This window comes from Panthera tigris, chromosome B2 (genome assembly GCF_018350195.1).
Source record: "Panthera tigris isolate Pti1 chromosome B2, P.tigris_Pti1_mat1.1, whole genome shotgun sequence".
Taxonomy (NCBI): Eukaryota; Metazoa; Chordata; class Mammalia; order Carnivora; family Felidae; genus Panthera; species Panthera tigris.
Window position 1 is genome coordinate 81,414,905 of NC_056664.1, and position 144,179 is coordinate 81,559,083.

At 36.0% G+C, this 144,179-nt stretch overlaps 1 non-coding gene across 1 annotated transcript; it reads right to left on the reverse strand.

Moving 5' to 3' along the window:
• Positions 1–85,775: 85,775 nt before the first annotated feature.
• On the reverse strand, positions 85,776–85,881 carry LOC122238882. Its single transcript, XR_006218033.1, has one exon. It is a non-coding gene; the product is annotated as a U6 spliceosomal RNA (small nuclear RNA).
• Between the last annotated feature and the right edge of the window lie 58,298 nt (positions 85,882–144,179).

Consider the following 144,179-nt stretch of genomic DNA (forward strand, 5'->3'; position numbering starts at 1 on the left):
CAGAGAAACTTTGAATCCTGGCCTACCTCTCCTTTGTTTTCTGATTGTATGCAATTTAATCTCTCTAAATGTCAGCTTTTTTTTTTAAATGAAAAATGCACACAGAATATGTTTGAAGCATGAAATGAAGAATGATGTATAGTTTGCCCATATTCAACAGTGACTATTTCCCACATCCCGCATCTCTTTGGCAAGTACCAGTTAACTTGCTTCTAAAGACTAAGATAGTAAGGCTGAGAAAATAAAATACCATCACAGCTAGTTATACTGCTTGCCATTCAACACAGCCATTGCCCCTTCCCACTCTACCCCTCCAATAGGTTAGTTGTTTATTGGAAGGACTCATACAAATATTGTATTTTATCTTATCATATCATATCATATCATATCATATCATATCATATTTATTTTTTATCTTATTTTATCATATGTGCTGAAATCATAGAAGAAGCCAATGTGTCTCAAATTTTGGATGCTAAATCAAATACCTAAGGATCACTGAGGGTGTTTGTCACACACCTTGTCACTAAGTCAATCCCAATGATTTTAAATCTGGTTACCAGGAATCTAGTAAACAAGCGCGCTAGAGTTTGAGAATATCTGTAGTCAGTTGTGAAATGTCCGAATTCCAACTCCAGGGAGTAAACTCCACAGAGCAACATCTTTAATAATCCTAATCGCCTCCCCACCATTATAATAACAACCCACATCCCATAATACGCAGTGGGGAACATTATCAAGAAATAGGATGATTATGCCTGCAGATGTCATCTTTAAGCTCAATGTGAAAGAATATGTTTTCAGACGTTTCTTACCAATATACCTCATCTTAATACTCAAACAATACAATGTTGTGGGAGCAGGGGGTCTATGTGCTTTCCCCCTTGAATCTGAGTGGGCCTGTTACCATAGCGGAAATGATTCTGTGTGATTTCTGAGGCTATCAAAAGGTATTAATGTTTCCACCATTTACTCATGGGATGACTGTCCCTGGAACTCAGCCACTACATTACAAGGAAGCACTTGGAAAGGCCATCATCTATAGGTGCTCTGACAACAGCCCCAGGTAAAGTTCCAGCTGACCATACATGAAAATGAAAGGGCCTTCATTTGTTTCCAGCCCCTAGTCTTCAAGCCACCCCAGATGACACTAAATAAAATGTGTGAAGAAAATAAATTCCAGATTTATGAGCAAAATAAATGCCATCATTGTTTTAAGCCGCTGCTAAGATTTGGAATAGTTTGTTATGCATCGGTAGATAAAAGGGATAGCAAAATTGTACGTGATTGCTTTTGTGAGTCCCCTCTAGCAATGTTATTTTTGTCATGTGGATATCTGGTTTATTCTGATCTGCGGTCAATTCATTGAATTGGTATCTGAAATTTCTACTGTAAGTTTGAGATTTCATAAGGGCTGGATTGCGCAAATGACATTACATGGCACCATTGCAGTAAATATATAAAGATGGCTAATTGTATACCCCACTTGTGAAACAAAACTGTTAAGTTATATAAAATAAAAGGCAGTATGGGATTGAATCTCACAGCTAAAGGTTCGGAAAAACTATATTAAAGAGTTGAAAAAGGTAATACCTGAATAAATGTAAGAGAAATACAGGATAAATTGGTGAGAACAGATTGACAAAGAGAAGCTGAATCCAGTTCCATTTGAGAGGCTCTCTTTTTAGGTCTCTTCCCCCAATAAGCAAAGCATTATTCTAGGGCCTGGGGAAATCCATAACTGGATCTGATATTCCCTGCCCTTCAGGATCCCACATTCCAGTGGGGAGATATATAGGCATATGCATACATATTTCTAAGAGAGTTCATATTTATGAAGGTCATAATATAAGCATGAGAATAGGAAAGAAAGATTCATGCCAACAATGCAGATCAGTATCACAAAGTTTAGGTAAAATTTGACAAGAAGATATTTTGTAAAGAGGGTCGGATATGCCTTTGAAGGTAGTACCGACTTGAAAAATAGAAGAAAGGCAAAAGGATGCAGGTCGTGCTTAAGGAACGTTTATTGTTAATTATGACCTGGAATGGGTTGGCCAGTTGGTCAAAGAATTGTGGGGAAAGCTTAAGGTCTTTACTGACTTAAACAAATGTTTTTGTTTGTTTGTTTTTTATGGGGAAGTCAAAAGTTTAGAAAGTAGATGAAGGGGAAAGAATTTGTTTTAATGATAATAACCAAGCTAGTGGTACAAAGTACGGATTAGAAAGTGTTGAGGCAGAAAAACCTGTTAAGAAACTCTTGCAATAGTTAAGTCAATAAGAACCTAAATTAGAGCAGTGGCCAGCAGAGGAAATGTAAGGAATAAAATAGATGGAAAAGATGTTAAGAGAGGAGATCTGATGGGGTCTGATGATTGATGGCCAGTCAGGGTTCAGTTTGTGACAAAGAGGGAATGGACAGATTATGACACCGTTGACAGAAAAGGTCTGTTGGTTGGGTGTCCTTGTGTGTTGGTGTATATGGATGGATGGCCTGTGTGGTATCTCTCTCCCTAGCTTTTGAGCTGCTTCTACTACGTTATCATAGAGGTTATTCAGTAAATATTTGCTGAATTTGATTTAAATGGGGAAAAAGGAGAAGGAAGAATGGCACTAACATTCATGGAAAGACAGTGATATACCTGAAGTTTATGTGCTAGGGGCTTTACACATATACAAAATGCAATCTTTTGAACAATGCTATGAAGAATGATTATCCCTATTTTACGGGTGGTGAAACTAAAGTACAAGCTGGCTACGTATAGTAATATGTCTATTAAGTAGTTAGGAATTAGCAGGGCTGGCAAGGGCATCCCTGTTTATCTGACTGCATGGATTGTGGTTTCGCTTCTCTAGCACTAAGACCTTTCTGCAAAATGATCCACTGCTGGTGATTTTCCAGCATCTGTTCCCTGCAGGCCCACACACATACAAATTGAATGCTAAAGATTAAGAGTAACTTGGATCTAACATCATCACTATCTCTCCAATCATTAAGTTACCTATTGTGTTACCTCTTGGTGGGTGGCGCTAGGGCAGAGGAGCATTTCATAGATTTCAGATCACTTCCATGTGCATTTGATTTTCGACCAAGCCTAGAAAAGATTTCACTATTACTCTGAGAATTGATACACAGAGAAAGGCATACTAAATCTTACAAAATATATTAACCTAATGTTTGAGAAAGTCAGAGACTCTCCAAGAGAATATACATCCCAAACAAGCTACTTGATAAATTAAATGAACTTTTCCATAACCAAGGGCCACCACTGTATTTGTGTGAATTTGTGTAAAGAACCAAAAAATACGTATTATTTTATAAACACCAAAAGGAAAAAAAAACCACTAAAAACACATGACTTGGGTGTTTAGAATTATAAATATATCTGTTCTGTCATAAAATGTCATGACTCAAAATATGCTAGGTATATATTTTGTGGACAATCGGAAAGCAGAAGGCGGGTTTTGAAGGAAGTGGAGAAAACAAAACAAAATTCAAGCAGACTACCAAAGAATAGTACGTCTATTCATTGTAGAAGATCATCCCACAATTAATCTCTTTCAAAAGACATTTAAATGACTTTTTACACATAGATTTTGTACAAAACAGTGCACGTTTCATGTTTCTGGAATGCCTCTGTGTTCTGGACTAGTGGAAGATATTATCTATGGTTTTCTCAGGTCAGAAAAATTACAGAGTATTACAGACTGTTTACTTATTTAGTAAAAGCCATCATGTGCCTGGAAGGTGTAGACCTCAGCATATTCTAAATAGACCTAGAATCCAAGATAAGTAACACCCTGTGGGTAAAATCAGATGACCTATGTGCTGGGAAATGGGGCATAACAATTCAATATTGCTTTCTGATATCAGTCTTTACATTTCTTTATTGAAACTTTGACACTATTTTTTATAATCCAGTCAGTGATGACAATACATCAAAAATGTTTTCCCCTGAGGTGTATGTTTTTATATGTGTGTGTGTGTGCGCATTGCACACACACACACACACATATGTATATATATATAGTGTGTGTGTGTATATATATATATATATATATATACATGTATATATAGTGTGTGTGTGTGTGTGTATATATATATATATATCTATATATATAGATAGATAGATATATATCTATATATACATGTATATATATTTGCACCGAGAGTCTAAAATCTTCCATACTTGGTCATAAAACCTGCCTTACTTATGGATGGATTTCTACAGGTCTATGAAAATTGTTTCTATAATAATAATGAGCTTAACACATTTTAGAACATACCATAACAAATATTTCAGAGAAATATTTGCACATTATTAAGCACATTAACATTTGAGATGCTTCAGCATAATTTAGTATATTGTTATGCTTGTAGTGTTTCACGTCTATCATACAAGTTTGATTCTTCAGATTTAAGGAATAATAGTGCCATTTTAATTTTTATTATTTTTAAAGAATGACTTTGTCATAACACAACAAATAGGAAGATGTATGTAAAAGCTTAAGACAAAGGGAAGACTATGAATATGTTAATGCTTCTTTACAGGAAAGGCAGTTCTTGGTTTGAACAACCAAGCCACTGATTGATCCTTATCATCTGGGGAAAATATGAGATATTATTAGCATTCATTTGGAAATATAAGAATACAAGATTACATTTTCATTAACATAAAAACTGACCGATTGGGCTCTTTGCATGTTGCAGGAAGTGTGCACCAGTCATTTCTCAATGACATACCAGAGTAGGCAGATCTCTGGAGAGGAGAATGACACTTGGACAGGTCCACTATCTGACCTGAAGTCAGACAAGTGTAAGTGTCAGAACTGAGATGGGACTCCAACATGCCAAACTTCACACTTCTAGTTTGCTTTACACAGTGTTGAAGTGTTTTGTTTGTTTGTTTTAAAATGTTTGGTCCTTCTACAGGATAATGCAAATCTGTTGGCTTTAAGTATATAATTATTTTGGGAAGGCTGATGCATCACAACACTTTTTATGGTGTGTTTTCACATTTCAGGCATTTTAATTACAGATCATATTACCTTTGCATCCAAAGTTACTCTATTTTGTTTTGAGAACATAAAGCTTGCCATTATTTAAGCACTATATTTTACTGCTTTAGGAAATATTAACATTCTTAAGGGGATCTTTTTGCTGACTTTGGAATACATAAGAAAATTAGTGTCACATGTAAACCTAAAAATTATATGAGTGATATCTAATTATTATTTACTAAAAAGTGGAAGTTGATAGTCTCTCCAGTTTTACTAGATTTAGTCATTTGGGGATTGTAAGTCTTTTAAAAAAAAAAATTAAAAACCCACAAAAGTATACACATGAAGACATTTAATATTCCAGGAAGATAAATTGATATAATGAGAAATTATCAGTAATTTTTCTATCACTTGTTTTCTTTTCCTGTGATCTAAGTGTACATTGTGATTTCTTTAACATACCTATAGTAAACTATGAGGTACAGTTACTTCCAGTGGTTTTGATCTTATGATGTTAGTCATGATACATACTTAAAATTTTTAAATGTTGATTAAAAAATGTTGAAGATCAGAAAAGTACAAAACATAGTGTACATATATATATATATATGTATATATATATATATATATATATATATATATATACAAATAGCATGCAGTATATGATATATAGGACATATTATATATCCTAAAGTACAGAGGAGAAGAGAGGGTCTGCTTCTCAAGGATAGGCTGCCAAAAAGAAAAAAGAAAAAGAAAAAGAAAAAGGAAATCCTGATGGGCCAAGATAAGCAAACTCCATTTCTTCATCCAGATTTGCCAATCACATAAATAAGTACAAAGTAATGTCAAAGCGTTAAGAGCTCCTCTTCGTGGAAACAGTAGCAAAGGAGAAAGGAAAAATCGTTATGATATACTAAAAATAAAATCAAAGAATGAATTAAAATTTTAGGTTATTTTTGTATATAATAATGATCTATAAGGGCCTGTTTTTATAATATCTTTAAGATGAAGAGACTTCCCTAGTTTTTCCTACATTTCTTCTTCTATTCCATGTTATGTCAAACAGTCACTAATAGTCATAGTATCCTGCGAATAATGAAACTATTTATTTTTTTCTCTAAACTTCGTTGTATTTGAGGAGATCTGGCTTGCTCCAGTCTTATGCTCCTCATTGACAAACTGTCTTAATCTTTTTGCTTTCTCTGCAAAGGCCCCATTTTAAAACCTGATCTTAGTTGCTTTTCTACAACTTTTTCTTTTATGAGGTTTATCAAAACTTTCTAGAAATATAACTTGGTACCTGAAGAACTCAATAAAGTCCCCAGGGCAGCATTTGTGGCAGAAAAACTGTGTTCTACCTCATTATTTGGATTAATTGATTATATTTAAAATAAATTGTACATAGTGACATGAAAAGCAGCATAAATCAGTTTGGAAAGAATGTACTTAACGATAAGAAATGAAATATAATGCTACGGAAGCTTGCTAATCTGTAATAATGAAATCCACTTCAAGTTATTGTATTTTGTGCATTAACAAGAAAATGAAAAACACAGGATGTGAAATTAGAGGTATCAAGTGTTCTATTTATTTTGAAGGGCTGTTTCACCTATTTATAATACTTCATAATACATTGGCAAATGCTTTGGTTAAATTTGGGAAATTTTCTCAATAGCATTATCTATTTGGTATTCCATTTTTGCTGACAACTGGGTAAACTGCCAAGGTGGTTCTGTGAAAATTATGAAGATTACCAGATTACTAGAAAAAGTTGTTGAAGTTCCATAGCAGGTGTTATCTCCTCTTGATAAATTTCACATTGGAGGCTGGTATTTTTCATGTGATATTTAGTGTGATAAGCAAATCAGCACTCTTCTCTGACTATTCTATTTATATTCAGCATCTCATAATGAAGGCAGTGAACGTATTAGGTCAAAATGAAAAAAATGCCTTTTGTTCCCCCAGATATGGGACCTCAACTCAAGTGAATGTTGTTGACTTTAATTAAGCATGCTTGGGAGGAATTGCTCTATTTGAGTTAAATAATCAATCTGTATAAACTTTGTATTTTAAAAAACAATTGATCCTCACTCCCAAACAATGTTGTCCACTATTACATGACTCTTTATTTTCTACATCACACATATGTTTACTTCTATCTCCCTGTCTCTGATTCAAGGCCACATGGGCATGAGACTTCCAGGTTTGATCTCTTGCCCTAGATCTTACATGGTGCGGTGTCTGAAGTATAAAAACACTTAAAGACCATCTGTCAAATTAAAGGACAGGGTCAGACCAGCAAACTCAGCACACACACAGTTGACTGTAAAACTGGACCTTTCATTTGCATGTGTTATTAGAACTGGGTCTCCATATAAATGAGAATTTGTTCTCTGTGAGATTGTGTTGGGAAAGTCCTGAACCCCTTCGCTGGCACATAGCAGGCCCTGAAATTATCTGTATGAATGTACAAGTCTTTGTGCATGCAACTATAAGGTTAAAAAAAAAAGGAATTTAAATGGGAAATTTTTAATTTTTATCACCTCTTAGCAAACATTTCCTCGTCCACATAATCAAGTTAAAAGTATCAGCAAGTAGGGGTGTATGGATGACTCAGTCAGTTAAGCGTCTGACTCTTGGTTTCGGCTCAGGTCATGATCTTGCAGTTCGTTGGTTCGAGACCCGAATCAGGCTCTGCCTCTGATTGGAGTGTGGAGCTTGCTTGGGATTCTCTCTCTCTCTCTCTCTCTCTCTCTCTCTCCCTGTCTTTCTCCTCCCGCACTTGTGTGTGCTCTCCCTCTCTCTCTATCTCTGTCTTTCAATAAATAAATAAAAACTTAAAAAAATAGATAAAGTATCAGCAAATGGTTTGGAGCTTTGCCTTGTGGGGACCAAGCTGAACGTGGCAAACTATAGGCCACTGGTCAGATCCAGACCATGAACTAAGGATGTTTTTAAGATATATGTATTTTTAAGTTTATTTATTTATTTTGAGGGAGAGCATGCACACACGTGAGCAGGGGAGGGGCAGAGAGAGAGGGAGAGAGAGAATCCCAAGCAGTCTCTGCACTGTCAGCTCAGAGCTGATTGTGGGGCTGGGACCCATCAACCCCAAGATCATGACCTGAACTGAAATCAAGAGTTGGATGCTTAACTGACTAAGCCCCTAAGATATTCTTTAAAAATAAAGGAAAAGCAGAATACACCACATAGACCATATGTGACCCACAAAGCCTAAAATATGTACCATCTTGCCTTTCTTGGAAAAATTTTCTGACCCCTAGGCTAGAGGATAGCTACTTTTGTAATACCTGTCATCCCATTAAATGATGCCATCTAAGATCTAAAGTTAAATGACTGCCAGTAATAATGCATTTTAGTACTTTATGAACAGTTACGTACTATGAAATTAATTATAATCTTAAGTATGTGTTATATGTGTTGTTCATGGAGTTTCACTTTTTTAGTTTGGATTGCTCTTGGATACTTAATTCTGGTGGTAAGAATAAGAGTCATGAACCAGTATGAAAACTATGACATATTTCATTCCCATTTAAATCAATATTAGGAACAATGTATCTCTCCAGCTTCATTGTAAACAAGAAAAATGTTATTGCATGTATCATTTGTTTAACTTGATTTTTCTTTCTTTAAAAATCAATGTTTATCACAGAAAGATGTATTATACAAATATTCTAAATGCCATTAAAACAAGAGGATATTAATAAAACAAATAGATGAGAGAACAAGAGGAAGGAGATGACAACATGTGATTGGTATTTTTGGTTTAATTTACAACTCATCTTATAATAGGAGACTTTCACAGAGCATAAATTTAACTAGTTTCCTATAGACTTCCAGAAATGCTGACCAAATGTCTTTGAGCCCTGGAAAACTTCCATTTCAAGAAAATACACTTTTCATCTTGTCAACTTGAAGGGTTGATTCTATCACACCAATATATCTTGCTCTATGTATTTCCATGCAAAGAAATGGTAGGTCTGTACCTTCCAGGTCTAGTTCAGACCAGATCTAAAAGGTCGTTTAGGTGCTCAAGTATCACTTAATATGTAGTGATCAGAGTATATGAAAAGTGGGAGTGTTTGGATACACAGTTCATAGTATTTCTTTATTGCAGAACCTTTGTCAGGAGCTATAGATGTTTAGCTCTACAGGGGTTTGGCAGGCCTGGCCGTTTATATAAAAAATGGAGAACAGCCAAGCCAGAAAAGAGTTCTGGAAGCACACTAGCCTCATGAGACTTGTTGTTTAGTTAAGCAGGCTTTTCTCAATCCTGAGGACCTCATATTTGCATTACTAATGGCCCATTTTTAAGGGCATTGGCATTTTAGGTGGATTAAATGACAATTAATGTTTTTCCCTATTTCAGCTGTATAAATTGACCCAGACTAAGTAAAGACCACACCTGTTTTTTCCACATATCAGTTTCAAAGTGTTTATATGTGACTGATATTTAAAAGGCAAATGTATGACTGGACTAGGAATCTAATACAAGTGTGCTCAGCCTTGGATCCCTATCTCTGGCGCTTACTAGCTACATACTCTGAGCAAGGTACTTAAGCATTTTTAGCATCAGTTTCTTAATCTTTGGGATCATTATCATGATACTTCATGGTGTATTAATCAAGTAGGATAAACATTTACTGAGGGCTCATAATATAAGTCAGGAACTCTTCCAGGCCCCCCGGCTATGGTTGTGAACAGGACAAATCCCTGACTATGTGCAGCTGAGGTCACTGTGCTCAACCATTAATAAACAGATGTAAAATATGAGCAACACAGTAAGCCTTTTTCCACTGTTAAACTTGTTATGCTCCCTTTTTCCTACCTGTCTGCCTTCTATCCTGGGTAGATTATCTCTGTGATGGCAGGGTCTCTTCATCGGTCTCACCTTTGTCTTCAATAAGTAACTATTAAACTAAACGGGTTGGTTTTGTCTTTCAGTCTATGTGGCAACTTGACTGTGATGAATCATCACTCTTTGATTTCAGTCAATTGTTCTACTGCACACACACACACACACACACACACACACAAATGCTATCTTTGGGAAGGGTCTAAAATAATTGTACCAGTTCTTGAGTACTAAAATATAGAGGACAATGTGACAACCTACAGATTTCAAGTCAATTTTTAGGGGCATAAATAGTCACTGCTGTTTTCATGTCTCTTGAAATTTTGATTGCTCGAAAAATCCCAGAAGGAAGTACTTCCCTTCCCTATCAAGAAGGGGTGAAAGCTGAGGTTCTCCTACCTCTCCCTCTCAGACAAGCCCTCCCACACTACAGGACTGCTTCACAGAGACTTGGAATCTGACTTGTAAGAGTTTTTCCAGATCTCATGATCTCCAGAAACATGGACTCAAACTAACCTCAACTTCGTCCTCAAATCTGATCTCCTTCCTGCTGTCTATCTCAATTAATTTCATAACTGTTTCTACCAAGTTACCTAATCTGGAAAGAAAACTAGAAAACATCCAATACCTCCTTTTTATTTGCTACCACATCTATTCAGTGTCTTTCGTAAGAGGAATACTTGAATAAGCTTTAGAATGATTCAACCACCACAATAACAACGCCCAAAATGTTATAGATTGTCTCTTTACTACTTAAAAATACTCTACATATTCCTGCTGCTTGCAAGGTACAAAAAAGAAAAAAAAATCAGGGGCACCTGGGTGGCTCAGTTGGTTAAGCCTCTGACTCTTGATTTTGGCTCAGGTCATGATCTCATGGTTGTGAGATCAAGCCCTTTGTGGGGCTCAATGCTGAGCATGGAGCCTGGTTAAGATTCTCTCTCTCCTTCTCCCTCTGCCCTTGTGCCTCTCCCAGCCCTTGCTCTGGTCAACATAGACTTCACAACGTGTCTTTAGTTTACCGATAGAGTCTTATTTCAGATCACTTTCTCCCTGTGATCTAACCTACATTTCATCCTCAGGCTCACCATAGATTCTTACTTCCTCAGTCCGGATTCCTTCCCTCTATAGCTCTTGCTAGCTGGTCTCCTTTCACTTTTCCCTTAGAACCCAGCTCAGTACTTTCTTCAACCCTCATATTTGCCTACAGTACTCCTACTCTGAACTTGTTTACTTTTTCTCTGCATCCGTAGCATTTCATTCATCAGTTTCGTACCTCATTTGTATTTATTTTATTCACGTTTCCTCACTAGCCAGATGCAGTTAAAGACACAATAACAAGTCTTTGTCACTATCTATGTTGACAACTTTATAGCCTGATACACTTTCAGATATTTTTTGGGAGGTATACCATGCAATTAGGAAAATCTATGTGAGGTGGGATATTATACTTGAAATATATGATATTTAGCATATCATGTGTTCACTTTAAATTCTCATATTCAGTTTCCAACTGTACTTACGCATTCCACTTCAATAACCCTAAATCCTGAGTGCTTCTAGTTTCTCTTGTACTGGGAAAGAGAGATGTATTTCAAGATTAGTCCAAGAGATGCTGGAAAATATGAAAGTGTTACACAGTCACACTTCAATCAAGTTTTCAAAAGATATTTGGATTTAAGTCTAACTTTAATTCACCTATTACTTTTTCATTCAACACTTACGAGTTTATTCCAAGCTCAGTTTCTGGATATGTTTTCTTATAGAATACAAAAATGATACAGCTTCTCAACTCTTCACAATAGATAGCATAGAGAAAGCAGCTAAAATTATGGTGATTTAAAATAATTATATTGATTTAGTGCCCTATTTATTATATATTTTTAAGCATTTCTAAATTAAGGTGAATGATCTTCATTACCAGGGGCAAAACAATTATGGAAGAAATATTATGGCCCAACAAATAAATTAAAAAAAAGTAAAGGAGTACTTACAGACTTCGTATGAGTTATCTCCAAATTCAGATAAATTAGAGTCTACTTGTTCAACAAATATTTAATAATTATTTACTATATACTATACACTGAACTGGATACAGATATCTAAAAATAAATAACAAATGGGACTTACTTCTGAAGAATTAACTTAGGCCAGAATCCAGACCTCCTGGACCTAACCAAGAACTTTCTAATTCTTTGAATTCTATTATAGCTAACCCACATCTTATAAGTTATTTGTTCCTTTGCATTGAAGTTCTGAACAATTCCTTGAATCATAAATCTCTGAGGTTTCTGAAACAATTTGTTGAAATCATGCAAACAGTTTGTAGCTACCACCTATAGTCTGGGAGAAATTATGAGAAAAGGAGGGTTCCTATAAGATGAAAAGTGATCAAGAATTATCTCATTAAAATAAAAATTGATAGAAATATGAATTACAGAGAATGCAGTCTATAAAGATTAATATTGACTTTTGTTGAGATTCTGCAGCAAAGGATAAAGGCGTCTGTGACACCTTAGAACAACATACGTGATTGGTAGAAATAGGCACAGATGCATTAAGAACAAGAGATGTTCTCCCAACCCAGTTCTCTTTTTTTGGTTGTATCTTATAGATTTTCATATTCAGAAATAGGTGATTTATAGCGTGGTGATAATTTGGAGAAAACTTACTCATGGATCAGATAGATGTGGTTATTCTATTCAATAACTGAAGAAAGTATGTATGAGAGTAATGTTTTTTACAGAGTCCTAAAATGTTCAAGAGTTATTTGAAGAGTTTCAAGCGGAAATAAATAAAGTTTAGGTCTTTAAAAATATTGATGAGTTGATAGCATGTTTTTCATATTTTTAGATGACACAAAAGTGGGAAATATGTCAAATACAGTTGATAAAATAAAGATGTAAATTGATCCCATTAAACTAAAGTCAGACCTTATAGATAATTGTGAAGGTATGCATTTGGGTTAAAAAACCAAGCCCAAGAGTCTCTAATGAGCGAAATTTGACAAAAACGTCAGTTAAAGTAAAAATGACTTATGTTTCTTATTGATCCCAATAAAATGCTGCAGTTGCTAAGAACTTTAATATAATGTCATGATGATATGGTGGAGGGGGCACTTTTCCTTTCTTCCCTTCTAGGTCCTTTGGTCTAATAATTAAATTGACATAAGACAGATTAACAGGAGAAAAACAAATTTAATTTCATATATATGAGAATACATAGAAATATGAGACTCAAATACCAAAGCAGGCAGCATTTATGTCTTTTAGACAAAGAAACCATCAATTTTCTGAAGAATTGACAAGACAAAGGGGTTTGGGCTTGGGGTAATAAATTAGTAAAGAAGTAACAAGTTTTGTCTATACAGTCTTCTTGGCCCCAGATTCCCTATTTCTGGTGATAAGAATGTCTCTGTTTCTCCCGGTACAATGAGGATACCTTTCACATGGGAGATTTTTTTCCTGCTTTCAGGGGGACAAGGGAGGTCAGAGTGTCCTTCTTACATTGGCTGCTTCTCAAGTAATTTTAATTCAAAATAATCAATATACCAAAATAGTGTATTTTGGGCAGCCTACCCTGAACCCCATCAGTGAACAATGGGATCAAGGTCACATGCAGGAGTGATTTGGCTAACTCTCACAGACCCAGTGAAATTCCAAAATATTGTGTGCAGTTGTGGTAACAATATTTCAGAAGGGGCATTATCAAATTGGAGTTGTGGAGGAACTAGAAAGGAAATAGATCAATCAGTTTTCTGGTAGAGAGTCAGTTTAAAAAATAACTATGTGTAAACAATGTAATTATGGGGCACCTGGACAGCTCAGCTGGTTAAGCAACCTACTCTTGATTTTGGCTTAGGTCATGATCTCACTGTTCATGACTTCAAGCCCCACTGCTTGGGGTATTCTTTCTCTCCCTCTCTCTCTGCTCCTCCCCTGCTCCTGCGTGTGCACATGCATCTCTCAAAATAGATAAATAAACACTTTTTAAAAAAACTATATAATTATGTTGTTATTTAAAACACTATAATGTTATAAAAGGGAAAATACTCCAAATATTAATTTAAAGTAATATTTAAGATAAACATTTAACCTGAGATCTGAAATGTGGAATTGCAGAATGAATGATTCAGTTATACTGTAATACTTTATTTTTAAGAGAAGTTGGAGCCTTTAAAAATCTATACATTTCATTGTTAAGTCTTTTACTTGGATAAAGGAAGTCTCCAAATTAATATACTTTTTTCCTATTTATTTATTTCTTTGCTTGTTTTCTTTTCTTTGTTTCCTTTCTGGTTTTGGTTTTGCATTTAATATGGGCAGTTTTCCCCTCATGCATTTCCAAATTAACTATACCAGAAAATAGGTGTTTGCAACATTATTACTATTCCTAGGAAACAGAAATTTGCTTCCACAACTGCTACAAATTAATCAAGCAGTAAGTAGTCAAATAAACCTTTTATTGTCTTTATTATTTTGTTGCCATAGGCACTGAATGGTATCATGTAACAGTGACAGTTTAAGCACATAATAAAAAAAAAGTTTCCCTTTGAGTGTTATGTATATAAAACTTTCAAGGTTAATTTTGCTTACCTTTATACACAAGTATAAAAAGTTTATGTGTGTGTGTGTGCGTGTGTGTGTGTGTGTGTGTGTGTGTATTACTGAGCTAATGTTAAAAAATACTAAAGTTTCAAAAAAATAAAAATTTCAAAAAATGATGAAAGTATAAGATAGACATGATCTACCCAATGGGGGAAATTAATACATAGAGACACAGTAGCTCAGGATGAGAGGTTGAATTTTAAAGAGTGCAGTTTTCATGATTTAAGACAATAGATTTCAGGAATTGTAAGCTTTAATGATTCTTAAAGACTTTTGAAGATACTTCCAAACCATACAACTGTAAATAAATTTAAGGTTAACAAACTTTCTTTCTATTTTCAATTGAAATGCCGACATTTTTAAGAACAAAAGGGAAAACCAATCTGCTCATAATTAAGAGAAACAATCTGAAGGGCTTTTGAGAGGTTATTTTGTCTTCCTGACACCAAACAATTCTGACACCAGCTGGGTGTCCTACAATTCAATCCAGTCCTGACCCTCCTAACTAGTCTGACCCCACAGGTTTAAGGGCTTTGTTCATCCTTATCAGACACTAGTTGCAACTGTCAGATCCCCAGGTTACCCCCACTTCTGTCTGACTTGGCTACAAAGTTGGGGTTTCTGCAACATTTTCTCCTCCCAGGTTTGATAATTTGCTCAATGGCTCAAAAAGTTCAGGAAAACATTTAACTTACACTTATCCATTTATTATAAAGGATACAGATGGACAGCCAGGTGAAGTGAGGTATGGAAGGGTCTCAAGTGCAGGAGCATCTGTCTTTCTGAGTTGGGGTTTACCACCTTTCTGCCATGTGGATGCATTCACCTACTCAGAAATTCCCTGAAGCTAACTGTTTAGGGATCTTTATGGAGGGTTCACTGGGTAGGCAGGATTGCTGAAATCATTGGCCATTAATGATTGTCTTAGTCTATCTGTGCTGCTGTAACAAATTACCGTAGACTGGGTGGCTCAAACAACAGACATTTCTTTCTCACAGTTCTGGAGGCCGAGAAGTCGGAGGTCAAGGTGTCAGTAGATCTGGTGTCCAGAGAAACACTGCTTCTTGGTTTGCAGGTAGCCATCGTCTTGCTATATCCTGGTAGAGAGCAAGAGAGAATGCAAGTTCTCTAGTCTCTTTTTATAAGAATAATAATCCCATTGATAAGGACTCTACCCTCATGACCTAATTACCTCGCAAAGGCTTACCTCCTAATGCATCACATCAAGGATTTCAACATATGAATTTGAGGGGGACACAAACATTCAGTCTATAACACTGATTAACTCAATCTCTGGTTCCTTGATCCTCCCTAGAGGTTGAAGTTTAGGGCTGAAAGTTCCAAGCTTGTCATCAAAGCTTTGTCTTTCTGGTGACTAGTCCACATGCCAATAATTTCTTCATTAGAACAAAAAATGTTCCTATCACCCTTATGTCTCAGGAAATTCCAAGGTTTCTGGAAGCTGGGACAAAGACCAAATATTTTTGTATGATATCATAGTTTGATTTCTTTTAAGAAATTACTTATTTATTTATTTATTTATTTATTTATTTATTTTGAGAGCGAGAGAGAGAGCGAGAGAACGAGCATGTGAGTATGAGAGAGGGGCAGAAAGAGAGGGAAAGAGAGAATCCCAAGCAGGTTCCATGCTGTCAGCAAAGAGCCAGACATGGGGCTCTATCTCATGAACCGTTGGATCGTGACCTGAGCCGAAATCAAGAGTCAGACGCTTGACCAACAGAGCCACCCAGGTGCCCCCCAAAATGTTCTTTGTCTTTTTAAGTTAAATGGTGCCTTATTTACACATGGATAAACATATCTGCATTGTTTATTCAAAGACAACATATTTTATGCCTCAACTTCTAAAAGATTTTAAAATAATTAGTGGAAAGTAAAAGATATAGTCAAAGAGCTTATTTTGAATCACCATTTAGATAAAAAATAAAATTTGACATTTTCTTTTTTTTTAAATGTTTATTTATTTTTGAGAGAGACAGAGAGAGAGAGAGAGAGAGAGAGACAGAGAGAGAGAGAGAGAGAGAGAGAGAGAGAGAATGAGCAGGGGAGGAGCAGAGAGAGAGGGAGACACAGAATCCAAAGCACGCTTCAGGCTCTGAGCTGTCAACACAGAGCCCAATGCAGGGCTCCAACTCACAAACCATGAGATCATGACCTGAGCCGAAGCTGGAGGCCCAACCGGCTAAGCCACCCAGACACCTGAAATTTAACATTTTCAATGAAGCCAACATCATCAGATGTGTGATGGCAGAATCTTAAAGTCATTTATACAGAAACCTAATAATAGCAGTTTCCCTGAAGTCTGCAAGATGGCAGTATTCTTTTTTGGAAAATCATTATTTTGGAGATGAATTCTAATAATAACAACAGTATGAAATCTTAGTGTATGTTAGTTACTGTGTTAACTGCTTTACATAGGTTCTTTCACTTAATTGTTGTGACACTTATATGAGAATCTTACTGGGCAAACTGATATTTAGAGTCCAATTAATTTGCCCATGGTTGTGGATAGTAAGTGGTGAAACCAGAAATAAGAGTCCAGATGAGTAATTTTAATGCACTGTCCTTAAAAGTGCACGCCATTGCCCACTATAATGAACACGGTTCCCTCATAAAGTTTTAGTACAAGGTGCTAATAATGACACAACTAGTAACAAAATAAGAAAGAATACATTGAATTCTTGGGAAGTTGAAACATTTTGTTAAGGACATTACACTAATTGCAGACAAGAATATCCTGCCTTTCTAGTGCTTCAACTCTTTACTTAATAACAGATTTTACACAGCTATAGTATATTCCAAGAAAGTTGTATGCATTCTCACTTAATCTGAATAACAACACTAATTGCACTATATTCTAGTCAATGTAACCAAGAAAGTAATTTTTATAAAATGCTATGGACCCAATATTGATTCAATCAAATGTACAGTGGCAGGTACATGAGAATAAATTATTTCTTTCTTAAGCAGAAATGTATAGTACATAGTCCATTGAGTTTATATATTTATAGAGAGTTACTAGAGATTTTTTGGTTGAGTGGTCCATAGAGAATAGAGGTGACTGTGGCCTATATGACTACCTTTTAAAAGTTTATTTATTTATTTTGAGAGAGAGTGTGTGGGGAGGGGCAGAGAGAGAGAGAGGAAGAGAGAGAATCCAAACAGGCTCTGGAAGATCAGCACAGAGCCTGAAATGGGGTTTGAACGCATAAACTGTGAGGTCATGACCTGAGCTGAAATCGAGTCCGTCGCTTAACCAATTGAGCCATCAGGTGCCGCTAATATGACTACCTTTTACAAAGGAGGTGAGACTCTGAAGAAATCTGAGTAGGGACCTATATAAACAGGCTGGCACATAAATCTCAACTGCGATTGTCTCACTCTTGCATTATTTCTGTTGCTAATGATTATTCTTCTCCAGAAATATTATGAGAAGAGTAGGAATTCATTTTCTCTTTGCTATCTTTAGAAAGCATGATGGACATTCATTTGTTTAGGTGTGGGTAAGAATTCTGTGTTATTAATACTTTTCACACTATTTGTGGCACGCAGCTTCCAAAAATATATAGCTCCTTTAACGAGTGTCATTCTGAATCCGGAATGTTTTATTGTCTTTAGTTGGGAGTAGCCTCCCTGAAATTTCTGGCTGATACATTTAGAAGATACTAGGTATTGCTTTACACATTTTGTTTTCTCATGAAAGCCATAGATGTAATATATATCATTTCTTTTTGTATTTTAATCCTATAAGTTCTACATAGTGAGTAAGATTTTATCAGTGATGAGAGAGAATGCGGAATTTTTGGAACAATCATCCATGTTTCAGGAAGCAACAGCATTCTATGTTCTGCCAAAAATGTTAATAGCTTTTTCCTTTTTTCTAATCATAAAAGTAGTACAAACACTGTAAAAACTCACATAAGAAAGACAGTTTACGGGGCGCCTGGGTGGCTTGGTCGGTTAAGCGTCCGACTTCGGCTCAGGTCACGATCTCACGGTCTGTGAGTTCGAGCCCCGCGTGGGGCTCTGTGCTGACGGCTCAGAGCCTGGAGCCTGTTTCAGATTCTGTATCTCTCTCTCTCTCTGCCCCTCCCCTGTTCATGCTCTGTCTCTCTGTCTCAAAAATAAATAAACGTTAAAAAAAAGAAAGACAGTTTATTTAAAAATCACCCATAATCTCATCACATTGAGAATGCTAGTGCAGTCAGTTCTGCTAAAGCATGACATGTGCTCTTAAAACTCATAATGCTATATAACAAATAACCTAGTTAAGAGGAAACATACACATTTATAGAAAAGGGTCTCAAATACCAACCTCCAAGTATCCTTGCTTCTCCCCACTCTCACTTAAGCCTGATCCTCAAGATGCCTTTCTTAGTAAATGAGTATTATTCTCAGCCATTTGCTCTCAGTCACTGTCCCCTGTTCATTCTCCCCACGCTATTTTTTCCCCACAGTCATGACTTATATACTTGGCTCTTTGCTTGTGAAGGTTACACACGGATGGAGGGTCGACATGACATACCATCTCAGTGTGTCAATTGTATCTCAAAGGTTTGGGGGAAAGGTTGTTTATGTCTAAAACACAAATGATCTCAGCTCATATGTCCAGTCAGGCTGTAATCATGTGAATAACTTCAGCTGTGGAATTATGTAACAGAAGAGGTCCCACTCTATTGATTTTATAAGGGAAGCTCACTGGAGTTATTAATTTGATTGGATAGAGACATCTTCTGTGTGTAAGTGTGAGCATGCACACCTTTTTGCGTGCTTTGTGTATTTTTATTTAAAGCAGTCAGTATTGAGTCTGATGTGCTTACAATATCAAGTAACTCAAATAAGCTTCATTAGTAAAATCTAATTCTTTCTTAGCATTAAGTTTTTTTGTTGGTAAAGACAATAGTGAATTTTTGTGTTACTTTTATTTTTATTTATTTTTTAATATGTGTTGCTTTTTTTAATGTTTATGTATTGTTGAGAGAGAGAGAGAGAGAGAGAGAGAGAGAGAGCATGAGTGGGGGAGAGGCAGAGCAAGAAAGGGACACAGAATCCAAAGCAAGCTCCAGCACAAGCTGTCAGCACAGAGACTGATGCAGGACTCGAACTCACAAGCTGTGAGATCATGACCTGAGCCGAAGTCAGATGCTCAACCGACTGAGCCACCCAGGGGCCCTTAATATGTGTTACTTTTAAATGTGTGCATTTTTATCTGATTCAAAAAACATTGTTCAGGGGCACCTGAGGGCTCAGTCAGTTAAGCATTCAACTCCTGATTTCCACTCAGGTCAGGATCTCATAGTTTATAAGATCAAGCCCCATGTCGGGCTTTGTGTGCTGACAGTGTAGAGCCTACTTGGGATTCTCTTTCCCCTTTTCTCCCCATCCTCTCTCCTTGCCCCTCTCAAAAAGAAGTTAACTTATAAAAAACCGCAACATTGTTCAGCGAATAAGCATTCCTCAGAACGTTCTTTTCCATAACATCTGAGGACGTCATATAGTTCATTTTTGTGTGCCTACAAAAATATCCCATGACACTGAACTGTATTGGCATTTTCCTTTGCTTTATTCGGCTTGGCTCTGTAACATTTACATTGTCAATTACAGTCGTCTTAGTATTCACAGCCAATTCTATCACTGTGTGACTTTAATTGTATTTCGCTAAATTAAAGAGGCATTATAAAGTTGTTACCCTTTGATTTTTCAGTTTAATTTCATTTTTCTTTAATCTTTGGAGCACACTAGATTATCAATTAGCATAATAAAACAGTCAGTGTGGAATTTAGTAACTATATTGAATATTCTATAAAGTAGACTAGTTTGTACAACACGAATGTATGCAAGGAGCAATAAAATGCTTATTATTCTATTACTACACCTTAACCGTATCCCCATATGTGTCTTAAACTGATAGTATATTGGACGATTACACAGGAAAACATTGTTAATGGGTGAATAATATTAATGCTGTGCACTTTAGTCATATATTTTATCCAAAGACCTTAAAGTGCTCCGCATATAACAATTAATCAAGTCTTACCACCTTTCTCCAAGCAAGGTATTATTATCTGCTATTATAATTTAGATAAACTATAGTTATAGTTAAGAAAGATGAAAGATTAAGTGACTTGTCAAAGATCACATATTAGTTCAGCACCAGAGCACTATAACTCAGATTCCTGACTGCCGTTATTAGCATTAAGCACCACCACTGTGCATTTCTTCCAACAAGTATCGCACCACTCTTTTGAAATCATTTACTGTATGCTAACTTATTAAGAAGTTGAAGGGAACATGAATATAATAACATCAGATCACGTATTCATACCCAGTGCCAAATTTGGAAGCAAGTATATGTGTAATTTTCTGAAAGACGGGGAAACGTTAGACACCTAAGTTAGCATCCCTTTTTTTTTCATTAGAAAATGTTGCATTGCCTTTAAAATGGTGTTGTGCTGTTTCTTGTAACTGCAAATAGGAGAACAACAGAAAACTGAAAGTGGTTTCCACCAGTCATGGAAGCAGGGCTGTTACCAAAAAGGCTTTCTGGGATGAGGTATTTTCACAAGGCTATTGCTCAGATTTCATGATTGCACTGATGTGTTTGCAACAAAGGACACTGTTGATTTCTTTTATGATCTTTCTTTATCATTTGAAGGATTGGCAGGACTTGTAAGTCTTTTGCTTACCTTTTCTTTCTTTTTATTTCTCTATATCTACTATAAGTGATTTTTTTTTCCTGGCAAAAGTAGTTTTATTTAGTTGAGCTCTTCTGATACTAACTCTTCATTCCATGCCGAAGACCCGTTCCAACGTCCATTTAGCGAGAATCACTGGGAACGATTTGTGCAATTGATTGGTGACATTGAGCACAGAATTGATGCTTCATTGTTTCGGGAGCCCTTCCTAGAGGAGACAGAATTGTCAAACAAAATGCAGGATAGTATTTCATCTGGCTGACATTGGATATCACAATTGCTAGAACTCAGCTTCTGAAAATCCTGCTTATTTTCTCTCTGGTTTTTGACACCGAGCAGTGCCTAACTCCCCTGAATACTAGAGTGTTTTCTATTTGTATTCATGGTAGCTGTGCGCTAAAACTACCGCAGATAATTTCGGTAATTGGCAAACCACAGGGGCACTTAGTCTGCTCACCTGCCTATTTTAGGTTGGCTCATCATCACCCTAATTGGCAGTGGGTAGTTACTGGTCCATTTGCCATGTATTATGACAAAAGATGCTAATGGGCCCCGGCAGCGGTGTGTTGTACCTTTGCCCCGCTTCTGGCACGCAGAAAGCAATCCCACTGTTTTTGCATAACAAATAGCGTGGCTGGACATTTTTCCTACATCAGAAAGAGATTTTTTTTTTCTTTTTTGAAATGACAACTTCCCCTGGCAAAGGCCTAATCTCAGAATTGACATGTATCCTTTCTTCCAGCCACCACGTAGTCCATTGTCCCTAAAAACAAGAGTACATCAGTCAAGGTAGGTTTTCATCATTTTCACCACACTTTTATTATCGGAGCTCCTCTGAAGCTTGAAATTGAAATCTGTTTCTTTCTTGACATTTTTCTCTATATTGGGCATGTAATTATGGGCCCAAACGAAGTTCAAGAGGAATGGATCAACAAAGCCCACAGCTAAGTACACTAAACTTTGATCTTGAAGGAAAATATGAATTCCAAGGTAGATTTGGACAGCTGTGCTATGAATGCCACAGTGAGCAAATGTGGAATCAGAAGAAATATCCCATGGTTAACTGACATTTTTTTTTTTACATAAATGCAAGGAACATAAAAACAGAAAGTCAGCTCTCCTAGCATAGGATAGTAGTTCTTAGCACTTTGAAGAGAAGAACGCATTTTTAAAATAATGAACCTGTAATCAGATGATAATAATTGTAATTCTACCACTTATTAAGAATAAGTTATTTATTATCAATTAAGTAATTGGAAGAAAATGTTCATTTTATTAATTTCATTAACAACCTTGTATGGAGAAAAAAATAGCATAAAGGAGATCCATTATTCCAAAGACTGTGCTTTGTGTAAATATAGAGATTGGCAGACCGATTAGAATAGCCCTGTGCCGCATGGTTGGAAAATCACTGATGCCGGGCTTACAGGGAAAGACCTAGTATATTTGGTTTAGGGTTGTAGTCAAATTGTGGTGATAAACATTCATCAGGCTAAGAAAATGGGTTAATGATATTATGACATTGTGTGGGATGTATTCGTAGGTGTCCTTACATTAATATACTAAAAATTAACCTAGAACTAAGGAAAAATAATTAATGTTTATTGATTAGAATACTTATTAAATTATCCTTTATTTCCAACTACTTGTCAGTTTGAATTAAATTTACCTGTAGTTATTAACATGAGTGGGTATGCTAAATTTTTAAATGTGTTCAAATTTTAGACAACAGTATGGAATGGATTCAGAACAAAGACCACAAGCGCAGGCTCTGGCAACATTATCACGCAATGACATTAGTAATTAGATAGAGGATTTTTTAAAAGCTTACACATTAGGAATGCATGAATTATGCTCTTGTCTACAATTCTATTTTAATCAATTTCCCCTTCCCCGGACATTGTTTTCTGCTTGATTATTCTCTGGGATATACCCGAGCACACTTTTATTTATCTTTTGTGCTTGAAAATGTTGCTGCTGATGGGGATTGTAGTCCTTTAGTGTTTGAGTGAGAGATGAATAAGGGATGTGGCCGACAGCTTTGTCTTCTCTGGTAGTGGTTACTTTTATTCATGTCTAGAGCCAAAACTTCAGGAAGCTTTAATACTTCAGTTAGAAATGGTCTGTGAATTGTCTGTTAATCTCTATCAGAGATCACTGGTAATAGTCATGTCTTGAGGCTTGACTGCCATGTGGCTTTCCTGTTTATATGAATACCACATTATCAGCTATGCTGTTCCTTGGGGTCTTAAGTATTTCATCAAAACACTTTGCTAATGGTTATCTCACATCAGGCTATCTGTGGGGTTCTTACCAGCCATCTCTTCTCTGTTTATGTCACAATTGGTATATCTGTGCTAGTTTAACTCTATCCCAGGACTTCAGGATGAGTCCTGGACCAAGGTTTCTTCACCTTGCCATTATTGCACTTTGGAATAGAAATACTTTGTGGTGGAGGGCTGCCCTGGGCATGGTAGGATGTGTGGCCTCTGCCCACTAGATGTCAGTAACACCTCCATCCCTGGGTTGTGACAACCAAAAATGTCTCACGATGTTTCCATTGTGTCCTTGGGATAAAATTGTCTCTAGTTGAGAACCACTGCCCTAGACTGTCATGTGATGCTTTATATGGCCCATGCATAATGATGAAGAAGATATAAGGAAAGTGCTTATGATATTAATAATAGGCCTAAATCATTTAAGCAGAGATCAAATAGGACAGTGCTGGACCATCAATGAAATAACTCTGCAGCCTCAGGATGGAGCCACCACTGCCCAGAGTGCCATGTCAGAAAACCCAAACTCTGATAACTTTTATGTCCCTCTAATTTCTCTGCTTGACCAGAATTGCAATATATTCAGTCAGCCAATCCCCAAACACCAAGACAACTCTGGCCCTTTTCACCATGAACAAGGTTGACTATGCGATCCCAGCCAATCAGATATTTTCTACCTTTCTCTCCTGTGTCCTGTACTTTTTATAGATGCTTTATAGAAGCTTTTTATGAAACCTTCCTGCCTTGCACCCCATTTTGCTGTCCTCCAAGAAGACATCGTTTGCTTGATGCAGTTTTAAATAGAGTTTGTTTGGATCACTTAATTGTCTTTAATCACTTTTTAAGACCATTTTACAGACTTGAAATTTGGGGAGGACCACAGTGTCACCTTATCTCTACACAGTATCATTCTTCAAAAAGAATGACAAATGGATAAATAAATAATAAAGATATGTATGAGAGAAAGAGAGAGGGAGAGAGAGAGAAAGAGAAAGAGAGAGACATTTTCTCAGTATGTTCTGTCTGTAGGTAAATGTGCTTAAGCCAGGTTTGGGAATGTTTGGTGCTAATCTGTAAAGTCATATAGAAGCAAATTGCCTGTTCTATGGACTTGAAATTGAAAGGGATTTGTAAATGTTATCACATTGATTTTTTTTTAGCAGAGTTTGACCTTAGTAGCTGTATAGAAGTAAACTATATTTCTTTTTTTGTCTTTTGGGTTTCAAAAAAAAAAAAAGCTTGACCTAGTTGAAATAGAAAACTTATTGTTACATGAGTATAATGGGTTTCTCATAGACCTGAGGAAGAAATTGGAATCAGGAGCTGAAGAGCTGTTTGGAGTCCTTCCATATTTGTTCATGTACTCATTTAACAGGTATTTATTGAGCTCTTCTTCTGTGTCAGGGCTATACCAGCCTCTGAGTATACAGTAATAGGCAAGATACATAATGTCTCTCTCCCCACTCCCTGTATTCCTGCTTCAATCTTCTCTCTGTATTGCTGAAGATCAGTTTTATGTGCCTCTCAGTGCATATGCAGAAAATAAGTTCTCCTTATAGCCCGCACATTTTACTTGTCTCCTATATTAGAAATCACTTCCAAGTGAAAATATAGTCTCTCTTGCCAACAACAGATTTAAGAGGAAGGGACTGGCCAAGTTGGGTTGACGGCCCACGCGAGAAGTATCAGGTATGCCTAGGGGATGGTGTCCCCGGGACAAATATATCTACTGAGAGCTTTCCCCCATGATCACATGAATGGGGGAAGCAAGTTTCCCAGGGGGAAGGGGCTGTGAAGATCATCCTCTAAATATCCTGCACCCTAACTTGGAGTAAACTGCTGGTAATAAAATACAAAATGTGCGTAGTGTAAGAAAATAAGAAGAAATTGGTTCCAGGCCATAGGTGGACCAGTGTGTATCACTGTTCAGTGACAACTCGTCTTCGGTGACATGGAAAGTGAAAGAGAGCAGACAGAAGTAAGATCAGTATGAATAGGTATGATATCAATCACAAAAGTCATTTTGTTACTTCCTTACTAGTTCTTTCAGGGGACATCATTTGGAGATAATTCAGGAGTAGGTATAGATAGTCACAGTGATGAAAGGAAATAAATGATCCTGGGAAAAGTACAGAAGCCTTTATTATAATGTTCACACAGACCAATCAGGTCTACAGCAGGGGATTATCAAACTATAGATATCAGAGGTTGTTCAGGAAACCCATGTGCTGGAGGATAATGAGAGAGGAAGAGGCTGGGGACATCTCCTTTATGGCCTCACAGGCTCCACGTCAGCCCTTCAGTGCCTTTCATCACCACTGGAACACCTGGCGTGCCGTGAGATCCCTGCCATTTGTGACTATACGTCAAATCTTGGGGCCAGTTGACTCTTCCTAGACCTCTCATCTCTGTGACCCTTGTACATGACCAAAATTTAGAAGGGAGGCTTAGTAGAATTGTTCAGAGGGTAACATGTAGTTGAAAAAAGCACAGTGATTTCATAGTTTTATATCTGATAGGTCCCTAAGCCTCCTACTTCCGCCATGATTCACAAGCTCTTGCATTTGGAAGGAATTGTGTCCTGGCCCAGCCAATAAGGAAGTGGTTCATTTTCCCCACTTTTTCTCATGTATAGATCTTCTTCAGGAACTCAGAGAGAAGAGTACTTTTCAGATCATGGCTTGGGTAGTCTAAAAGCCTACAGTAAAACAATATCATATGCTATCAAGCCTTCATCCAATTCCCAACTCCACCTTATGTATGTATGTATATATGTGTGTATTTACTTATGTAATAAAAATTTGAAGAAAAAAAAAGGTAGCCATGTTCTTAGTTTCCTAGGGAAAGCCTAAGAATGATTTCAGAGAAAGACCAACAACTCATCTGCTATAAATGGCTATCAGAGATGCGTAGTATACGATCTTTGTTCATAGTATAGTGATACTCTTGGGTTTATTGCACATCCAAACAAGATTAGTGTTTTCAACTTTATTTTTATTTTTTTAGTGTTTTCAGCCTTAAAATTACCATGTAGAATACAATGTTTATTAAAGAGCAAGTGATAAAGATAAACCAATTTAAATCCTAACTGTAATTATAGTAATTGTTTAGGACTTAGATTTTTTTAGAACCATTTTTTTCCCCTGGGAATAATATTTTATGACCATCAGTGCATGTTCATAATATAGACTGTCTTTTAGTTGTTTTTATTAGTGTTCTCAAATTCTCTATGTGCAATGCAGCCCCTCATTTTCTCTCTCTCTATATATATATCTGTATACATAATGCAACCTCCCATATGTATCTTATGTTTGTGTAAATATATTTACCAATATATACAATGTAGAACAATGTTCTACATTGCATATATTGTATATCCTACTTGGATGGACAGCTTCCCCACATTCCTCATGTCCCCTACTGAAATGCCACTATGATTATTTTGAATTATTTCCTCCTCTTGTGTACTCCTCAGTATTTCCTACATGACTATAATACTTTTCATGTGGTTATTTTATATGTTGTGAGGGTTAACTAACACGTGCGTGTCCCATACTAAGAACTCAAATTATTGAGTTGTAAAGAAAATCAGAATATATTTAGCATCTCACTCTTTTTCATCACTAGACAAGTTATAGATCTCAGATTGATTAAAAACTTTCTAAAAATGCTGAAATTCCAGCACTTAGAAAATTGCCATGTAGTGATTCAGACCACAATTTTAATTTTCCTGGCCAAAATGTAGGAAATCCCTTATTACAAAAATATTTGTCATTATCAATAGAGCTTGGATGTACTTATAACCTAACACGTTTTGTTGATCTGAGAAGTTTGCCTTCGTGAGAAATTTCTTCATTATGATAGAAATTTTCATGTGAACATTGTTGCCTTCTTTGTCGTCTTGTGTCTCTAGGGGATAAATAGCATTTTTAAGTGACTCTAGCTTTCTTTTAGTTTATATAACCATATCCAGAAAATGTATGGTGCAAATTGGAAGCCGACATCTGAATACATTCCTAGTCCTCTCAGAAACTTACTGCTTTCTTGACCATGGGCGCACACATACACACGCCTAAGGAACAAATATTAATACTAAATGAGGTTACAAAAAAAATAACTTCTCCTAAGGAGAATAATTCTGAACTATTCAGGATTGAGGTGCTTATGTTGAAATGCCTTTTTAAGGGCTACTGAGATATGATTGGCTTAATATGACAAAGTTAATATATGCAGACCTAGCAAATGGGGGTTGTCCTTATAAAAGGAATGTGGGCATGAAGATACTGATATCCTATGTATACATGTGCATGTGTGTGTACAATATAGTATAGTACAGTATAAAATGAACTTGCTGTTGATCGACAGAAGGATCTCATAAACTTGTAGATTAAAATTAGTTACTGCTCTAGAGGGTGCCTGTGGTTAAAACAATGGAGGGGTGAAGTCACAGTCAACAAACATGCTGAGACATTCTACGTGAGCATTAGAAAACATTTGTTAAAGAGGAGGTGAGTTAAATTATGTTTAGTAAGAAGAATCTGTATTTAGTTCTGAGGAAAGCAGCTTAAGATGTATTTGTCTCAACACTATTTTGAAGGCGCTGCTTAGAAAGCGTACCTGCAGAGCTGATTGGGAAGGAAGGAGAGGGTAGGAAAAGGACACACTTAACCATCATTATTTGTCAATTGTTTGTTCACATAATATTACAGTGTATGGATTTTGCTGAGGATGCAGCTACATTTTAGGTCTGCTACATCAGCATTTCCCACACACACTCTACCAAGGAGCACTTTAAAATGCACACTCACTACACGGATAGAATACCAGAAGGAGACATGTATGTCGGATTAGAGTAGATTGCAAAATATATACTCGGTCTATTAATTTCGGCCGAAATGGTGAAAACTTGGTTGGTGTGTATCTTTAAACATTATAGCAGAATAAAAGAAAACGCATCCGAGAAAATAAATTCTTATTAAAAAGGAAATGATGAAAAGAACACAGTGAAAGAAGTTGTCCCTAGGTCACCTGCAGATATTCTTTTTTTTTTTTTTTAATAATGTTTGTTTATTTTTGAGAGAGAGAGAGAGAAAATGTGAGCAGGGGAGGGGCAGAGAGAGAGGGAGACACAGAATCTGAAACAGGCTCCAGGCTCTGAGCTGTCAGCACAGAGCCCGACACAGGGTTCAAACTCACCAACCATGAGATCATGACCTGAGCCAAGGTTGGACACTTAACAGACTGAGCCACCCAGGTGCCCCAACCTGCAGATATTCTTTAAAAGAACATAGCATTTCTAAAATTCAGATTATCATGCAATAACCAAAATATTTGAAACTGTGTGTCTCAGTTTGTTAGGATGTCCATGACAAAGTAGCACAGGCCAGGTAGCTTAAACAACAACTTATTTCCTCCCAGCTCTGTAGACTCAAAGTCCAAGATCAAGTGTCTCCAGGTTTGATTTGTCCTGGGGTCTCTGTCCTTGACTTGCAGATGTTCTTCTTGTGTCCCTTACATGGCCTTTTCTTTGTGTGTGTACGTTCCTGGAGTTTTTATAAGGACATCAGATGTATTGGATTTATGACCTCCTTCCTTTCACCTTAACTATCTTTTTAAAGACCCTATCTGCAAATATAGTAACATTTTAAGGTGTTAGGGATTAGGGCTTCAACATATAAAGTTGAAGATTGACAACAATTCGGTTGACAGTACGGCACATTTTTGTTTCATGTATGTAATTTTAAAATAAGAATTTAAAAACCTACCATTTTCACTTCTTAATCTCTCTCACAATCTAGAAATGTTGGTGTGAATCAATGAACTGGTATTGATATACCCTATAGTCCCCTATGTGGAAAAAAAAATGCTAGCTATTTTTGTTTAATAATGGATTATTATTATTCTTGCTTTTCAAATATGATGATTCCCATTGCTTCCAATATCTGATCTCTAGCCAGCATATTTTTTTTAGAGATTTTATTTTTTTGAGTAATATCTAAACCCAGTGTGGGGCTCAAACTTACAACCCTGAGATCGAGAGTCACACATGCTACCAAATAAGCCAGCCAGGAACCCCCTAACTTTGAATTTCAAATAATATAAATATTATACTATCCTTTCCTTTTTAGTTTTGTTCATGTATTTTCTGGACGTATATGGAAGTGGATGCCAGAATTGAGTTCTGGGCAAATTGATTACAAAGCATTCTAAACTCTACCTTTTACCTTGCTCTCAGAAACTGGTATTACCAGGTAAGAGAAATTGAAGAGATTCTACAAAGTTGTAACTGAATTAGGCCTAAAAGGAAAAGAAAAAGGAAAAGGAAAAGGAAAAGGAAAAGGAAAAGGAAAAGGAAAAGGAAAAGAAAGGAGGTGCTTACATTTAGGATAATTCCATTTTTATTATAAGAATATTCCCACAGGGCTTAGTTTCTGAAAGGGGAATAGTAGAATCCAGTGGAATGCACAAAACTAGGAGTTATGAGGCACAGAAATTTACTTTTTTTTTTTTTTTGGTAAGAATTATCACACACATATTAGAAAACTATATGCATGAGTTTAAATCACTGGGCCGATAGTTCCTCTAACTGTTAGAACAAGAAACATCCTGCCGACAAGTTCAGCCAAGATGGGGCTTGTAGTTTAATACATCTGTATTGTAATTAAATGACTAAGGTATTATTATAAAATAAGATACTTTATTAGCTAAAATAAGATAACCTAAAATGGCTGTGTAGCTTTAAGTGGAGTACTAGCTTCCCTTCAACAAAGTGAAGAGAAATATTTTAAAGCTTCCCTTTCTTTCTGTTCAAAGAAGGATCTAAATCACATAAATAAATGTTTTCTATTCCTATGGGAAAATCTGACTTTCATAGATCAAAAAAAAATTTTCTTTAGCCAGTTTTAGTGATTTTTTTAAATGAAGCCTTTTCAATTTGACATTTAATTGTATCAAATGTTTCCTGAATGAAAACTGTTTAGATTAATAGTATAGTGGATGTGGGAATGGTTGATGCAGTAGCTGATATGGCATTAACTGCTTTCTAATAGTAGTAATAAGGACAGGTATGGTCAATATTTACTTAGCACTTGCTATGTATAGCGATGGGAAGCAAAACTCCATGGATCGCACAGGTGTCTGCACATCTTGTGAGTAAGGCACCAACTGCTCTTGCTCTGAACCCTTTTCTCAACATGATTCATAGTGAACAGACCTGGAAAGTAGACAGCATTTTCCTCCAGAGCAAAGGGGAGCCATATTTACTGCTCATTATAAAATATTTGGGTTCTCTAAATTCAGGCTTGCTGTCTTGTAATGTGTCTCACTGCTGGTGTCATTCCACTCAATTATCTTTGCCCTGTAGGAACTGGGGCTCAGGGAACTGGCACCAGAATTGCTGATCTTCTGGCCACTGTTCTTGCTGTGAGTCATGAATGATCTTTCATCACTGACCTTAGAGCCTTGTCTTCTCTACCAGAATCCACATAACTATGCCAAACTAACTTGGAAGAAGGGTAAAATTTTATACCCTTCACAGTTTGGGACAGGAGACACTATATTAAGTAATTAGAAATATTTTTCGCATTTAACTCTTTAAATATTCACAAATTTTAGAGGTGCAGAAAAGTTCTATTTCTATAATGCACCTTAGCTACTATTTTAAATCACCTACCCCTAATATGCCTCAAGAAAGACAGATTAGTGTATTCCAGGTTTTTTTCAGTTACTTTAAGTTTAAATTCATTGATTCAGTGACTTTTCCCTTTTTCTCCCCCCCCCTTTTTTTTTGGCTCCAATATGACATTTAAGTTTCTGGATATTTAATGTAGCATTATGGTGTGGGAGTGTTGGGAGGGAGGCTGAGGAGTGGGGGCTACAGAACCTGGTCTCCAGTTGTATACATTGTCCTTATTGATATCCCCTGAGTGTCTACATTTCCATTTAGTTACAGTCTCTGGTGCATGCCATATTCCTCTGTGGCATCTCCTTGTCAATCCCCAGGATACCCTCAAGTCTGTTGAATCACACTCCCTCCCTCTCAACTCTTGTTCCCTCCTTGAATGCACAGCAAACTTTGGCTGCTCTCCAAAGTTATTTTGTGTAGGAGGAGACATTGGGAGCACTGCCTTAGGCTCTCTCTATACCTGGCATGTCATGCAGTCTTTGTTGTGACTCTAATTTTCTGACTATGGTGACTTAGAGGATTTCTGAGAAAGGGTTATCTTTACCTTCCAGTGTTCTAGACAGGAAGCAGGGTACCTTTTTGCTCTACGATTCTCCAAACTTAGATAGTGGTTGTATCAGCTCTTACAACCCCATTACAAAACACTAATCCTGGAGCTTTTGGGGGCTCAGGTGGTAAAGCCTCTGACTCTTGGCTTCGGCTCAGGTCACGATCTCATAGTTCCTGGGTTTGAGCCTGATGTTGGGCTTTGTGATGATAGTGCAGTGCCTGTTTGGGATTCTCTTTCCGCTCTCTCTCAGTCCCTCCCCTGTGCTTTCTCTCTCTCAAAAAAAAAAAAAAAAAAAAAAAAAAAAATTAAAGAAACATAAGTCCTCTGTTGGGATGTTGGGAGGTACTCATAACTCCTTTCTCAGATATCCCAGTTGGTTACAACTGTTTTTTTTTTTTTAGAATATTCATTTCACATTTTAGGTCAGGAAAGTTTGTCAAATCTAGGATGAATAAAAGCTAACTAACAGGCTAAAAACAAACAAACAAAAACAAACATTGTTTCTCATATCATCATTAATTGTTTCTAAGTTCATTATTTATCCCATGTACTTGGCTTTTGGTGATCCTTGACCCAAATTTTCTTTGACTCTAAAGTCTTTCCCTGTCACCTCCAATCTCTGGTGATGTGGGAAAGAAAAACCGTAATGGCCCCCACGTGGTGGTATCAGGGTCAGGAAAGGATTACCAGGAGAAGGGAATTACTAGATTTGAAAAGAAAGTGTTGGTTGTTATTCATGAATCACCCTGCTACACTTATGAATATATTCATACCAGTAAGCACCATGTTTTACATTTCTACTAGAGTGTGAGCTCTCTGTGGACAGGGGAGCATCCTATCTGTTTACTACCTGGCATGTGGTAGGTACTCGATTGCTTGCAAAGTGAGTGGTAATTATTGCTAAATAATTTTTCACTGACTGATTGATCTTGTCTATGAAACTGAATTTACATGTCTATGGTTTGTAGATCTTTGAAATTCTAACAAGAATGTATTCATGGCAAGCAATAGTAATTCGGTTCCATAAGAGGATTACAATCTCAGGTATTGAATATGCTTATTGAAAGTCCACTTGATAATCAAAGTGGGCTTGTTTGTTTTTTAAAGAACATAATATTTGCTATATATTATTTGAATATGTTCCAAATTTGCACTGGAACACATTTGAGGTATTATTTGAGGTATTCTGGATCGAGACAGTGAAGACATGGACTCTAAAGGCATAAAATACAAATGTTTGGTTATAGTAGATTTTAAATTAAGTCTCTTGCACTTAGTGATTTCATAGCCTGATAGAGATAGGAACATTTATTTTTTAGAGTCTCCAAATCAACATGTCACGAAATACTAAAGTGGAAAAAATTGTATATTTTCTCATGTGTCTTTATGTAACAAAACACACATAGAAATAAACCTCAGAAACGTTTTCTACTAAACTTCGTGAGGTAAAGAGTAGTCTTCCTAGATTGGACCAAATTCTTTTTTCTTTCATTTGATCATAAACTGAATCAGGAGAAATAGTTTTTGTATGCTTTGATTTTTCTGAGTATTGGAGAGAGAAGCTACTATATTACAAATTGCCACTATTGTTCAAAGCCATCAGACCAAGCATATAGAAACCTTGATAAGAGTACTTGAAAGATTCTTTTATAGTGATAACTACAGTGGAGAAGGATGTAGCCCTTGGAAATGAATATAAGATGTTACGATGGAGTATTGTGGACTGTTTGAAACTCTGTGATAGTTATGATATCAGACTTAACTCTTATATTACTTTCAGAATCCATCTCTCTTTGTCATGGTTCACATGTCTATTGATTAGCTTGGTAGATGACACCATCCTAATATTATATTGATTAATATAATCAATGATATTGATCATATTTTTAAACAAGGAAAATACACAGAATATTTTTTAAAGAGGTATTAAAAGCTACATATTATGGTCCTTGAAACTGTGGGAAGATAATCTTTCCTCAATTTATTTCCCTTCTTAAAATGGATATTTATCAGACTTTTCTATGCTGGAAAGAAATAATAACGTAAAGAAATAAAATGATCATGAGTCTAAATGTAGTTAACAATATATCCTTGGATATAGAATATATCAAATATCTAAATAACAGTTAAACATAAATATAGAAACAGGAAAGTCATGTAAGAAGAGGTAGCTAAATGAAACAAAATGTATTTAAAGATTTTTAATGTAACTATCATTATTTGAGAGATCAAGCAGGCAAAAAAAGATTTGATTAATATACTTAAATTTATACATATATCTGTACCAATGCCCTTATTAATAGAAATGACTTTATACCTAACAGAAAATATATTTTATTTTTGAAGTAATGTTGAATCTAACATTTCTTAGGCCACAAAGAAAGCTTCAGTAAGAAAGAACAACCATCTTATAATCTATGCTTTTAGGCCATAATTTAATAACATTAGAAAATAAATAAGAACATGAAAGTGACAAAATAAAAAAAAAATCTTCGTGTCAAGAAATTAAACCTCAGGAACACCCTGGTTGCTCAGTTGGTTAAGTGTCCTACTTCAGCTCAGGTCATTATTTCATGGTTCAGAGTTCAAGCCCTGCATCAGGCTCTGGGCTGACAGCTCAGAGACTGGATCCTCCTTCAGATTCTGTCCTCCTCTTTCTCTGTACTCTCCCGATTGTGCTGTCTCTGTCTCTGTCTCTCTCTCAAAAATAAATAAACTTTTAAAAAAATGTTAAAAAAGAAACTAAAATTCTGAGCATTTTGGTAAAAGAGAAAATCACAAAGGAAACAACTGATACTTGAACACTAATGACACCATTATTTTTCAGAATTCATGAGGCACAAATAAAGCAGTACTTAGAGATAAATGTATAGCTCTAAATATACAATGGGAAAGAATAAAAACTAATGAGCTAAGTATTCAACACAAGACACTAGAAAAACAGCAACAGAACAAGCACAAAGAAATAGGAAGTAAAAAATAATAATAATAAAAGCAGAACACAATGAAATAGAGCATAAAAGTAACAATCCCTAAATTATACATGTTGAAAAAGGAAAAAAAGCAATGAGGATATATGAGATGTAAAAAAATATGCTCAACTTTATAAATTTTGAGTTTGGACAAAACAGACAAATTTTTACAGGGAGAAAGATAAAAACGGAATTCAGTAATAACTTTTAAAGAATATTGAAGTAGCAAACAAAGCTCCTAAGAAACAAAATCTAAAAGCAAGTAACAAAAACAAACAAAATTGCAACAAACCAGGGCTGGTGCCTCCTGTTCTCATACCCAGGGAATTGTACAGCTGTGCTCTACCAAACTGGAGAAGACAAATAGATTGCTCCCCCGCACCAAAATAAGAAAGAAGAAAGAAAGAAAGAAGGAAAGAAAGAAAGAAAGAAAGAAAGAGAAGAAAGAAAGAAAGAAAGAAAGAAAGAAAGAAAGAAAGAAAGAAAAGAAAGTGATCCAACTCATTTTTAAGGCTAGTATAACTTTAGTTTCTGGAGCAAATGACAGTCCATGAAAAGAAAATTATAGGCCCACTTCACTTTAAACATAGATACCAAAGTCTAGTTAAATATAAGCGAAGTGAATCCAGGGGGGTACATAAAAATATATTGTCATGAAGCACTATTTATTCTACAAAGATGAGCACACCGATTGTATAATTTATCACATTAATAACTTTAAAAAGAAAATCACATGGTTATCTCAATACATACAGCAAAGACACTTAAAAACACTGAGTATCTCTTAGGGCACCTGGCTGGCTCCTTTCTTGACCTTGGGTTGGTGAGTTTGAGGCCCACATTGGGCACAGCGATTACTTAAAAAAAATTAAATATCTCTTTATGATAAACTTATCGGTTTATATCCTGCAATAAATATCTGAAATTACAGATTCCATCAAAAAACTAAATTAACATCATACTTAGCAGAAAATTTCACTTTATGTCATTCCATTGGGGACCAGCAATAAAACACTATTGGGAAAAAAATCTGTCATGGGTTCTCTTTATACATCTTGCTGAGTATGCCAAAATTGCAAGGCCCTGACTGTGTTTTCACTTGGGCTATTTCTCAGGCTTGTTGCAGCCTGAAATTCTAAAAAGTGAGATAATGCCTTGTGGGAATATATCACATAGTCCTGCAATGCATCTGGTTTCCCTTCAGACAAAGTGCAGTGCCCCTGTTTGTCATAAAAGTGGCAGATCACTGAAAACAGAGTTCCTCTCCTGTGGAGCACCCTATTGTATATGGAGGCTGCACCTGGCACTTATGACACCCTATGGGATTTGGGGCTTGGGGAACTACGTGATTATGCTAATGTTCTGACTACTGCTATTGTTATGGATAATAAATTCCTTTGTCTTTGACCCAGGAGTTTTGTACCTTCTGTCAGAGTCCATGAAACTGTGGCAAACTGGTTTGTTATCTTGCATAGCTATTTTGCTGGGAGTCCTCTTATTTCTAGCTGTCTATACTGCAAATTTGAGTAGGGTAAAATTTAGATACACAAGCATGCTACAGACTAGAACAGCTGTTATTGAACTTAATACTGGAGATACTGGCTGCAGATGATAAATGGAAAAGAAATAATAGCTATAAAAGTTAAAAGATGTAAGACAAAATGGTTATTATTTACAGATGCAAACTATTTGCATAGAAAATTTACCAGAATTAATGGTCAACAATTAGAACTGATAAAATACAGCACAACTGTTAGATTCAAGGTAAATGTATAAAAATTAAGAATGCTCTTCTAAACCAAGAATAGAAAGCAAGAAAGTATGATAATTAATAAATACATTTATGAGTCAAAATTATAAAGTGTTTAAGAAATAACCTAATAACACAATTCATGAAAACTTCACAGAAAAACTAAAATGCTTTAAAGAAAATACCTTCTTTAAAGAATATAAAGAAGCTAAATTCTAAAGGAAATAAACAGGTAATAATTAAATATTAAAAAAATAAAATAAAGTAAAAAATAAAGTAAGAACAACTAATTAAATGAATTAAATTATATTTATGAAAGATATAAATTAAAAATATAAAGATGATTTCTAAAAATTAATCTACAAATGTGATGCCATTTTAATCAACATTGCAGTAGGATTTTTTTGAGAAAATTGACAAACTGATTCTAATATTAGTAAAGAAAAATACATGATCATGATTAGTTAAGGTTAAAAGGGGAGGCACGCTCTACCAAATATTAAGACATACTACCTAGGGCATTGGGACAGAAAAAAACTCATGTTTAAATGGTAATATTGTTTCAAATCGTGGTGACACCATTAATCAGAGAGAAAAGGTGAACTTTCTTAGATGTCTTAGATAATGCTGGAGAAACTGACAAATTGTATGGAGAAAAATAAAGTATAATGCCTTCCTGAGACAATAATCAAAAGTTACCATTTTTAACCTCTAAATTAAATACCTAAATGTGAACAGTGACACTATAAACAAAATAGGAGAAAATACACAAGAATTCTTCATGATCAGGGGATGAGAAAGAACATTTTAAGCATGGCTCTAAAAGCACAAATACAGGAAGCACTAAATTTGATTATTAAAATTAATTGTCTTATTTCTGTAACAAAGGACACATACAAAGAATAAATAATAAATGAATGACAAACATAATATCTCAAATACATAAGCAATTCTTCGATAGAAAAATAGACAATGGTTATAAATTTACAGGAGATGAAACTTGAATGGTTAACAATGGTATGATAAAAGATATTGAAACTTACTAATTATCAGAAAAATTCAAATTAATGCAAAAAGTGAGACACCACTTTAAATTCATTGGAATGGCTAATTGGAAAATTATATAATTGTAAGCATATCTATTCATATTTTCTGTTACTTTGTAAGTAACTGTATATTCATCTAGCATTGGTCTCAGCAACCAAAACACCTAAATATCTCACACAATGATTTGTCTAGAGATGAGTGACTCTAGGTTGGTGTAGAAATTCAGCAGTGCCACCAAAGCCTCCTTTTTCCCTTCAGCTTTCTCATTTGTGAGACTTTTCATCTTTGAGTGGTCACCTTGAGTAGCTAAGTTGGTTGCTGATATTCTAGACATCATGTCATTAGATGACAACATTCAGAAAAAAAAAAAAATGAGATGGAGCCATTCAAACAGGGTCTCATTGTATGCCTACCTTTTTCTACTGGGAACTGAAATATTTCCCAGAAGAGTGTCTTTTCCATATCATTGATCCAAAGTTTGCCATATGGCCAGCTCTTAGCTTCGAGGATACTGGAAAACTCTGTATCTAGCAAAGAGAAATGGGCTTAGGACAATTTTCCCCAGAGTTGATCTGGTCAGTTCGAACAAAAAATTTTAATGTTTATTCATTTATCTTGAGAGAGAGCGAGCATGAGCAGAGGAGGGGGCAGAGAGAGAGAGGAAGAAAGAGAGAGAATCCCAAACAGCCTCCATGCTGTCAGTGCAGAGCCCCACACAGAGCTCGACCCCACAAACTAAGAGATCACGACCTGAGCCGAAATCCAGTCGTAACCTCACCGACTTAGCCACCCAGGTGCCCCTCAAACAAAATTATTAAAGAAGAAAAGATGGACAGAGGACTTTGGAGAAGGCAATTATAACTTCTGCCATGTTGACTGTGGGGACGTGGGGACATGAAGACACTCATGCACTAATAGTGAGGAGTATGCAAACTGGTACAGATATATTAGTACTTAGTGGAATTAAATCAGTGTATAACCTTAGAGCCAGCAATGGGCATAAAACTGAGAAAAACTTTTAGAGGCTTCCATATGGTATCAGTCTTGACATAGGAAAGGAAAACAAAGTGAACTAGCAGGTGGAGATCGTGGTTCTAGGTAGCTTTTCTGATAACAGGGTGTCATTGAATAAAACTTCACCTCTCTAGGCTTTGTTCACTTCATTTGTAAAATGCAACAAATAGATTATATACAGTTTTCAAACTACACCCTTAAGGGACATCAGAGTTTTGTGAACTGGTCCTGCTTTTCTTCTGATAAAATCTAATACTTGTTGTTTTTTACCTGACACTTAAATATCTGAACTTTAAGTTTTCCTCCAATAAGTGTTTCTTTAATTTTGGCGAGTGCTACTGTTTTCCAACTACTGTATGTTAGCAGATGGCAAATCAAACAAATTATACAAATAATGAAAAAATTATGATATAATTTAAAACAGCTTATTGTATTAATGGAAACATGTGGCCTTGGTTGTGATATCATATTCTGGCATTCAATATGGACTTAATCTTTTGCTAGTGAAATTATCCTACATTTTAAACATCTAAGTCTTCTATGGTATTTCATAAATGACACTCCAAGCCTCAGGTGTCTCCCTTTGAACAAGTTGGAGGATGCACTATGGGACTCTTACAGTTATTTTTCCATTCATTAGTCTATCCTTTAAACACTATCCTAAGCGAATGATAATAACATATTTATAGACCTTCCCTCAAGGTTGAACAAATAATGAGCACTTATTTTTTGGGTGGCAACATCCTAACTAAATTATTAGTATCGGACCTCACCTATACTCTTTGATAAAATTATAAAGGTTGGAAAATCCTTTTTGTAAATTATGACAAGTCTTTCTTACATTTTTAAAAAGCAAACTTTTTAGAACATGAGTGTACATAACTTTTATAGTGTGTAAATTTTACATAGCTTACCTGAACAATGTAGGAAGTCCAACTAGTAAGACAGTGAAGAAAAATAACATTTTTCTTGCAACCCCCGTCAAAAAAAAAAAAAAAATAGAGTGGCCCAATTCACACTCTAACACAATAGTGTTCAGATTTCAACATTGGATCTCTTTTCTGTTCTCTCCAGGAACAATAATATGGGCAATATTGGCAGCATTTGATTCTGAAATTCAATGTAGGAGAGCTAATGTGTCTGCTTTATCAACTGGGGAACACTTTCTTGAAACGAAATGGTTTATAAAACACATGCAAACAAATGCATAGGGAGCTGCTGCTGGGGTCCCAAGGAGTGAATGCAGAGAAAGCAACCCCACCCACTTCCCCTTCCAGTGTTTTTTCCCTTGACCCTCCCATAGTAAGGAAAGAAAGAAAATATAAATGATAGAAGAATTGAGAAAATCGCTTTTCTTCCCAAAGGCGGGTTCTCCAAAATGGTGTTTTGGTGGAGATTATGAGGATGTCTCCCTCCTGTCAGGGCAAGGGCTGACATTATGGAGGCTGCTGAGTAAGAATGTTGGGACTTATTGGCCTTTACAGAAAGCCCAGAGCTTGGATTCAGAAAGATCCACATATATGGAGACAACTGCAGACTGGTTCTGCTTAATCCAATTAGCTGGAAACCTAAGAACTACCATTTTGAGGATAAAGGAGAAACAAGGGAAGTTGAGGAAATATTGAGGGGACTCTGTTTTTCATACATTAAAAAAGAAAGGTACGTCTTTTTCTATAAGAGCTAAGTAACTCTAAGACAAAGTATGTATTTTTTCACCTCCAAGATGGAATACTGTAAGGGAGCTTACGGAGTCTTTTTATTGGCTGAGAGTTTAGGTCCAAACTTCCTCATAAGTTGTGGTAATAGTCTTTAAAATTCCCCTGGATCATTTGGACTTAAAATGCTACAACTATAAAACATTGATTACTTTTGAATATAGAAAAGACTCATTAAAGAATTCCAATAGATAGCCACATGTAGTCAGAGGAGGGAGAGAGGAGAAACTTTTGCAGAACCTCATGGTCAGGAGAGAAGTCTCAACGTGTCCATGACCAGGACAGAAGCTCATGGCAGTTATGGAAACCTGGGGCCAGATGGAGGCTTTCTTTCTGCTCCTCTGGCAGGTGGGGAGCCCGTTCTCCTCTGCCTTCCAGGGCACACCATCCTGTGGAATTGCAGATGGAAAGGCGCTCTGTAGACAGTCACAGAATCGAGATGAATTTCTGCTAGAGTCTCAGCTTTGTTTTCTGATTCATTTTCCACCTCACAAAGGTAGCTATCTTAATTTGATAAGTGATAAAATCTCCCCTGCAAAACTCAATATTAAATTCTTCCCTCTTCACCATCTTGGGAGGATCGAGTTAGAAATAAATTGTTTACCTAACCTGAAGATACTATACCAGAGACAAAACTCCTCTTCTCTCAGATAGTATCCTGACGATGTGTTGTTATATGACAAATCATGCATCCACCTAGGTGATTTTAGCTAGCGAGTTGGATTTAAAAAGAAAATTTTTCATTTGTTGCTGTTGGCAAATTAGTGTAATGCATTTCTTCTGCTTATGTTATGATGAAGATTAGTACTTCTACCAAAGGCCACAAAAGGTGATTATTTGCTTTAAAATATTTTTGACAAACTTCAAATTAAACAATTACCTGTAATATATGAACCGAACTCATATATTGAGTAGAGATCACTTCATATGTGGTTGAACTTTAGCTCTTTTAATTATGAAAATGTGCTTCTTGGAGAGGTGGGAATGACCTTTTACTAACACTTCTAATTTATCCTCTGCCTGGAGGAGAGAAAAATACTTTAGATAAACCATCTGGAAAACTCCTAATTTGTTCTATGAAAAAATAAACATTCTGCTCAGCAGAAATAACCCAACTGGCAAGAGTCTTCTTTCCATTTGGGTTATTTCTTATCTAGCCTTTATTATTGCTGTAAATCGAAGGCTTACATCTGAACTCAGCACCACATAAAATAAAGAGGACAGCTTCCCTCTTCCCTTTTGTAATTTCTAGAGGTAGTATAAAACAACATAGATATCTATATGTATATGATCAAAACAAAGTGAAACTAATGAGAAATGTGTGAATTATGTGGCTGTTTGCTCTTTTGTGCTCGCAAGTTTTAATATGAAGGTCACCTTGTTTAAGTATCTATTAGCATAAGAAAGATTTTGGTGAGGAACACCTTGTGCTAAATGCAACTTAAATTCGAAAAATATTTAAAGAATGTCAAATTTGGCACACAATCAACTGATACCATTTATTGTATGTTTTCTTTGTTTCTGGTCATGCGGTAAGTGCCTTAAAGGGACTAATAGAGTGGATACTAGTGTCATCCCCATTTTACGGATAATAATACACAGGTACAGAGAGATCACCTAATTTGCTAAAGATCATGAGGCTAACAAGTTTTAGAGCTGCTAAATAGCAAAATTCAACCAAGTCAATTTGAAGATCTAATTGGCTTTATTAAATGATTCATGAATCGGTCAGCATCCCTTCTCGCAAATTGAGAGGTGCTCCAAGGAACTGTACAAAATGGAAGGTTTGTAGAGAGGGGGGCGGGCAGGAAAGTTATTAGCAAAAGAAGAGGATTGTTCCAGTGACAACAGTTTTCTAGGGGGAAAAGGTGTCCTATCATGCAGATGATTTCATCTTTCTTTGGGGAGTGGAGAAGACCCAGGTGGCAGATTCACTGGCTGAGACTAAAAAATCCCTGACTGACCAGTTAAGACTACATTTCTCAGGGAGGTTGAAACAGCAATTAGATTATGTGTTAAACACTAGTTTGGAAATTCAATCCAAATGACATCACTTTGCCCCTCCCCCCCCCCGCCTTTTTTTTTTTTTTTAACAGGGCTAGGTTTGTACCATGGAACTCTGTTCACTGAGACTATTTAACTCAAACGATATTCTGCTAGAGGCTTTTGTAGATACAACAGATTAGCTTTAGGGATAGAAGGGCACACTTTAGTCCACCTGTTCTGTTTTAAATTATACAATTTTAATTTGCAAATACTTTATTTCAGACTTTAGCTGTGGTATATGGTCAATGGATGTAATGTAAGTGTATGTAAAATGGCATGCGTATATGTGGGTGGTAACTTACCATTTTTAAGAGGTAGAAGTAAAATAAATGAAAACAAAATGTGATAGCAAATGAGCATGAATCCAGGGGCTGTTGGGACCAGTACAGGGGCATAGAATGGTTTAAATGGGGGGTAGTTTAGTGGTTGCATTATAGTCAGAATCTTGCCATAATGACCGAACTACTGAGGTTGAATGGACAGAGCTGGAGGGAAGACATCTGTCATTAAAAGACTCCCAGATGAATCCTCTCCATCTCCATTGTCAAGGCTGATTCTTGTGCTCTGTTATTTCTTACTATGTTTAGGTCAAAAGTCTCCTGCTGGGCTCCCTTCCTCTGCTTTCTACATCTCCATCCCTTAATTCACCAATCCATTCTCCACACTACTGCTACAATGAGTTCTGTAAAATTCAGACCTGCTTCTCTCATTTTTCTATTTAAAATTCTTCAATTGCTTCCCATTGCCTTCAGGACAAAACCCAAACTCCTCAGTCTGACATAGAAGCCCTTTCATGTGTGATAGCCATAAATATCTAAGTTACAAACTCTGATGAGCAAAAATGTAACTTTCTCTATTTCAATAACTCAATTTTTTGACTCTTGGAACTCAGTCTGCATAATGACAGACAGCTTAATCTAGACATTTTCCAGGTTGCTCTGTACAAATCATCCATTTTTCAGTCAATTCAGGTTTGAAATATAATCATCATCAGGTTGTCTCCTATATGTCTTCTTTCCTGGCCACATCTCTCAATGGGATACTTGAGGGGTGCCAGGGTAAATGTTGCAGAAGGCACCCTATATATCAGTTCTGATCTGAATGGGCTCCAAACTGGCTTGCCTAGGGATACCAAAGCCATTTTCATCTTGGGTCCCTGCAACTGGTGGCCAAACCTCCCTCTGTCCCCGATGGAAATTAAGTACCCCATGATCTGCTGTGCCATGCCTTTATTTCAATGTCAGTGACCTTTGGTAAGTCCAGAGAATTTTATTTTCCATTAACCTTGTCATATTCGGGGGGTTTGGGGAAGTTCAATATCGCTGCCCACGTATGTGGGAGGAGTTAGAGACTTTAGCAGGAATCCCTCTTGCCCTTTTTCCAGGACCCATCACCCCACTCTCTACCCTCCCTCAGCATGCCCTCCTGCCAAGGGGTGTATCAGTGTGGTAGAGTTGAGAAGTAAAGAAATACCACTCCCCACAATCAGCTCCTGATAAATTAACATGTAGGAGAAACTAGTAAATAACTCTATCATATGCCTCATGGCCCTAGGTTACCTTGGAGTGAGGCAAAAAGGATCCTGTAATACATCAGACTCCCCTCCTACTCTAGAAATATGCTCTCCTCCCAGGTGGTGGGACATTCCTGCTCTTGGTATGTGGATTAGAAAGTAATTTTTTTGATTTGATGGCAACTTCTTTCAAACCTGTTCCCTTTTTACATTCTTGTCACAATTCCTTGAGGTGGGAGGCTGAGAATTCGCTGTGTTTGTCCTCTGGGTTGAGCCGAACAATTCCTATCTGGGTGACCCCATCTTCATATTTTGAGTGGGAGATGCTGCTTGCACAGGGCTAGAAGAATCGGTGATAATCCAGGAGCAAATATCCTAACTTATTCTGTCACACACATTCACCTCCTGCTTACTTTTTCCAGTTGGATCTATGTTTTATTATTCATCTTGCAACACACACACACACACACACACACACACACACACACACACGCTTCACCTAGCTAACTCTTAATGATATGTTAATATTCAGCAAAGGGATCATCATACAACTTGTGAAATCTGAATGACTTCCCTGCCCACCTCACAACAGGCTGAATTTGGTCTCCTTCCTACTGTTTCCTAGCAGCTTGTATTTATCTTCACCATGACACTAAAGTGTTAACATCATTTCGTGTTATTTCCTCACCAGACTGTGAACATTTTGATTTTAGGAACTCTTCTTTGATCTCTAGGTAACCCCACTCCCAAGCCCTAACATTTAACTCAATTACTGGCATTTACTAGTTCTTTGTATATGTTGATTGAATGAATGAACAAATGTCCAGTAAATTAAAATCTAAATAATTCAGAATACTGTAGGGAAGAGGTCCTTAAATAATTTTACTGTGTGTACTCACTCCCTGAAAGAATGTTGAAAGTTATTTACTCCTTGCAGATTTTTAAAGTTGATATTTAAAAATTTTTAAGCTTAGATAATTTTCAAGGGTGTAATTGTCAGATTGCACTAAATATTGAGGTTTTAAAATAAAACTGTTGCATTATTTTAAGTGCATTATATGGATAAAGATATCAGAGTGATTTGATATCTTCCACTATTCATTTAACAATACATGAGCAAGTGCTTCTTGAATAATTAGAATAATAGTGCTTCTTGAATAATTCTAATTATTCAAATATAAGTCCCTTGAACTTATATTTCAATTCCAAATCCCTTTACAGACTTTTATCCTAAAGTAATATCATTTTTATGGTTACAAATTTTTATGGATCATTTATTATTTGTCAATGCAGCCCCCCCCCAAAAAAATGTGGATTGAAAATGTAATTGTTTTTATTAGTTTCCTGTGACCATTAACTCTAAGTGTTTTTTTAAAGCTTTTGTTTGTATTATTATCACCATTTTTAGTGGTATATACTTGACCAAAGCATAACGAATAAGAAGTTTGGATAATCAAATAAAAAGTAAATTTATTGGGAATGCATCTCTTAGTGAAAACTATTGGGGCATGCCTTTACGGTACTCCTATTAAAAGAGCTTCAGAATTATTCTTTTGTTTGGCGCTCTAGAAGTTTTTGCATGATAGTGTAGTGCCAGCTGAGGTGAGGGGTACACCTTTTGTTGAAAACAGGGAGAAATATGAAGTGGGGAAGAAGTTGAGGACTGGCCATTTCTCAGGCAGATTAGTTTTTGGAAAGAGAGCATATGAATTTCGAGCATCTGGAAATGGATCTTCTTAAATCAGTTTTGAGGCACCCAAGAGAAAATCTTTGTAGGTATATGTAAACCTGAGTTAAAGTCAGAACCCTGATCTCTAAGACACTGGTATTTTTCAGTAAATGGAAATCTATAGGAGAAGTTTTAATTGATGAAACATGTTTACTTTTAGATAACGTTAAATAAAAAATTAAGGTACACTTCCCTGTAAACATTTTGAATAATGGAGTTAATAATTCAAAAAGGATTATTTCATATCAGTACATTGATGCATTCCATGCTAATATGTAACCATGTACTATACAATAATACTTTATTCTCTTGGATAAGGACATTTTCGATTAACCTATAGTTATTTCTTGTTGGCAATTTCCTTTAAGAGATCATACTAAGATACACTTAAGCCTAATTAAATAACAAAAACCTCAGGACTAGTGGAATTTAATAAATAAGATGCTTAAATTGTGGTTCAAATTATATATGTAAATATTGAATATTAAATAATTTTTTCATTATAATCGTTTAAATAAGTTGAAAACAGTTTCTTCTATTTTCAACATCTTTTCCTACCTTGAGCAACATGATTTTATATGTATCTTTGTTATTTATTTCCACTAGCTACCACAAATAGGTGGACACGATGTCAATGCAATACTGGGTTGACTCTCAAGTGTGTGAATGTGAAAATTTAATAAAATATACTCATGTGATGTTATGCATATACTTTATTTATAAAACTTTTACATATTCCTATAACTGTAATTAAAAAAAAATGTCCAGTTATAGTTGAGTGCTTTCTTTCATGTTACTGGGGCTTCTTCATTCTTATTCCCTTCCCTACCTTCTCCCACTTAAGTCATCCCCAGTGCTTTTTGTTGTTGTTGTTGTTTGTTTGTTTGTTTTATTGCCATTTTTTTAATGCCAAGTCTTGCAGTGAAAAGTCTAGAATAATCTTAGCCCAATTATTTTTCCAATGCATGTAGACTTCTCTCAATCTATTATGTATCCCCAGATCCCACCAGAGCAACACTGGACCTGGGCTTTAGCCTCAGAGGGTAAATGAGAAAGTGAAGGGCATGTGGTGTAGGAAAATTTCACCCCTCTTTGTTTCACTAGTTTTGTACACTAAAGGGCTCTCATAAGTATTGTACCCTTGAATGCATTCATCTATAGGATAGAGCAGACAAATACTCTTGCTGCAAACAATATGTGAGTTTAAACAAATTTAAAGGAGATACCAATGAGCTAATAATCCCTAGGGATATCAGAAGGAAAGACGGACGTGAATGAGAAGCCATTGAAAAATTTCCCCACAGGGGTGCCTGGGTGGCTCAGTCAGTTAAGTGTCTGACTCTTGATTTTAGCTCAGGTTATGATCTCATGGTTCATGGGACCAAGGCCTGCCTTGGGATCGGTGCTGACAGTATGGAGACTGCTTGGGATTCTCTCTCTCCCTCTCTTTCTGCCTCTCCCCCTCTTGTGGGTTCCTACTCTCTCTCTCTCTCTCTCTTTCTCTCTCTCTCTCTCTCAAAATAAGCAAACATTAAAAAAAACAAACAAACAAAAAAAAACATTTCCCCACAATACTGTCTTATCAGGAAATCCTGACCCACAGGGCCTAATCTACAATTCCCACCCTCAACCCTTCTACAGCTCACAGTCCAGATGGATCTCTAGCCAAAGCCAAGGAGACCCCAGTAGCTTACAATTGGTCCCTGTTCTCACAGTTAACAAGTAAGAACTTAGTAAGAGTAGTGAGCATTCCCAAATTCACACTTTGGGGAAGGGGGAGGAATGGAAGGAAAGACATGGTCTTAAAATCTCTAGTGGAAGTTCATAAAAAATACATTTAGTTATAGTATTTCATATGATTGCCTTCACAAATACTAATGCCTTAGTCCTATATTAGTTTCTTAAGCATTAAGAATGCTTTTTGTATGATAGTCTAGCAATTTTTCTTCCATTTTAAGTAATTTTGTTCCTAAAGAGAAATATTTTATATATTTTAAAGAGTGGATTTTAAGATTAATCGTAGTGAGGAAAAACAATTTATATATTGGCTACTACATATATATATGTGTGTGTGTGTGTGTGTGTGTGTGTGTGTGTGTGTGTGTGTTTATGTATGTGAAAGTATACAAAGGTACAAGTATACTCCCCCCCACACATTTATAAATTTAAATTGAAGATGATTTATGAAGAAAATGAGGGACACTTGCATTCTCTTAGCATTGGTATTCTGCCTTCTAATTTTACATTTATTTTCTTCTATACTTTGTAGACAGACCTTTTGCATCTATGTGTTGAGGGCTCTGTCCCTGCCATTAATCACATGATGATGACTTGGAATCACAAAAAGTAGATTCATAAATAATTAAGTCATCGAAAATTACGGATTAAGATATGGTCATGTCACAATTTGTCTGAGAAGAGAGGATAGTATTACAATGTGAATGGGTGAGAGAGGAGACTTCTAGAAAGAACATCAGTGGGAAGGGGTGGCATTGGGTGCTGATTGTCCAGTCAAGTGCTTCTCTCTTCTTCCTGGGCACATAGCCAGTCAGCCTCCCTTAAGGCAAAGTTTGACTAGTGAATGTGAGGGAAAGTGAGTTGCAACTTTTGGGTCACTTGCCTAAAAAGAAATCCCTTTCCTTGGACTTCTACTTACTTTTCTCTTGATTTAGAACAAGGAAGTGCCCACATCCAGTTTCCACTATGCAAGGTAAGGACAGGCCCAAGGGTGGGGCCACAGGATTGAAGAAATTTGAGTTATTATTATTTAAGGTAAGGCCACTGTATTTTTTGATCTCTTTGATGTCACTACATTATTAATATAAAGGGGTTCCAGATGAGTCTGTAGTAGAGAATAGAGTCTCAGGGTAATATGATTCCATATGGTAGATATACCAAAGAACTCAGATATTTCAGAAAGAATATAGAGAGAGGAAAAGACAGATAAGAATAGCCCATTAAAAAGGTGAAGTTTTTTAGAGAGATGTTGAGAGCTAAAAGAGCTTGTAAACAACTTTGTGCCCAAAGATGAGAGAAATTAATTGGAGGACCTAGAGCAGTGCTTCTCTGTGAAGACAGATGGATGGACCCCAATCCTGAGTCTCTGATTTCATAGGTCTAGGGTAGAACCTGAGAATTCATATTACTAACAAGATCTCTGGTGATTGATACTGTTTGTTGATTGGGACCACACTTTGAAAATCACTGCTATAGAGTCTAAGGAGACTTGGGACATTTTCCAACATGGCTTGTAGGTAGTTTTTCAGAGAAGAATTGACCTACCACTCATCAAAGGAGTTGGCAGCCAGACTGGGAAGATAACTCTCATCATGCATTGGCAGCTGCACATGGGGTTGAAAGGAAGCTCATGAGGCTGTGAAAGCCAAGTCTTCATGAACCTGTGCTAAAATGAGTTGAAATACGTGACAGACTACGTACCTGTTATCCATTAATACTGTTTAGAATTTGACCTTCAGTATCCTTTGCATTTACAATAAAATAATATTCTTTCTACATAATTACTAAGCATTCTGTCTTAGAGTAAAATCTGTAAAAGAAAAGGGAAATGGCTGTGGACATTTTTGGAGGAGAAATGACTACAAAATTAATTTAAGAATGAAAGGCATGGAGAAATTGAAGCAGGGGGAAGCCTTTTTATGGTGTGACTTTTATAAACTTTATTGTCTTTCTGTCTATCAAATATAAATTATTTAGGACCTGCCCACAACTAAAAACTTCCCACGACTAAAAATCATTGTTCATGCAGATTCTGAGCTGCTGACTTGTTTCATGGACTGTTTCTGCCAACAAGTCTGAAATTCATATTTTGGTATTCAGAAGACGACTTTCCCTGTGCATTCTTGGTCTGACAGTCACATTGCGCATATTGGTCACCAGAGTGTGACATTGCTGCTCTTTGCTACTGTGATAATAACATTCTTTTAAAAGATAATAATAAAAATAACCTTTTTAATGATCCCTGAACATATGTCCATGTGGAATATTGGAGGTACTTATTTATAAAATGCTTTCCAAATTCCATTAATTAATTGAAACTCATTTGTACTATAATTCAATATGGAGAGTAAAAGTAATAACACTGAGAGGGAAATTTTGATGACACCAGCTAGTCACTGTTTTCTTTTATTAGCTTGTGTAGAACACACACTTGGACTCAGGCTCAGTATTGACTAAAGTTGCTATATCTGTACTAGAGATTGCTTCCATAAATGCCTTTTTTTTCAACCATGAAAACTCTTACTTATTTTTGGCACTTATCTTCCATTTTAATTATCTGAAAAAATTTATTGTCTCCTTCGCATTATGTAAATACTGTCCACCACCCCTAATAGACTGCTAGGAACTGTAACATCATGTATGTTACATTCATCATGGTATCCTCAGTGCCTTACAGAGTATATGGCTCATAGGAGGTCAAACATTTGCTGAATTGAAGAAGAAATGAATAAAAGAGCTATAATTTGACTAATTTTATGCTATTTAATTAGCACATATATATTTTCGGGTGTGATTTATGTACATGTGTACACACACATATGCTACCTTGGACAGTACTGTTTCTTGCTATAAATTTTGCAGTGTTTCAATTAAAATTAGATATTTCCTTTCTGTATTAACATATATGACTATTTGATAGTCTTCTAACAGTTCATACCTCCTCTGCCCAATTGCAGTTGCTAAGTGGTTCTATTTCTTTATATTCAGTCATATATTAAAAAGTTTATATAACCATTAGCTCTTTTAGACACACAAGCTTGGGGCAATTCTTTTATTTGCAGTGTTTTGCCCCTGCTGAAAGGTTTTTCTGTTTTCCTGTTGGTTTTTGTCCTTGGATGGAACTATTTGGAATATGTCCTTTTGCCTTTTAGTTTTTGGTTAAGCAAGAATCTATTCTTTTGTAGTTATTTTTCCTTTTTTTTTTTTTTTTTTGGCTATAACAATGTTTCAGAAGCTTCTGTTCTTTTTCAAAAACCATTTGATCATGAGGGAATTGGAATGTTACATTTCAAAAATTGAACACCTCATCCTGAGAAATGAAAAGCTTTGAAATGGAGGTATCCGATGTCCTTGCATTTAGACCAGAGCTCAGAGTCTGGACTGACTTGAAAGCTGAGACATCAAAAGTATACAATTTAGCTGAGTTTCTCAACCTCATCTTTAAGACACCTAAAATGCAAGCTTTGCTCATCTGCCTCTTTTCAGTTCCAATATCTTGTTCAGTTTCTGAAACATAAGAATCAAGGCTCTATGGGAAATTATCAGTTAATTGAAACAGTTATTGTAAGAATAAAGGGACAGAAAAATAATAACAAAAATCAATACAATTTGAACACTTTGCACCTAATTTCCATCATTTTTTAATTTAAATCTTCAATATACTTTTTCTCTGAATTATTACACAATGTTTTTACACAACACACACCAGACAGTCTGATGGCCTTCTCCTATAGTGTTAAGCTATTTACACATCCAACTATTGTTATACTTTAATTAACAGCAGAAACTTCATAAAGTTTTTGTTTAAAAAGTCTAATATACTATGTTTTTACATCTTAGCTATTTTTCTTTTGTTTTTGTTATGAAGGTTTTCTAGTATCAACACATGGCTGCATGATCTTTTAAAAAAGAAAAAAAAATATTTTCATTATGTAATTCATATGCATTCTTTGTAAAAATGTGCCTGAGAAACAATGTAAATATATTTCAACAAAAACATGTTCAAATCAATATCATGTTTTGCCTCTTTTCCAATCAGAAAGGTCACCTTCATTTTTTTTAAATCAACTTTTATGATTTCACCTATGAACTTTTCTTTATTCCTTTCTGAATATCAGAAATGTTTATTTTCTTTCCCATTACACTAAAGTTAAATCATGCCTGGAAATGACACTCAAGTCCTTGTTTTTATGGGAAACATCTTTAACCAACCACTTTCCTTTGATTTCAAATTGAACATATTGTTTATACCATACTTTGTCCACATTTTAAACAGCAGATATACTAAAGCAATTACTATCTTCTTCTGAAATTATAAACATTCTCGTGTGATTCTTGTGACTCGCCAGCAAAATAGATATTCATAACATTGCAAGAGCATGGAGTTTGTAAAAAATAAAGCATTCAAATTGTATAAAAAATAAGGCATTAGAATCACACAAATGAACTACTTTCAGTGGCATAGAGGTAGAGAATAATGTAGATTAATATACTCAGTAATATTCATAGTATTTGGTGAGTAATTTTGGTGCAATGAGGTAGACTCCAAGCAGAGTGACTATTTTACTGAGATGTAAGTGGTACATATTGTAATGGAGGCTTGAGGGAGTGATAGGAATTTGCAGGGCAGGACACAAGGGGAATGAAAGCTTTGTGTAGGGGGTGGTGGTGGATATCTATGTGGATGTTCACAAGTTCACTATAGCTTTCGGCCCAAGCACTGGGCTGCACATGAATAGGAGGAGCTTCCTAGGCCTTAGCACAGAAAGTCTCCTGCAGGGATGAGGGCTGAACAGAACTACCACAGGCTGTTCAGGTCTGGGAGGTGCTGCCATGCTGGTGTAGCTGCAGTGGAGAAATTCACTAAAGACTCAGATGTCCGGTTGAGACTTCAAGATGGCCAAACCTTAGGGGTAAGGACCCTCGGTAGAGTAAGGGCTATAGTGTAAGAGGAAGAACCAAACTGAGCTACAACTGCCCTAACAAAAAAAAATAAAACCAAATCATTCTTCCATCCTATGTCACTTTTGTCTTCAGCACTTGGCTCTCAGGGTCATCATGTTTGTTTGAATGAAGCATCTGGAAGAAGAAAACTATGAAGATTGAACAGGGGAGATTTCTGAGGAACAGACATAAATGAAGTCCACATTATTTGTGTTTATATTCCATTACCTAGAACTCAGGCCCATGTTCCTACAAAACTCTGAGAAACTGGGAAGTGTGGTCCAACTAGGAGTCAATAAGAAATGAACTTGAGTTTGGTGTGGAATTAGACAATTTCTGAAACAATTACTTTGCATATTGAAGAGTGGAGGACGTGTTGGCAGCTGAGGGAGAGAGAGAGAGAGAGAGAGAGGCTGGAAGGCTTCCATGGCTGTGAAAACAGAATCTATTCCGGATCATTCACCTGCTTTCCTATCTAGGAGCAAACACATCTCACTCAAGCATAGATGCTCACCTCTTTCCTCTTTATCCTCAGAGAAAACATTTCCAAAATTGTATGTAATTCTTTTGAGTGATCTCACTCTGGGCACCACTGTGCTGGCTCCAGAAAGTTCATTTTCCCTGAGCCAGTCTATCTGCTGGTTTGGCTTAAGTTTGCCGTAGGTCTAGATAGATGGAACTAAAAGTACCTTTTGTAGGACTTCAGTCCCTGCTGTAAGCAAGAAGAGTCCCAGCATCTAAAACCTTTCCATGTCTGCGATTACAAGTATGTGCCTAAAGTCCTTGCCCATCCAAACACACAATAATTCATATACAGGTACTTTAGATACTTAGTGATCAGATTCTTATGGTCACTTGAGAGTTTAGTCTGTGGACTAATATGAATCGTTCAGAATAAATGATATGCATATCTATGGCAGATGAATGTAAAGAAAATATTCCAGAAGGCATCTGTGCACAATGGATTCTTTTAACATTATCAGTTCAGTTTATTGCTAAGGAATCTGACATACCTTCTCTCTCGCTGGCGCGGGAGCAAGATGGGGGGATGGTAAGGAAGGGGAAGAAAGAATAAAAAAAGATCAATCAGATGGAAATGAAAACATAGAGCAAGCAGTATACAGGGCATAAATGGCCATTCCAGGTAAACTCAGGAAAATCCTCCTTTGTCTTTGTTGATGGCAATGATCCCATTTGTGTGGAACACTGGAGTTCATTTAGATTAAGTGTCCTCCAGCTTGGTTCCTAAGCTCTTGAGGATCCTAAGAACAGAGAACTGAATGATGCGGGGGAGCTTATCCTGAGCTTTGAAAAGATTATCCCCCAAGTTCGCTGGCAAGCCTGCAGAAGGTGACCTGCCTGTTATCTCAGAACACTCCACACAGCAGAGATCATCAACACCATTATGGCCCTTACTGCCCGTAAATGCCTTTAAGCAGCTTTAGATAGAAGATATATGGCATGGGCCTGGAGCAGAAAATTTCATCACCATGATTTCTCTGCTGGGCCCTTGTTTAGAAACATTGCTCACATCTTTTGGTTTGACAGGAAAACAGCAGCTGCTTTCTGATCATGCCGCCATCTGTTCTTTATTGCTTATATTATTAACATTTACAAGGGCTAATTGGTATTTTGAAGTGACTAAGATGATTGATCAAGAAATACCCAACTATGTTTATCATAATGCCTGCTCTAAAAATGCCAAAGGTGGCAGCAGTTACTTAATGTTATCTCAATTTGAAGTATTACATGGTCCACCTGACTATATTCTCTCAGTTTTAATAATCAGGGAACAACATGAAAATATTTGCTTTTTTTTTTTTAAAGATAAATCTAGTTAGCCAAATCTTACGAACACCCATCTCTCTGCACCATGTTGCAGGCTTACTAGTTTGCTGCCCTGTTATTCTTTAACCTGTGGAGCTTAAGAGCCATGCTCTCATTTTTCTGGAGTAACCACCAATTCTGACATTTAGTAGTTTTCAATAAATGTTTAGTGAAGACTTATAAAAAAATTACAGAAACCACATTCTTAATTGCTGATCCTTTTCTGGCACTTGTAAGTATAAAGTGATTATCATATATACTGTCTCGTTCAGTCTTTACAATAAGACTTGTAGGTAGGAAGCACTATTTTGTTCTCCACTGTTTACTCCAGTTTATGCTTGGACCAAAGAAGTGTCTCAAAAAACATTTGTTGAATAAGCTTGCATAAGAATCTTCTAATATAAGACACTATGAACATACTCAGTCCACTAGGACAACACTTAGGCCTAAGAAAAATAATTTGTTCAAGATGTGATGGTGCTAAATAGTAGACTGAAGATTTGGACCCAGGTTTGTCTGATTCCATAGCCCATGTGCTTTACTACTTTGATGTGCTGCATCTCTAGATGAGGAAAAATACTAGATTCTGAGTGAAATAAGGACACAAATATTAGGACCAAACAAGAATTATTCTAAAGCATCTATAATTTATATTATAAGACAGAATAATGGAATTCATACTCAAGTAAAAAGTAAACAAGTGGTGATCAGTCAGCAGTGAAATGCATCGTAAGTAAGCTCTTGGATATAAGGAAGAACTAATGGAAAAGAAGGTATTAAATTGAACCTCAAAGAGGATCAAAAACATATAGATACAAGGAAAGCCATGCTCAGCTTTGGAATTACATAGGAAATGTCACAGATGCACACATTTTCCTCGTATGATCAGAATAGAGTGAGTGTGAGGAGAGTGGACTGGATGGGAGAATGAAGAACTTAATATCAGGTGGATTCACAGAGCTGAGGAAATGCCTCAAATTCTAAGCTAAGGAGTTGGTCATTCTATCAATTATGAAGAGATTTTGAAAAGAAAGGACTAAAAGACATCTGGTCTCTGATTTACTAAGGATATGAGGGCTACGTTGGAGGAAAAGAGATGAGAAGCAGACCAGTGCAAAATGTAGGTAACAAATTACAAAGACTCAACTAAATAAATAGCAGTCAGCATGAAAATAATGGAGTAGTTATAAGCCATATTGCAGATTAAGAGTCCACAGGATTTTAGCCACAGAGGAGTATGGTGTTCAGGACAAGGAAGTGAGAGGAGAGGAAGGATAATGAATTCTGCAGTTTGTTGTGTCCTATAAAGCCTTGGGCTACCTCATTGGAATTTGTTTAGGACATAGCCTCTCATCAGAGAACCATACTGCAACCATAGTAATAATGTTCATTTATTATTGAAATGCATTTATATTACACCCGATTCCAAAGGTTATGTGATAATCCATACTAACAAGAATAGGCTTTGTGTTTTCAAAAAGTAAGACAATTATTCTTTTCCTATCAGAAAGGGCAGGCTCAATTTATGTATCTCTTTCTTCTTAAGGAAATTGGATTTTCTTTTTCCTTCTTTACTAATACCAGGTGCCTGATAGCTAACAAATAAAAACCTGGCATTCAGTAATCTCGAAACTACCAATATCCAATGGATAGACTGGGGAAACAAGAAGTTGGAAAGGAGGCTAAAGTCAGATGTTTCTGGTCAGATAATAGAGAGAGGAATCAAAGAAGAGATACAAGTGTGCTCTGGAATAATGTTTATGAAACTCGGGTTATGTGATTTTCATAAGTTTTAAATTGTCCACATTATCTCTCTAGGTAGCCCACAAACACATGAAGGCTTAGCTTAAAAATAACTCTTCCTAAGGAGAAATAGGATGTGACTCTAAATTCCTTGATTTATCTGTTTTCATTTTAATCTAAATTTATGTGTAATTGTTGCTAATTAATCATTTGAGTAAGATTTATGGTATAAGACAAATGATTTATTTTTCCTGAGATAGTTTTTCTGATTTCAATAGGCCACCATATTCTAGGTATCTTATGCTGACTATAAACTCCTTACCGTCTGCTTCTTATTTTTACATCACAGTTTTTATTTTATTGTTATTATTATACTATGATATGTTATGCAATTTCATTATATGCACACATATGTGTATATATAACATATATAGTATATAACATAACACTTACAATATGCATATATTACACATGCATATATATATATATAATATAGTTTGTATAGCATATATACAAATTCAATGAAATTCATTACTATAATACTCCATGCGAGAAATTTGGCCTACTACTTAGTTGGTTCAACCACAATTTCTTCTCAGATCACTTAAGGCATTTAAGTGAATTTATGTGAAGAATGGTGCAAAGTATGTGCTTTTATTAATTTTATCTGGGTGTGGCTCAAAGTCAGATTCCTATTTTTGAATGTGTATAGCTTTAAAATAATATTTTTATATCAAGAGTTGAAAAACGCTTTCCCAAATTAAAAAAAAGTACCAAAGAAATCTCTACTTCAACCTTAGCATGGCTCATCTTGTGCATTTGTGAAAATTTTGTCAATCTAGTGTATTGACAGTTCTTCTGGTGGACTGACGGTTTAGTGGTTGTGGTGGTGTCAAAGAGTTATTATACTCACTGTAGCACCTGTAAACCTCCTACCCCAGAACTTAGACTAGTGTGAATATCGCACTAGAATTAGGGGACAAAGTCAACATCGGAGCTGCCAAAAGTCATATATGGAATACTATCTCACAACAAAGTATAGGTTCTTTCTTGTTTCTGTGGAAACAGCTGTGACTAGCCTGTATGCCAGTGTGCACATGTGCCTGCATGGAAACATGCATTTCTTCACCTTCCACCCTGATATGGAGGACCAGTTGATTGGGAGTTGAGTATTCATTGAAGAAGAGTATTCGTTGAAAGTTTTGAGGATGTTACCTCTGAGAAGATTTATATACAGATATATTCACAGTTCTAAAGGTTTTTTTGAGTATCATGTTTACTTAACATTTTATTACTTTTGCAAAATTTTTCAAAAAATATATGAAAATAGTTCAAAATTTGCGTGCATTTTCACATACATATTATAATAGTAACCATTATGTTACTTTTGATCATCCCACATGGGATTGGGTTAGTGAGATAGGGGGAATGCAATGGTAATATTTTAGTCCTTGGACCTATTTGAAAAACATTCTTAAGATCCCATATTTTTATTCTAATCATTTACACTGAATTATGAATTTTTTTATTTGTTGAAAATATAGTGTAGCATTTAAATGGAGACAGTATGAAAACAGAAAATATAGCAGTAACTCTAAATTGAGGATGCTTTATGATGTAAAATGTAGAGATGAGATTGCTCATGTTCAGTTAAGCAAAGACAATGAGTGTAATCAGCAACATGTGCTGTGCTGAGCTACCTCTCAAAATAAACTAGAAGCATTTTTTCCATGTGTAATTACTGCTGATAATTAAGTTACATTCATAGATTCTTCCTGAATTTTATATGGTTTTCAGTAAATAGTAACCATTCTAAAATTTAAATAAAATTATACATAATTGGGTTTTTCTTAGATATTAGAGCAAAAAATATGTTGAATTTTAATGTCTATAAAAGCTGAGCGTTAGATGTGGAATTGATCTGGATAATCTACTCATTCCGTATTTATGACTAATTGTGATAGTTGAAATGAAAGATGAAATGGAATAGGAAACCATCTTTAAAATAAATAAACATATTACAAGAAACAGAAAAGAAACAAAAATCCCATGTAGTATGGGAGGAAAAGGTCAAGTGGTTGCCCAGTAAGGCTTGCTTCTTTGCTGTATTGTCCTTCCTTATTTTTACAGGAAAGTTTTTCTTAAGCACGCACACACAAATAGAGATATTGAACTTATTTTTACATTTCTCATCTACAGTGTATTTTGACCTTTTTTTTGCTTGTCATCATGAGAAGAGAACATCCAGTGGAGTAGAAAGAGCAACAGATCTGAAAATAGGATTTCTGAGTTGGAATCATGGCTTTGCTCCTTGAAAGTTGTATATTTCTGGAAAAGACATTGATTATTGGCTCTCTTTCCTCAGATGTAGGTAGACTAGACAATTTCTAATACTCCTACTAATTGAAAAATTCCTTGACATTATAGAGTAAGTTTTCTGGAGAATTTAAAGCAAAGAGAAAATACATGGCTTGTGGAAGATTTTTAATGTAGGACTGTAAGGGTAGAAAAAGCAATTCAAAATTGGCCATCTAACCACAGGCATGATCCAGAAGGTACCAGCGACTTTAAATTAGCCTTCCTGTATTCCCTACGATCCCTTACCACCATGGGGGAAGCCCAAATGGTACAAAAAAGACCTCTTCTATCCACAGCCAATTATTTGCAACTAAATTGTTCTTTTTTTTCTCAATAAAAATTACTTTACTTCTCTTTTTCTCCTGATTGTATAAATCAGTATTTTCCACCTAGTCAGATGTAATATCTACTTTCTATGAAAATATTTTAATAACCTATTTATTATCCTTAATGAAAGATAACATAGCCTACCTACAAACATATATTTAAAAATACATGTAATATTCTAAATGTAAAATAGAAGAAATAAGAGGAAAATATTTTAAAATATTCATAAGGAAGAGTTTTTATTTTTGTCTTTTTTGTAATCACAGTTTATAATAGGGGTAGCTTCGGAAATATACTGTTGTCTGATTGAGAATAATTTAAATAACATTATCTCCTGTTTAAAGATTACCTAAAAGTTTGTATTTAACATATGTCTTAAAGATTAGAACTCAACTATGAAGCTATAGAACCCAGCTGTCTTTTTCAATGGTAGATTTTAATTACTTTGCTCACTTCTAGAGTAATTGACCTATTTAAATGGTCTACTTCTTCGATTAATTTTGGTCTTTTTGGTTAGTAAATAACTTCCTCTATTTTTCAAATTTTTGATTATAAATTTTAATGTTTTATAATTTTTTCAAATTTATTTATTTATTTTGAGAGAGAGAGAGCACAAGCAGAGGAGGGGCAGAGAGAGAAGGAGAGAGAGAATCCCAAGTAGGCTCCTCACTGTCAGCACCAAGCCCAGTGCAGGGTTCGAACTCACCAACTGTGAAATCATGACCTGAGCCAAAACCAAGAGTTGGACGCTTAACTGAATGAGCCACCCAGGCACCCTTATAATATTTTTTTTTAAATCTGAGTCATATCTCTAACCATGTGTCTTTTCATTCTCAATCATGTCTGGTATATTTTGGCTTTATCTTCTTTTTTCTCCTTCATCAGGTCAATGTTTTTTTGCATATTTAATGATTCATTTTAAAGAACCGGCATTTGTATCATTAATTATTAGTAGTGGGATTAGCATTTTTTATTTTTTATTTAGAGGAAGAGAGAGAGGGAGAGAGACAGAGAGAAAATACTAAGTAGGCTCCACCCTCAGCACAGAGCCCAACTTGGAGCTTGATCCCACAACCCTGGGATCATGATGTGAGCCAAAATCAAGAGTTGGATGCTCAACCTACTGAGCCACCCGGGCATCCCAGGATTAGCATTTTTAAAGTGAGTTTAATTATGCAGACTCTAGAGCTGGACCATCAGGTTTTGAATCCTGAATATTCCACCTATTCTGCACCGGTAGGCAAGATACTCAACCACTCTGTATCTGAGTCTCTCTGTCCTCACTTCAAAGTTTTCTAGTTAAAACTTCCATGTGTCACAAATTATATGAAGTGGTTTTAAACATACACCAATGCAATTTGCAATTGTAGCTTTTTGTTCATTTCTTTATACTTGTTTCAAGATCCTGATAAATCCTGGAAATTTTCCGTAAGTGATTCACCTGAAAAAATAATTGTACTATCAGGTCTCTGTCATCTACAAAGTCAATAATAATAAAATAAAAATGCTAGGAAATGTGAGCTGATCCGAGAGATACTTTTTATCTCCTTCAGAGCTGCTGTGGATGTGCCTTTCCAAGTTGTGCGTGCCCTGATGAAAAGGAAGACATCTATGATTTTGTACTTTGTGCTGCAGCATCTGGTGAAGATGTTCCTGTGTAGTGCATGTCTAAAGGAATTTTGGGAAAAAAAACGAATTATGCAGAATAGAACATTTTTATTATTCCCATCACTGCAGAAAGTTCTATTGATATTCCTGGCTTTAATGTTATGAAATTTAGTGAAAAATTGGTCATAAATATTATATAAGCTATATAATATTATGCTGTATATACTATATACTTTACTTAAAATTGTGCATATATACCCTTAGGATTACTTTATTGTCTTATAAGCAAACATAATAGCATGATGACATAATGTAAAAATTTCTAAGAATCAGACCAATTATTTAGCTTTCTTACAAACTATTTTGTGATAAGGATAGACCTTCTAATCTAAATACATAAATGGTTAGTGAATTAGAATTCAGGTAATGTTTTAAAAATCATTATGTTAACTCTGCTCTTGGCAGAAGTTGTTAACAGCTTAGCAGATCACATGGAGTAGATCTTGTCTGGAACATAGTGCTTGTGTTTTTAGGTAACAGGTGCACACATGTGTTATGAAGGGTAAAGAAGGACTTGTATTCTCCATGGAGGTCTATAGATTGTCTCCCTGAATGGAAGATGTGAAAAAGCCCAAAGACAAAACTAGCAATGTTTATATAACACACTGCCAATTTTGTTCTCTATTTTGAAAAGTATTTTATAGAAGGGCCAACAGTTTGGAAAAGTTTGAGGAAGAAAACAAAGGTCAATTACTGCCTTAAATCTAACTTGACTCCTGAGAAATCTCATATCTTTGAGGAGATTTTGGTTCGTCTTCTAGGTTAAATATTCTCCAAAATATACTTGTAGATAAATAAAGGAGCTCCTGATCTGAGTTTTTGTACTGAAAGGCAATGAGTTTGATGGTCTTGACAAAGGTGATGTAGACGTATTGTTTAGGACAATATTTGGTTGGAAGGTCAACAGAATAGAGGAGGATATTAATCTTCCTGTTTGTTAAGGCAGTGTATGGAGAAACTAAATAAGAATATAGTGATTAGGGCATGGCTTGATTTTATGTCTCTTCAAATGAAAATATTATTTGTCACAATCCACTGTCTATTCAGTGACTTTTAGTGGTAATGCTTAAAGGGTTTAACCGTGTTAAAGCTCTGGGATCTATGGAAAGGCCATACATCTTCTGTCAAGATCAGAGATGCTCAGCATCGGTTTCATATTAGAATTACCCGTGGAGCTTTTAAAACTGATGTTGCGCAGGTCTTACCCACACATATTAAATCAGAAGCTCAAGGGATGAAGCCCATAAAGTGGTAGTTTTACAAAGCTCCCCAGGTGATTCTAATGGGCAGCTATATTTGAGAACTTCTGATAGATTAAAGGGTTTAAAATTTTCTTTTTAGTGTTCAACTTTTTATTAGACACCACACCTCATTTATCAAAAAAGAGATTTTTTAAAAAAATAATTTTAATGCTGCATCCAGCGGTAAACATACTTTCAAACAATATAATATTAATATACATTACTTAAAAATATATAAAATATAATCTAACATTTACAAGCAATGAGAAACATTTCTTTCCGTATTCAATTATCTGATTTTTCTTAGCAATTAATAACAGCTTATGAGCTTCAGCACATCAGACATTTCAGAAAGTCACTGTATTCTGGATTTCATGCCATTACTTTTAGGAAAAGCTTCACCTTGCCCCTAAGCAAGGAATCACAGCTTAAATTTGTCATTTAACTAATTGCTACTTAAGCCATTTGAATTGGGTTGTCCTTACTCAATTATAATTCAGGTAATGAGATTGTCGACTTCACAATCCTCTTTTTCTTCACATTCCTCTTGTCCTTAGGATTGCATCTAACTTGGAAGACTATAAGAAATAACTGTCTTCAGCTTCCTGTTACTTCAAGGGCTACTGAATCACAAATTTGGGGTAAAAATAAAGTTGGATCTAGATACAGACATAATCCTCTGTGGTTCTCAAATCATATCTGGGTCTTAATTTCAGTCAGGTTTTTCTATATATCTATTTAATTAATACTTGGTTAAAATGGCCATCTTTAACTGAAATTTACATGCTGCAATGCTTTATTGTTTATTGCTTTTTACATGGATATTTATCTAATTGTCATGACAACCCTACAAATTAGGTACTATCTTCCATTTTTCAGATAGAATGGAGTTTACAGAGATTAAATTTTTGGCTTAAATTCTCACAGTTAATAAATGGTAGTATTGGTCCTTGAATACGGTGTTCTGAACCCAAGCCTAATGATTTTTCTATTATGTCATTCAGTTACTTTTTTTTTTTGACATCCACAGATATGCTCTACAACTTTCCTATGTTTCATGATCAGAAAATAGAAGTCATTCACTATATATTTAACTACATAATGGCACAATTTTTCCCCATAGTAAAGTAACCTACTTTTTCTTCCTTATGTCTCAGTAAGTATTGTATTATGTCTTATGCATTTATGACACAGGGAAGTAACCGCTACATGCAGAATACCCAAATATGTGAGGCACAATACAGAGAACAAATTAGAATTAGAATTTGGGATCTAAGTGCCCATGAAATTCACTTTGTAGATTAACAGAATTAAAGTAGGTTGAGAATGTCTAAGTTTAAAGCCTATTTGCTAGATCCATTATTGCTAACTTCAAAAGAATATCAACTGTCTGGGAGGATTTTCTATTTCATGGAGGGAGTTTTCCTTGCAGCTTTAGATGGGGGTGATTTCTTCAGGGAAGAATTCTCATCTTAGAACTACAAAACTCTATATGACAGTGCTTTCTGATTTATGTTTGGGAGATTTTGAGAGTGGTGAATAGGTGTCGAATTTATTCACATAAATCCTAACAGCCCCAAACATTTTTTGTGTGACTTTGTCTCCCCATTATTGCTGAGTTTGAAGTCTTCTTGAACTTCAGATTTGTATTTCTAATTACACACTAACAGTGGTTATCTCAAGCACAACAAAATCAACATGCCTCAAACTAAATTACTCTTCTGTCCCTGACTTACTCACCCTCCACCAAAACAAAATACCATTCCTGTACTTGAATTCCTTATCTTGGTGAATTATATCATCATTCACAGGGAATACCACAACCATGAACCTGTCATCCTAATTCCTTTCACATTTTTACCTTTGAAAATCTCAATATTCACTTGTTAAATCCTAACACACCTACCATTTAAATCTCTCTTGAGAGCTATCTTCTTATTAGTGTAAGTGCTCATCTGCGTTCAACCGGATGGACAACTGCATTGCCTTCCCTGTTGTCGCTCTGCCTTTGGGTCCTCCTCACCGACTTGCAGACTCTACACTACAGCTACTGAGACTCTTTTGAGTCCCTTCCCTTGTTATGGTCATAAAAATATTTGCTATTCTTTTAGGGTTAAATTCGGCATAAAAGTCCCTAACTATCCATCTAATTGATCTGCTCTAATTTCTCCCATCACACAAATTCCATGTTATAGCTATGAAAGTTTCCCACTCATTTCTTTCCCTGAGGGCCTGATGCAACTCCTCATAAATGTCACTTCGCCACTGGGGCTGCCCCTGACCATCCACATGAAAGTAGTCCCTTGGTCACTTTCTGTCATGCCCCCTTGTTTTAATTATAGGCACAACATACATAACTAATTTTTCCTTTGTTTGTTTGTTCAGTGTCTGCCCCATACTGGAATGAAAGCTCTAGATTTTCTACGGCTTGTCTACCACTCTGTTTCCAGAGTATAAATCACTGGTTAAAACATAAATGTCAGTAAGTATTTGTTGTGTGAATTTTGTTTTTCTGCTGGGGATGGTCTTTCTTCTTTTCCTTCTGGGTACATCTTCCTAATCCTTTAAGACATATTCCAAATGTTACTTTTTCCTTGATAACCTTGCCAGGAAGTGTTAATTGGCCTTTCTCTTCTGCTCTCTTAGCCCTTGGCACATTCCTCTATTATAATTCTTACCAGTCTCTATTGTATTGTGTGTCTATCTTCCCTAGTAAACTCTGAACTTTTCAAGAATCCAAGCTATGAGTTGTCCATTGTTGATGTCTGTTGGTATTTATTTTTATGAGTTTTCGTAAGTGGTGCAATAGGTAGTTTCATATAACTCAGTGAGAAAGTATAGATCTTTTCATAATGATAATGTTAATAATACATTTCTTAATTTTGTTAGTCATGATGAGTTCATTATGTAGCAAATGTAAAACACAGACATTGTGTATCAAAACAAAGTTTGCTACTCTTTCAGAGAAGAGGTTAAATAGGATACAGATAAACCACAGATAAGTACAAAATGATACTTATCCAAGTTAATGAAAAGACTTTTTAAAATAAATTAATAATGTATTGTTGACTCATGCTTCAAGCAAAATGATTGTCATGTGCATTGTTTATAGAATATATAAGTATTCATAAGTAAATATATTTCAATCACAAAAGTTTTTGAATTTTATATGACTTGCATTTAGTAGGTATTTGTAATCCTGAGTTCCCTTAAACAAATAAACCTGAAACAAGGCTTAAGCACTAATACTTTATTGGATGGTGCAAGACCAGAGGAGATAAAGTGGACAAAAAGACAAATGAAGCAGGGAATGATGAGAAATAAATACAATATAATATATCGCTCTTGTTTTATGATGAGCTTTGGAGAAAAGACAACCAGCTGCTTGGCATGTAAATCCACTAGGCTATCTGCGGAATCTCCAGCAAGGTGGTTTTGAAAACACTGCTTCAGAATAGTCTATCTGCACAAGGAAGGGAGAGGGGACTTATATATATAGGGGATATATCATATATCTGGTGGTGTCTTCTATCTCTCATCTCCCATTGGTCTAATTTCCCATTTTCAGAGAGTTAACTCCCCCACTTCTCCAGCTGACATCAGTCTTGAAGCTTTGGCAGTTCCTGGGGAGGCTAGACTCCATGCCTGAAAATACGGTGTGTCATTCCTGCCTGGAAGTGGTAGGAGGAGTCATCCAATCCCAAGTGTAGGCTGAATGTCCTCAGAAGAAACTCACTGCTCATATGAAGTTATTAGGGCCCCAAAGGTGAATGAAGCATAACAAGTAGCCCAGAGTGAAAGGGATAGGAGAGAGCAACAGAATCTGAGGAGATATACGTGTCCTATATAATCCACCCCTTGACTTATTCAGATCCATTAATTTTTCACCATTATCTGTCTTCCACAATACAATATGGAGCCTTCATTCTTTATGAGAACAAAATGTCTTCATTTCTTCCTCCAAAGGAGAGTTACAAATCCAGTCAGCCCCAGAATCCCCTTGAGCTAGTGGACAGTCACAATCTCATAGACTAAAGACAGAAACACTAATAAAATAAGTTACAGCCACCAGTATTTAGTCTGTGACTATTTCATCTCACTTCTGGGACACCCATTTTATATTTCCTTCATCATAGTCCAGCACCTTTCTGTCCTGGATTACTTCCTAGTGAGTGATCCAGAATTTCATCACTTATGGTATGAACTTTTGTTTGTTTGCTTTTTTAGGGTATGGTTGCTACAATTGTCTATTGACAGTTATCACTGGACAAGGAAAGACTCAGAGAAGTCCCTGGGTTCCAGACATATGCATCCTGTTTCCTTTTTGTAGTAGTAACCATAGGCCTTCATTAGAATTAGGATTAAATTACTCCAACAAAATGTAGCAAGTAGCTACTTTTTTGACTATTAATCTACTAATGTGAGAAGCCAGTGAGAAGATTATAGTTATAGTCTCAAGATCTGTGAAACCCTTACTATGCCCCACCCAGAATGTTCCATATCCCTAGGAACATCAATCTAATCTGATTGAGTCTAATGTTATGGAGATTGGCATGACACACAAATTTTTCGAGTAGATCTCTAGTTATGATAGAGACAGGGGTCACTGTTAAGTAACCAATGTTATTTCTCACAAGACTAAGGCTTGGTTATGGAAGTTAAAAAATTAACAATGGTAAGTTCATTCATTCATTCACTCATTTAACCTAATGCTTATTTAGTACATACCATGGGCAAGCAGTAATCTGGGGCATAGGAGAAGCTTAATCACAGATCTAGTTCATATCCTTATGGAGCTCACAGTTGAGAAGGAGGCACAGTCAAAAATTAAGCAACCTAACAACAAATAAGTATATTTAGATTTGACATATATGCTAAGAAGGAAGCAGAGTACAGAGATAGCTGATAAGGCTGAGGTAAACCTACTTTTTTTTTGGTCAGGGAAGGCCACTCTGAGTACAGGACACTGACAATGACTTAATCCCAAAAAGTCAAGAGGTCCAAAGTCCCTGAGTTAGGAAAGAGTTGGTCTTTTAGAGGTACTAAAAATAGTATGGTGACACTGAAACATTGTGATCAAGGGAGGCATGAAACAGAATCGGAGGGACAGGCAGGGACCATCAAAGGTCTGGTGTCAAAAAGAGTTTCTTGAGCAAACAAGCAGTAATGAGATCCAGGGCTTAACAGAAAGGAAAGTTTGGTATTTCACAAATGGCAAATGCTCAATATTCTTGTTTAAAGACTATAGAAAGAAATTAGAAGATAAGTTTTCATGAAGATGGTTTTGTGTTGATCACGTGTTGAAGAAGAGTAGGCACTTCCTCTGTTGTCACTTAGTTTTCCAGTGCAGTATGTCACCAAGAGTGAAAAAGAGAGAGATTGTGAAAGGTTTTGGAAAGAGGGTGTAGAATGATCCTATTGGAGAGTAGGAAGGCAGGTGTGGTTCACAAATATATTAGGATTTCTGAGGCCATGTTGAATATCTATTTGGAATTTCTGACTAAATTTCAAGCAAAACCAGTCAACTTTACTAGATTGTTAGTGCTAAATTATTCAGGTCCATGGGTGCAGGCAGAAATGGTTGAATTTGTCCAGGGTAAGCAAAATCAAATACAGCAATTTCAAGAGAGGTAAGGCTTTATGTAAAGTTGTGAATATAAATGATGAGTTGTGGAATCTGAACTGGACAGAGAGGAATGAAGCCAAGAGCTGATGTCGGTGAAAAATTAAAGAGATTCGTGCCTTAGGAATTTTGAAAAGGTGAAGATTTGTACCAGTGACTTAAAAATACTACTGTTACTTAACACACAGGAAGAGTAGCTGTATGTCAGGGTTTCAGTGGAGGTCTCAATTCCAGGTGATGACAAAGTTGATTGTTTATAAAGGCAATGTATGCCTGTGGTGACATGGAAGAGAATCTCAGGGATTCTCATGTCAAGGAACTGAGAGACTTAGATATTAAATGGTTGATCACATGATTATTGAAGTCATTGACAAAAATGGCAAGAATTGCCTAGAAAACCGGGAGAAGCAAGGAGGAACTAAATGAACAGATGACAGTGATGAGGGGCCTATGTGAAGGAGGAAAAGAGTGGCATAGTTGCATGGCATGAGCATTAAACACTAGAATTTTCTTCATTCTGGAAGTTTACTGTAAAGAAGACCCATCCTATCCTTTGGTCCTAAGGTACCTGGAATCTGAGAGAAAATTCAATTTACTTTAGAAAACGACAGATTGCCAGAGACCAGCTCCAGTAACCAGGGGTTCCCGAAGGAAGAACGGCGTCGGTGAAAATAAAATAAAACTAAAATAAAAAACTGGAAAATAAAAAAAAAATAAGTAAAAAACTAGAACTACAATAAAAATGGACACAGACAACAGCAGTGTGTTGAACTGGCCGATTTATTGCAGTAAACGTGGCATTATATATGCTAGTGATTTCCCTGTAGCATATGTCATCTATGTTTTTCTAACATTACCTAATTTTGAAAATGTTCCTATGTATAAACGACCTTTAAGAAATAACATGGTGATTTTCCCTTAACTTTCCCGCATACCCTTTGATTATGGATCAGTTTCTTACATTATTCCATTATGCATCTGCGTTTATGTGTAATCTACAAAGTATTTGCTTTGCTGTTCTTGTGAAAGGCCCTCCATTTCTCAACACCTCAAGTGGAACAGTTACAGGGACATGACCTCCTAACCACATGAGACCAGAAGAACAATGTGTTTGCCTCAGTCCGAGGTGCCAGAAAGGGGCTGAAAAGGCCTTAGAAACCCACGCCTCATACATTCTCAGAGAGACAATGCACCTAGGAACCAATGAACCATTCCGTAGCTTAACCGACTAGGTTCAGTCATCATCTGGAATGCCTCCGGGCGGCCAGGTAGGCCTAGGGGTTGAAGTCACCTGTGCCCAGAGATACACTCCTTAGTTGCCAGAGTGGGGCTTTCAAATCCATATGTGTCTCCTTTACAGGCCCTCTTTGCTGGCAAATGCATGAGGCTATCCTTCCTGTAAGTAGAGGAGTCTCCATAGAGGATGGCAAGGGCTAAACATAAGGCCGCACAATTTCTTGCGGAACCTTACTTTCTTCCCTAATGGTTCTTTTCCCAGGGGGCCTGCCGAGGGCAATTCCCCAACAGACAATACCCCAGGTACTTTAATAAAGCCAAATTACCTAAAAGCAGGAGTACAAGAAGCTTCATTGTGGGCGGGCCGCCCTGCAGTCACCAATCCGTCCACAGCCTGGGCCCTGCCACTCAGGCTGGGTAGCTCGGCTTCCAGCAACAGATGAAATGTCTCCTCGGGGGACAGTTCTTTAGTTGCAATATTCTTCCTGATGAAAAATACCTGACATTTCTAAGGTGATTTTGAAACAATGAAGTCATTCATTACTTAATATCTGTTATTAAATCTATTAGACTTAATTCTCTCATTTTATCAATATATTTTTTCAAATGTCATTTTAATGGAAAATTAATGTGTTTGTGCCAATTTTACTAATAAATTGTCTATAAATCTTATGTTAGTGTCATAGATAAAACACTCCAAAATACATAGAATACTTTATTGGTTTCATTTTTATGCTACAAACATAAATGTTTTTTCTATTTCTGTGACATTTTATAAATCAAAGGAATACTTGATTGAAGTCAAAGGACTTAGATCTAATCTTCACTCTCCTGATTACTGTTTAACCTTGGGTAGGTAACCTCCAAGCCACGATTTCCACCCCTGCAAAATAGAGTAATACTTATTCTATCTAACCTTATGGGTTGATGTTGAGTTGGGAATATAGTGATCTGGGTGAAGTCTGCTTTCAGTACGTTGACCATGAAATATGGTATTTTGTAAATGAGTTACTCTGTTTTTTCATGGTATCCAAAATACAAACAATAACATAGCACATATGCTTCAATAGGACTCACATGCTGTGGTGAGAAACACATATTGAGGATAATGTCTGGGAATGCTATAGTCCATGAAATGGTGCTTTATCTGCATTCCTATGTGAAAAGGCCAATGGCTATAACATTAGCTTCGTAATGAAGCCATATTCCTGCCCTTAGTAGAATTTCTTTATGGGATTTTAACACCTCCTATTCAGGAGACACAGCTTCCTCAGGGAATGATGCTGACATCACAATGGGGTTTATTTCGGTGATGTTGATATGTTTGGATTGTTGCCATGTTTGGATCTTATCTTGTCATTTCACATGCTTATGTTGTGCTAGCTGTGCATAGGAAAATGACCATGTGTCCTAATAGGATAGCCGTATGTGGCTATTACTTCAAAATTATGAAACAAAATGTTGAATACCAAGGCACAGCTATTGCTGCCTTGGCACTGACCTGCCCTTGACATTCTGTGAATGTTTCGTTAACCACCGAAGGATGGCGTGCTAACTTTCACTAATTCGTACTTTCTACTCTTAATGTTATAAGAGTTAACAAAGATACCTATGACTTTTCACAGCAACTGTCATTCCAACAGTTACATCTCCTCCAAAGACAATTATTTTTTGGCACTAAAAATCTGACTGAAATGAAGTAAAATATAAGTGAAATGGCCCATGATCATGCGCATTTTGAGGATTAGAACTACACAGGTAATTTATATCTTTAGCTATTTTCCCCTTGTACTCCTTCCTTGAGTCATCCAGATGAAACAGTGCCTTACATTCATCCTAAACGAGACCTTTTATATCTCATCCATTAAATGCCCTGGTTGAAACACCCCTATTGTCAACATCTGTTCCAGATCTAGGCAGGTGCTCAAGACTTCTGGTTTACTCTTTACTCTCCTGCTGCAACTTCCTTGATCTGTAGGAAAAAAAAAAAAAACACTATTTCTATTCCCTATAATTTAGAAACTCCGGGGTCCAAACTCTCCCTTTTAATCTTTTAGTTTTCTTGGGTTTGCTTTTTTTCTTTCTCCTATTCTGCCCTTTACCCTGGTGTGTCTTAAAGTTCTCAGATCTTTCCACATCAACTCTGGTCTTATGGAAACTTCCTGCTGCCTATAAGTGAGTAGAAGCAGAATTTGGATGTTTGCCTAGAATCTTCAATTAACCTGGTTTTCCTGCACACTCCTTAGGTAGTGAATAATGTTTTATGCTCATGCTCATGCTGTATCATGATTCAACTAGAGGACATAAAAATTTCTAACTCAGCATTTGTTTAAGAAAATGTATTGAATTGGGGCGCCTGGGTGGCTCAGTCGGTTAAGCGTCCGGGTTCAGCTCAGGTCATGATCTCACGGTTTGTGAGTTCGAGCCCCTCATCGGGCTCTGTGCTGACAGCTCAGAACCTGGAGCCTGCTTCGGATTCTGTGTGTGTGTCTCTCTCTGCCCCTCCCCCGCTCACGCTCTGTCTCTCTCTCTCTGTCTCTCTCTCTCTCTCTCTCTCTCTCAAAAATAAATAAACATTAAAAAAATTTTAAAAACAAGAAAAGAAAATGTATTGAATTTATTGAATTTTTATTGAGGTATAATTGACATATAACATTATATTAGTTTCAGGTGTACAACATGATTATTTGATATTTGTATAAACTGAGACATGATCGCCATAATTAGTCCAGTTACCATCTGTTACCATACATAGTTACAGATTTTCTTCTTTTTATCTTTTTGTGGTGGTGAGAACTTCTAAGATTTGCTCTCTTAGCACCTTTCCAATATGCAATACAATGTTATTGACGATAGTGACCATGCTGTGCACCACATCTCCATGACTTATTTAGGTAGATGTTTATACCTTCTGACCCACTTTACCCATTTTGCCCATTCTCCACCCCTCTTTCTCTCTGGCCACCACTAATCTGCTCTGTGTATCCATGAACTTGGTTTCTGTTTTTCTTTTCTTTTTTTTTTTTTTTGTTTTGTTTTGTTTTGTTTCAGATTCCACATATAAGTGAGATCATATAGTATTTGCCCTTCTCTGTCTGACTTATTTCATTTAGCATAATGCTCTCAAGGTCTAACTTTGTTGTTGCAAATGGCAAAATTTCATTATTTTCTATGGATGAATAATATTCCATTGTATATGTATTCCACACCTTCCTTATCCATTCATCCATTGATGGATACTTAGATTGTTTCTATATCATGCCTATTGTAAATAATGCTGCAATTAACACAGGGGGCAGGGATGCATATATCTTTTCAAATTAGTGTTTTTATTGTCTTGAGATAACTACCCAGAGTGGAATTGCTGGGTCCTATGGTAGTTCTATTTTTCTTTTTCTTTGAGGAAACTCCTTACTGTTTTCTATAGTGACTGTACTTATTTATATTCCCACCAACAGTGCACTATTGTTCTCTTTTCACCACATTCTCACCAACACCTATTACTTCTTATCTTTTTGATAATGGCCATTCTAACAGGTGTGAGGTGATATTGTGGTTTTAATTTGTATTTCCCTGATGGTGACTGATGTTGAGCGTCTTTTCATGTGATTGTTGACCATGCATATGTCTTCTTAGGAAAAAATGTCTATTCAGAGTCTCTGCCAATTTTTATTTGAGTTACTTGTTGTGCTGTTGAATTGTATGAGTTTCTTATATATTTTGGATATTAGACAATTATCAGATATTTGCAAATATTTTCTCCCATTCAGTTGGTTGCCTTTTCACTTTGTTGATCATTTCTTTTGCTTTGCAGAAGCTTTTTAGTTTGACATAATTCTACATGTTTATTTTTGCTTTTGCTGCTTCTGCTTCTGAAGTCAGATCCAAAAAAATCATTGCTAAGACCAATGTCAATGAGCTTAACATCTATTTTTCTTCTAGGACTCTTTGATTTCAGGTCTTACATTCAAGTCCTTAATTCCTTTTGATTTAATTATTGTGTATGGTATAAGATAGTGGACTAGTTTTACTCTTTGCATGTGGGCTGTTTTTCAATTTTCTCAACACGATTTATTGAAAAAATTGTTTCTGCCCATTGTATATTCTTGCCTCAAATTAAATGACCACATATATGTGGGTTTATTTCTGGGTTCTCTGTTCTCTGTTCTCTGTTCTGTTTGATCTATGTGTCTTCTTTATGCCAATACCATACTGTTTAGATTACTATCATTTTGTAATAGAGTTTGAAATCATTGATGTCTGCAGCTTTGTTCTTTCTTAAGACTGCTGTGGCTATTCAGAGTCTTTTATAATTCCATAAAAATTTTAGGATTATTTCTTGACTTCTGTGAAAAACACCACTGGAATGTTGATAGACGTTGCACTGAATCTGTAGATTGTTCTGGGTAATATATACATTTTAATGCTGTTAATTCTTTTAATCCATGAACACAAAGTGTCTTACTATTCATTTATGTCATCTTTAATTTCTTTCATCAATGTCTACAGTTTTCTGTGTCCAGGTCTTTCACCTCCTTAAGTTAAATTTATTTCTTGGTATTTTATTCTTTTTGGAGCAGTCAAACCGGACTCTAGTTTTGTTAGTGTGTAGAAAGCAACATATTTTTGCATGTTGATTTTGTACACTTCAACTTTATTTATTGGTTCTAAGAGATTTGGGGTGGAGTCTTTTAGGATAGTCTATATATAAAATTATAGCTGTGTAATGATCTACAAATAGTGGTAGTTTTACTTTTTTCTTTCCAATTTGAATGACTTTTATATATTTTTTCTTGCCTAATTGGTCTGTCTAGGACTTCCAATGCTATGTTAAGTGGAAGTGGTGAGAGTGGGCATCCTTGTCTTGTTTGTAATCTTAGAGGGACATTTTTCAGCTTTTCACAGTTGAGTATATTAGTCTGACACCTATGGCTCTTATCGTGTTGAGATATGTTCCCTCTACACCCAATTTATTGAGATCTCTTACCACAAATGGATGCTGGATTCTGTTTAATGCTTTTTATGCATCTATTGAGATGATCATACAATTTTTATTCTTTATTTTGTTAATGTGGTGTATCACACTGATTGATTTGCAGATATTGAAACTTCTTTGCATTCCTGGAATAAATTCCACTTGATCAGGTGTGTGATTCTTTTAATGTATTGCTGAATTGAATTTGCTAATATTTCATTGATATATGCATTTTTGCATTTATGTTCATCACAGATATGGGCCTGTAATTTTCCTTTCTTGTGGTGTCCTTGCCTGGTTTTGGTGTCAGGGTAATGCTGGCCTTGTAAAACGAGTTTGAAAGTGTTTCCTTCCTTTCAGATTTTGGGGACAGTTTGACAAGGATTGGTATTAGTTCTCTGGAAAGGGAGTGTAATTAAAAGTACAGTGTTGATTTAAAGTGTCTCTGTGTTTTCTGTTTACTTTGTGTTGGGGTGGGAGTTTAAGAGGAAGCCTAGTTTCACTATTCAAAATATTTTTATTCCAATTGTCTGTTTTCTTCTTATTTTAGCCTTGTATAAATGTTGTTTATGGTTTAATTGTTTTGTTTTATATTTAAAAAAAAAAAACTTTCCTAAGAAGCACTAAGAAGGGATTCTATGCTGGCAAGGGATTGGGTTTTGATTGACTTACTCCGTTCTTAAAGAAATTCTGTTCACTTGGTTCATTGATTTCAGTGTCTTCTATAAATGGTGGTTTTGTTTTGTTTTGTTTTGTTTTGTTTTGTTTCAAGGAAAGGGTTGGTGTATTTTCTGGTTTTGTAACCGTTTTTTTAGAACACTTAATTTAACTACTTGTTCACCTCCTTTTTGTTTACCAAACCTCCAAAGTATCCTTCCTTTTTCTATTACCTCCTTGTGTTTCAGAAGTTGTGTCCTGCTCAAAATGTTGACCTCTGATCCCATAATTTTTAAGCCCCTTCCTTTTGATTTCCCTGTAGTTAATGCTATGTCTACCAGGTCTGGCTTCTTTTTCTTTTTTAAGTTAAGAGTCTCTCTTTCAAGTATTATTTAGACTTCAAGGATTACACTATCTTCATGTATTTTCTGCACAATTAAGCTGATTCTCTTCTCTGACTTTGGTGCCAAACTTGATGCTGCTTATCTTGTGTATTTATTTCCTTAAATACATAGAATTCAAAATTTGTAATGTTCTTTCAGTTATTCAGTACAGTGGTTTATAGGTGGTTTAATTTGTTCTCTTTAATAATATGTATCATTTTGGAAGATGTATTGGGAAATTGGATTCAGAATACTCCTATTATTTTATAAGAACTCTTTCTTGGAGCTCCTGGGTGGCTCAGTCGGGTAAGCTTCTGACTCTTGATTTTGGCTCAGGTCATGATCTCATGGTGATGAGATCAAGCCCCGCACGAGGTTCTGTGCTGGGCATGGAGCCTGTTTAAGATTCTCTCAGTCTCTCTGTCTCTCTCTGTCTCTCTTTCTCTCTCTCTCTCTGTCTCTCTTTCTCTGTCTCTCCCGCGTCTCCCCTCCTTGTGCATGTGCACTCTCTCTCTTAAAACAAAACAAAACAAACAAAAAAAACCAAAAACCCAAAAAACTCTTTCTCATGTAATTTAAAATTTCATGTCTGATGAATATGCTTTCTAGATACTCTGAGAGTCTATTTTTATCCTTGGTTTTTAGTAAAATTTTATCTTCTTGAATATTTGACTATTTCTGATTTTATCAGAAAAATAATATATGTAATTGGAGAATCTGGATGATATATTTCTCCAGAGAGAGCTGCTTTTGTCTGTGGTTAATAGCTAGGATAAGGATAACAGTCGTTCTTGACCAGAAATGAGTTTTAGACACTGCCAGAAACTATTTTACGTTCTTTTTATTCATACACACAGTGCTTTGAAGTCCCCACCAAAAGTCTTGGTGTTTACCAGAAGCTGTCTTCCTTGTATATTCCCAAATTTCCTTTTTTTTTTTAAACTCCCTGTTCTAGGTATCTGCAAAAAAAAAAAAAAAAAAAAAAAAAAAAAAAAAAAAAAAAGCCTTATGTTCAGTTTCTTAGCTTTCTGTTCATCACTTTTGCAATCTGCAATTACCTTGAGTGGACAATGCCTCTAACCTCTCTATATCTACATAATCTTTGTCCTACCTAGATTATGTACAAATAATTTCTTCCTTGAAAACTATATTATGAATTTAAACAGATTTTTTAAAATGTGTTTTTCTGGGGCGCCTGGGTGGCTCAGTTGGTTAAGTGCCCGACTTCAGTTCAGGTCATGATCTCGCAGTTCCTGAGTTTGGGCCCATGTCAGGATCTGTACTGACAGCTCAGAACCCAAAGCCTTCTTCAGATTCTGTTTCTCCCTCTCTCTCTGACCCTCCCCCACTTGCACTCTGTCTCTCTCAAAAATAAACATTAAAAAGAACTTAAAAAAATGTGTTTTTCTGTTGTATGTACTATGATATATTTCTCTTATATGTATATATGTATTGAAAGGTTGGTCTGAGGGGCACCTGGGTGGCTCAGTCAGTTAAGCGTTCCACTTTGGCTCAGGTCATGATCTCACGGTTTGTGAGTTTGAGCCCCCAGTCGGGCTTTGTGCCTATAGCTCAGGGCTTGGAGCCTCTTTCAGATTCTGTGTCTCCCTCTCTCTCTGCCCCTCTCCTGCTTGTGCTCTCTCTCTCTCTCTCAAAAATAAATAAACATTAAAGAATTAAAAAAAAAAAAGGTTGGTCTGAAAACCATAGTCCACCTTTATCAGAACATCGTAAATGCTTTCTCTCATTTCTATTTGTTGTCAAGGGTTATTGATTAGTATTTCAGCTTTGTGTTGATTTGCTTAATATCACAAATTAGATATTATTATTACTGATTCATACAACCAATAATTGTATAGATTACCTGACATATTTTCCATTTTCTTTCCTTGGCTTACCTACTTGTTTCTCAGAGTTATTTCTAGGATCATTTTTCATCTCCCAGAATAATAAGCTCTGTACTTTCCTTTGCTGACTTTCTGCTGTTTCCAAGTCCTTTAAGTTCCTTTTTGTCTGCACATGTCTTTATTTCACCTTCATTCCTGAATGATCATTTTCAGTGGTGCTCCGCATTTTTACTACTATGTGTCTCTGTGTGCATTTCTTTTATTTGTCCCATTTGGAATTGATCATGACTCCTGAATGAATGGAATCATGTCTTTCATCCATTTGAGGAAATTCTCAAAAAATTGTCTATTTGAATATGACTTTTCCTGCATTTTCTCTAGTCTTTCATTATGGAAATCTAATTAGATATATATTAAGCTATCTTAGTTTAATATATTTTCTGTTTCTCATCTCTCTTTCATATTTTTCTTCTCTTTGTTCTAAATTCTGGTTAATTTATTCTGGATTGTCTCCCAGTTCTGGAACTCTGTCTTCAGCTATGCCTAATCAAGTTGGCAGAATATTTTACTGGAGAGTGGCCTTTGCAGACAGACTGCTGAGGTTTTATACTTAGTTGCACTAACTAGTAGTTATATAATTTAAGCAAATGTCTTAATCTCTTGTCCTTATTTTCTTTATAAAATTACGATAATCATAATACATACTTCATGGGTTGTTATAAGGATTAAATCAGTCAATCACTGTAAAGTGATCAGAGAGTAAAGCCTCATAAAGTGTTAGCTATTGTTATTGCCTATTAATCTACTATTTAATCTATCCATTTACTTTTAAATTTCAAGGATTGTATATTTATTTCTAAGATTTCTATGACTATTTTTCAAATTATTTATCCTTTATTATAGTTGCTTTTTTCTCATGACTTTGTTTCCCATTTTTATTTCTTTAGGCACATTTATTTTACTCTGGTCTAGAAATTCTAATTGAATGAAACCTCATCATGAAACTATGAGCAGTGCTAAAAAATTCTACAATGAAAGGTGTGGGTTTGTGTTATTATAAAATTAGTAAAATTATTGGATTTGGCTATTGTGACTAGCCTACTGTGTTTTGAGGTTCTGGGATTCAATCACCAATATTCAAGTCTGAATTATGGAAACAGTTGTGAGGAGTTTGTATTGAAGTCTTTGTTGATCTAATTTTGATGTTTGTTTCATATATACTTTTTAAAAATAATTTTGTTTTCTTGTGCATTTTTCTTTTTCTTTATTGACAAGTTATTTTTCTTCAGGTCCTTTTTCCTCTGAGGTCCAGACATAAGGATGTATTCTCTGAGAGAGATTTTGCAATTACTTATATCAGGTATGTAAAGCTGCTACCTGATGATGATTCAAAATTAAGTCTTGTATTGAGTATCTTAAAGATCCTTAAATCAGATGAGGATCAGTTTATAACTATGAATTTTTGGAGAGATATTTTATTTCTCTGTTGTATGTTGAAAGGGGCCCCTAAAAGACATTCATATTTCAATCCCTGGAATTTGTGAATGTTACCATATTAGAGAAAAGGGTTTTTATAGATGCAATTAAGTTATGGCCTTTGAGATGGGGAGATTATCATGAATTATGTGGGCTGGCCCTGAATGCGATTACATGTATCCTTATAAGACAGAGAGAGAGGGGGATTTAATTATAGACCCCAGAGAAGGCACTGCGACTCCAAAGACAGAGGTTGGAGTTATGGAGCCACAAGCTGAGGAATACCAGCAGCCACCAAAGCTGCAGGAAGCACAGGATGGATTCTCCCCTAGAGCCTCTGGAAGAAGCACAGTCTTGCTGACACCTTGATTTTGGCCTCCAGAAATAAGTGACAACTTATTTCAGACTTAAGGCCTCCAGAACTGTGAACGAACAAGTTTCTGTGTTTTTCAGGTACCTCGTTTGTGGTACTTTTTATAGCCACCAAAGGAAACTAAGATCCTCTTCATTCAAAACCAAAGCTAAAACAAATTTCTCTGCCGTTTTTCTTTGTGGAATAGTAACACATAATCAACATTTGTTGATTTAATTCACATTGATCACTCCATTTGTAAAACATAGTTCATAGAAGTAGGAGAGGGTCACGTAGCTCCTACACCTTCAGTTAGAGTTTCCTTCCTTACTTTATTCCAGCAACTTGGCTGACTTACTGTCACAGTTGGTCCTTAGGTGCCCAGAGGAATTACAGCTTTCCAAAAGTATGTCTCCAAAATGTCATATGTGATGTGATCATCCTAATGTTGATCTTTAAACAGATCATGATACCCTATTGCAATACATCACTGGGTTTTGAAAGCTAGCTGAAAAGTTGTCTTATTTATATTCCTAGACTTTGCTTTTATTCAATACAAGTTTAGCTCCAAGCAACATTTGATTATTTGACTAGAGAAAAGTTTCAACAACTATGCCAGTAGTGGGCTCTGCTGCCTTTGATTTGGAAAAGGATCTTCGCAAAACCATTGCAACAGAAAGGTTTATTTCGACTTTATACATTAGTCTTCTAAAGGCCTTTGATCTCTTTAGAGGTATTCATGGTCTAAATAACCACCACATTCTCACAGAAATAAGTGAAATCTGGATTTAAAATAATTGACACCTAAGGGAAAACATTAAATGTAGTAATCTTTATTCACCATGTAAAAGATATTTAGATCAAACATTAGAGATGAAGACATTCTTTTTCCCTCCCCTTTTAAAAAATTAACTATATAAATATGAGTAACGACGTCTATTATTAAATAGGAAGGCACCTTAAAAGACAAGAATAAGTGGAGTTATTCTGTCAAAGTTAGCCACATTCAAAATATATTCCCCCCCAACTTAATTCAAAACAGAAAAACAACAACAACAACAAAAAAACCAGATGGTGCATACAAAGCAGTGACATATGATGACAAATTTAACTAACAAGCATTTGCATCTTTTAACATAACATGATTTTTCACTTAGGTGTAGATAGATGGTAAATTCTTCAAAAATCGGTAATTCCCACTTTGAGTTTAGGGATTCCTATGGGAATTTGTTTTATAGGGAATTTCTCACTACCTAATTTTTTTTCTCACAATTGCATTTACTTTCATCAGTCAAAGTTCAAATCTTATTATACCTTAAGTTTGAGAAGGAAACTGATCTTGAATATAAGGAATTTCACTCCTGGGATCTCATTTCAGTTACTAAAAGCCATATGGCTAAAGAATTGCTATGTTCCATAGTTTAGAAGTGCAATAGATTGTGCTGTGGAGGGACACCTAAGGGAAGGATAGGTTTTTTGTTTTTTGTTTGTTTTTTTTTGAGGAGTTTGAATTAAAAGAACATATATAGCAATGAAATTGAGATAAGAGGACTATGAAAAAAATATGGGGGGAAATCACTTCTGTGGCCCTTGAAAGAAATAGCAGTACCCGTTTACATTTAACATCATGGCTTTTGAGTATGGAGCAGATTTTACTTGACTCTAAATTGAAATAACTTTGTATCTCTCTTGTTGGTCCTAAATAAAATTGTTTCCCTTTCTGGTTTATACTGCATGTGTTCTACCATTGTGAATGGTCAAGACAAAGATGGGTGAGGTATTGTTTCATGGGCTTGGCATTCTTCCAAATTGTGACCATGAACTTCATACTTTATAAGTACAAATGCTTTGCATGACAGATCGCATTGATTCCATGTGTACTCCTTTACTAAGGTAAGCATGGCATCACTATACGTCAATTCAAACCACTGGCACATGCAGCTTTTTCCAGAAACCTGATCCCTGAGAGTCTGTGTTTTAATGATTGCAGCTTTCTGAGTGACACCAAATAAAGGTGCAATTGAGTTGACTTACGATGGAGAGCGTTATTTTAGCTAACAGTACTTAAAATGGAAGAAGAATATAATTTAGGTTTTTTAGGCTAAACTTCTTTGACCATGTTGATTGTGGGCAATTTTTCAAATAAAAGAAAATATTTTCTTAGTGTATTTCCAAGAATAAGACCACACGTTTTAATATTTACAGGGATCATAGGAAAGAGAAAAGGATCCTTGCATAAAGGTTGAAAAAGTTGGGGGAAATGTTTTTCATGTGTGTGAGGGAGAGATTTTTTGAGAGAAAATAACTCAGTGGTACTCTCCAAGCATATGGAGCTTCATTATGAGTAACTGGCGGTTTTTTATCTCAAAAGAAGGATTACGTGGAATAAATAAGAAGAAAGTTATATAAGACACATAAATAAACTTCTGAAAGTCAGGTTGGACGACTCATAGACCTGATTTTCAAAAGCTGATTTGAAGAAGTTGCTGGACAGCATGAGAGAGACCTGACTTTTTGACATCCATATGTGTTTTGTTGTCTTAAGACTTCTTTACTATTGTCTGCAAAATGAAATGGTACGGTTTTATTGCAAACGGCTGCCTGCCTTTGTCTGGAACCTTAAGTATCTTTGGAAATTAGACATTTAAAATAAAGATTATTTGCCATAACATAAGCCATATTTTGATCATCAGAATTTGTAGCAGTTGTTTCAGGATATCATGGGATTTTTCTTTGTTTCCATATTTTCCCCTTAAATTATACACATTTCCTGACCCTTTGCCAAGCCCGTGGTAGTGAAACATTATTTAGGAGATCAAACACAGATCATATGAAAGAAACATCTGTTGTAGCTATTGTTTTTCAGAAGTTCAGGTTGCCCAAGAGGTCCACCAGGCAATATTTTCCAATCATTTTTATACAACTGGGGGATCTTGGTGGCAGCGAAGGATAAAAGGCTGTTAATTTAATGTTTGAGATGCGTGTGTGTCCTGAAGTTATTTGTACTGAAAATGTTGTGGAAGAAAAAAAAATTCCATGGTGACTGTTTTAGGTTTTTTTTTTTTTTTTTTTTTTTTTTCCTGCTCTGCAGCCTACTAAGGGCAAACATGCTTTGAGAGTGGATAAGAAAAAGCCAAAGAGCGGAAGGGATGCGAGGCAGCTGTTGCTTTAATTGTTTCTTGCTTTTCTAGTCCCATCCCCACCTATCACTTTAATCCCCAACATTTTCCTAACTCAATCCTCAAAGCACAGTTTATTTTCAGGGAAGAAAAAGCTTCTTTCCGGGCCAACATTCTTCTCTACTCCCATTTCTTCTACCCGCTGCCTGGTAGTCAGCTGTGGAGCCTGCAATTCTCTTTTAAAACAGATCAAAAAGGGAAAGGTAATTTATATTTTAATGACAAGGCTTGGTTATGTGTTGGACACAGAGGGTTTATAGCCCTGGGAGGTAATTACTTGGGTTGAAAGGTGCTTCATCTGTTCAGATTGCAGCTTCCAACAGGGTGATGTTCTCAGTGAAACTGGTGATGGCAAAACCATCTGAGAAATCATGCAAGGAAATTTCATTAAAGGAACATTTCCCTTGTTCTCCAATTACTAAATTTAAAATTAATTACAAATTTTATTACTTTTATTAAAACAATCCAACTGAAACCCTTAATATGCTGTATAAAATTTACTATGTGGGATGCAACAAAGGATGGTCCAAAAAGCCCCGGACTGGGGCTGCTCAGGAAACAACAGCATTGAAACTCACTCGTTCTGTGACCCTGGACCTGACCTTTCAATTCCATTTTAGCTTGTGCCACATATGATCCTACAGAATATAGCAAAAAATCAGATTTTTTTTTTCCCGCAATTGGCATGGTCTTTTACATAGAATCCATTCTATCTGAAAGATGGGAGAATCAGAGTTAGGAAGGAACATTATTTTCTTACCTATATGTCAGAAGATGTTTACTTCAGTCTCATTTTGAGCTTAAAGGAGAATTGAACTAGTTAATATTCTCACATAGATTCATCGTCATCATCATACTACTACCCATGACAACCCCTTTCAAAATACTATATTATCCCAAGGGCTAGAAAAATATTGTATTATCCAAAGGATCAAGAATGGAGTCAATAACTAGTGTTATATGGAATAACAATATGATGCAATATTATAAGAGACATTAAATTTCTTTTAATGTTTATTCATTTTGAAGGAGAGAGACAGAGCATGAGTGGGGGAGGGGCAGAGAGAGAGAGGGAGACACAGAATCTGAAGCAGGCTCCAGGCTCTGAGCTGTCAGCAAAGAGCCTGCCACGGGGCTCGAACTCACTCAGATCATGACCTGAGCTGGTTGGACGCTTATCTGATTGAGCCACCCAGGTGCCCCATAAGAGACATTTAATATGTAACTTTTGAAACTTTTATTTTAAAATAATTTTAGGCTTATGTTAAAATTACATTAGACAAAATTAATTCAGAAAGTTCCCATGTAGACTTCACCCAGCTTCCCAACATCTTGTATAACCTTAGCATAATTCTCAAAATTAAGAAATTAAGTTTGGTACAACACTCTTAACTGCCAATTTTATTTGGATTTCACCAGTTTACCACTAATAATACTTCTTCTCTTCTGGGATCCAATCCAGGATACCACAATTCATTTAGTTTCATGTCTTCTTGGTCTTTCCCAATCTCTGAAAGTTCCCTAGTCTTTCCTGTCTTTTATGATTGTGATAGTTTTGAATAGTGGTGGCTAGTTATTTTGTAGAATGCCCTATAGTTTGTATTTGTCTCATCTTTTTTTTTTTTTCACAATTAGATGAAGGGTATGCATTTTTGGCAAGAATATCATAGAAATGATGTGTCCTTGTAAATGTATCATATCAAAGGGTACGTGATATTGATATGTCTTGTTTAAACTTGATCACTTAATTAAAGTGGTGTCCGCTATTCTCATAATGCTACTATTTTCTCCTTTAGAATTAATTAATATCTTGGGGGGAAATAGATAATTTGAAATGGAAAAATATCCCCTTCTTTTCCAACTTTTGCCTGCTGCTTTTGGCATCCATCTTTGGATCTTGTTTGCAACAATTATTACTGTAACTTTCTAATGGTCATTTTCCATCTCCTTTGTCTTTCTACATTTATTAATTGAAAGCACTTTGTAAGGAAGAGCTGCTACTTCTTCCTCATTTATTCAGTATGGGATGCTTGGTATTTACCTTATTCTGTAGGCTATAACCTAACCCTATCTTTGTTCATTTTCTTTCTCAAAAATTTCCAGCTTTGGCCAACAGGAACTCTTACAGGTTGGCTTTAGGATCTTTCAGTTTGAGTACTTCCTTATTTTATGCCGCCACAAGATACTCCAGGCTTATTTTGCATTTGCTTGCCCCAGCCCTGGAATCAACTATTTTGTCAAAGAGCACTTGATTCCTTTAATTAGAGAATGCTATCGAGACATCAAGATCTGGGTGCTAAGTGTGTTCACAGCTACTCGCATGTTATTTAGTAACATCCATCCAAGCCGTCTCAGTAGATATAGGATATATAGTACTCAGCCAAACATACACACATGTCTTAAGGTACATATCTGAAGTTGCCTTCGTGGCATAAAACCATGAATTCATACTGAGACTTCTCATTGTAATCCATCACCACATCCCCTACTCCAGTCTTCTCATATTTTTAAATTGCAATTTTTTTCTGCAATTTTTCAAGTAAGAAACTTGACTCTCATTATCTACAATATACTTACTGATTCTTTCAAACCTAATATACACAAAAGTTATTTTCAGAATTGCTTACCCATACCCCTGCAAGAAACAAATCTGCTAAATATAGTAAATGTACTTTCTTATAGTTCTTTTTGCCTTTGACTTACAGTATCCAAAATATTGATTCCCAAAGTAACTTAAGGTTAGTTCTTTTCTTTAAAAAAATTTTATTTATTTTGAGAAAGACAGTGAGAGCATGCACGTGCATGGGTGGAGGAAGGGCAGAGAGAGAGAAGAGAGAATCCCAAGCAGGTTCTACACTGTCAGTGTGGATTCAATCCCGGGAACCTTGAGATTAGGACCTGAGCCAAAATCAAGAGTTGAATGCTTAACCAAAGTCCCAGGTTAGTTTGTTTCTTACCTACCCACCTTAGCGTGGGTTTTTATTCATTTGCAATATACTAAAATTTATTTGTTGAATTTTTTGTTCCATTTTGTTTTCTCCTCTCATTCTAGTTGAATATTTTCTATCTAAAGACTCTACAAACTATATAAAAACTCTCTGTCTAGCCTGAGATCACAAAAATTTTCTCCTATATCTTCTGTCAGAAGTTCTATGGTTTTGTATTTTACATTTTGGTCTATGAACATTATGAGTTAATAAAATATGGGTTGAGATTCATTATTTATACCGGAAACATGGATGTGCATTTTTTCGATCACTATTTTCAAAAATAGACTATGCTCCCTTCACTGTAATTCCTTTATACTTTAAAAAAAAAAAATCACTTGAGGGGTGCCTGGGTGGCTCAGTCAGTTAAGCGGCAGACTTCGGCACAGGTCATGATCTCGCGGTCCATGAGTTCGAGCCCCGCGTCGGGCTCTGTGCTGACAGCTCGGGGCCTGGAGCCTGTTTCAGATTCTGTGTCTCCCTCTCTCTGACCCTCCCCCGTTCATGCTCTGTCTCTCTCTGTCTCAAAAATAAATAAACATTAAAAAAAAATCACTTGAAATGATGCTGTGGGTATTTTTCTGGACTTTTCCCCATTCATTTGCTTATCGCTTCACCACTACCACACTATTTTGATAACTGGAGCTTCATATTAAATCTTGAATTAGGTAGTGCTAGGCTTCAATTTTGTACTTAATTTTCAAAATTAATTGAACTCTTCTAGTTTCTTTGCTTTTCCATATGCAGTTTAGACTCAGGTTATTAATTATCCACAAAGAAAAAGAAAAAGGCCACCTGGGAATTTGATTTGGGTTGGGTTGAATATATATGAATATATATATATATATATATAAATTTAGAAATAATTTATTTATTTATTAATAGTGTTCAGGCTTCTAATCCATGAACACTGTATATCTCTTCATTTATTAAATTTTCTTTGATTTATTTCATCAGTGTTTTATAGTTTTCAGCATGCTTATTGTATGCATATTTTGTTAGATTTATACCTACGTATATCATTTATCTCTGTTGTAAATTTTACTGTACTTTTACATTTCAATTCCCAGTTATTGCTTGAAAGTATATAAAAATACAAGTGATTTTTGTATATTGATTTGATATCTTGTGAACTTTCCAAACTGACTTATGAGATTTAGAAGCTTTTTAAAGATGCTTTAGGATTTTCTACATAGATGTGTTGTTTGTGAATACAGATATACTTCTTTCCATCTTTCCAATCTATGTGCCTTTTATTCTTTTCCATGTCTTATTCAACTGTCTAGAACTTACGGTACAGTTGAATAAAATTGTGAGAAAGGACATTTTTGCCTGGTTCTCAGTCTTGTGGAAAAGCATTCAGTCTTCCATCATTAAGTATAAGGACAATGCTCAGTTTTAAGTAAAATCCCTTTATCAGGTTAAGGAAGCTTTCCTTTACTGTTAGTTTCCTGAGAGTTTTAAATCATGAATAAATGTTGAACTTTGCTAAAAGCTCCCCCCCATATATTGACAGGATTAGATAATTTTCTTCATTATTCTGCTAATATAATGAATTATTTTAGTTGATTTTCTTTTCTTTTCTTTTTTTATTTTTTGGAGATCTTGCTTCTTTTTTTAATTATTTTTTAATATGAAATTTATTGTCAAATTGGTTTCCATACAACACCCAGTGCTCATCCCAACAGGTGCCCTCCTCAAAAAAATATGGGACACTTCACAAATTTCATATTTGTGACACTTCACATATCATACTTGTGCAGGGGCCATGCTAATCTTCTCTGTATCGTTCCAATTTTAGTTTATGTGCTGCTGAAGCGAGCACTATTTTAGTTGATTTTCTAATGCTGAACCAGGTTTGCATTTCCTCAAATGAACCCCACTTGGATGAAGTCTATTTTTCTTTTTATATATTCCCGGATTTTGTTTGCTAATAGTTTGTTGAGAATTTTTGCATCTAAGATCTTATGGGATATTGGTATTTAACTTTCTTTTCTAATCTTTATTTGGTTTTGTTATTAGAGTAATGCTGACCTACTAAAAGGAGTTAGGAAGTATTTCCTCTTCTTCAATTTTCTAGAAGAGTTTGTATTGATTTGGTGGTATTTCTTCCCCAAATATTTCTCAGAAATGACCTGTGATGGCAGTTAGGGACTGGACTTTTCTTAAGTGAAATATTTTAAATTATTAATTTAAATTATCTTATAGGTATAGGGACATTCTGTTTCTTCCTTCTGAGTGAGTTTTGGCAGTTTGTATCTTCCAAGGAGTTAGTTGGTTCATTGAAATTGTAGAATCTATAGGCATAGATGTCACTGACATCTATATTTTTATAGAATCAGTTTTATTTTCATTGTTTTTCTCTATTTTCATTTTTTAAAATTTTATTCATGTTTGCTCTTAATTTTATTATTTCTGTTCTTCTGCTGTCTTCAGGTTTAATTTTGGCTTCATTGTTTAGTTTCTCAAGCTAGAAGCTAAGGTTAGTGATACTTTACTTATTTTTTCAAAACAAGTGTTTAGCTCTATTAATTTTCCTCTACACATTGCTTTAGATATATCCTATAAATTTTGGTGGGCTATATTTTAATTTTACTTCAGCTCAAAATTTTTTTTAATTCCCCTTGAGGCTTTCCCTTTGAAATATAAGTTATTTCAATGTATGTTATTTAGTTTCTAAATATTTGCAGATTTTCCAAATATATTTTTGTTTTGATCCTACTTTAATGCCCTTATGAACTTCTATTTGTGTTATTTTTAGTCTTTTTAATTTGCTAAGATTTTGTTTATGGCCAGAATGTAGCCTATGTTGATGAAGATTTCATGTGTACTTGAAAAAAATGTGCATTCTGCTATATTCTTTCAATAAGATCAAATGTATTAAAAGTATTTGTTATGTCCATCATATACTTACTGACTTATTTGTTCTGTTAATTCCAGGGAGAGAGAGAGAGAGAAAGAGAGAGAGAGGGAGAGAGAGAGAAGCTGAAATCTCCAACTATAATTATAGATTTGTCTATTTTTCCCTTCAGTTCTCTTGCGTTTTGATTAATATATTTTGAAGTTCTGCTTTTAGATATGTAATAGTTGATAAGATTTTAATTAAATATAGACTGACACACATGGATTTATCTCAAGATGATTCGGTATAAGAAATAAAAAAATTCCCATTTATAATTCTTTGAACATATGTTGAAAATTAGAGGCCTGTATCTTGTACTTCATATTAAGTCAGAAAACTTTTCATGGACATAACAGAAATTAAACAGTCTTTGAAGGGAAGCTAATTCTATTCTGCTGTTTCTTTAATACGTCTGGTATCGCCAAACACTGAAAACGTTTACCTTTTAATAAACGGGGTCAATTTTTTTTTTTTTTTAGTAAAACTCAAGACGCTTAGTTATTTTGTCCTTGGTTCTTAAAATGACATATTTTGCTTATTTTTGAATATCTTTATTTATATACAATTACCTTTAGAGATTATACTTGAAGGGTTTGGGAGATAGGATTTTAGGAGTCCTCAACATTCACACCCTCTTGTGTATATACACAATCCCTTCACAATCCCTTTCCCTTTAGTGTGGGCAGGAGATGTAAGTTTGATGGAATATCATTTCAATGATTACATTAAATCTAAGGGACTTTCTAGATATAAAGATGTTAAGTGTTTTGTAATCAGTAGACATTAAGTTAATTAAAGGAAGATTACCCAGGTGAGCCTGACTTTATCAGGTGAACTCTTTAAAGGAGGTTCTAGAGTCAGAGGAAGAAAAATTCAGAGAGATGTGAAACAGCAGATATGCTCTTCTATTGACCTTGAATGAGTACTTTAAATATTTGAGTTACCATAAATTCCTTGGTATAGTAGAGAAAGAATCTAAACCTTAGGGAGGAAAAAAATACTGGATTGGATTTGTCACACACACACACAAACCCTAATTATATTTCCTGAAAGGACTTGGAATATATTCACCAAAACACTGAAAGAATTTTACAGATTATGGAGCATTAGCATCTTGTAAAGTATTGTAGTGACTGTAATTGTGGCTGTATTGTAGTGACAGTGCTGCTGTCATTGACAAGATTTCTCCTATTTCATTGATTATAGCAAGCCCCTAAATGGCAGGACAAAATAGTAGCAGTTATGGAATATGTTATGGCATATGTTTTCCATAATATTGAAGAGAGATAGTGTGGAAATCAGAATGGTCTGACTTACAGGGATATTAGTGGTGATAATTAATCATGGGAATCATAGAATCTCCTCTTTATAACCCCAAAAATTCTAAGACTAGAGATTCTAGGACCATGATGATCATTGCCACTTTCCCAGTACCCAGGCCTGAGTCAGTTCCTAGTTTTCAAGGGAGGCCTGACAACAAAGTTTGGTTTGAGTTCGAGAGCTGGCAAGAATGGCAATAAATGTGGATAAGGTTACTTTTCTTTTCAAAAACTTGATGGATTTTATTTAGCCCAATATACACAGAATATCACCATTTTCACCTTTCAGTGAGGCCCATCAGGAGCTGATTTTACACCTCCATTCAGAGACAGTGAGGCATTGTGAGTCCCAGCCATACTTTTGTTAGGGTGGTGTGGGTGGGGACCAATGAACTGCTGAACATAAATACCTGGCCAGTTCTCTGGCTATACTTCAGGAGTGGAATGCCTGCTAAAAATAAAAAACAAACACAAAATTGAATCCACAATATTAGAATATCCAAATTGTCCAGGATACAATAAAAAAAAAAAATCACTCATTATACCAAGAACAAGGAAATCACAACATGAATGAGAAAAGACAATGAACAGATAGATGCCAACACAAATATTAGAACACTTGAAAAGGATTTCAAAGCAGCTATAATAAAAATACTCCCACAAAGAATAGCCATTCTCTTGAAAAGAAAAAACGTAGAAAACCTCAGCAAAGAAATGGATGTTATAAAAAAGGAACCAAATGGAAACTGCAGTACTGAAAATATAATAACCAAAATTAAAAACTTGCTAAATGGACTCACTGGGAAAAGACAGAGAGTAGAATTAGTGAACTTGAAGGTTGATCAATAGAACTGAAACAAAATGGACTAAAAAAAATGAACAGTGTTCAGGGACTTATAGGAAAATAATGAAAAGCTACCATTTCTCCCACAGAGTGGTACTCATGGTGGCAGCGTCCACCTGCACAGTGGGAGAAGCCAAGGTCCCCGGCCGGGGGCGCGGGGGGGGGGGGGGGCGGGGAGGAGTGGGGAGGTGGCTGCTTCACCTTTTAGAACTTTTTCTCTTGAAATGGTGCTGCTTTGCTCTCTTTCACCGGTTGTCATGAGCGAGAGCCTCTGCCCCAGGAAAAGGAGAAGGAATGGCAATGAAGATCATCATCTTCCCCCACCCCTCCACCACCCTAGACCAAAAGGAGTGCTGGAAACCCTATCTTTCATGATTCCTAGGACACAGTCTTCAAGCAATGGTGGAAGCAGCAGCAGCAGCAGTCTGCACTGCACTACCGCCCTTATTTCCACATCAACCAGACCCTGAGGAGGTCCACGTTCATAGCCTACGGCACCAAGGACATGATGACCTCCGACATGATGTGCGGGCCGTTTCTTGCCTTCTGTGAAGGGATAGCGCCATTCAGATTTGATATTTCAGCTTAAGATGTTTTTAAAAATTGCACAAAAATATGCCTGTTGGCTTTTCAGGCTAAATTTGAAATAATAGGTTAACAGGCAGTCGTTTACCTGTGGTTTTGCTGCACTATTGCAATTTCAAAGGGGCTTTGAAACAATTTTTTAGAGGATTCTTTTCAGGGTGGATATCAAATCTATGTCAGGGTAATGGTATGAGGAAATCTCACGTGCATATTGAATCCATAGTTTGTCTCATTCAGACTGATTTCCAAATCTGTCAATTAGAAATCCTACTTTATGTAAAGAAGCCTTGTAAAAATACAGGATCTTGAATTTTTTTAATTCAGTAAAGTAGTAAAGAGTATCTAGTTTCCATGAAAAAAAAAAAAGTTATCATTCTTATCATTAGAGTCCCAGAAGGGGAGGAGAAAGGCAATCATATTGCAAAAGCTGTACTGAAAAAGCATTTGATGAAGTAAAGGCTGAAAGTTTCCCAAACTTGATGAAATACATAACTTTATAAATTTAAGAAGCTTGTGAATGTCAAATAAGATAATCCAAAAAGTCAAAGATGCATCATAATTAAACTTCTGAAAACTAATACAGATGCTGCATTAACCTTAGGAGAACAGCAAATAAGAGCAGATATCTCTTCTGAAACTACGGATGCCAAAAGCAAGTGACACAATATGTTTCAAATAGTTGAAAGAGAAGTGTCAACTTCTATATCTATTCTTCAAATTCTATATCCAGTGAGACATCTTTCAGAGATGAGAAAGAAATCAAGACATTTGCAAATGAAGGAAAGCTAAGGGAATTTCTTACTAACAAACTTACCTTTAAACAATGGCTAATGAAAGTTCTCTAAAAGGACAAAAAATTGTAACAGAAGGCTTTGACTTCAGAAAGGAAAAAAAAAACATTGGAATGTGTCAAAAGGGGGTGAAATAATAGATGCCTTATTACTCATGAGTTTCCTACATCATATTTGGTGGTTTAAACAAAATATTTTAACACTGACTACTGTGCTGCTCAATCTATATAAAGGAAATACTTAAGACAATTATATTTTTTAAAAGGGAGGTTAATGGAACTTAAATGAAAGTAAGTACACTCCACTGAATTTGGTAAAATATCAATTGTAGTCCACTATGATATTATGTAGGTATGTTGCAATATCTAAAGTAGCCACTAAGAAAGTTTAAAACTCAATGATACTATAAATAAACTGTGACGGAATCCTAAAAGAATGTTAAAATAACTCATGAAAAAGTAATAAAAGAGAGTAGAGGACTAAGAAACAGGCAATATACATAAAGCAAATAACAAAACAGACTTGAGCTGTAACATATCAATAATTACCTTAAATATAAATGGTCTAAATATATAAATTAAATGAAGTTGGTTGAGTATAAAAATAATTCAGGTATATGTTATCTACAACTGGCTCACTTCAAATACAATGGTATAGGTAAGCTGAAAGTAAAATGATGGAAAACCTTTGGAATTAGGACTAAAGAATTCTTAGAGTTGATACCGAGATCATTATATACTCTGAAAAAATGACAAATTGGATGCCATGAAATTTAAAAACTTTTGCTCAATGAAATAACCTATGAAAAGATATAAAGATAAGCTAAAGACTGGAAGCAAATATTTGTAAACTACATGTTGGACAAAGGACCAGTATCTAGAATATATAAAGAATTTTCAAAACTCAATAGTTAAGGAACAATCTAATTTAAAAATGGGCAAAAATATGAATATACATTTCACTAAAAAGGATATGTAGATCACAAATAACACATGAACAGAGGTTCAAGATCATTAATTATTAGATAAAGCAAGATAAAACCATAATAAAATACCACTATACATTTATCAGAATGGCTAAAGTAAAAAATACTGATAAGCATACAGAAAAATTGGATCAGTCATGTATTCCAGGTGGGAATATAAAATGGTGTAGCCATTCTGGAAAATAGTTTGGCAGTTTCTTATAAAACCTGATGAGCAATTGTCATAGTCCTTAACATTTTAGCTCTTGGGTATTTATTCCAGAGAAAGAAAAATGTATGTTCACACCAAAACCTATATACAGATGTTCATAGAAGCATTATTAGTAATAGCCCAAAATGGAAAGAATCCAGATGTCTTTCAATGGTTGAATGGTTACAATTAAACCAATAGAAGTATTTCCATACCATGGAATACTACTCAGAAATAAAAAGGAACAAATATTGATCCATGCAACAACCTGGATGAATTCCCAGAGAACTATGCTGAATGAAAAAAAGCCAATCCCCAGAGGTTACATGCTGTATAATTCTATCCGTATAACATTCTTGAAAGGATAAAATTATAGAAATGCAGAACAGCCAGGGCCCAGAGACAAGAGGTGGATGTGGTTATGAAGAGATAAGGGATCCTTTTGGTGATGGAAATGTTCTGTATTTTGGCTATATCCATGTCAGTATCTGGGTTTTGATACTTTAATACAGTTTTGCAAGATGTTACCATCCAGGGAAATTGGGTACATGGTACACAAGTCTCTACATTATTTCTTTCAGCCGCATGTGACTCAAAAATTATCTTAAAATCAAAGTTTAATATTAAAAATGATAAAGAATTTAAAATACTATGAACACAAAACAGTGACATTAATTACCATGCAACTCTATACCAGTACCTTTAAAAAACTGAAATAAATCCAGGTTTAGTGGAAAGAAAAAATCCCAAGAAATCAACCTTCTTGGTACATTCTGTGCTTTGAGAGCATCCAGTGTTTTACTTCCAGACCTAGCATGGTTTATCTTTCAGCTCTTAAGGCTGTTGAAGTGTATGTGCTAATGCATTTTACACTCCTCAGCGTACAACCTTGTCGCTATTTACCCTCTTCCCATCAAAGCAGTTGCTCGAGTGTTTGTTCTCAGCCTTCCTTTAGTGGACACATTCTAAGAGAGGGCCAGTCAGCTATGGTCATCATAGGTCTCCTGTTGATGACTGTGCAACCAAGATCACTGTCTAGGGATCACCGCAGACAGGATCAGGATGACCAATACAAACTTCTCTCTCATCACTACAGCATCTAGTCTCCCGGGGTGAAGTTTGCTAAGGTATTATACTCCCTTTGTAGCAAGTTGATACATATATGACTCACATCTCTTTGCTTTCTTTGCCACTTATTCTGTATTTGCCAAATGCTCTTAATTATCTCTACCTACTCTTCCATTCTAGTCTCAGACCAGTTCTGATAGGGTAGACTATGCTACATAAACACATTTTTCTCTGGGTTGGAGGCTCTGGATCTTCCTATTATTTCAAATTTATTCAGGGACTAAGATGCAGATCTTAGATGCAGATGGAATATTCTATTCTCCTTCTCTAACTTAGGGAGAACGTCTTCATTTGTATGTAAAAATATAATGAACTCCCTCTGGTAATCCAGGTAGATCACCTACTCCTCTTACACTGATGCCACCTTTCACCTAATGAGGCTGATTATGAAAGGATTTGCCTAACCCATCTTGGAGGAGATAGGATTGTGGAATTAATTTCTTCTAGAAATTAATTTTCTTTTCATGCTCTGATATGAGAACTCTAATAGAACTTCCAGATATGTACATGCCTATATCCAGATATCTTAATAATTTTTGCGCCTCCTTTCTGCAGGTGGAGTGCCTCATCTAAGACCAGCTGCTTTTTTGTTTTAAGCCTTATCTGAATATTTTTATTCTGTTTAGCGAATCACTAGATTTTAACAGTTGGTGGTGGTGCTTTGATTTTGTTGCAAATGGTTCACAACCATAGATAGGCCTTCATCACCTCACTGTTACTCCAGTAATTAGAAGTATGATGCTCCAGTGAAGGACCTGCTTGTCAGGCATTAAGTTTGCTTCACTAAATCTCAGTGAATGACTTTATGAATATAGGCAGGTCATACTCTTTTGGCAATATCCAAAGGTGTTATGAAGGTGTGCTTTACAACCCTCCCAGTGAACACTAACTACTTGCTATCCATAACTGGGGAAGGAGAAAATAATATTTATGAGGTTGTTTATCACAGACATTCATCTAGAGTCTGGACAGTGTGCTAATTCTATGGTCATATAACCATTGCTGTTTTAATTTATAGCAAACCATTCCAAAGCCCTATCCTATTATATAAAAAATAAAAAATATTTTAAATGGGAAATTGGGATTTACCAAATACCTCTCTTTCATGATATCAGTGGGTCTGTGATTTCTTACTTGGTAATAAGAAATATTGATAAGGTTTAATCAACTAACAACAGTGGGGGCAAATCTGGCATTTCCAGGGACATGGTATGGATCTTTGTACTCATGTTGTGAACTATCACTGCCTCTTAGTTTCCTCGATGTAACTGCCCATAATACAGATGGCTCACCTACTAGTGATATTCACAACTGGCCCTGCTTTGTACCCTGTTGTTTGTGGACTCAAGGTGAGTGATAGTAGAAACTCATTTTTTTTTTTTGAAGGAACTAATTTCAGAGGGATCAGAATCACACTAGAATGACATCCCCTTGACTTGCTTCCCCCAAATGCCACAGAACATCTCTTCTAAACCCTGACCCACTTTCATCGTATCCTAGCTTGTTATTCCCTGGTGGCCCTGGGACACTGCCCAAGACTTAGTGGCATTTATTCCAGTTATTCCATGAGATATTCCTTTTATTTCTTGTGTTTTGCTAGGGCATTATAAGTTGATTTATGTATATGCTTGTGGCTTTCTTTCTGCTCTCTCTCTTTTTAGAATTCCTTCAGTATTTTTCCATTCTCTCTCATTAGTTTACAAGTGCTTTTGTAATCCCCCACAGTTCTATGTATAGTCAACTTTTGATTATCTGAGCTAATGGAGGGGAGCATTAGCACGGATGATATCAGAGGACAAATAAATTTCCCAGGGGTTTGCATCAATTCTATGAAAGTATCTGAGTCCCAGAGGCAGGGCAACTAAAATCTAAGAGAAGCAGAGAGCAGAGAAGCATTCTGAATGAAAGAGTGAGATGTCACATTCTCACAGGGCTGTGACCTACTACCGCAGCTGCTGGTGAAATTTTGTTCTACCCTGGCCAGACTGTTGGGAGATTCTCAAGAGAGGGGCTCCAAGGATCTTTGGGCATGAATCCCACTCCACTGGCCCTCTCCCTTTTGGCATCAGTGTTTGGCTTAACACAGTATTGGGCCAGGGCAGTAGAAATGCCATAAATGGATGAAAGAAGAGTAACAGGGAATTCTTGGATGAGAAATCAACAAAATAGAGCCTTTAGGAAGCAGGGAAGTGAAACACTGTTTGTGAAAGCACCTTAAGGGGAGCACATGTTAATTGGATAAAAGTTTTTCCTTTCAACATCAGCTTCCAGCTCTCACCTTCAACATAGCAGGTGCTTTATTCATGTTGGAGGAAGGTGAACAAGCAAGCAGAAAGAGAAAAGAATGAAAAAAGTGATAGAAATGTTCTGAGTAGTCTGGAAGCTACTATTCACTAAATCTACTTTCTGTGTAATTGAACATTCTGTTTGCATACTATGGGTATTTTAAGAATAACTATAGGAGGGCCGTCTGGGTATCTGGTTAGAAATGCTTTTCATTTTTTATTGTTGAAGACCAAACCTATGCAAAAGTAGATCTGTGTGGTTTCATGGCAGGGGACCAAGGGAATTAACATTCTTTGAGCAGCTACTATATTCCAGGTAAGCACTTTCATTATTTCATCTTGTTTATTACTTACAAAAATCCTATGAAATATTATTATTATGCCTACTTTACATGTAAAGCGACAGAGGGTCATGGTTGTTAAGTATGTTCCCCAGTGTCATCCAGCTAATACATATCAAACTGGACTTCAAATCAGTCCCTTTCTTTTGAAACCATCTACTCTTTATTCTACACTGTGCTGCTTCGCGGTAATAACAGTGGCTACAATTTAACAAATTCCTGCTGTGTGAAGGCCTTATATTTATGTAATTTTTAATCTTCCCATTATCCTAGACAGGTGGTATTGATATCTACATTTCCAAAATAAAGATAGAGCTACAAAGCTAAGAATGATAACCGAGGTCACTGGTGAAGATTTCAACTAAGTCTCTTTTTGAGTTATGCCTAGAATTTTCCCACTATATTCTGGTTTCTTTTTGTAAATATCATGTTCTTTCACTTGGGCCACATATTATTCACTGTAATCAACCCCAAAATTTTATTGTCGATGGTTCACTGCAATATCATCATTTCATGATTCTCGAGTAACTATATGTTTCAATTGTAGAAAGACAACCTCTGTGCCTGTATTCAACCCCAAGTCCACACCTATACACGTGCACATACAGGCAGATATACATTTATTATTTCACAAGTTTCCACATCCCTATTGCAAAAAGAAATCCAGTTTCAGATAATGCTCATAGGACTATAACACATTTATAAGGAAAGTATAAGATCTCACTACCACTAACAATCATTACTTTGTATCAGATAGTGCTAGATAGAAACCTGATTTAGAAATTTGCTGTGGTTCTCCCTCAATGTGAAAAGCAATCTCAGACTTCAGGTGAAACAGTATAATCCTTACTATTAATGTCTACAAAAGTAACGTGGCACTTTTGATCCGTTGATCTTTTAGTTTGGAGGAGAATGAGAGAAGCTGAAGTCATGAAGGTTCTGAAAGTCTATTTTGTATTTACTTGTAGACACTATTGCATTTGTGTCTCACTGGTGTCTTTGGCAACAGGGCATATGGCCAGTCTCTGGGGAAAGCTGTTTCACCTGGCAAAAAGGCCTCTCCAGAGTCTCTTTGGGCACGGGAAGGGAGGTAGCCAGCTCTTCCAGGAAGAAGGTGGTCACAGAAAAGCACGTGAGACAGGATGTCTCTCCTTGCCCATGGTAAGCTGTTGCTTTGGAGTTCTCACCCAGCATCCTCTAATTGCTTTTCCTCTACACTTGTCCTCCGGACAACAATATCCCAAGAACAACCTACCAGTGTTTCTGGGTGATAGAGAGTGAGTTGGATGGACATTTTCAAATAGCAGGAGGAGAGAGAACTTGCAATCAAACTCCTTCCCTTTCTAGATTCTCTTGGCATGGCTGATACTCCATCCTCCTTCAAGGTCTAGGTTGTGACCCACACAGCTGGCCGGGGGGGATCTTTTCATTACACAATAGAGAATGAGATACAGGCTGGGTGAGCCATATCCTGTAGGGCCCAGTGTAGGGGTAACTAAGAGACACCCAGGAAAAACTCCAGCAGAAGCCTGGATTTTGCATGATGGGCCACTCCATAGTGATCCTTCCAGAGGCTCATCCTTCAGTGAAAGAGAAGGGAAGGGAAGGGAAGGAGGGAAGGAAGGAAGGAAGGAAGGAAGGAAGGAAGGAAGGAAGGAAGGAAAAGAAAGAAAGAAAGAGAAAGAAAGAAAGAAAGAAAGAAAGAAAGAAAGAAAGAAAGAAAGAAAAGAAAGAAAGAAAACAAAACTAGACTTCAGGGTGACTGTTGCTGAAATCAACTTGCTCATTCCATGATTTGATAAGTGCTTAACCCTTGCCAACTGTGCAGTGTTAGCACTACACTGTTTTGGAAATGTATGGATCTCATATTTTAGTACCGATCATACCTGCCAGGAGCCCCCTACGTTTCCAGGTTTGAATCCTCATGACTGTCTCTGAATATAGAGGCTGGTTCTCTGACCTTCTTTCAAGGTCATCGGGTTTTCTTTGTACTTTTATGTCCTTTCAAAATTTTCTGCTTTCTTTTTGATTTTACTCCTTTTCAATTTATTTATGTGTGACAGCCTCAATCATCCAGTTATCAATTCAGTAAAATCTGTCTTGCAGAATGTCCATTTTATCATTCAAGCCTGAAATCTGTTCTGCAATCCTTTTATTTCCCTCCTGAATTGCTTTCAAAGCCCTCTAGGGAGCTGGCCTGCAAAAATAGAGAATTCTCACATTGTTTCGATGAAAGGTGCTATATAACCACACAGCAGGATTATTGTTCCCTTTTCTCTTTCATTTTGGTCGCCCTGACTGATCTGCTCTGCATTGCAAGCGCAGTGGCCTTTTTTCATCTTAATTTTATTCACTGCTGTGGTTACTTTCTTTCTGGGAACATCAGATAGGTGTTAAGTAAAAGATGGGCATGGGTGTCACAAGGAGAGTCGAGGCACCTCCCTTCCCCTGTCACTGATTGCTAACACTTTGTCTGACCATTCAGCTGAGCCCAGCTGCCACTGCCATGATCTCTTCCCTGACTAGGCTCAAGGTCCCTGGGAGGTTTTGCTTTGTGCATAGAACTAGCCTAACCCAATCAAGGCAAACCGCAAAATTAAATTAATTTAACTCGTTCATCTAGGTGTTTAATGTAATATTTTGACAGATCTGCATAAACTGAACTTCCTAAATTTGGCATAAGGGAATAAAATTGATGGATTCAAATTCATTTCTGTTGGTGAAATGCAGAGATTTGTAATCCATCAGCTGTTCTCCCTAATGCACCATCTAGACAGCTCATGCTGCCTTCGGTTGGCATGAAGTGCAAACACCTCGGCTTAAATAATAGTAGCTGCATAACAAAAATTAGCAAAGCCAGTTTTAAGTGAAGATTTGACATTAAATCAATATGTTTCAAAACAAACTGAAGCCAGGAATAGAGGGGGAGATTAAAAATTGTGCTATTTTTAACTCCAGAAGAGGAATTCAATATGGCTCATAGGAGAACATTAACTATTAAAGACAAAGCAATAAAAAACTCAATGAAGAAAGTCTTTGTGGTTGTGGGAGGTGGCCCATATAGATGTGTCTAGATGTTGGCTCTGTGTATAAAATCATGGGCCTGGGTGAATATACACTTCCACTTCTTTTGTTTTTTTTCTAGAGCGTTTCCTAGGGTAATTAGCTGAAATGACGATGTGCAGAATGTTGAAACACAAAATAATTTAAAAAGAAATGATACAGCTGTGTAAGGTCCTGCAAATGCTTTCAGGGGTGGGGGCAGGGCCCAATATGTATAACGTTTATTTATCAAGATATATTATGGTGGTTTGAGTGAATACACGACACCAGGTTCATAAAAAATAAAAATCTACCATGGTGTGAAAAGTTATGAAAAGTGGCAAACCATTTATTTCTAGGTTTTCACAGTGTGTGTTCTGTTCATGCTGTGTAAGGAAACGAAGCTTCTTTTTTGAGAATTCTAGGTTGGGGACTGTTTCTTCAACCAGAAAGGAATGTCTTCAGGTGAGTATGTATGTTTGAGTGACATTTCAGTTAGTCATGTATGAAAACGTACTGTAAAGATTTCTATGTCGGTTATGAGTCTAAACACCCTGACCTAGAAAATGATTAACAGGGATCGAGTCAGTGACCCACAGAAGAAACACTATCCTATAAGTGTTTATTTATTTATTTTTTTAATTTAAAGTGTTGGGAAATGGGTGGTAAAATAAATAACTTAGAATTACAGAAATTTATGGCTCTAAGTTCCTCTATTTCAGTGAAACTAAATTGCTTTGATATTATTGCTTTGATATTAGTGCTTCTAGATCCTCCCAGAGGTATCAACAGAAGAGTTTAAAATTTGTTTATGTCACTCACAACCGTACCTGACAGGAAGGTAAAATGTCATTGATTGTAAGATGCATCTTGATTTCAGAGAGGTTAAAATATGGGGGGAAAGCACATTTTAAAATTGACAAAATTGGGTCTTATACAGATCAGACCCAGTTAAGTCATTTTACAGAGAATGAACTTAAAGTCTAGAGGGCCTGAAGGTTACACAATTGTTTAATAATGAGGCATGGCCAGATACCCTGGCCATCTGCTCAGCTTTTCTCATGATGCCCTGCACCCTGCCCTATGGCATTTCCCCCACTTATACTATACTTACTCAAAAGTTAGTAAACTTTTCAAGTACAAATAAGCAACCAAATAAGTTAAACACATTCACCTGTGTGTATATGTGTGCGCACACGCATGCATACAAACACACACTATTCGCGCATTCATCCAATCACTCATTCATTTATTTGTTTACAGAGTTTTCCAATGTCATCATTAGGATTGTTATGGTTAAGTGAAGAATTTGGAATTAGGTGACTTTAACAATATTTTCTAGCTCTAAATTTTTCTATTCCATGTATTTAACAACCACATTTACTCATGTATAACATTCATTACTCGGTGTTTCGGGGCATCTGCTTTGTGTCAGTAACTATGCTATATACCAGGGATGTGTTGTGATTCTGTGCTTCGAGTTTAATTACTCAAATGTTTATGTGTTTACAATCGTGGTGAGTGCTATGAGGAAGGTGAGTGCTGTGAGCACAGGTAACAGGGAGGATGGTCTAATTTAGACCTCTCTGAGGAGGTGTTATTTAATCTGACATCTGAAGGATGAAGCTAGATGCAGAGAGGGAAGGCCATCTTTCCAGGCAAAATGAACTGCAAGTGTAATTGCCAGGAGTCAGGAAAAACTTGAGCTCCTCAGTGTTGGTGTCAAATAGAGATCCATGACAGAGTTTTTGGCTACAAGAATCCCACACTAGAAAGGAGAAGGGGAAGAAGATCAGGTATTGATTTGTTTTTAAACATCTGGCCGAAACAACTCGCTGGAATGCTGAGAAAAAAAATATTACCTTTGTGAACAGAGAAATAAGGATGAGAATTGACTTGAGGTATTTTGTGTTGGTGTTGTTGTTGTTGTTGTTTTTCTTGTTTATCTGCTGTCTTTATCTCAGTGGTCATGAATGTTTTACTCTTCACTTAAAAGAGTTAAGAGCAATGAGATCAAGAAAAGCAGTGAGATAGTAAAGCATTCAAGAACATTAAGATAAAGTTGTGGAAACATGCTTTAAAACCTTCAGGGACAATGTGATAAAGGAGTGAAGAAAGTAGTAAGACCTGCCCTAAACTGATAAAGCTATAGACCTAGTAGTTTCAGTTTTGCCACAGGGCTTTCCTTCAATTTAATTCAGCTTACCTGTGCTTACACTGTTTGAGTTAAAATAATGACTAACATTTATGGAGCACTAACAATGAGTTGGATTCCACTGTCCAAAATGGTAGTCATTAACTACATGTGCCTATTGAGCACTTATCTGATTTGAGATGTATATAATGGTAAAATATATAACAAATTTAAACGACAGTTTGTTTTTAATAATATGAAGTAAAATAGCTTCATACTTGTGACTTCTTATTAAAATAAGAATATTTGGGGCATATTGGGTTAAGTAAAAAATATATTATTTAAATCAATTTCACCACCCCTTTTTACCTTTCTTCTCATGGTTACTACAAAATTAAAATGACACCTGTACCTTGCATTTTATTGGACAGTGCTGGTCTAGTTATTGGGAATGAGGTATACATAAAACATACAAAGTCCCTGCTCTCATGATGCTGACATCCCTCTAGTGAAGACAAACAGGAAGCTAAAGCCAAGTAAATAATAAATGTTATCAAGAATGATAAAGCACATTTAGAGGATAGAGAGATTGTGGGTGACATTTTGAATACTTGAATCAGAATACTTGAATCAGTCTCTCTAGTTAGAGAAGAGAGAGAGGGAGAGAGCCAAGCAGATGTGGGAGAAGAACATTCCAGGCTGAGAGGAAGACCACAAACAAAAAGATTCTAAGATAGGAGGATGTAGGTGGAATACAATGAGGAAAGAAGAAAAAGATAATAGATAAGGTTGGAAAAGCAGGGATTAGCCAGGATAGGCCTTTGTTGATGAGAGTTAGGATTTTTCTATTTTATTCTGAGTGAAATGAAAAATGTAAGAATCATTCCCCTCCAAGTGTCCACTTGCCTTTATAGTATGACTTTGTAGCTCTTCCTTACAATGAATGTAGATGGACTTTATGACTTATTTTAACAAATAGAATGTAGCAAACTTATATTGTATGATTTCAGATTCCCATGCCTGAACCTTAATAGGCCTTGCATAGTTCTGTTCCCTTGGAACCTTGCCAACTTCCAACACAAGCCCAGGCTAGCTTGCTACAAGATGAGAAATCACCAGAGATTAGTCCACTCGGTTGTCCCAGTTGAGACTCCAGACATGTTGGTGAATCTGGCTAAGATCAGCTGAACTGTGCTCAGATCAGCAGAACTTCTTCCCAGTTGACTTTAGATTTTAAGTAATAATAAGTGATTATTATTTCAAGCCACTGAGTTTTAATGTGTTTTCTTATGCAGGTAAAGAGAACTAATGCAGATGCAGAGATTTTAAGTTTTATGAAATAAATGACATGTTTAGTGGTGTTAAAAGGTGATTCAATGTGAATAGATATTTGAGATTTAGAGCCAAAAACATTTTCTGATGATATGGATGTGAGGTGTGGAAGAAATAGAAAAGGCAAGAATGACTCTAACATCTTGGCCATTGCAACTGGAAGAATGGCATTATCATTATTAAGATGGGGAAAACTGGCGGGGAAAGTTAAAAGTCCAGTTTTGCACATGTTAAGTGAGAGATGTTTATTAGTCATCCAAATTGAGATGTCAAATAGAAAATTGGTCAGAGAGTTCAGGAGTGAAATCTCAAGAGGATTCCTAAATGGGGGAATAAGTAGCATTATAAGTGGTATTTAAAGATATGAGACTAGATGAGATTGCTTAGGGAGTAAAAGGGAGGAAGGCTCAGGATTGAATCTAGGGTATTCAATATTTGGAGCTTGGGAAGACGAGGAACATCTTGTATAGAAAGCCAAAAATGAGGGTTACAGATGAAGATAACCCAGAAGGAAGCAAAGTGAAAACAGAGTTTCAAGAGAGACTATTCAACTATATCAACAGCTGATAGATCAAGAAAGCTGAGAAATGAGAAGTTAGCATTTATACAGAGGTGGTGTTTTTTGTTTTTTGAGTTTGATAAGAGCAGTTTCTGTGGTGGGTTGACAAAAGCCTGGTTGAAATGGTTTCGAGAGATAAAAGAAAGGACTATAGGGGAAGAGAAGACAGAAACTGTAATATATATATATATATATATATATATATATATATATTCAGAATGGCTTCTAGAGAATTACTAGTTCCATAACTTCATTTATTCAAGGCAAGTCTTATTGTTAATAAGCGGAACCAAAGCCTGTGTATTTGGCACTATACCTGACTGAGTTAATAATGAGGTTATTTAAAATATATCCTAGAAAGAGAAAATACACCGTAGGGTATATCTTCAAAAATCTAAAACTAAAAGTAACTTGGTAAAAAAAAAAAAAAAAAAAAAAAAAAAAATACCGTAGGGGTGTGTGGGTGGCTCAGTCGGTTAAGCGTCTCTTGATTTCAGCTCAGGTCATGACCCCAGGTTGTGAAATCGAGCCCCAAGTTGGGCTTCACTCTGGGTGTGGAGCCTGCTTAAGATTCTTTCTCTGTCTCCCTTTGCCCCTTTCCCTTCCTCCCACCTACCCACTGGCACGCTCTCTCTCTCTTTCTCTCTCTCTCTCTCTAAAAAAAAAAAAAAAAAAAAAAGAAAGAAAAAATAAAGAAGAAAAATAAAGAAGAAAGATGAAAAGAGCCAGAGGATTTGAGATTCCAATCTGAAGATTTTTTTTTTTTCTCCACCAAATTTATAATAGCAGAGGAGTAGCCTGGACATATACAAGGTAGTATTTGGAGAGTGGTGTCCTTGAAAACACAATGCCTGTAGAAAGTATCATCTTTGATAAACAAGGTCTAGGGCATTGATTTGCAACAAAAATCATATCACGCCCTAAAGTTTTTTTTTGTTTTTTTTTGTTTTTTTTTTTTTTAATTTTTTTTTCAACGTTTTTTATTTATTTTTGGGACAGAGAGAGAGACAGAGCATGAACGGGGGAGGGGCAGAGAGAGAGGGAGACACAGAATCAGAAGCAGGCTCCAGGCTCCGAGCCATCAGCCCAGAGCCCGACGCGGGGCTCGAACTCACGGACCGCGAGATCGTGACCTGGCTGAAGTCGGACGCTCAACCGACTGCGCCACCCAGGCGCCCCGGTTTTTTTTTTGAAAATTTATGGGGAATATTTATTGTTACAGTGATTGAGGAGTAATGCACAAATTTAAGGGCAGTACCAGGAAGCCAGGTACTTCAATGGTGGGAATGATATATTGCATCTATATCCACTAGCATGTAGTTGTTGCATTCACAGTAATTCTACATATGTTAGTATATTTATATACTTTATTTTAAAATATGAAATATCAGTTTGCAATTGGGTATTGTAGATTGGCCTGCAAGTGAACACTTACCAGTGTGCACCAGTGTGCACTCTAGCCACACGTTGTTTTCCAATGAAGCAATCAGCTTGCCAAAATTAAGTAAACATTTTATAAAGAAGGATGTTGAGAAAGTTAGCAGGCATATATCATACTTCCAATGTTTAAAGGAAAACTTTGAAAAATCTTATACTGTCTCTGGAACAATCTAAAAATTGCTTCCATTAAAAGTATAGTTTCCACATGCTTCATACATGTGCATGCATGGTCACAAATGGTAACCTTCACAGTGCTGAGGAAAAATGAATTTTACCAAGTATACGAGATGTTTTTGGTATGCTGACCAAAGAAATCCAAGTGAAATAATTTTTCTCTTCCATTGAGCAAAGATACTGCTGAAGAATAATCGATGAGATGGCAAAAGATGTCAAAAATTAGCTGTGAAATGAGCTGTAGTCAAAATGAATTTTCATTACAAGTGGATGAAACTTCCCTTTGGATAATGAGGCTTTACTGCCTGCATTTGAAAGGTTCATACGGAATAAAAAAGTCATAGAGGAAATGTTATTTTAAAAAATTACTGATTATAAATATGAAGGGCTTGTCCGTATTTGAAACTCCTAAAATTATTTTACGGAAAAATATATTCCCTTTTTGGGGATCATTGCTTCTGCTACATATGGGAATGCCAGCTATGGGTTGTTGGCTCTGTAGGTTTATAGCTAACTTAAAAAATGTAGCAGGTGTTTTAGCCATTCATTGCATTATTCATGAACTACCTGTAGTCCTCAAGAATTTTTATGAAAAACTCCCCAAATCAATGGCTGTTTTTAACATCATTAATCACAAAATTAATAATAAATCTTCGAGTGATTGATTTCACACAGAATATACTCCAATAAGAGATTGAATATCTTATCCTAGACCCAAAAAGTAAGATCGTTCTCAAAGAACATACTTGAAAACAGATTCTAGTTAGTATTTAATATTGGTTCACTTTAAAAACTCTATTGGAAACACAAACCTCAAGATTGAGATACTGTGAATGGATGTGACTTATTTTTTCACGTGTGCTTGGTCACCTTAAGCTGCAACAGGACTAGATCAATTTTATTAAAATGAAGTAGATAATCAGGGGATTTATCAACAAATTTATACTATTTAAAAACAACCCTGCCACTGAGCATTTTCAAAGTGTCTATCTTTGCAACACTTTAGATATTAAAGATATTAATTGGGAATAGATTGCTCTCATTTTTATTAACGAATAAGATATGATGGTTAGATTTAAAGTTCTGACGGTATTCTATAATACCAGATTGGGTGATTAATCCATTTGAAATGATTGTGGAACATTTTAGCCAAAATATGCAAAAAGAGGTAATTGAGCTAAAACACAACTTTTAGACCAAAGCACAATTTAATTAGTCTAATTATGAAAGGATTTGGACCCACTTAAGACTTTCGTACACATGTCTTTGAAAATTAGTTAAATTACCAATAGTTTTTTCTTCTTTTTGACAATACAAGAATTTGAGGAGATTCTAGATTAATGGTATAGTTTCAGCAAAAGCAGCGAAACTATTTGCTAAAATATAAGAGATAAGGTATACGGATTCTTTTAAAACTGCAGAACCCCAAATATTGTGAAATCAATGGAGCCACACTGCTGAAAGTTACTTCAAAACTACTTATATTTTAAAATGTTTTTTGGGGCACCTGGGTGGCTCACTCGGTTAAGCATCGACTCTTGATTTTGTCTCAGGTCATGATATCATGGTTCGTGGGTTCCAGCCCTGCATCAGGCTCTGCACTGTACGGGGCCTGCCTGGGATTCTGTTTCTCCCTCTCTCTCTGCCCCTCCCCTGTTCGTGCTTTGTCTCTCTCAAAATAAATAAATAAACTTAAAAAAAATGTTTTTTAACACAAGGTTAATAAGTCTACATCATGAAAATTATAGATTGAATTTATTTAGATTATTTATAAGATATTTTTTTCAATCTTACTCTGAAATTGTTTCTTAGATTTACCTCACAATTTCTGTGTAGCCTCTTTTATTGCTGTTTATATTTCCAGTCCATCTTCAATTTCCCTTTGCCTAAGGAAGGATACTGTTTTTAAGAATTTTTGAGTAGCAGAGACTGACTGCATCCTTAGATGTGTGGTTGCCTCCATGATAACAAGTATGTTTTCAGTGGCACTTCATTGGCACTCTATCTTATGGTATAACATAGTGAATTGTTTTGAAAGTGCCCTTATAAATAACCCAGCTTATTCACAAGAAGATTGCATTTCCTTATTTTTTTTCAACATTAATAGACTATAATTTACCTTGGCATATTATCTATACTTCAATTAAGTTTTTTTTCCCCATTTATCTGTTATCTTATATAGATAAGACAGAACTGTTATTAATTTAGATTCCTTTGCCTTTGTTCTCTCTTTGCTTTTCCATTTCTCCTGAACTTCTTGTAAGGGATGACCTCTCGTTCTCTTCTCCGTGATCCCAACTTAGTCATTATAATTAAGTAGAGTGTGTAAGGAATATGGTGGAGCTGTGAATGTACATAAATATATTTATTCCATTGACTTAAATCTATTTTATTACTTATTTGAAAATTATAGTTGAATATAGATTGCATTGCTTGGAAAATAAGGGGACTTACAGAATATGTGTTTTTAAAGAAGGTTATGTTGGGTCTGAAATGGTGAGTATGGCCATAATTTAGCAACAATTGCTAGGAATTGGATTATTGTTTACTTGCTAGTTCTGATCGATGTCGTCCTTGTAGATCTATAACCCATTGTCGACTTTCTGTGTTAGGTGCAGCATTGACCACATTTCATGTACCACATTATATATATATAATGTTCCACAGTCTACCCTTTTAAGTGAAAAGATAAAAGCACTCTAGATGAGCAAATTCTTAGTGGTTTTCTCCACCCCCTCCCCTTTCACTAATCTGGTTAGTGATAGCCTATACAGAAAATTCTTTAAGCATGTGGCTGAGGATTGAAACTCAATTCTTAACCAATACACATTTTTTAAGACTCACTTTAAATTAAATTTCAGACTATCATTAGCAATGTATAGTTATTGTCAGATTTCTTTTATAGTCTCTTGTTTTGATGACCTTTTCGTACTTCAGTCCTTTGCTTAATTTTATTCAGAGTTAGAAAATATGGTAATTTTGAACAACTTCTTGGTAATTCTGCAAATGAAAAGGAAGTTTTAAAAAGGCAGATTTAAAAAAAAATGAATCAATTTGATTCCAAAGCTGGTATTAACATATTTTAATGCAGAGAAAGAGCAAGACCCATCTTAAGGTTATAAGGGGTCCGTCAAATTGACCTACACGAGCTCACAGAAGTTACATGTTTCCTAAGGCCAAGGAACTGTTCCATGACCTTGAAGGGTATATTAGTATTTCTATTTAAGTCATTACATTTTCAAACATTGGAACTGCTCAGATTTGGTTCACTGCACAAACCAATCACTTAGAATGTTAAAGAGCATGACTTTGGTCTCCTGGAGACAGCTCTTCTGTAATTGAGCTCTCGTTTGCATGGCCTGTCTACCTTCCCTGTTAATTTTTTTTTCTTAGTGTTTTTTTTTCCCCCCTTGTCAGCCTACATTATGAATGCAACTGATAGAACAAACACCAACACCTAACATTGGAAATTCTCTCCCCAGAACTCATTTGAAACACATGCTGAGGTTCTCAAACAGCAAGTTTTATAAAATGTCAGAGCATTTTAGAGTTGGAAGTGATTGTTGGAGGCATATTCTAATCCCATGAGGAGCTTAAGAAAATACTAATGCCTCAGTTCCACCTTTAGAAATTCTGATTTAACTTGTCTGGGGAAGATTTGGGGCATCTGTATTTTTAAAGAACTTTCCAACTAATTTTAATGTCCAGCCAAGTTTGAGAACCGCTGAGCTAGTCCCACTTGACCAGGAGAAAAAAGCAATTCAGAATGGATGTGACATATCAAAGGTTATATAACTAGATGCTAGTAAAGCTGAGGGACTAAAAGTCAGATTTCCTGACCCTTAGTACAGAATTTACACTGTTCTCAAACTACTCTTTGAGAGCTGTTCTCCCACAAACCTTCAGACATAAATGTTGCATGTACTTCAATTATGGAGCTGTGTCCAGCTAGATGCCCCTCCGTAAGGGACCAATTTCATCTGGTCCCTGATATAATATATTGAAAGACAGACACACTTAGAACATGCTAATACTATATTTCCCATAAAAAGGGGAGGGGATTGTGTCTTGTGCTAATTTGTAAAGCTTAAGTATGGTGATGCTCAAATAGTCTCCACCACTGAATAGAGTTTATAGAAAATTATAATCTGCACAGTTCAATCTCTTTGCAGCCTGGGACATGGCAAAAATATCTTGCTAAGAATTTACAACAGAACAATTTTGAACTGTATTATTCACAACACATTATTACTGTTGATTGTTCAGATGAAAATGGCCTCACAATTGCAATGAATCATCTGCTTTTAGAGTGACAAAATTTACAACTGCAACAGAATGACATAAAAAAGAGATGGTTTAAGAGTTGACACTTAGCCTTTGTTTACAGTATTCTTTTGATGTGGATGCTGATCTTTCAGAATGCAGAGCTCAGATGGACAATCTCAACAATGGCAGTTGAAAATTATGCTTGTTTTAAATTTTGTTTTCTCATTTGTGTTCCTATTATTGCATGTACTAGGGTTGAGAGTATTTTGTGTGTTTTATATTTTCTTTAATGATGTTTTGGCCAAAGAAAGGGCACATTTACACTCTGAATGCCTATGTCTAATGTATAATTATACATGGAATTGTTATACCTTTTTGTGTCCTTCAGTTTTCTTTCAAGCAAAATATTTCACTTAAGCCTGCTTTTCCCTGATCATATTGAAAACAATGGGTTTGTTGAACTCTCTTGAAATTGGCAAACGTTTAGTTTTGCTGAACCACAGAAGTATGCTCAGCTTGAATGTTTGGTGCATTTTTATGGATTTTTAGAATCTGGCAAACTTGTGAATATAGGAGAGAGTAAAGTGGGAAAAAAAATAAATTGCTTTATCTCCAGGTGATGAAACTTCATGAATAGTAGAAAGGAGAAGGACATAAGGATGAAAAGGGTAGAAAATCCCAGAAAATTGAAAACAATGATTAAATGATATGTAAATGACTATGCAGACATTTCTAAAGCTTGTGATTATTTTTTAAGTGTGACTAGTATAAAGGATTTATTAAAAGTTCAGTGGAATACTGTGAGTTTGAATATCATACACATACACTTATGGTGAGGTATTGAAAATTAATGAGAAATTAAATATCATGAGACTTTAAACTGATTTCTTTTTAAGAGATGCTAGAGGACAGAAAGGGAAGAGACGCTTTTATTTAAAGGCGGAGTTTGAAACTGCAATCTAAGATGCTGGAAGAAGCACTCATTGATAAAGTAATTAAAGCTTCGAATTAAAAAAATATATATATGATCATTTGTTATGGATTACTTGGTTCACAATAATACCACAAGAAAAAAACTGTATACTTTTCACTCAAAGTGAAGGAAAATATTTAACTTTTTGGAAATGAGCTGAGTATCTTGTCATAGGGGACTTGATTAAAAGTTTATTTGATTGGAACTGAGAAGAGCTTTGAAGGTCACTTCCTCCAACCAACCAACTAACCAATCATACTTGACATTAATGCTGTTTAAACAGAAATTCTTTCATGCACATTGAATGAATTATTTTCACATATTTTATATTTTATGATTAGAATAAAAATACAGACCAAATTATTTGAAAGCACAGTTTTTTTTCTTCTGGGCTTTCTGTTACCAAACTCCTCCAATTCTCCTAAAGAACAGTCTAATATGAATGCCTCTCTTCCGAACTGCAAATTCCTCAAGGGTCAGAATCAGGTTTTATTTCTTCCTGTGTTCTCCACTGTACGAAGTGCTTAGCATGAGGTAGGTTCTCAATACACATTTGTTTAATGAATGAGAGGAGGAATGAATACATCAATGATTAATGTTGCTTTCCCCCCCAAGATTGTGGGCATAGATTATATTTGTATACTTCTTTTTTGTATTATTCTTCTTTATTTTTCTGCTTCTTCTACTGTCAGAACAGAATCAGTTCTGCCCAACATGAAATGATTTCTATGTATCATTTCATGGCTGTTTTCTGCAACTTCAGACTGGGAAGAAGGAGAAGAGAGAGAGAGGAAGAGGAATGATTACCGACACAATTTAGAAGGGAGTTGAGACCTTCTTTTCTTACCACCCTTACCCCAGCATCCAGTGACCTTTGGGATACTCTTAAGCACCTTTTTTTTTCTCCAAAACAGAGAGGAGAATTGTACTGAGAGAGGAGGAACATGAAGTATATAGTGTTCTGGACAAGGGGAGACTAAACTAAACTCATACATGATTGCTCAAATCACCCTTGTCACGCATTTCATCCTTGAAATTCATCTCTTCATAATCTCCATGCTTGCCTTGGGCAATCCTACTAAGTCCTAACGTTTTAATTAATACCTTATTGGTGATGACACCCACATTTCTGGCTTTAGTCCTGATTTCTCAGCAGAGGCTTGGTCTCATGTCTCCTCAGATGTCTGGCATCTCAACCCCATAATTTCCAAAACCAAATTCTTACTTCTACTTTTGTTGCATCCCAGAAGTTTTGGTATGTTGTGTTTTCATTTTTGTCTTAAGATATTTTCCAATTTAACTTCTGATTTCTTCTTTGACTTGGCTTTTTAAAGAGTGTATTGTTTAATTTCCATGTACTTGTGAATTTTTTTTCCTTTTCCTTCCATTATTGGTTTCTAGTTTCTTCCATTGTAGTTGAAAAAGATACTTGGGGTGATTTCAATCTTAATTGTTAACTTTTGTGACCATGTGATTGTTAACATGTGATCTTTCTTGGAGAATGTTCTATGTATGCTTGAGAAAAATGTGTATTCTGGTGTTTGGGGCTGGAATGTTCCATATACATCTATTAGATCTGTTTGGGCTATAATATTTTTCAAATTTGCTCTTTTCCTTATTATTATTATTTTTTGTCTAAACACCTCTCCACTATTGAAAGTGGGGTATTGGTTTACTTGATGGTATCCCATAAGTCCTGTAGACTTTTCCACTTCCTTTTATTATTATTATTATTATTTTAAATTTTGTTCCTCTAATTGGATAACTTCAAATGATTTTCTTTGAGTTCTTTGATGCTTTCCTTTATTTGGTCATGTCTGTTGTGGGTGTTTTCTATTGACTTTTTCAGTTTAGCCATTTTTTTTTTTCTGCTACAGAATTTATTTGGTTCTTTTAAAAATAATTTCTATCTGTTTGGTAAACTTCTAATTTTGTTCATGTATTATTTTTTTTTTAATTTTACTTAATTGTCTATCTGTGTCTCCTGTAGCTCACTGAGCTCCTTTAAGACAATTATTTTGATTATTTGTCAGGCAATTTTTTTGTGTGTGGTCAGTCGTTGGAGTTTTATTTTGTTCCTTTGGTGGGTGTCATGTTTCCTTGATTCTTCCTGTTCTTTGTAGCCTTGCACTGCTGTCTGCACACTTGAAGAAACAGTCTTCATGGACTGGTTTTGGGAGAGAAAGACCGTCAGCAATCAGTCCAGCTAGATAGGTTGGAGAGCTTTCAAAACCTTTTAAATAGATGTGTAGACTCCACTCCTGACTCTATGCCGGGTGTGTGTGTGTGGCAGGAATTTAGGATTGTGTGTCTGCTCTCAATCCTGCAGAGTCACACCAGGTCCTCCGATTCCTCCTACTCTCTTACCCTACGGCAATGCCCTGAAATGCTGAGCTTCTCCCCCTCCCTCCCGAAGGAGATGACTTAAGTTGCGTACCTTTTCACTACCCTGCAGAGCTTGCCACATGCCACCTGCCCCTTTGCCCTAGGGCTGTGTGCAGGGATGCCAGGATGAGAGGGGAAAGCTCTTCTACCCCCATCCCATGTGAAGAAGCAATCTCAGGGCTGTGTGCTTTCTCCCAATCCCACAGAGTTGCACTGGCTGCTGACATTTCTGCCAGCTGCTGAAATCCACAGGTTCAAGCGCCACCTGTGGGGGTGTGAGCTGCAGAGGTGTGCACCAGCTGCAGGGGCATACTTGGGCTGGCTGGTGGGGTCCATGGACCAGTTATTAAGACCTACATACCAGTTGCTGTGAACCCGTACCCCTTTCCTTAGCTTCCCCCAGATAAGCTGGTCATACAGATTCCCTGCTCTGGGTGACATGAGATTGAAATGGGTCTCAGGCAGCATCCCAAAATTCTGAGGAAGCCAGAGCCTCATTTTTTCTGTGTGGGAGAAGTCATCGACTCAGGGGGTCTGTCAGCTCTGAGGTTTGGGGTAGGGGTAATGCAGATAAAATCTTTTTTCCTTGACTGTGGCTATTCTTGGATTTTGTGTTGTCTCGGAATGCTGGAACCCCTCAACTGGAATCTGGAGCTCTGATAAAGGTATCCTTTTCCATGGATGGTTGTTAAATTGATGTTTCGATGGGGGACTATGGGCCGGGACTTACTATTTCAGCATCTTGTTGATTTCACTCTCTCAAATTAATTTCTCGCAACCTCAGATTCCTTGCATTTGACACACCAGAGAAACAGAAAACTATTAGTCACTCTGAGAAAAGCCTGGGAAGATCACAAGGTCGGTCCTTGGGCTCATTCCATTTCTAAATGCCTTATTTTCTTCCTCTACCTCCACTCATGCCAGAAATATCCTATGTATCTTTCAAACCCTGACTTTGTATCTAACACTTGGTAATATTAGTAATAACTACTGTTGTAATCTTGGAAATGACATATCACTGTGGTACTTAATAATTTAAGAAACATTTTCACATAAATTATCATATTTACATTACTATGACACTTTGAGATGGGCAAGACAGGTGTCATTTGCTATGTACACTTGAATAAAAGCTTCATGAGGGCAGGTACTTTTATTCTATTGTTCACCAAATCTCTAGTGCCCAGCAGAATGCATAGCATGTAGCAGATCTCAATGAATCTTTGTTCAATAAATGAAGAAACTGGTAGATTAGAAAGTTTCATGATTGTTCAGGGATATACAGCTAATAAGTCAAAAGATGGAGTTGTATCTTTATCCAGTGAAGACCCAGCAATTATAGTAAAAATTCTCTACTTACTTAATACACACTATATAATACATCTGAAATTTTCTCTTTTTTAATGTTTATTTATTTTTGAGAGAAAGAGTGCTTGTGGGGGAGGAGCAGAGACAGAGGACAGACAATCTGAAGTGGGCTCTGAGCTGACAGCAGCGAGCCCGATTTGGGGACACACTCACAAACTGAGAGATCATGACCTAAGCCAAAGTTGGACTCAACTGACTGAGCCACCCAGGTGCCCCCATATTAAATTTTCTTTACATGGTAGTTGAACTAACATCTTTCCTTTCCTGAATCAAGACTTGCTAGTGGTCTGGTGGCTTATACTATTTATTTATTTATTTATTTATTTATTTATTTATTTATTTATTATTTTTCTTTATGTCCAACTTGGGTCTCAAACTCATGACCCCAATATCAACAGTTGTATGCTCTACTGCCTGAAGCAGCTAGGCACTCCATACTTTTTTTTTTAAGTATTAAATAGGAATTTAGGAAGTGATTCTGAGATCAAGATCAAAGCCCTTCTGTGAGAAGTGACAATATCTATCTTTTATTTTTATTTCTCCTCTGAGGATCAAAAAAGGAAAAGCTGGGAAATGAATAAGATATTTCTGGATGTTACCTAAATTATGTCAGGCAACATCTAGTTGTGATTAAATTATTAAATTCCTGCATAATTTCATAATTTTGGAATGATTCTTTGAAATAAATGATGCTATTTTTAAGTAAATGCTATCAGAATTTCAAAGGGAAAATGGCATAGTGCATATTTTCAAATAAGGCGGTTAAAAAAATATGTCAAAAAAGATTTCTTCTACTTCTGGTTGTTTACCATAAGACTCTGCTATCACACAAAACACACACACACACACACACACACACACACACACACAGACTCATTTAACAAGGATTACACCCATGGGATTGTGAATGAATGCCTTCCAGGTTCTGATTTCTGCCTGCTTGATTGCACTGTCTTCTTAGAGTGCTCTGTGATGACTGGATTGCTCTATGCCTTTGATCACCTATCCATCAGTCCATAAAATCAATTCAAACAAACAAACTCTTTTAATGATGACCAGGAGCTTTGTGTACTTTCCTATTTGACCTTAGTTGCTTCTGATAGTACTTTGTTTAGCAGAAAAGCTAGTGTTATATTAAACCATGGGGCTCTGTAACTATTATTATCAAGCATTTAGGTAGCATTTTATGGCCTGCAAGGTATTTTACAGCCGCTGCACCAGTTTTTTTTTTTTTTTTTTTTCCTACTCAATCCCTTTGGGTGGTAACCACAATGTTGTCATTACCATTTTTATAAACTTGAGAGAGGAGGCTATGCGAGGGTAAGTGACTAGTGGGAGGTCAGATGATAAGTTAATAGTCAAAAAGGTATTAGAGATCATGATCTTTGAATTGCCAGTTTATTTCCCTGCTCACACTGCTATACTGATTCTTTACTAGCTTTCTGCTGGTTTGTCTGTGAAGGATTTGTGAAGCTCAAAAAAGGATGAGTTTGTTAAGTGATAGAGTGCAGCATATGTAAGAAAGCAGCAATAGTATAATTTATTGTGAACAACTGTCATTGAACTTTCAAAGTAAATACATGGTTACTGTAGGAAAAAAAAATTATTATATCCAGAAATACTGAAACCGCTTCTACACTGTTAAATTTAAGTGCCCAAGATGAATTTATTTGGAATAGTTTTAGTTTGAAAAGCCTAATAGGCTTGTGTTGTAAAAGCTGTTAGATTGCCCTCTTGGTCAGAATCATAATATTCATTTTGGGGAAAAAAGATGAAATAGAATGCAATTCCATGATTCCAAATTACATAAACAGGAAAATGAAAAAAAAACAAACAAACGTTAAAAACAGATAAAGCTGATCAAAGAATTGGTGAAAGCTTAAGAAATGTGAATTCAGTATTTCTCAAATAGTGGTGTTAAGGCAGAAACTATTAAGTTCTCTAGAATTAAGAATATAAGGGGATGTTTGAAATCCTCCTTTTTAGTTGATGTCTTAAAACACAGTCTGGTTAAAATCATAGTCTCTTAAATACTTTCATGGTTCAGATGCTTTTTAAAGGCATTCACTCACAAAAGAAAGTGCTCACTTTTATTATCAGTTTGCTATTAAATTGGAAGACTTGTATTTGCATGAAATTCTTTCTTAGGAAGATGTTAATAAGAACCAGAATGTAAATAAGAGGAGGAAGCCGCTCCAGATATTTTTCTGTGGTTCTCCTTGATAGGAAAATCTTATGTACATATTCAGTGGGTGAGTCTCACTTGCTCCTGGGCTCAATATTCAACTAATTAATGTCATTCAAGCATTATATGCCTTTGCATTGGCATTTGATCGAATTTCAAATCCTTTATTTGAATGAATAGCACCTTGAGAAGAATTCATTTTTGTATTTTATTTAGCCTAGGCTGTGTCTACATTTCATCTCCATTCACTTTAAATATGTTTTTTACTACTCTTTTGGAACAAGGCAAAGCTTCTCTGGCTGTGGTAAATCTATCCCTTTATTGCCCCTTACTCTACATATGTTTGTGTGTTTCAGTGTATGTTTGTGTCTGTGTGTACGTGCACTCGTGTGGTAATTAATCAATAGATGCACAGAAATCGATTGCAAAAACTATATTACCAACGTGACTCTGAAACCTGTAAAAAATTATTAACTTTGTTCATATTCAGGTCATGCTAATATATTAATAGAGTCATAAGATGTTGCTCAGGGTGGCATCTTTGCTGGTCATTTTCATTTTCTTTAAGTGCCATGTTTTCCAAATTTCCAAAAATAAGGGAGAGGCAATAAGAGCTAAAATTCATCAAGCACTTTCTATATAACTTTATATTCATTGTCACATTTAATCCTTTCAAAAACTCTATTCATTACTATGGCCAATTTGCAGATCAGGAAACCAAGTTCCAGAGAAAACAGAATACCTTGTCCAAGGTGACATAGATGGGAAGTGATCAATCCTTTGGCGGGGTTGATAGCCTGAGATCTTAATCTGAATACTGTATTAAATAAAAATTATTTTCTAAAGGGGAAAAAAGCAAACCTATTTAAAAAATATATATCCATGTGTTTAGTGAACAATAATTATCCACAGAAAATGCCTCTTAATAGGTCCTCTATCTCCTCTATGACTCTCCCTTATACAACTTGGGGCTTGCCTCAGCAATGTGACATCATCTTGGGTTATGGCAATTATCTCCTAAGAGCATTTCCTGATTTCACTGCTGCTCTCCCATGGTCTTGTCTCCACCTAGCAGCTTAGATGATGACACTCCTCTCAGAACCTTCCAGTGGCATTGCACCTTTCACAGAATGAAAGATGAAGTGTATGATGGCCTTGTGTAATATCTGTTCCCCATGCCCCTTCATCTGCCACTATTCTTCCTCTGGTGCCCATTGGCTCAGCCACAGTGGAACCTACCTCCTTCTTTGAACACGCCTAACATACTCCCCACTCAGGATGGGCCCTTGTTATTCTCTGTGCCTAAAATGGACTTACCCTACAAACTCGCATTCCTAATCTCTTGCTTTCTTCATGCCTTTGCTTAAGTGTCATTTTATAGAAAGGTCTTTGCTGACACTATATATACCATAGACACCCTACCGCTCCTGTTTATTTTTCCCATAGCACTTACTGCCACTTGAAATACTATATATTTATTTGTTAGTCTGTTAATATCTATCTCTTTCCCATGGGTTGGGGTCCTTTTGGAGCATATATAGGCTTCCCTCCATGAGGAAGTTTGTTTTATTCAGAGCAGCAATCCAGTTCCTAAACTATGACTGAGACAAAATGACTATTCAGTAAATGTTTGTTGACTGAATGAATTTGAGCTGCAAGAGTTATTTTATTTATTTTTTAAAATGTTTTATTTATTTATTATTGAGAGAGAACGGGAGAGAGAGAAGGAGGGGCGGAGATGGAGAGAGAGAATCCAAGCAGGCTCCATACTGTCAGAGTAGAGCCTGACATGGGGCTTGATCTCACGACTGTGAGATCACAACCTGAGCAAAAATCAAGAGACACACGCTTAACCAACTGAGCCACCCAGGTGCCCCTGAACTGCAAGAGTTATTTTAAAAAGTTATTGTCTATGTTCCCTGGGATAAGTTTTTGTCCTTAGACATTACATCATTAGGTACAATTTTTATTTGATTCTGTGTCTAATTGTACCTTCAAATTTACTTGGAAACAATGGACATATAATGCATTTAATGATTTTAAGAATACATTTTATATCACATTTATAGAAAATTACGACGAGCGTTCCTCAGATCATCAGGAGAAGTGTTGGCCAAGTTTTACAGGAAAATATATTATGCACAGGCTGTGGGGTACAGATTTTTGAAAAAAGAGAACTAAGCACTCAGTCAAGGTGTCAACAGCTTCTTAATGAAGGCAAGTGAGGTATCGGGGTGCAATTAGGAATGGGGGCTTGACCCGTGCAAATTATTTAGCTCCTTTGCGCATCGGTTTTCTGGGCTTAATAAAATACAAGTGTAAAAGGAGATCACTATTTTTCAGAAATTCATTTTACTTTTTACATATTTTGTTTCAACTTCTCAACATTAAGCAGGAGACTGGTATTTTAGCCCCGAACACAACAATATGGTTGAGCCCGGGCTTTGTGGAGAGAGATTTGCCAGATTCCTTTAGCAACACCTTCCCCTCACTCACTCCCAGCCCATTGTCCAAACCTGGAGGAGACCTAGGTCAGAATGTTCTACCAAAGTGTAGAGAAAATGGCTTTTCTGCTTTTAATAACAGAGCCATAATATTTGCTGTTCTAGGATATACAAAGTATATGATATGGGAAAGGTAGACTAGAAGCTCTCAGTCCTGAAGGATTATGGAAAGAAGGAAAAGAAGACCATAAGAGGATAAGAATGTCAACGAAATCTTAATCTCCTTTCTTCAGGCTTGAGAGGACATGCGTTAGACAAATTGAGGAGTATATTTATCATGGAAAGATCTATTTCCCTGTTCTTCCCTTGGAATTCTAGAAGGAAGCTGTAACATCATCAGCAACCCAATCTAGTTAAAAGAGTAGTATATTATAATTAAGATGGGAGAGGATCTGGTTGGCCTTCCCCAACCTCTCAGTTCATGTGTGGGGTACATGCTGATTGGAAAGTCAGTGGTTTTGCCAGATGCCTGCAATTCACTCTGCAGTGGAGGTTGGGTGTTCCAAGGGGCATGGAGGTAAATGGAGGCCAATGAACCTATAATCAGGAGAGCTGAAGGGAGTTCAGGTTAGGCCAGAAGTGTTGTCCAGTCCCAAATAAAGGACCATGCATGCCTAGCCAGAGATCGAAGCCTCCATAGATAACAATGGACAGAAAGCATTGCCCCAGAAATCAATTGACAATAAATAATGTAGATCCAGTGGTTAGCACAAGATCAGGGCATTCTTGCACTCTCTCAAAGTGCAGGATCAGGTCACCCACACACTTCTTCTCTGGTACCTCATGTAAGAGAAAAGACAGGAGGAGAGGGGATCTCTGAAAGACTGAGAACTTTATCCCAGCTAGAAACCAGGCCCTGCAGCAGCTGTTTATATGATCCGATTAAATTACATTTAAATTGGGCATTTACTTAGTTTTTCCTGCTAACCAAGTGGTGAGAGTTCACCAAATAATTATCAAAAATAAATTACATTTTCTCTTCACATCTAACTTTTTATGATTTTTCTTCCTCGTTGCAGAGGATTGTTGAGAGAATTTTAAATATTTGAAGCACTTAGAATAGTGTTTAATATTTAATAGTTGCTAACAAAATGGTAGCTATTTCTATTTACAAGTATAGCAACATTCTTATAAGGGGAATAACCCAATAATGGCTAAAGGATTAAAGCTGTCTGCTCTGATAGGACAGTGACTTTGGCTTTCAGGAAGCCTAAACTTCCTATGTTCATGTCCCACCCATTTCTCCTTCACTTTGTTGTAACGTTTAAAACATAAACACAGTCCAGGGGCGCCTGGGTGGCTTAGTCGGTTAAGTGTCTGACTTCAGCTCAGGTCACGATCTTGCAGTTCATGAGTTTGAGCCTCCTGTTGAGCTCTGTGCTGACAGCTCAGAGACTGAAGCCTGCTTCTGATTCTTCACCTCCCTCTGTCCCTGCCCCTCCCCAACTCACACTCTGTCTATCTCTCTCAAAAATAAATAAACATTAAAAAAATTAAAAATAAATTAAAAATAAAACAGTAAACACAGTCCAATAAAAAAGCAAGTTTGGGGGAAACTTTAGCCTTTAAACATAACCTGAAGATATTATATTTACTATCCATTTGTTCCGGAAACTTGCGGACCTCACTTAATTTTGTATTAATAATGTATTTATCATAAATGTAGTTAATGTAGGTAGGTTTAAAAAATGTTTTTAGGCCAATGTTTCCAAATCTAGTTAAGGGTAATACTATACAATGACAACACCCCTTAAAATAGTGACTTGTTGCATTGCTGGAGTGATTCCATAAAAATATTTAAAATATCTGTACAGTACTGACCAGAAAATTAGTATACTCATGATGACAAAGGCAAAATTTTGAGCACCTATGTGCCATGAACTATCCCAAATGTTTCACATGTATCATCTTATCAATCTCCACAAAAATTCTATTGGGTAAATGCACTTTATGTCCCCCATTTTACACATGGAGAAATTGAGGCACAGAAATATTGCCTAACTCTTCTAAGTTAACGCAGCTAATAATCACTACTGGGTTTTGAGTTCAAGCAGTACAATTTCACAGTTACTGTTCTTAATCACCATGCTGTAGAGATTGTTGCTTTGTTGAGGATAATCTGCTTTGTGTCTTACATTTTACAGTACAGTAGTTGACTTTGGTACATTTTTACCAAAAAATATACCTGCTTTCAACAAGAGAATGAAATATTTTAAAATACCCCACAGATAAGGTTTCAAAAGATAGTCATTTTAATTCATCATTCTGTAGATAATATATCACACAAAAGTGCTTTTGGTATGGGCATTTGAAATAGGATTTTGAAAAAAAAATTTAACAAAGTTTTATCAGCAGGTTCTTTGCTTTAAAAACATTCACTCATCAGAAGACACTGTAGATATTGTTCCGTTAATGTAAGTGGACCAAATTCCTTATAAAAAGAGTTTGAAGGTGCTTTTTTCCCTATGGTGTCGACATCTATAATTCCATTTCCTTATTAAAGGTGATTTGACACAATGAGCAACATTCAAAGCTGTTAGAGAATAAGCGAGACACCTCCCAAATGAGAGCACCCTTCTGAATATTTGAGAGAGTTTGTAAAAAAAAATAATAATAATGTATTGCTTCGTGAGAAGAGTTAATAAAGTCCTTCTGCAGTAAGAATGTAATATTCATATGCAAAAAACATAATTTTCTTTCTGTAAGAATTCTGAAAGTAAAAGAACTGAAAAAAATATTAAGGTAAGTTGTCCATTTTATTTTTACACTGCTTCTCCTTTTCTTTTTATCATTAGAGTACTTGGAAATATAAAAAACGAAAATGACCACAAATTGGAGATTTATCAAGATCTTACTGTATTTTAGGTACTCTTAAAGACACTTCACATATATTTAATTATTTAATCATCACAGAAGCCCCATAAGTTCCCCATTTTATAGACAATGAGACTGAGGCAGAGAGGTTAAAAAATTTGCAGAGACATGATCTAACACTATATTGTCTGGCTCTAGAATTGTGCCACTTAACTGCTATGCTATTTTGCTTTAACAGTAGTCAAAACTATTCTGTTTCTGATATGTTTTCAAATTTCCACGATTTTCCCACCTATTGAATATTATTTTGTCAGGAATAAAGCCCATTTTTGCATGGTTTTATACAGAATATAAAACACAACTATCTCAGATATTTTGTCTATTATTTCTCAAGAATATCCTGTGCTTGAAATCCTAACTTTCCCCTACAGAGAAGTAATTTGTTTTAATTAGGTCATCTAAATGTCAATTATTTATGTTGACTACAGCAATTCCTAATTTTGGGATTTCACAGGCCTTCACTCTTGCCTGGCACTCTGGGACTCTTCTCTGTTTTGCATAATCTTAATTATATTACTTTGTGGAAGAGATGCAAGAAAAATGACATTCTTCTAGAATGACTTCTCAATTAAATCAAAGAGATCTGATAAGATTAAAGAAAATGCTGGCAAAGCACTGAGTGGTAAGAAAGAGAGACTCCATGTTAAATGAGTTACCAGGAATAAAGTACAGAATTATATCAGGACGCTGTTCACTTAGCATAATTAGTAGTTTTTGTTATAGCATGCTAAATGATTTATTAGCTGTCAATGATAAGTTGATGTGCTATAATAATTATTCCAAAATACCATATCTTGATTTATGCAGCAACTATATTTCCCAAACATTTTAACCCTATTTAGCCCTTAGCATGTTTTGGTAAAAGAAACAAGACCAAGCATTTTAATTCCAAATTGAAAGATAGAGACAGAGCCACACAGACGTTGAGTAACCTGAGGAAAATTTCACAGCTACAACAGTGAGTCTGGAGTTTTTCAAACCTCTAAATTCCCAGCCATTGTTTTCTGCATAGAAATGCTTTCAACTAGAAGAGAAAACAGAGAGGAAAAAAAGGTAGGGAGAGAGAAAGAAAAAACTAAAAATTTTATTACTTGCTTTATCCAAACACTGGGAAATATAGCATCTTCTACAAAAATAGCACTGGTTGTAGATAAAAAGGGAGCATAAAATGATTTAGTGTCAAACACCAAATTATTTTCTTTTCCCTAGCTATGTGGGGATAAACCCTTAAACACAGCTTTTCTTGAAGGAATTTTGACATACACAGACAACATTACAAATCACAAAAATGTGCAGACTCCTGCTCGTGAAGATTTTGACTGCCACGACATCAAAATAATGTGAACTATAAAAAGGACCGCTCTAGTTTCTCCAGGTCAAGTATGTTTGTTAGGAGTACAAAGGCCATGGCATACTGAAGAGCCGATCAGATTTACGGGCTAATGTCTGTGATGCTGCACGGTGCGTGAAAGAATTATGGAAGTGCTACATCTGCTCCTAGGAAGTCATCTGTGAATACTTCCTAATTTTTTAATGCCTGTGCGTGTGTTGTATGAATCACAATGAAGTACATCTCTGCTCTAACTCTAGCTCTTTTGTATGTGGGGTGAGCACTTCTATCACTCAATTGGATGCTCTGGGCTAAAAAGTCCACGTGCACTAACTACTTTACATGCTTCCACAACATACAGAAGATAGGAGTGGCGTGAATTAGAATTAGACCTGCATTTCCTTAAATATTAGGGACATCTGATTAAATGTAATGTAATTATAGAATCAGAGATTAGCCTGACTTTAATTTCTGCTCTATGCATGTGGGTAGTAATTGTTATAGGTGAAAGGGTGTCTCTCCAAAGATAAGCTGTTAAGAAATCTATAAACTTTTAAACCGTGTCTTTTAAAACTAAACTCAAACTCAGCTTGAGAACTTAGGAAAACAAGTGGGAAATTCCTTCATTTTCTTGCTTTCTAGGTAAAGATAAGATTAAATATATTTATTTATGATTTTTTTAGGTAATCTATTCTGGATGGAGGTTGAATATAATCTGGTGTAATGGATTATCATCATTTCTTTCTCAGGATATTGAGTATTTTTATCTGGGCTTGTTACAAGGAAAATACTGCTTTCTGGAGTTCTTGACTAAAAGTCTATTCCTTATTATCCTCATGAATTTGATAACTACTTAAAGGACATTGCCCAATCAATTGTCTGGATTCCAGTCATTCAGGGAGAGCACTCATTTAAGTTTGCAGAAAATTTGGCCTGACAATAACCTTTCACCAATATTTCCAGGGGCTGCCAGTTATTTTAATTTTCTTTGAATATCCTTAACAGTGCTGCCGAAAACAGTGAGAAAGCGTTATTGGATATGTTGTTAGTGCAGTCTTATTTCATTGCTTTCTATATATCTATATTTAAAATGACAACATGGGATGGGGCGCCTGGGTGGCTCAGTCAGTTAAGTGTCTGACTTCGGCTCGGGTCATGATCTTACAGTTTGTGAATTCAAGCCCCACACTGGGCTCTGTACTGACAGCTCAGAACCTGGAGCCTGCTTTGGATTCTGTGTCTCCTCCTCTCTCTGCCCCTCCCATGCTCATGCTCTGTCTCTCTCTGTCTCTCAATAATAAATAAACGTTAAACATTTTTTTAAAATAAATAAATAAAATGACAACATGGGACTAAGAAGTTGGAAACAACATAGGTTTGGACAAGTCCACACATTATGACTTAGAAAGAGTTTAAGCATCATAAAAAATTAAGCATATGGAAGTTGTTGTAAATGGGTGGAGTGGTTTTGGTGCATACATAATGAAATGTATGTATCTAAAAATGGGCGTCTTTGTAGTTTTGGTGCCACCGGTTAAGCTTATTGAATCTTATAGTTCAGGGAAACTATTCCCAGCCTAAGATTTCCATAAGAAATCCACATCAGCAAGCTGTCAGTTTGTTCTGCTCCTTGGGTGGTCCACTGTGTAGAGAACACAGATGTAGAGAACACATGAACAAACCAAAAAGTGCATCCTTCTAGAGGGAGATGGAATATGGCACCACGCTGGTATCAAGACGAGGGCCAAAAGGGGTATCTACACGTCAATGAAAAATATATTCTGCTTTTCCAAGGACTGTAGATTCTCAGGGTTGGAAGATGCTTTAAATCTCTGTTTTATAGAGAACGGTCTTCAGGGCAGGCTTTGTATGTAGTTTGGTAGGATGCAAGGACCTATCCCAGCAAAGCCTGCTGTGTCAAATAGGTAGCTGCATACATTTGACTTAAAGCAACAGCTGCTCCTTACATTTCATGGAAGGGAAGGTACTTTAGGAATCAAAAAAAAATTTTTTTATTCACTAAAATAAATGGCACCTGGAGCCATAATTGTACATAAATAAGTACCCTTTTTAAAAAATATGTGTCCTTCAAATAATATAAAGGATTACCCTTCCTCCCACTGTGACCTCATAACACTTTCACATAAAAGATAATTTAAGGAGGTTATTAAATAAATATACGGTCTTGGACATTTCTTCTCAGTAAAAGTCTGATGATTGAAATAAATTATCTTTTTTTGTGTTACTTTTTACCTCTCTTGACTAATTAATTCCTCTTGCTCACTTCATGGCCTTGCTAAAATGGATACACTTTGGCGTAGGCTTTACTAGTTTCTCATATATACTAAATTTAGGGAAAAAAAAGAATTATTTACTAATATTTAGAGACTAACCAAAACTAATTGTTAGTTAACTCTTAATTTACAGGTTTCCAAAAACAACGGGAAAATTTAAAGCAATGGAACACACAGCATGAAGTAATAGTGAAATTGTCTTTAAATTGCAAACAATAAAAATAGTCATAAACTTTCATTTGCATTAACACAATACTGTGGACTATGAAATACTTTGTATTCTTCCACGTATTTCTTCTGTAATAAGAGGGCAGAAGCCAAATTTACCGAATTTGATAGGCATGACATTAAGATACAACATATGGCTCCTCAGGATTTGGGGCTACAAAATCATACTATTATTTTCTAGCTCTTAATATATTTATTATGAGAAAATTTTTGCTTAGAAATAAATCAACACATTAGCACATAGCTCTTCATTATAAGATAATTTGCGTCTAACTCATTGTAAAAACATTAGAGAGCATAAATAAGCAACATAATAAAAAAACAAGGAAATTCCTCAAATGCACACCGCCCAGAAGTCAGCTGCATATGCATATCTTCATTATTTACTTCTATTTTTTTTATAAAATGGAACTAATAGAATACATGATACTCTCCCTGTGCTCTCTACCCTTACAACAATGTATTAGGAAAAATCATGTCACTGAATATTGCTTAACATCATTATTTTACTATCTATCTAGTCATTGACTGTAAGTGTATATTATAATGTATGTAACTAATCTTCCATTGTTGGACACTTAAGCTGTTTTCAGGATTTGTTTTTGTTTTGATAATAAGGCTGTAGCTAGCTGTAATTTGTTTTGTATTCATGATGTGTATATTTAGACACATTATCAGATAATTTCTCAATCTGAAATTCCGGGAAGTGGGATCGTGAAAGGAGATGTAGAAAAACTGAATAAAATGCACATTTGTAAGACTTTTGATGCAACTGCCAAGTATATTTGAGACAGATTAAACCAATTTATATTCTCACAAGTAGTTTATGTTTCTGAAATAATGAACTACTAGGCAAAGATAAAACATTCCACTAATAAATATTTTAAAAATCCTGGATAATATACAGCATACATAATCCATGGGTTATCTAGCAAGAAATGAAGGGATATTTATAAATGTTAAAATCAAAGTGGGAGTTGAGAGCCAGGGACATAGTGAATGAGATGGTGGCCAAGAGATGTAGAAAGTTATCTGACTAGTGGATCTTTGTTCTTGTTTCTTTATTTGCTTTTTATGTTATTAGAGTGTAAGGTACTTAGTATAAAGTGCATAAATTGCATTTGTAGGGATTGGTGAGTTTTTACAAAGCTAACATATTTAGACTTCCAGATCAAGTTACAAAATATTACAGCACTCCAGATACATTCCTCATGGTCTCTTCTAGTTTTTATTTCTTTTCAAATGACAAGTACTTCAGAAACCATACTTTCTTTTATTACTACATGCATATTTTTGCCTATTTTTCAACTTTAAATCAATGAAGTATACATGCCTATTTCTTGTGAAATTTATGCATGTTGTTGAATATCTAAGTTGTGATTTTTTTTTCACTATGTAGTATTTTCTTGGATGAATAAGCCAATTAATTTACTCTTAAATTACTGTGTCTCCACAAATAGAACATCAGTATTCTGGTTGTTCATTATCCTTTTCAAAATATGTGTGTGTGTGTGTGTGTGTGTGTGTGTGCATGTGTGTGTGTGTTTTCATTTTGCTTACTCTAATAGGTGTACAGTCGTATTTATGTTTTAATTTGCCTTTTTCCAAATATATGATTAGGTTGAGCACCTTTCCATATGCTTATGAACCATTTGGATGATTTTTTAAATTTTTTTTTCAACGTTTTTTATTTATTTTTGGGACAGAGAGAGACAGAGCATGAACGGGGGAGGGGCAGAAAGAGAGGGAGACACAGAATCGGAAACAGGCTCCAGGCTCCGAGCCATCAGCCCAGAGACTGACGCGGGGCTCGAACTCACAGACCGCGAGATCGTGACCTGGCTGAAGTCGGACGCTTAACCGACTGCGCCACCCAGGCGCCCTGGATGGTTTTTTAAATGAAGTGCCTTTTTAAATATTTTGTTTACTTTTTAAAATGGGTATGCTTTCTTTTTCTTATATATTTGTATATATTTTTTACCATAAGTCCTTTGTGATATATATGTATATATGTATTTATGTGAGTGTGTGTGTATATATATGTGCATATATATAAATATATATAGACAGAAAGAGAGAGAGAAGTCTTTTCCTACTTTTCTGTTTGTATTTACTTTTTAATTTTAATGAAGTTAAGTTTATGAAATTCACCTTTATGGCCATATTTTTGTGTTTTATTTAAGAAATCTTTGCCACTCCAATGTTTGTCCTAGTATTATTATTTTATCTTTTATATTTATAAAGTATTTAAAAAAATTATTTTAGAGAGTGTGTGTGTGCAAGTGGCAAAGAGTGGCAGAGGAAGAGAGAGAGAGAATCTCAAGTAGACTCCATGCTCAGGGCAGAGCCCCACATGGGAATTGATCCCATGACCCTGGGATCATGACCTGAGCCAAAATCAAGAGTTAGATGCTCAACCGACTGAGCCACATAGGTGCTCCACCTTTTATATTTATATTTAAAATTCATCTGTATTTAATTTCTATGAATGCTATATGGTAGAGGTCAAGACTCATTTTTTTTTTTTTCTTTTCTATATAGATAACCAGAGACTTCTGGTTCTGGTCCTGATGAAATATCAAAAATGGGATTTATATCACTGTAATAAACCCTAAAACTGAACAAAATACTAGAAATACCAGTTTTCAGACATTAGACAATAGATGGCTCAGATCTCTATTCTTGAAAGTAAGAAACAAACAAGATGAACTCTGTAATTACCTATATTTTTTGTGGAAGTTACTTTCACATTGTGACACAGAGAAGATGAGCCCAAACAGATAGTGGTGATTGTGCTTAGGAAGCTGAAATTTATGAGACAATGTACCAGAGTGAAGGCAGTCATGCAGAGAAGAAACATCTCCTCGAGTGTTTGGCTAAACTAGGCCACACATATACAGATTCTATGGGTTTCAGAAAGGAGAGCTCTCAGGGAGGTGAAGGACGGCTATGAGAAGTTGGAGGTGCAGCTAAGTAGAGTAGAGTTGCATCAAACACCCAAGGCATTACAAAGATACTTCAAAAAGTCCATGTTTTAGAAACAGGGCTACTATAGCCTCAATGTAAGGGCTACTCTAGAGCAGTACTTCTCAACTATGGGAAATTTTGTCTCTTGGGGGCCATGTGTCAATGTATAGAGACATTTCTGGTTGTCACAATTAGGGGTGAGTATTATTGGCATGAGGTGGGTAGAGTTCATGAACACTGATAAACATCTTAAAATGTACAGGACAGTTCTTCACAACAACGAATTATTTGGTCCAATGTGTCGATAGTGGTAAGTTCAGAAACCCTGATGTAGATCCAGCATAACAAAGCTTTAAAGTCAAATTTCTACAAGATCAAGTCATCAATCAATTAACTGTCCATCAAAACATATCACCCTTTAAAGGAAGAAAACTTAATCCAGATTCTTAAGAAGGTAGTATTCACAATATCCAAAATACAATAGAGACTTACTAGACATACGAAAAAAGAAAGGATATTTGATCCTTAAACAGAAGAACAGCTGATAAAAGTAGACCCTGATATCAAACAACAAAATGTGATACAGATGAAAAAGTCAGTATAATATATAGCCATTTATTTAATGTCCATGTGGATATTCCATTGTTCCTGAACTATTTATTGAAAACATTATCCCTTACCCCAGGCAACTATGTATGTACATGTGGGTTTATTTCTGAATTTACAACTTGTCTATATGTCTACTCTTGTGTGAATTCCGCACTATTTTAATTTGTATGGCATAATTCTTAATGTATGAATTTTAATATTGAATTTTGAATTAAATCTATTAACAGAGTTAAATATTAAATCCTTTAAACTGTGATTGCTTTTTTTTTTTAAGGTTTATTTATTTATTTTGAAAGGGAGAAAGAGAGAGAGCAGGGGAGTGGCAGAGAGAGATGGGGACAGAGACTCCTAACCAGACTCCCTGCTGTCAGCATGGAGCTCAATGTGGGGTACCATCTCAAGAACTGTGAGATCATGATCTGAACTGAAACTAAGAGTCAGACATTTACCCAAAACTGAGCCAACCAGGTGCCCCTAAAGTATGATCATTTAAACATTTATTTAGTTCTTCCTCAATTTCTATCATTATTGTTTTCTTTTTTCTGCCTCAAGATCTTGTATATATTACATTAAGATTTATTTCTAGGATGCATGGGTGGCTCAGTAGGTTAAGCATCTGACTTTGGCTCAGGTCATGATCTCAGGCTTCATGTGTTCCTACCCTGCAGTGGGCTCTGTGCTGACAGCTCGGAGCCTGGAGCCTGCTTCAGATTCTGTGTCTCCATCTCTCTGCCCCTCCCTGTCTCACTTGCATGCTCTCTTTCAAAAATAAATAAACATTAAAAAATTAAAATAATTAAAACAAGATTTATTTATAGGCATTTTTGTGTACTAATTAGAAATAGTAACTTTTAAAATGTTTGCTTTTCCAATAGTCTGTAGCTAATATATATAGATGAAATAGAAATTTGTACGTTGATTTTTATCCAGTGCTTGCTAAAATCACTTAAAAATTCTAGTAGTGTCCATGTGAATATTTAGCACTGTACATACATATGCAATTTGAGAACTCTGGCTTTGTTTCTACTTTGGCAATTTATACATTTTTTTATTTCCTTTTTTAAAATGCTTATTTCTTTATTTTGACAGAGGGAGAGAGAGAGAGTGAGCAGGGGAGGGGCAGAGAGAGAGAGGGAGACCGAGAAGTTGAAGCAGATTCTGCGCTGTCAGCGCAGAGCCCCACACAGGCCTTGAACTCACGAACCGCGAGATCATGATCTGCGCTGAAATCAAGAGTTGGATGCTTAACCAACTGAGCTGTGCAGGCATCTCTATTCACTTTTCATCCCTAACGAGACTTGCTAGAACCTCCAGTGTAGTGCTGCACAGAAGTGAGAGTACTTATTCTTCTCTTAATCCATAAGCCATACAGAGAAAGACAGATACCATATGTTTTCACTCTTATGTGGATCCTGAGAAACTTAACAGAAACCCATGGGGAAGGGGAAGGAAAAAAAAAAAGAAAAAAAAAAAAGGAGGTTAGAGTGGGAGAGAGCCAAAGCATAAGAGACTCTTAAAAACTGAGAACAAACTGAGGGTTGATGGGGGGTGGGAGGGAGGGGAGGGTGGGTGATGGGTATTGAGGAGGGCACCTTTTGGGATGAGCACTGGGTGTTGTATGGAAACCAATTTGACAATAAACTTCATATATTGAAAAAAAAAAGGAAAAAATCCATAATAGATAGGGAAATCTTTTCCTATTTCACCACTAAGTGTGGTCCTTGTTATTTACATGTTATTTTAGTGGCTGACATACTAGACAGAGAAACATTCTATCTTCAGTTTATTAATAATATTTATAATGGCTACTTTTGCTTTTTCTGTACCTTTTGGGTAATTGTATGATATTTCACCTTTATTTGGTTACTATGATAAATTACATTGACTAATATATAAATTTTAAAGTAATATTACATTCCTGATTAAAACAATCTTCCTAGTGCTGCATTATAAGCTTTATATATATATGTATATATATATATGTATATATATACATATATATATATAGTGCCTCAATTTGTTATTATTTAGTTTAGGATTTTGCATTTATGTTTATGAAACTTTTACTATATATTCTCATTATGTCTTTACCAGGTTTTGATAATGAGATAATATTTTTATCTTTCTATTTTCTGGTACAATTTTTCTAAGATTGGTATTGGTCTTCCTTAAATGTTTGAACAATTTAACCTATGAAGCTGTATAGCTATGAGGCTTACTTTGTGAGAAAGTTTGCAGTGAAAAATTCAGTTTCTTCATAAGCATAGGATTATTCATATTTTCTATTCTTGTACCTGTTTCTTAGTTTTTTTTTTCAAAGACCATGTCCATCTCATCTAAGCTTTCAAATATATTGACATAAAGTTGTTCATAAGATTCTCTTGCTAATTTTATAATCGTCGCTAAAATTGAGTAATATACTCCTCATTTATGATAGTGTTAGTTTCTGCCATCTCTATTTTTCTCTAATCATCTTGCCAGTATATGTTTTTCTTAATGTTTATTTTTGAGAGAGAGAGAGAGAGAGAGAGAGCATTCAGGGGAGGGGCAGAGAGAGAGGGAGACAGAGAATCTGAAGTGAAGCGGGTTCTGCACTGACAGCGCGGATCCCGAAGCAGGGCTTGAACTTACAGACCGCGAGATCATAACCTGAGCCAAAGTCAGATGCTCAACGGACCGAGCCACCCAGGTGCCCAAGAAACTATCAAAAGTTCTGCTTTTCTTTTATAGTCTCTTTGTAGTCTCTTTCCTTTTATAGTCTCTTAGCAGCTACTTTTTTGCTTGTTTTTTTCAGGGCCTTTCCTTGAATACTCACAGTTTAGGAACCATCACATACTTTACATGGAAATTGTGAGCTGAATGTTAGACTCGTTTCTGTGTGATTGTGATTGCTTTTCTCGGGCATTGAGCATTTAGAAGCCCTAGACATTGTCGTAGTACCAGATTTATATTTGTTTCTCCAATCTAGTGATGCTCTCACAAGTTCAAAACTGCACATTTATATTAGCTTACATTCCTGCACTTCAGATGTAAAATGTCTTAGAGTGACCTTGAACGTAAGATTATCTCAGAGCATTTTCCTTTTCTCCAGTATGTTGGCCCTTTATATCTGCCTCTTTGGCTTTCCAGTCTTCAAACATCTGTGTCTTCTCTTTCTCTCTCCTTCTCTCTCTCTCTTCTCTATTCCTCCCTCCTTCCTTTTTTTTTTTTTTTTTTCTCTTTCTCTTTCATTATCCAGCTACTATAGTTAGCTATCACAGTTTTAATATCCAGATATCATAGTTCTGATACCGGATACTCCATCATAACAAGGAGTTCAAGTTTTTATCTGGGGTTTAAAGCCCACATAAGAACAGAAAAGAAGCTTCAAAGCTTTGCGTGTTGGACAATAAAACTGAGGGTCCTTCATTAGTGAGGGTTCCTGGAAGGATCATGATACCAAGGAATGCTTGAGAAAATAAAAAATCTTTTCTCTGTCATGCTTTAAGTGATAATACATTTCTGAGAAATATGTGCCTGAAATTGTATCTGTCCTGTTTTTATTGTGTGTGTGGCAATATTAATTAAGAGATACACTGAACTACAAGCTTAGAAATTATAATAAAATTGGTCTTGATCTAGTAATACTCTGTGATGGTGCATAAAAGCAAATGCAAAGCTTCTAGAAAAATGTTTCATCAATATAGGCCTCATGAAATTCTCACATTAGGAAAACAACCCTATCCTAACAGGAATTTAAAGTTGCAAAAGAGAAGAGAAAATAGTTCACCACGTGAGTCAGAAGATATAACGAATTGAAGATTAGCTCTAGGAAGTTGAAACAGTTGAGCACAAATCTAATAGATATTATAAGAAGTATGTTGAAAAATATTCATAAGAGAAAGTATTGAAGCCCTAACATCAGAGAGTAATACCAAGTCAGAACAATCAACCAGACACACACTATGGTAATTTTAAATAAACATAAAAATCAAACACATGTACCCACACAAATTGCTACTGAAATTGAGAACTCAATGGGCAGTTTTTGCAGTAGATTGAGGAAAGCCAAAAAATTAGTGGATTATTATATAGATCTGACACAATTACTCAATACACAGTAGAAAGAGAAAAAAGATGAAAATTTGGCGGGTGGGGGGCAACTGGATCATTCAGTCGGTTAAGCATCTGACTCTATTTTTTTTTTAATGTTCATTCATTTTGAGAGACAGAGAGAGACAGAGCACAAGTGGGGGATGGGTGGAGAGAGAGGGAGACAGAATCCTAAGCAGGCTCCAGGCTCTGAGCTGTCAGCACAGGCCCTGACACGGGGATTGAACCCACCCACTGTGAGATTGTGACCCGAGCCGGAGCTGGACACTTAACCTACTGAGCCACCTAGGTGCCCCAATCCTCTGACTCTTAATTTCGGGTCAGATCATGATCTCATGTATTGTGAGATCAAGTCCCATGCTAGGTTTTGATCTGATAGCATGAGGTCTGCTCGGTATTCTCTCTCCCCGCCTCTCTCAAAATAAATAAAATAAACATTTTTAAAAAATGAGAATCTGGGAAGCAATTTAAAAAAATATGGAAGACTAGGTAAAAATTTACAACATATTGAAACGAGGAGTTTGAGAAAGAAAAAAAGATAATTTTTTTGAGTTTTGCAGTATCATAGGAAGAAAATGTGAGATGAATAAGTAGAAATGAATCCACATATGTTCATACTGCAGTGTAACTACAGAATATAAAAATTTTTTAAATGAGAAGACTTTTAAAAATAAGACAAAGAATGGGGCGCCTGGGTGGCTCCGTCGGTTAAGCGGCCGACTTCGGCTCAGGTCATGATCTCGCGGTCTGTGAGTTCGAGCCCCGCGTTGGGCTCTGTGCTGACAGCTCAGAGCCTGGAGCCTGCTTCACATTCTGTGTCTGCCTCTCTCTGACCACCGCCTCCCCCCCGTTCATGCTCTGTCTCTCTCTGTCTCAAAAATAAATAAATGTTAAAAATTTTTTTTTTTAAATAAGATAAGAGAAAATTGACTCTAGAAGACGATTATTCTAATGGTTAGCCAATTTCTCAATAACTAGAATAAAGGTCTGAAGATAATTTCATTTTAAATGAATATATTATAGGACAAAAATGGAAGCTTAATGATCAAGTGTCAACTTATGAAAATAATAGCAACAAATGAATGAGTTAGCTAAAATATACATGCAATAAAATAATAAAAATAAGATCACAAATAAATTTCAAAGGATATAAAGGGAAAATTGAAAAGAAATATAAGACAAAAGCTATATTTGAATGTAAAAATAGGCATTCATCTGACATATGTTATCAAGAAGTTAAAGTTAGAGTAGTGTTTTCTTTAATCATAGAGAGAACTTTGAATACTTTTATGTGCAAATAGAAAATTTTGATAAGGCAGAAAATTTTATATAGTATAAAAGAAAACTAGCCCCAAAAGAGAGAACAAAAGACAAGTCACAGACTGGGGGAAAATATTTGCAAAAGACACATCTGATAAAGGATTGTTATCCAACATATACAAAGGACAATTAAAACTGAACAATAAGAAAATAATCTGATTTAAAAATGGGCCAAAGACCCAAGAGACATCTCACCAATGAAGATATACAGATAGCAAATAAGCATCTGAAAAGATGCTCCATATCATATGCTATCAGTGAAATGCAAATTAAACCAAGGAGATATCACTACACACCTGTGAGAATGGCCAAAATATGGAACACTAACATTAATGCTGATTTTCATTCATTGCTAGTGAGAATGTGAAATTGTACAGCCACCTTTGAAGGTAGTTTGGAGGTTTCCCATAAAATGAAACATATTTTTATTCTATGATCCAGAGATCACACTCCAAGGTATTTACCCAAAGAAATTGAAACTTATGCCTACCCAAAAACCAGCACATAGATGTTTATAGAAACTTTAGTTATAATTGCCAAAACATTGAAGCAACTAAATGATGTAAGCCAATGAATAAATGAACTGTAGAATTCCAAACAATGGAATATTATTCAGTAGCAAAAATAAATGAGCTAAGAAGCCACGAAACGACATGGACATATTATTAAGTGAAAGAAGTAAATCTTGAAAGGCTACATACTCTATGATTCCAAGTATATGACATCTTGGAAAAGGAAAAACTATGGAGACAGTAAAAAAATAAAATCAATGGTTGCCAAGGGTTTAGGGAAAAGAGATGAATAGGTAGAGTAGAAGGGATTTTTAGGGCAGTAACAATACTCTGTATGAGACAATAACGGTAGATATACACCATTATACCTTTGCCCAAATGTACAGTATCAACAGTGAACTGTAATGTCTACAGTAATCTATGGACTTTGGATGATAGTAATGTGTCAATGTAGGTTCATCAACTTCAACGAATGTACCACTCTGGACGGGGGATGTTGATATTGGGGGAGGCTATGCAGGTCAGGGGGGGCAAGGCTATACAGGAAATCTCTGTCCCTTCTTTTTAATTTAGCTGCAAAACTTAAACTGCTCTAAAAAATAAAGTCTTAATGAAAAGAAAGAAAAAGAAAGAAAGAAAGAGAAAAAATGAATATAATCATTGTCAAAGAAATGGGGGGAAATTCTGCCTTAAGAAAAGATGATTTTAGAGGCTAGTTGTTAATATACTTACAAGAAAATATATATTTTTATTTCCCACATAAATTATTTGGGAGAACAGAGATAGTGGGGGATGTCTCCAGGTTGTTTTATGAGGCAATACAATTTTGAAACCTACCCTAGATGAAGACAAGACAAAAAGTTAAAGATCAATCTCCATATCAATCAATTAGAAACATTCTAAGTACACCAAAGGTAAACTGAATCTGCAATGTACTATATAACTAAATTTAAAGGCAAGACAAACTAAAATAAAGCATCATATCCATGAAAGATTTTCCCATAAATGCAAAGACAGTTTAATATCAGAACCCTTTTCTTTCAATTCACCATAATAATATATTAAGGAGGAAATAACATAAGCATTCAAACAGACACATAAAAAATTTATAAAATTCACCAGTGATTGGTGATTTTACAAAAAAAAAAAAACAACAACCCGTTAACAAATTTGGAATAAAAGAGCTTCCATAATCTATAAGAGCTTGTGTTCAACATCATGTCATGTTAAAAGCATTTCCTTAAAATTTAGTTCTTATTCAGGGTTCTTAGTAAAACTCTTGGTGTTTTAAGCAGAATATGAGTTCTTAGAAAAGATTATTACCAAACTAAAAAAATATTGGGTCATCTTGAGTCGTAGGCCATTGGCCATGCCACAGAAAGCAGAGTCCACCACCACGGAGCACCACTACCATGGTTAAATGCCAAATGGTTCTAGTTCACATAGCTTCCCTTTGTGCCCCAGGAACTCAGAGTTACAGTGGAGCCCCTGCTACCTGCTCCACTATCACTTCTACACAGCAAACTTGATTTTGTAGCTATTATTATCTGTGTCGGGACCACAAAAAGAATGCCCTGATGCTCCTACTGCTGCTTGTTACTAGCTAATTTGTTAAAGTTGGCTCAGGTTACCTCTGATTGAGAAACCTGGGCCATGTGGACCCTGCTGTCCTGCAGAGGACCAGAAAAGAAAACATCCCTCATTTTTAGCTTTTTTAAGGGTAGTCTTTGTCTCTCATAAAATTTTTCATAGGAAGAGTGCTAGTAGGCTAAAAGAATGACAAATAGCTATCACAAACAGCAACAAGAAAGACTGGCCACTAGAACAGCTTCTACTCTACACTTACCAGATAGATACAGTAAGATCAGGAAAATAAATAACCAAATGGATTAAAAAGGAGGAAAGAAAGCCCTCCTTGTACACAGATATTATGATTTTCCAGACAAATATTTTAGACAATCTGTAGACAACCATTTAAATTAATAAAGCTAAGAAGCTTTGCTGGAAACAAAGCAGTTTTAAAAAAATAATGTTTTTTTTTTAATATCCAGCAACATTAATAAATTAAAAATGGATTTTGATAAACATTTCATTTACAATAACAACAAAACCAATTAAGTGCCATACATAAGAATAAATCTAGTAAACATTTCTTAAAAACTTTAAAATACAACATTTTCAGGGGCACCTGGGTGGCTCAGTCGGTTAAGTGTCCAACTTCAGCTCAGGTCATGATCTTGCACTTCATGAGTTTGAGCCCCATGTCAGGCTCTGTGCTGACATCTCAGAGCCTGGAGCCTGTTTAGGATTCTGTGTCTCCCTCTCTCTCTCTCTACCCCTTGACCACTCACACTCTGTCTCTGTTTCTCTAAAAAATAAATAAAAATTAAAAAATATTTTTTAAATACAATATTTTCATAGTACGTACCAGAAGATCTAGAAAAAGTGGAGATTTTTCCTATTCATATTTAGGCATGATAAATATTGTAAAGATAACAATTTTTATTTACTTTATTTTTTAATATGTTTTTAAAATTTTATTACTTATTTTGAAAAAGAGAGAGAGAGAAAGAGAGAAAGCCAGCTCGAGTGAGCAGGGAAGGAGCAAAGAGAGAGGGAGAGAGAATCCTGTGCTAACAGCGCAGATCCCCACGAGGTGCTCGAACTCACAAACCGTGTGATCAAGACCTGAGCTGAAACCAAGAGTCAGATGCTTAACTGACTGAGCTACTCAAGCACTCCAAGGATAACAAATTTTAAATGAATAATTATACTCAGTGCAATTCCATTTAAAATGTCTAATGTCATTTTAAAAATATAAACTCAAAAAACTGAGTCTAAGACTCACATGAAAGAGTACAGGGCCAAGAGATGATTATAAAGCAAAATTAAATTGTTTGGTGATTGTATCCAAAGAGTTGTGCTTATCCTCACACTTGTTATTCATGTAATGATGTAGCATTAAGAATAAAAGTTGCTGTAGGCTTTTGATAACCTTTTTCAGATTAAAGAATTTCCATTCTATTCCTAGTTTGCTATTTTTTAATCATAAAAGGATGTTGAATTTTATAAAAATGTTGGGCATCCATTGAGATGATTACAAGCTTTTTATTTTTCTCCTTTATTAACATGGTGAATAAGTTTCACGTCATTAACCTTTCTTGCATTCCTTTGATAAACTCTGCTGGCTTGTAATTTAAAAAATAATTGATAGACGCAGTTTACTGATTTTATTATAGGCTTTTTTTCGTCTAGTTTGGGAAGTGAGATTTGTGACATTTTTCTTTCTGGTATAGTATTCATGTAGACTTTGGGGAGAGACTTTCTTCTTTTTGGCTCTCTGGAATGGTGTTTGTTCCTTGAAAGATTGGCTGAACTGACCTCTAAAACCTTCTGGATCTGATTTATGACTACTGTTGTTTTGTGGGCAGATTTTAAGCTACTGATTCTATTTTTTTTTTAATGCTTTTAGATTTCTTTTGTGATTTAATAGTTCCATATCTTCCAGATTTAATTCTAGTCTGACTCTTGACAGTCCCTTAAGTAATTCCAAACCCACCCTTTCTGGTTCCTAAAACAACCTCACTGTATGTTCTGGAAGTCAGTCAGTAATTAGCAAAATCCCCTAAATCTTCAACTATCTCCCTGAACATTCTTTTCACATTCTTCTTCCATGTGAATGCCTATCTAATCTCTGGATACACTGAGTCCTGTGCAACCTTTTCAAATCCTTTTACTACCTCTTCCATACTTCCAATCCCTAAAATAATCCAATGTGCTCTCTTGGAGGAACAGTCAATTATTAGTACTTCAACTCTTTTTCCTGGCTAGCCCCTGGAATACTGCCTACTGCGAAGCCCTCCCAAGTGATCTCCTCTATACGCCTCTTCCCATTGTGCTTAAGGGTGATAAAGGCTTCTTTTTTTTTCAGTCCTTACTGCTGCTTCTGGAAAATTTCCCTACCCGTAGGATCACTAAACTTCAAAAAATCTCATATCGCCAATATGAACTGCACACATTCTGAAATGTACCAAGGCAAGTGGGTGTGCAGTCTTCTCCAGGCTCAGGAAATTAAGGTGTTTATTGTAGGCAACTTAAAAACAATAATAAAACCAATACAAATGTTAGCATGTTTTCTATTGCCACCATGCTCATATAATTCTAAACAATGTTTACGACTTTGAGTATATCATTGCATACTATCCTTTTTGCTATTGGCATCTATCAATTCCTAGGGCACTCCTTTAATTTATTTAAAGATTTTAGCTCCTGGGGCACCTGGGTGGTTCAGTCAGCTAAACGTCTGACTTTAGCTCAGGTCATGATCTCACAGTTTGTGAGTTTGAGTCCCGCACTGGGCTTTCTACTGTCAGCATACAAAGCCCGCTTCAGAGCCTCTGTCTCCCTCTCTGCCTCTCTCTCTCTCTCTCTCTCTCAAAATAAATAAACAACAACAAAAAGATTTTAGTTCTTGGCTAATGTCTTTCCAACATGACTCATAATTTTTTGAGATTTCATCATTCACACAGATAATCATTCAATACACTGGATTCTCAGTTTGGCCTCTACTTCAATTGTCTGGTCACCCTGCCTACTTTAGCCTCCAATTTCATGGAACTACCATAGTCCTTTTCCTTAGTGACAATGGCAACATGCCCATAATCTTAATTGCAAGCACCCACTCTCTCATAACCATGTCCTTTGTTTCCAGTGTCTTATAATAATTTTACCCAGTAATGTTACTTTTTTTTTTTTAACATTTATTTATTTTTGAGACAGAGAGAGACAGAGCATGAACGGGGGAGGGTCAGAGAGAGAGGGACACACAGAATCCGAAACAGGCTCCAGGCTCTGAGCAGTCAGCCCAGAGCCCAAAGCGGGGCTCGAACTCACACACCGCGAGATCGTGACCTGAGCCAAAGTCGGACGCTCAACCGACTGAGCCACCCAGGCACCCCAGTAATGTTACTTTTTAATTGTCCTTTATATCCCTTCCTTCCTCAGCTTAAAATGTCTAGCCCTTCTGTGTAACTACTTCCTTCAATACAGGGTATACATATACAGAAAAGTTAATCCTCAGAGGGGTAACTCTCAACCAATAGAATATGGCATGTCCTAGCTTTCCTGTCCTTCACTGGGACCCTTTTGTTGTCCATTTTCCACGGATTTTTAGAAGATCCCTAGAGAGACTGAGCTCCAGTTTCTCAAATTGGTAACTGGGTTAATAGCACACTCTTTATTGGATTTTTACAACCTTCCTTGTTGCAGTATTCTTAATTCCTTACTTGTGCTTCCTTGGATTCCTAACAAATAAAATACTTGCATGAAATTCTTGTCTCTGGCTTTAGGGGAACCCAAATCAATCAACTATAGATGAACTGTCTTTACTTCTAGCTAAGGTCAGCTCCTCCACGTGGGCACTAGAACCCATTCCCCTTGTCTACTCAGGCACATTGCTTCAGCAATTTTCTTATTTCCTTTATTATGCTCCCTCTTCTTAATAGCTATTCCTTTCCCTTTCTAGCTACTGTCTAATTTATTTCTTTAGAGTCACACCGAGGGAGAGATCTTTATTTAAAAGAATAATTATTATTTATCACTTAAATATTACCAAATAATTATAATTTATTTCTCTCACTGTTCTTTCTTAAATATAATCAATCAGTTGTTATCTGCCTCTCTACCTGCATACCGTAGTGCTGTTTCTATATCCCCTCCAAATAACTATTCTCCTGAAGATTACTTCTGACTTCCTTGTTGCTAAATTCAAGCTTGACTTATTCAAACCCTGCACTTACAAATAAAAGCCTGACTTCAGGAGGAGTAACCTGCTCTGGTATCTCTGAGCTCTTAAAATGTCCTGCCCGATCAGAGTATCTTAGCATGCTTCTGGCTTTGGGCCATACTGCATCTGTTTGACCAGATAGTTCATGCTAACAAAAAGACTTTGGTGAATGCCTGTTTTTGTTCATTTCAGCTCTGGTCCACACTGTATCAGTTTGATCTTTTGGGGCTGAACACTGAGTAGCTAAAGTTAGTAATGCTGCTGTTGCCTGCCTGTGTGACTAATCCTCAGTAAAATCCCTGGATGCCACGGTTTGAGTGAACTTCCTGATTGGTAATACTTCCCATGTGTTGTCATACCTCATTGCTGGGAGAATTGTGTCCCCATGCAACTTTACTCGGAGGGGACACTTGGAGGTTTGTACTAGGTTTTCCCTGGTCTTTGCCTATATGCTTTTTTACTTTGGTGATTTGGATCTGTATCCTTTTATTGAAGTAAACTGTAATCATGATTAAAGCAACTTTTCAGAGTCCTATGAGTATTTTGAGTGAATCATTAATCCCAAAGGTAGTCTTAAGGACTCTGATACAGAACCAGAGATCTAAAACAAGAATATAAAAGGATTGGGATTTTGGAGAGTAAGGAAAAGGATGTGAGGAGTATTTGTTTGGCAAGAGCTGTTCTGTAACTTCCACTCACCTCAAGTCTCATGAGAAGTCTTGACCAGAATTCCTAGGAGAACTTACATGTATCTCCTAAAAGGTGGCCATCCCAGTGGATCAGGGTTTGACTCCCACTTGGGAAATGTGACCTGATTAGTTGTCCTTGAGGCAGGAATAATGGTAAAGTCTACAGTTGTGCAGAGAGCTTGGCGTTCACTCCCTAGGTTTTCTTAAAGTAATAGTACACGTATGCTTTTCTGTGTACAATTGGGCCATGCCAGACACACACACACATATGCACACTTGCATGCATGCAGGTGCATACACCACAGTGAGACGCAGGCAGAGAAGTATTGTGGGGTTTCTCTGAGTCTTGTCCAGGAGCGCTGCCCATAGGAACAAAGAAACCTCAGCCAAAAGAGAAAATTCTAGAGTTCTATAGACCAAATTGAAGAGCCTGCCTTAACTGTATCAAAGGAACTTCAGGTAAGAGATCTCAAACAAACAAACAAACAAAACCTATGGAATCACCACCAGACATGTAGTCAGCTTTAAATACATGCCAGGTCTAGGGAGCACAAATTCAACTTACCAAAATACTCATCAAGTAAGAATTTTTCTGCTTTTCCCTTTCCTTCTTCCGCATTCATGCCTGATGGAATGTGATCAGACACACTGATGGGTAAGATGAGAAGAGGGGTGATATATAAGGCAGAAAAAAAGAGGACCACAACCCTCTTCCCTGACCTACTGCTTGATAGAGGTTCATATAGGGTATAGGAAAAGATTTAACTTCGAACCAAGGCTGGAATTTTGGTTAATTTTAAGGCTAGATATTTTTGATAACTGCATTGTGATTGCATTATTATTAAACCATGGGATATTTTTGTTGCCTAAGATTGATTTGAAAGGTTATGGAACCATGGGAGTTTTCATCCAGGACTAGGGAAGAAATTTTTCCCACTAAACACATTTTAAAGAGTCGTTGAGAGAAACACACACACACACACACACACACACACACACACCAAAAAATTGTTTTATATCCAGGAGTCTTGCTTGTTTAATGTATCTGTAACACATACTTCATACGTGTTTGTAAGAGCGTGGTTCAGGTTTTGACTTCCAAACTTTCTTCCCCTGTGGATTGATACAAGTTCTTCAACAGGAGAGTATGGTCTTTGCTTTTTCTGAGTAATATTTTCGTTTTCTTGTGGCTTTCATTTGTTGATCTTTGCTCCAACGGATACAGCAGCATCAAGATCAAAGGAATGGACTGGTATGAGAAGTTTGTACCATATCCCTCCCACCATGGAGCTGTTGTCTAATTGCCATATCTGCCCTGCATTTACACTGGGTACCCCTGGCATGACCTGACCATCAAGCTTGAAGAAGGGCTCTAGGCCCTTTCAGAGGAGAAATGGATATGAGTGAGACTTCAAAGACCTCTTCTCAAATTCCTCATTTCTTCCTAAAATCGTATGCTCTTGGGGAGTGATGAAACAACCCTGAGCAGAAGAACTGGATAATAATGGTCTCCCGTATAATAAAGGAGAGAGGATGCTGAGGGATGTATTTGACAGAGTGGTACCACACTGCATCACAATTACTGGATTTTTCAGTAGACCTTTGCAGAATTAAGTAAAATTCTGGAAAATAGAAACCGTATGTTTTAGTTTTAGTTTTAGGTTTTTTTTTTTGTTGTTGTTGTTAATGTTCTTGTTTTTAAGTGACAGGCATGAGCTTTAAGATTAGCTTATTCCTTATCCCTTGGAAGAGGTGAGCACGGCCACTGTTAGCAGAGTGATTTCCAAGAATCTGCCAAGATATTAAAAAACATTTAGAAGAAAAAGATAGGCCGAGGTAAGGAAGCTCTTACTAATCATAAACAGACGAGGTCCTTCACACACAAAAAAAGTTGACCCTGATAGTCTTTTTGGCAAGGAGAGACTTGAGGTTTATATATTTGAATACTCACCTAAGTGGGGGTGGGTTAAAGTGGAGTTAAAGTCGTGCACTCTGTGACCTTTAGTCAAATACCAATTCTCAAACATGATTTGCCAGTGGCAGATGGGGCCTCATAAATAAAATCTGCTTTTAAGTTTAATTATATCAATAGAGCAACAAGTACTATGTTTACGTATTCAGGACTGATAGTTGATGGATTTTTCCTATATTAACCATTTAAGTAAGATAATTATTTGCCATTCTGTGACATTTAATTATAATGCTATGACTGATCTACATAGTTTGAAGGGAAAAATTGCTTTATATGTCATTTAAGATTTGTATGAACACATTTAAACTGCAGAAAAGATTGCTTGGAAAAATGCAGAGGTGGCTCCCAAGAGCTCTTGATTACCTTCTATATCAAGATCATTTTTAAAAAAATCGGCTGTATTATCACAGCATAATTTCAAGGTGACCACCTGTCAAAGAGCTTCTGGGAAAAAAGGCAAAATGTCTCTCTCTCTCTCTTATTTGTGCACTTATTTTTATAAACATTTCTAATTTTCCAGACGGTATTACAGGCTCAAATTTTAATGAGATCGCAATAGTTAGCAATGAGTAAATAACATGAATTCTCAGTTGACATAAATTTTATGCCAGGTTTGAATGATGAAGGTAAAAGCTATCGTGGAGACTGGAAACAAATTTATTAGCAGATGTTTAGTTGTGCAGGAGAGATCTACATGAATAACAAAGCTCACCTTATTTGTATTGAGAGCTCTCAATTTCTTCTTTTCCCAGGAAGTGCATCGTACTCTGGACTGACTTGAGTCATAATTAAGCTGTACCAAGAAAATATTCAAGTGACAATGATTTGCACATGATCAAATTATGGTGGGTTTAGCTGAGGGCTTCCCCAGCTGGAGTGATTTCTCTATTATACCCATATGTCTGTTAATAAATTTGATTCAAATGTAAAACAATTACAGATATTTTAGAGACTGGGCAGAACAATTAAACACAAATAAGGTTGCTTGTGACTTGGTATTCAAATGAACGAAGGAACAAAAATGATGGCCCTAAATGCTACTTGTCTAATGATACACGTTGAGAAAAAGCGGTTAGCACGTTTTGAATGTCATTGTCTCAGACATGGTATGTCGGCCCATCACACAGGGGGGCTTAATAGCGTGAAACTTAAAACATGTTAGGTACTGTGCAGGCTTCAAAGAAATACCACTGTTACCTTCCTGAATTTACTTCATAAATGTTTCAGTGAAAGTGGAGGCGAACGATCATTAGCACAGTGAAATTAAGAGTACATCGGTTGGAACAAAATACTGTACTTGTGAAAGAGCAGGTGTCTTGGTAAAGGTGCAGGTGGACAGAAGGAATTTCTAGTTACTCTTTCAATAGGAACTAGCTCTTTGAGGGAGAAAAGGCTTTACTTTCCTGGAATTTGTCAGTTTTCCCTTTTCCCCAAATCTGCTCTTTGAACTTAAGATACATTATTTGCAAGGTGACTCTGTTTCTTCCTACACATTGCAGTTTAAATTATCTGGGAGAGTTAGCTATAGTTCTGTACCATCTTTCTAAATTCATGCATGCTCTTACGAAAAAGGGTGTTACCGAAACTGCTGACCTCTCCCGTCCTCACATCTTACAACAACCCTCTCCTGACAGCTGTATTAGCAAAATTGTAAATCTAGTGAAGAACATATTAATATGGAAAAGTCAGTACATGTCAGAAATGGTAAAGTGTAGATAA